The sequence below is a fragment of the Prionailurus viverrinus genome, chromosome A3, assembly GCF_022837055.1.
Source record: "Prionailurus viverrinus isolate Anna chromosome A3, UM_Priviv_1.0, whole genome shotgun sequence".
Lineage (NCBI taxonomy): Eukaryota > Metazoa > Chordata > Mammalia > Carnivora > Felidae > Prionailurus > Prionailurus viverrinus.
Genome location: NC_062563.1, coordinates 116,660,202 through 116,803,932, shown reverse-complemented (window position 1 = coordinate 116,803,932; position 143,731 = coordinate 116,660,202). Strand labels below are relative to the sequence as shown.

General features: G+C 45.3%; 2 protein-coding genes across 6 annotated transcripts; both read left to right on the top strand.

Moving 5' to 3' along the window:
- Window positions 1–23,497: 23,497 nt before the first annotated feature.
- YPEL5 (yippee like 5) lies at window positions 23,498–40,305 on the top strand. Of its 3 annotated transcripts, none has more exons than XM_047853222.1 (3): window positions 23,498–23,627; window positions 36,706–36,870; window positions 38,389–40,305. In XM_047853222.1, exons 2-3 carry the CDS (start codon window positions 36,730–36,732, stop codon window positions 38,611–38,613), a joined length of 366 nt encoding a protein of 121 aa, XP_047709178.1. In that variant the 5' UTR covers window positions 23,498–23,627; window positions 36,706–36,729; the 3' UTR covers window positions 38,614–40,305. The 3 variants fall into 3 exon arrangements, with proteins under 3 accessions (XP_047709178.1, XP_047709179.1, XP_047709180.1); XM_047853223.1 differs by lacking the exon at window positions 23,498–23,627 and adding an exon at window positions 24,569–24,701; XM_047853224.1 differs by lacking the exon at window positions 23,498–23,627 and adding an exon at window positions 25,579–26,581.
- Window positions 40,306–90,379: 50,074 nt separating this feature from the next.
- LBH (LBH regulator of WNT signaling pathway) lies at window positions 90,380–134,184 on the top strand. 3 transcript variants are annotated; one of them, XM_047853295.1, is made up of 4 exons: window positions 90,380–90,396; window positions 92,091–92,206; window positions 110,565–110,667; window positions 131,512–134,184. In XM_047853295.1, the coding sequence occupies exons 3-4, from the start codon at window positions 110,590–110,592 to the stop codon at window positions 131,698–131,700; spliced, it is 267 nt and encodes an 88-aa protein (XP_047709251.1). In that variant the 5' UTR covers window positions 90,380–90,396; window positions 92,091–92,206; window positions 110,565–110,589; the 3' UTR covers window positions 131,701–134,184. The 3 variants fall into 3 exon arrangements, with proteins under 3 accessions (XP_047709251.1, XP_047709250.1, XP_047709249.1); XM_047853294.1 differs by lacking the exon at window positions 90,380–90,396 and adding an exon at window positions 91,757–91,844; XM_047853293.1 differs by lacking the exons at window positions 90,380–90,396; window positions 92,091–92,206 and adding an exon at window positions 107,764–108,004.
- The last annotated feature ends 9,547 nt before the right edge of the window (window positions 134,185–143,731 follow it).

Below are 143,731 nucleotides of genomic sequence, written 5' to 3'. Positions count from 1 at the left end.
CCAACTGGGGACATTCCCATCAGCCGGGCAGTTCAGGGCTGTCCTCAACTCTTGGCGTGTCAGACTCCCATGCTGAGGACACAAGCATAAAAACATTCCTCTGATCCCTAAAAGCAAAAGGGGATACAACTTCTTCAGCCATCCAATTCCCTCTGACGGACTGAGAGCAGCTCCCACGCCTGAGCGGAAGCACCTTCCATGATGCCTCTCCTCAGCTTTCTCCTCAAAAACGTCTCATTGCCTACTGGCGACTCCACTCCAGACTCCCAGCCTCAGATCCCTCTTCTGACCTGCTCCTCGGGATCCAGGACAGGGAAAGTATGTCTTCTGACTGGGCTCTGCCAGGACCAGCTGTGTCCACGTGGGTTTAATCATCCAGCACGATCAGCTCCAGACAAGGCCATTGTTCCACTTGGCCACTCTGGGCCCAAAACACTTGATCTGTGGGCTTCTTTTATTTGTAATAAGGGATTTTTTTTTTCCAGACCAAATTTTTCCAGAGCCCATAATAAAAGAGATGAGAGTGGTTACTGTTTCTTCAGACATTTTTACATTATTCTATGTGCAGAGTCAAAGGCATCTCTGTTTAAGGAACCCCTGCAGTAACCCTGGGTGGCTAGGACTCTCCAACGGTTTGAAAAGCCCCGGGACCACTGAGGCCACTGAGGCCCGTCCAGCTCCACCATTGTCTGGGTTAACAGGTATGGCTTATGAAGGCCAGTGTATGCATCTTGAATTCAAATAAGGCCTTGAGAGATGGGGAGGAGAAGTCAGTGGCACAATTTGCGTGCCTCATACACTCAGAGTTTGTTAGCACTTGCTGAAATTTAAGGGGGAAGATGCTTACAGAGAAAACTAGATTTGCTCATACACTACTTGTTCCGTGAAAAATCCCTCGGGCTCACTCCCAGAAGCCCTTATGATGTGAATCCATTTAAAGCCAACAAAGACCCACCCCAAGAGGGTGCAGCTCTCCCTTCCCACCTCCTCCCTGTTCCCTCCTGCCAGCTCCAGCACCACAATGTTCTTTTCTCAGAATATAAATTTAGCTCCTCGAGGATGATGAGCGGGCTCATGGCAACGGTGCTCTCTGCAGGAGGTCTGAGTCACGCCTCCAGAGGGGCCTCTCCCCAGGCTTGCCAGCCTGTCTTCGGCCAGTCAGCTGGGTCCGGTTAAACACACCTCAAGGGACGTCTCCTGTATTATGCTGTTCATTCTCCCAGAGAACCAAAGCTGTGATTAAATTGACCCAGAAGATGGTCTATCCCCTGCATTTGGCTTCTCTCGCTCCAGTTGGCTTTTCTTTCCTCTTTTATACAATTTGCTCACAGGGACATGTTGTTTGGATCAGATGGTGAAAGCAGACCTACCCCGCAGTGAAACAGCATGCCTTTCTTCCCCCCCTCAATTCTAAACGCTTGAAAGATTTTGTGCTGAATCTGATTATTTTTGCTTTTCACTACTTGCCATCTCACACTAATCTGCTCATTCCAGTCTGTCCCATAAGCATATATATTTCACTTCGCTCTCTCTCTCTCTTAATCCTCTGGCCCCGTGGTTTTCCCAGATGGCTAGCATTTCCAAGAGGCCTGGTAAGTGGTATTTGCAGTCTTTTCTTTAAACAAAGGGGGTGAGGCTGCCATCTAGTGTCTAAAAGGGGACATGCAGCCGTGAAAGAAATCTGCTATGTCTGCACAAGTGTTTTGTCTCTAACCTGCCAATCTCTGGGACCTGGGATGAAAGTTTGTCACACAATCAGACAAGATGTATATACTAGGGGATAAGGAAATGGTGTGTGGATGACAAAACACATTCCTCTTCCCTATCTTGATGTAAAGTTACCATCCCAGTTTACTTAGGACTGAAAGGGGACATAAGGCAGAAGACTGTAAGTGCTAAATAAAACCAGTGAAGTCCCCAGCAAACAGAGATGAGTTAGTCAGCCTACATGGAGAGATAAAATGACTCTGGAAGCAGAAGCTATAAGACAGAAGGGATCTCAGGCATCTGGCTCAGGACAGAAGACTCAGCTTGAGAAAGAGAAATTTTGCTTTTATAGAAGAGATTGGGCTTTGTGGGTATCAGATGGAGGAGGCTCAGCCAGGGAACAGAGAAAGTACTTGGAGCACCAGCCAAAAATATCTTGGATCAAGATACCAGACTGAGCTTAGGGGATTCTCTGGGGGCCTCCAGACTGACGGATCTCAGTTAAAATCATCTGTCTTCTACTGAGGCAAAAGTGAGTTCTGCATCTGCCCTTCCAAACTTAGACTTGCTGACCTGGGCAGTACATTGTTTGTATAAATCCCTAATACAGCTTCAGTGCTCCAAGGAAACACATTCAGCTACACTCAAGAAGTGAACCAGAACATGGCGCTTCATTGAGCATCTGGGACTCTCCCGGTGAGCAAGTGGACCTCAGGGTTGTTATGCACTGAATGTTTGTGTCCCCGCCCCCAGATTCAAATGTGGAAGACCCAAACCTCAGTGTGATTTTATTTGGAGGCGAGGCCTTTGGGAGTTGATTAAGTTTGGATAAAGTCACAAGAATGGAGCCCCTTAATGGGATTATTGCCCTTATAAGAAGAGGAAGAGACCAGTGTTTACTCCTGCACTCTCCTCTCTCTCTCTCTCTCTCTCTCTCTCTCTCTCTCTTTCTGCCATGTGAGGACACGGCAAAGAGGCAGGTGCCCGCAAGCTAGGAAAGGGGCTCTCAACAGACCCTCACCACTCTGGCATCCTGATCTCAATCTTCTCAATCTCCAGAACTGTGAAAAATAAATGTCTGTTATTTAAGCCACCCAACCTACAGTATTTTGTTATAGCCGTCCTAGCTGACGATGACAGAGCTCTGCCACCAACCAGCTGTGTGACACTAAGCAGGTGACCTTAGTGCCTGAACTTTCTGAAGTTCCTTTTCCTCAGTGGGCTGCTGGGCACACTGGATGAAGCGTGCATAGAAAGCACTTGTAGCCTGGTGCCTTGCAACTGGCAAGAACCCGTAAACCCTGTCTATTGTTGAGTGGGCAACCCAGAGCCAGTTCCCAGCCCTGAAGCCAGAGTCCTAGGGCTTCTTCCCTTTCTTAAAGCAGTTCCCAGATTGATCCTACCTTTCTTTCTGTTTAAAGTTGCCTACCTAGTACATACTGCCCACCTCCCCACCCTCCCCACCAGGACTAACTGCAGAGTAGAGATAATAATATTTATTGTGGGGTTTAAATGAGCCAATTCATGTAAAGAGCCTAGAGCAGAGCCTGACATAAGAGCACAAAAATGCTTTTGTCATTATTACTGTTCTCCCACCTTCCCCTTCCTAACCTCTGCTCATCTCAACAACTGCCAGAGTCAAAAAAACAAAAGTTCAAGCAATCCCCCAAATTTCACCTTAAAATCTAATGCTGACAAGTTTCAAAGGCCTCTCTGGTTCATTTGTTCATCTATTCAACAAAGATTTTTGGCCTCTATGCCACACATTGGGTGTGGCAGGAAGGCTACCTTGTGAATAAGACAACACAGCCCTTGCCCTCAAGAAGTCAGGGCATTAAAGGTAAATTACAATGAGGTCTGACAGATAGAGCCCTAGAGGGCTGTGGGACTTCGACTAGAAGAGCCTGTGTCCCAGCAGTCATATTCCACCAGACATGCAAAGGATGAGCATAGGAATGAGTTCACCTGCCAATGAGAAAGGCAAGGGGAAAGGCAGAGAGAGTTCCCAGCCATGGGAGGAGGTCAGGATGGCCAATCCCAGGGACTAAGAGAAGGTGAGAAGACAGAGAGAAGCGGAATGGTGTGGGGTAAGGCTGGGAGGGGAGGTAAGATCTAGAACTTGCGGGACCTTGAAAGTCTTTGTAAGGATATTGGATTTCCTTCTAAGGGTGATGGGGAGCCCTGGGAGAGCTGGGAGTAAATGATCACTTTTGGATTTGGAAGACTCACCTTTTATTCCTAAGGCTGAAGCTGAGCAAACATCTTCTATCCCTTTCTTTACTAATGTCTTCAAAGAAGGTACGGTTGGGGTGGAGACATCGGTATGAAACATGGGCTGTTCAGGTAGGTAAATCTCATTCCCAGAAGACTTCCAGACTACCAGGCTTGACTTCCAAAGAGCCTATCAGGCAAGATGGCACATTTCTTCCCAGCAAGGCACCCCTGAGTGAGGGAGAGAATTGGGGTGTGGAGCTCTACCCTCAGGTCCCAGATGGTGAGGACTGCTGGGAGCTAGCAGGAAACCAGCTGCAAGTGCCTACACGTGCCTCCTTTTTCTTTTTATAGCTAATTCGATTGTTAGTTTTTACAATTGGTCAACAAATCCAGCTTATTCTAACCCCTGGATATTTCTTAAATCTCTACCTTCTGTAACAGTTGATCTGTCATGATTTAACAAAAATGGCCTCAGTGCTTCTGGGTGTGGGTGGACGGATGGGTTGTGGTGTGAAGAAGCTAGATATAAAACAGAGACCTCGTTCCAGTCTTCACAGAGCTTATAATCTTGTGAGGAAGGGGGCAGGGGGAATGAATTCAGTAGGAAACAAGGACAGGGACAACCTCTGTACTTCATGGGTAGAGAAACTGAGGTTGGGAATGCAAGAAGCCATTTGCCCAAGAATGGAATGAGTCAGTGCCAGGGTCAGGCCTGGAACCCACGAGACCACACTGGCCATTGCTCACACAATAGCCTCAAGAAAGAGCTGGGCTCTGTCCCATGATCATAAGTCACGTGCCAAATTCTTAGCTATAGTCCACCAGCCATAAAGGGCCCCCACTCCAGTCTTTTTTTTTTTTTAGTTTTATTTTTATTTATTTTGACAGAGAGAGAGAGAGAGAGAGAGAGCAAGCAAGGGAGAGGTAGAGAGAGAGGGAGACAGAATCACAAGCAGGCTCCATGCTAAGAGTATGGAACCTGATGTGGAGGCTCAAACCCACGAACTGTGAGATCATGTCCTGAGCCAAAGTCAAGAGTCAGACACTTAACCAACTGAGCCACCCAGGTGCCCCAAGCCCCCACTCCAGTCTTGCAGACCTTCCTCTGGTCCCGCAAACAAACCAAGTCTATTCCTACCACCTCAGGATATTTACTTTTATGATTCCCTCTCACCAGAATGCTCTAATCCCCTGAGTTATCTAGTTTCCTCCTACTCAGAAAGGGCCCTCAGATGACCCTTCCTGAAGTGACCCCCACACCCACACACACCTTGAGTCTCTCTGCTCTAGTGTCGTGCCTGTCATCCTCATCATACTCAGCTACCACCTGACATGGTCCTGGTCAGTTCTTTCTCCCACACCCCTAAGCCCTGCCCCCAGACTCTAAATTCTATGAGACTAGGATAGTGTCTGTTTCGTACATACCTGTGTCCCCAGTCAAGGGAGGAGGCCTGGCACATGGCAGGCACTCAGTAGCTTCAGAATGAGTTAATGAAAGAAATGCCTTATAAACAAATTCACATCAAGTAGACATGGAAATCAGTGTTTGTAAGTAACTGAATTCAAGGCTGGTATAGTGGAAAGAAGGCCAGATTGAGTGGTCATAAGACATGAATTTAAGTCCTAGATGGATTTTTTTCTAGCTGTGATTGCCAATGTACTGAAAATTCTGAGTCTCAGACACGTTTGGGCCCACAAAAGGAAAAAGGCAGTGCCCAGAGGCCCCTGGGTGACTCAGCCAGTTAAGCGTTCAACTCTTGGTTTTGGCTCAGGTCATGATCTCGTGGTTTCGAAAGTTTGAGCCCCATGTTGGGCTCTGTGCTGGCAGCATGAAGCCTGCTTGGGATTCTCTCTCTTTCTCCCTCTCTCTGCTTCTCCCCCACTTGTGGTGTCTTTGCCTCTCTCAAAATAAATATATAAGCTATTAAAAATTATTTAAAAAAAAAAAAAAGCAGTGCTCCATACATCAGTGTTGGGAGGGTGAAACCAGACAATGTACATTAAAATGTTTTGTAAACAGTAAAGTGCAATTAAATGTATTATTGTAACTATACAAAGGGAGTTACTACAATATTTACTTATATAAGTACTTTCCCTATCCTTTCTAAAGTAGGCTTCAACTTAGAAAAAACCGATTTAGAGTCAACATTTCAGAAACTCATCTAATACATAAATGGAATCATTTTTACAAATGAGGGCAGAGTATATAGATGTGTCTATTCTCGGACTGTGTTGTGTTTTTTTTCACACTTTGCCCACTGACAGCTGGCTTCACTTTTGAACCGTCTTTTCTATCGGACTGTTTATTTTCTTTTTTCAAAGGCTTTTTTCTACTTTATGATGTAATATGTATTCTTACAAAAATGTTAGAAGACACTGAAAAGTATAGAAGAAAACAAAATCACCTGTAACTCTAATAATCTGGAGATAGCCAAAGTAAATATTTGAAATATTTTCTTCTAAATTATTTTTATTTAAAAAAACCTTTTTAAAAATGTTTAATTTTGAGAGAGATACACACAGAGTGCCAGCAGAAGAGGGACAGAGAGAAAGGGAGATATAGAATCTGAAGCAGGCTCCAGTCTTGGAGTTGTTAGCACAGAGCCTGATGCGGGGCTTGAACTCACAAACTGTGAGATTGTGACCTGAGCCAAAGTCAGGCACTTAACTGACTGAGCCAACCAGGCACCCAGTTTCAAATTATTTTTAAAATTGAAGCTGCTGGGGCGCCTGGGTGGCTCAGTCGGTTGGGCGACCGACTTCGGCTCAGGTCATGATCTCACAGTCCGTGAGTTCGAGCCCCGCATCGGGCTCTGTGCTGACAGCTCGGAGCCTGGAGCCTGTTTCAGATTCTATGTCTCCCTCTCTCTCTGACCCTCCCCCGTTCATGCTCTGTCTCTCTATGTCTCAAAAATAAATAAACGTCAAATAAAAAAATTTTTTTTTAAAAATTGAAGCTGCATATGACAGTTTCATATTGTACAGAGCATGAGGTACACAGGCTATGAAATAATGGCTCTGTTAAGCTGCCTGAGGCCCTCATGCATAAGAGACAGACAGAGCAGTATAGTGGGAAAAGCAGAGGAAAATAAGGAATAAGAATTCCTACCACCCAGAGTGGTTGGGAGCACTCAAAATAAAACATGTGAGTTGAAGAAACACAGTGATGCACAATAAAGTATGGCCATATGAGTAGTGCTGTTCACAGTAACATGTTTAGAGGTGGCTGCTCAGTCTTAAAGAAAGAGAGTTTAACAAGCAAGGTTGGCTAGAGCCAGATGAGATGGGGTAGGACAGGGTAAGAAGTCTGTTCTCTGCTCTCATTGCTAGGATCTAGCTTTGTGTAGCCAGAGAAATTTCCCATATCCGAGGCTTACCCTTTCCTTGAAAATAGTCATCAAAACTACAGAAAACCAATGGAAATCAACAACCTCCAAGTCAAGCCACAACTTAAGGATAGTGATTGGAGTTCTCTGTCACCAGCTGATTGCAGAAAGTCACGTGTGACAAAAGCTGTGATGTATCACCCAGAGCGCCCTTCAGAAGGACAGACTTAGTTCCCCAGCTGCCAGGAGCATTGCTGGCAGCCCCCTCCAGAGATGACCTCAATAAAGAAAACTGCCTTGCAAAAAGTCACATCCTTTTTCTGGTGACCCACATCCCGTGACTGATGACGTGGGAGCCTAAAGGTCTGACCCTGTCTGTCCAACTTGGGACATCTTCAGAATGCCCTGCAAGGTCAGCTGAAGCTTCCATGGAGGTGAAGACTTGACATCTTTCCTCTACAAAATCCTGCTTCCTTCCCTTCCCTCCCTTTCCATGGGTGTCGATCTCACAGTTCTCCCTACTGAACATTCCACATGCTAGCTCCATCTCAGAGTCTGCTTCTGAGAGAAGCCAGCCTGTGACAGGAGCCTTGCCTGCTCCCCTCCTCCCTACCCCCCATGCAGCCATTGCTGCGGAGACTGGAAGTCTTCTGAGGAAACGAAGGACTGAGCTGACTCCAGATTTTATTTTTCCATTCTGTAGTTTAAAAATGTCACAAAGGACTTCTGCCTCCAGAAGGATGGAATAGGTGTACTTTTCCCTATCTGTCCTGCTAAATTCAACTATATGATGGACATGCTATATACCACAAACAAAAGAAGACTCTGAAGGTGGAGAGAGGAAGGAAGATGGGCTAGGGACCTTGAGACACAAGGAATAACACAGTGCTGAGCAACCTGGGTTTTTCTTTCTCCATTATAGATCCCAGACTTGGAGCTGAAGAATCGGGAACTCAGAAATGGCAACAAGCACGCATGAAAAACCAGCCACAAAAGCCTGCTTCCTCCAGCCACAGAACCAAGGAAAGTCCAGTCTAGCATAAGAGGAGCTTTTACACAATAACCACTCAACTCCAGCCAGATAACAGAGAAGAAACACTGTGCCCCATGCACCCACTCAGCAGAGGCAGCCAGGCGGGGAGCCTAGACCTCCACCCTCATCTGCAAATGGGAGAGGTGGACAGAAGCTCCAGGTCTCTTCAGCTCCATAGTGTCACAGACTATCACAGGAATTCGTTAAGATTTCAAATTTGTGGAGGTGGCCTCTATCATCAAAGAGAAAGATGGATTGTCTTTACTAACTGATAAAATTACACCTAGGATGAGTCTTTCTCGTGAATGGTGCAGTTATTAATCCCAGGCAGACGAGCAGGAACAAAATGGATATGGTGTCTCCAGTTCCCTCTGGAACGAGAGGTGATGCAGAGATCACAACCTGCCTTTACTATCATGGACTTCTTTTTGAAACTGAAAAAAGTTTATAGGTTCTTTATTTAATTAAAAAGATCTAATCAATACGTAAGTGTAGGGGCACGTGGGTGGCTCAGTCGGTTGTCAGACTTTGGCTCAGGTCATGATCTCACAGTTCCTGGGTTCGAGCCCCACGTTGGGCTCTGTGCTGACAGCTTGGAGCCTGGAGCCTGCTTCAGATTCTGTGTCTTCCTCTCTGCCCCTCCCCTACTTGCACTCTGTCTCCCTCTCAAAAATAAATAAATATTAAAAAAAATTTTAATACATAACTGTAAAAGGTAAACTGCGTGGGGCTCCTGGGTGACTCAGTTAGTTGAGTATCTGATTCTTGATTTCAGTTCAGGTCATGATCTCAATGTTGTGAGTTAGAGCCCCATGTCAGGCTCTGCACTGACAGCATGGATTCTGCTTGGGATTCTCTCTCTCCCTCTCTCTCTGCTCCTTCCCCCCTCAAAATAAAGAAATAAACTTTAAAACAAAAAAAAAACTTTTTAAAAGGTAAACTGCTTAAGCGTCATCGTTGCTGACCATGATGTGTTTCTTTCCAGACCTTTCTCTCTTTTACACAAACTCTTATCTTTGCACTTATATACATTTTCTCTTTTGCATTTTAAAAATTATCAAAAAACCCATAAGCTTAATGCAAAAAAAATTTTTATTAGAAGATTCAGAGCTTACAAAGTAAGGTCTGCTTCACCAATGTAGGTCAACTCCCAGGAGATAATACCTGCACGTGAATGTACAACTACCTACTTGATATCTTGATTTGTATTCCAAATAAGCAGCTCAAATACAATAAGTCCAAGATGGGCCACTTAACTACTGGCCCAACTTCCTGCTCCAGAATTTCCCTGTCACTACGGGGCCATAAATTTCATCTCATCTAGGCTAAAATCGGGGAGTCAGCCTTGGTTTCTCTCTTTCCCTTGCACCCCATATCCAATGTATCAGGAAGTCCTACTGATTCTGTTTTCAAAATACAACCCTAATTCTGCCATATCTCATGGTGTCTCTTGCCATGGCCCTAGTGCAAGCCACCCTCTACTCTCACCTAAATGACTGTATTTGCTTTCTGACTGATCTCCATGTTTCCAACAGCAGCCAGGCAGACACTTAAAAAGAGCTTCCGGGGCGCCTGGGTGGCTCAGTCAGTTGAGCATCTTACTCTTGATATTAGCTCAGGTCATGATCCCAGGGTTTGTGGAATCAAGCCCTGCATCAGGCTCCACGCTGAGAGTGGAGCCTGCTTGGGGTTCTCTCTCTCTCTCCAAAATACATTTTTAAAAAAGAGCTTTATTATTTATTTATTTATTTGTATTCATTCATTCATTTATTTTGAGAGAGAGAGAGAGAGAGAGAGAGAGAGAGAGAAAAAGGGGAGGGGAGGGTCAGAGAGAGAGAATCCCAAGCTGGCTCTGAGCTATCAACACAGAGCCTTACTTGGGGCTCCAACTCAGGAACCATGAGATCATGACCCAAGCCAAAACCAAGAGTCAGAGGCTTAAGCAACTGAGCCACCCAGGTGCCCCCCCAAAAAAGAGCTTTAAACGACTGTTCTGACTTTCTATTACAACTGGGATGAAATCCAACCCCTTTGGCCCTGCATGACCTGCCCCCCTTTCTCTCCCTATGCCCCTGGCTCACTAGGCTATGCAGAGCTCCTTCCCCACAGGGACCTTCAATTTTATGTCCCCTCAGTTTGGGACATTCTTCTATGGCATCTTCACATGGCGCTTCGTTCTCAAATATCCCTTCTTACACAGCCTCAAAAAGTCTTCCCACCCCTCCCTAGATGGTGCTTAGTTTTCTTCAAGGCAGTAAAAATAATCTGCAAGTATTTAGTTGTATACTTGTTCCACGACTCTCTGACTATAGCTCAACCCTCATGAGGGGCACAGATTTGGTCTGACCCAGCACTGCATCCCTAGTTTCTAAAGCAGCTCATAGTACATGGTAAGACCTTAGTAAATAGTTACTGAATAAAGAATAAAAACATATATATGTATCTATGAGTTTAAAAATAATGGTTTCATGCTATATCTACTCTTTTCACCTTGTTCTTTTCACTTAAAGTATATTATGCAAACCTCATTCTATGTCCATGTGTAGGAACCCCCCTTCTCTCTATATAAGATATTATACTATATTTGAACCATGATTTATAAAACCATTTCTCTCGAACACTCAGATCATTTCCAGGTTTTTGTTTAGATGTATAAGCTTCTTCTAGGATGCAAAGTTCTGCACAAAATGGGAAAATGACTCCTCAGGTAGCGTGGCATAGCCATCAGGAGCATGGGCTCTGGAGCCATACTGCCTGAGTGCTAATGCAGACTGCTGAGTGTCATTGCGTCCTCACACAGCAGAGAGAGAGCTCGCTCTCTGACCTCTTTCTGTAAGGACACGGGTCCCATTCACCAGGGCTAATGTAAGCACCACTACCACAGTTTCCTGCGTTCTGTGGGCAGGTTGTTTAACCTTCCGTGCCTGGTATCGCCGTTTTCTTATAAGATGGGGATAATAATAGTATCCATCCCATAGAGTTGTTGCGAGGATTACATAAATCAAAATATACGTAAAATACTTAGAATACTGAGTGGCACATAGTAAACGCTGTGTAAGTACTGTCATACTGTCATTGCTGTGATTTATTTGTGAGCACAGAAAGCATTACTTTGTGAAGAACAGAGCTACCTAAATACGTCTTGATATTTTTTTTTGTTTACAGAAAAGGCATCACATTCTCATAAATTATAAAAGTTTCTCTCACTATTTTATCCCTTTTACCTGCACCTTCTCACCCTTTATTAAATTTGTCATCCTCTTCAACTGGTGCACATGTCTACATGTAGTCTATTCTACATTCTATGTATGGCACTCAAAAACTGGATAAAAAAAGAAAAGCCTAATATCTTTCAATGATTTTTAGAAAATAAACACATAGTGTTGCTCTGGGGGGAGGCGGGGAGGAAGGCTGCCAGTGTACTGAACTGCCATGTTCCATCATCAAAAGGCACTGGTTAATATTCATGGTGTGTTCATCTGGAAATTGAGACTGCACATCCATGAAAGACAATGCTCAGCCCCACTTGATGTCTTCTGCAGAATTCTCACTGGGCTAAGATGCATGAGTGACACAGAGCTGTTACAGTCGGTACAGTTAACCTCTTTGCCTGGTGAGTGCTAAATGACATGAGGCTTCCCAGGACACAATGGAACACAATGACCATGGCACTAGGGAAGAGATGGCTATTTACAATCTGATAAACAAGCATTGAGCTATCTATTATATAGTCATTATCTTTGTATTTTTGAAATTCTGTATCTCTCTCTCTCTCTATTTCTTCCAAGAAGTGATTAATTTGCCCATGCTCCAAAGTCCATTTTGGAGCCAGAGAACATATCTGCAGAGGTAAAAATGTGCTAGCCTTGAACCACCTCCCCGATTACTGATATAATTACAACCTTTGTCAAAACAAAGGGCTTTCTATGAACTCCATAAGATGACATCTCTTCAAATCAAAGCTTATTCAGCTGGCTTCAACAAAAATTCAGAATTATGGTAAGGACATAAAGGTATTGTGATAGTTACTATTAATGTGTCAACTTGACTGGATCATGGGATTCCCAGATTTCTGGTTAACCTTATTTCTGGGTGTGTCTGTGGGAGTGTTTCTGGAAAAGATTAGCATTTAAGCATCAGAAGACTGAATAAATCAGATTGCCCTTACCCAGGGTGAGTGGGAATCATCCAATTCATTGGAACCTGAATGGGATAAAAAGGCAGGGGAAGGTTGGATTCCATCTCTCTCTGCCAGACTGAGCGGAGACATGGATCTCTTCCGCCCTTAGTGTTCCTTGGTCTCAGGCTTTCAGACTCACACTGGAATCTGCATGATTTGCTCTCTGGCTCTCAGCCCCTTGAATTACACCACCAGCTTTCCTGGGTCTCCAGCTTTTGCAGATAGCAAGTGTGCAGTTTCTCAGCCTCCATAATCACATGAACCAATACCTTGTGATAAATCTCTTCCTCTATAACTATCTATCTAGTAATCTATCCATGTCCTATTGGTTGGCGAGCCCTAACACAGGTATCTTTATAGAACTCCTAAATCCATCAGTCCTATCACCTATGTGTTTAACAGACTCATTTATTTGACATTCAATAAAACTTTGCATAGAGTATTCCTTTGTCAATAGTGAGGCTTCTGTCCCTGAAAATGTAGGTTTTGAATAACTTGAAGTTGGGGATCTTAAGACCTTTAAATCTTTGAGATTAAAAATAAACTTACCTGTAAAAAAAAAAAAAAAAAAAAAACCAAACCCTTTAAAATAAATGTATTGGTCTGGCCAAATTTCTCAGACTGGTGCTGATGGTCTATCTACCTTTTATTCTCAACCTGGGTTTCCAATATTGTCTCTGGACACTGCCCTCTACAGATACTATTCTGTTAAACAGAGTCTCTCAGTCTTCCTTTCTTCCTTCAGCACACTGACACTTCTGGTCTCTGAGCCTTTGTTTAAGGGCACATTAGTCACCGATAAACTTTTACAACAGATGCTGGAATGCATGTTGGCAGTGTCTCCAGCAACAGAAACATATAGCTGTCTGCCCAGAACAGAACCACTCTTCTTTTGGGGAATGCCATTGTTATGGGCTGAAGGCTTGTCTAAAATTTGTATGTTAAAGCCCAAATCCACAATGTAAGGGTAGTTGGATGTGGGGCCTTTGGTAGATTATTAGGTCATGAGGATGGAACCCTTATAACAGGATTAGTGTCTTTATGAGAAGAGGCCAGAAAGCTAGCTTGCTCTCTCTCTGCCATGTGAGGATACAATGACATGTCAGCAGCCTGCAACCCAGGACTGAGCCCTCACCAGAACCTATGTTGGTACCTTGATCTTGGACTTCCAATGTCCATAACTACAAGAAACAAATTTCTGTTGTTTGTAAGTCACCTATATATAGGACTTTGCTATAGTGGCCTGTTCTGACTAAGAGAGCCATCGCCCCAGCTCCAAATCCATGGTACTAGGGAAGGATGGGATCACAAGACCCCACACATCTGACCACGGTGACAGGTCCCTGATCCACCCAGCCTGTCAGAATCCTTCTCTGGGACTTTTCTAACTGGAGCTTTCTTTCCTTTCTGGTCAGAAGCCTTAATGATGCAAACACGGAGCTGGTTGATGCCATGGTAGGGAAGTACAATAGTCAATTTGCAAAGAGAAACAGAAGTAGAGACAGAATCAGCCAGTCTTGGCTGCATCCAAGTTCCCTAAGGCTGGATCAAACCACCCTTTCCTGTTCTTTGGTGATGTGGGCCAGTACGATTCCTTCTTATGCTTCAACTACCTCAAATTGGATTCCTGCTACTCACAACCTACCAGAGTTGACTGATACTGCTAGTTTAGCAGAAGATGCAAATTCTTCATGTGATCATCTTTTGTGTCATCCTCAATAAAAGCTGAGTACAAACTAAACTTAAAAATGCTTTTGGCAATAACATTTTATCAGTTTTCTGATTGTTCAAGTTAAACACAGGCATTGTAAGATAGGTTTATGAAAATGAGGGCAGTGTATAAAGTGAGTATCTCAGATTTTTATCTCTACATATATAAATACATAGAGTTTTCTTATTATCTTACAAAAATTGGATAAGACTATGCATGTAATCCCACAGCTTGCTATTTTCCACATAATAATGTATTTTGGACACCGTAATATATCAGTTCATTGGTGTTTGGTGGCATTGTCAATGTTTATTTTGTGTTCAAAGTGACTCCTAAATGACTATCATTAGTAATGGCGGTCACTAAGAGTGCATGTTATCTCATTGATGAAATTCTGGCTTATAGCCCAGAGAGACCCCTGCTATTGACTTTTTGTGGGCAGGTAGGTTTTGAAAGAAGTTGAATGGCTCATTTGTCATCTCCATGATATAAAGCATGTCAGACTGTTGGCAGTATTTCAAGTACTCTCTCGATTCAGGGTTGAACCACATGAGAGAGCTAGCAGGCATTTGCCTGGCAGTCTGCCAGGTGACCTTACCATTCTGCAATGTGGACAGTACAGGGGAAACAGAGCAAAGCCTGCTCACTCTGGACTTCTAGCCTCAGCTTCATAATCAAGAGTCATGAAAATAATAACAAGAACTCCCACAACAGCAACTTTCATTGAGCACTTGATAGGTGTCGGGGACACTGGCTAAGCACTTGACATTAGTTATGTTCTTTAATATTCACAATAACCCTAAGATTAGCTCTATTTTTAGTAATTAAATTGAAGTTCTCACCCATGGTCAGGTGGCTAGCAAATGGCAGTGCTGGGGTTTGACCTCAGGCTACATAACCCAAACACCCATGCTCCTCACCACCATTTATTTTCCCCTCCAATTTGCCCCCACCTGACTTCGGACACATACCTATCCCCTTACCCCAGGACTCAGGGTTTGAGGTGTACAAGGTCTTAGTGTTGAGAAAGCTCGTGGAAATTTTATGAACACCGTTGTTGGTGGTTTACAAGAAATTTAGGGGAGGATATTACAAGATCCTCTTGGTTGATACAATCTGTTGCAAAAAAGACTTAGGGGTTTGTGGGCTGAGGTTCTGTTCCCTAACACCTCCAACATTTGCTGAGTCAGACTTCTGAAAATAACATACGTTAGAAAGAATATAGTTATGGGGGCGCCTGGGTGGCACAGTCGGTTAAGCGTCCGACTTCAGCCAGGTCACGATCTTGCGGTCCGCGAGTTCGAGCCCCGCGTCGGGCTCTGGGCTGATGGCTCAGAGCCTGGAGCCTGTTTCCGATTCTGTGTCTCCCTCTCTCTCTGCCCCTCCCCCGTTCATGCTCTGTCTCTCTGTCCCAAAATAAATAAACGTTGAAAAAAAAATTAAAAAAAAAAAAAAAGAATATAGTTATGTGCAGTAACAAAATTAATCCTGATTATAAACAGCACCAGGTCATTAGTAAGAAAACTCAATATAAAATATGGCTTTAGGAAAATCAGGGGATGTTGTTAATTTTCCTTGGCTGCTGTAACAAATCATCATGGACCTAGTGGCTTAAAACAATACAAATTTATTAACTTACAGTTCTGGAGGTCACAAATTCAAAATGAGTCTCCTGAGGCTGAAATCCAGGTGTCGTCAGAGCTGTGTTCCTTGTGGAGGCTCTAGGGAGGATCCATTTCCTTGCCTTTTCCTGGTTCGAGGTCCTGCTTGCTCCGACCTCTACTTCTAGCATCCCTCATCTTCTCTGACTCTTCTACCTCCTTTTTGCAGTTTGTTATTACTGTTATTTTCGTTAGAAAACCTAGTTTACTTGTTAATTGTGGTAAAATGCACAAAACATAAAGTTGATCATCTTAACCATTTTTGAGGGTACAGCCTGGTATTACTAAGGATATTTACACCCTGTACCCATTAAACAACAATTCCTCCCCCTAACCCCTGGGGAGCAGAATTCTACTTTGTGTTTCCATGAATTGGGACCACTCTAGACTTTGTGTATAACGGGAATTATACAATCCTTGTCCTTTCGTATCTGGTTTATTTTATTTAGCATAATGTCTTGAAAGATCATGTCATAGCATGTGTCAGAATTTCTTTTCAAGGCTCAATAATATTCTATTTTGTATATGTATCATGTTTCATTTATCCATTCAACCACTGAAGTCCACTCAGGTTGCTTCTAGCTCTTGACTATTTTTTAGGCTCCCAGACCTAACTCCCCCGCAACACACACACCCAACACCAAGCAATTCTTGGACACCAGCAGGCCGAATGACCACATACATATTTCTTATAAATCATTGTATTGCACTATTGTGGATAATGCTGCTATGAACGTGGGTGAACAAGCATGTCTTTGAGACCCTGCTTTCCATTCTTTTGGGGTATATACCGAGAGGTGCAATTGTTGTATCATACGGTAATTCTATTTTTAACATTTTAGGACCTGCCATACTGTTTACCATAGCAGCTGTACCATTTTACATTTCTGTCAGCAATGTACAGGGCTCCAATTTGTCCAAGTACTTGCCAACATCTTTGTTTTGTTTTGTTTTGTTTGATGGTAACGATCCTGAAGGGTATGAAGTGATTTCTCACTATGGCTTTGCTTTGCATTTCTCTAATGGTTAGTGACATCGAACATCTTCATATGCTTATTGGCCATCCTACCTCTCTTTTATGAAGACCCTGTGATGACAATTGCTTCACCTGGATGGTCCAGAATAATCTCCCCATTTAAGGATCCTTTTTTTTTTTTTTTTTTTTTAATTTTTTTTTTTCAACGTTTATTTATTTTTGGGACAGAGAGAGACAGAGCATGAACGGGGGAGGGGCAGAGAGAGAGGGAGACACAGAATTGGAAACAGGCTCCAGGCTCTGAGCCATCAGCCCAGAGCCTGACGCGGGGCTCGAACTCCCGGACCGCGAGATCGTGACCTGGCTGAAGTCGGACGCCTAACCGACTGCGCCACCCAGGCGCCCCTCCCCATTTAAGGATCCTTAAACTAACCCACCAGCAAAATTCCTTTTGTCATGTAAGGTAACACATTCACCGGTTCTGGAGGTTAGGACATAGCCATTGTGGAGGATGGTAGGGCGGGGAGGGGGGCAGCCGTCATTCCGTCTACCACAAGTAACTACTCTACTGCCAAAGCCAGGAGAATAAAAAGTTGGAAGACTGAATGTTTGGTTGATGATTTCAAATACCACATAGAATCTGTGCAGTCCAAAAAGATTCAGCTGAATTTTATGAACAATGACTTTTGAGACAGCTTTTAGTAAAGTGGCAGGGCTGCAACTCAAGAGAAAGTTATTAATATTTTAATTAACATTGATATTTTAACTACCAAGTTGTGACTGGACTTACATATATGTTTCTGCCTAAAGGAGCTGGTCTGTTTAAATTACCCAAAGTTCTCATAAATTCAGGTTAAAGTAAAAAACATGCAGTGTCCTTCCCCTCCCCTCACCAAAACAAAACAAAACAAAACAAAACCCAAATCATGCAGTCCCAGGCTAGTATGGCAGCTCTACTCTATGCAGTGTTTGGGGTCCACGTTCCTTCCAGCCGTCTGCTCCTCCATCCTTCGGGCAAAGTCCTGGTCCTGTGGTCCAGGCGGCATCCACATTCCAGGCAACAGGATGGGGGTGGGAGGAATGAAGGTGATGCTAATATAAAACAAGGGAAATGATAGACAAGTTATTTTAAGAGGTTACTTGGGGCTAAACCTAGGTGTTGGATGTGAGGGCAGATTACTTGTATGTAGGGTCCCAACAAGAGAGAGATGGTAAGTACTTGCAGCGGTTGAAGGAGCCAGGGGGATTGTGGTCTATTAACAGGCACAAGAGGGGAGTGACAACCCTACGCCTAAGGAAATATGTGTTGTGGGCACCTGGGTGGCCCAGTCAGTTAAGCATCCGATTCTTGATTTCAGCTCAGGTCATGATCTCACAGTCGTGGGTTTGAGCCCCTGCACTGACAACACAGAGCCTACTTAGGATTCTCTCTTTCCCTCTCTCTGCCCCTCCCTCACTCATGCTCTATCTCTCTCAAACAAAAATAAATAAAAATAAATAAACTTAAAAAAAAGAAAAAAGGAAATATGTGTTGTTTGTACTATTAAGACAAGATGTGGATTCTCTTAAAGATTGCCTGAGTTTCAAGATCAAGAATTGTTCTCCAGGTATAGGTGTCCATCAGCCTTTGGAAAGGAAAAAAGATGGTCTTTCTCCTCCTCTTCCTCCTCCTCCTCTTCCTCCTTTTTTTTTTTTTTTTTTTTTGAGATTGTCTTTCTTCTAACTGGAGAAAGTGCCAAGAAAATAGAAAACAGAGGAGGAAATATTGAGATTGAGAAACTTTGAGGTAGCTCATCTCCAGCAGTCTTAATCTGACTCTAAATTGTCTGCATGATTTTCTGCAGAGAGTAACAGAGGTGGGTGGAGGTCCAAGTGTTTCAGGGTTTATCCAGCAAAGAGATTTACAAGGCCTTGGGAAGTGTGAGGAGGCAGGGATACTTAGAGCTGGGCATGAAGCCTGCACTTGAAAGGTGGTCTTATCTCCAAGGGCCCAGCTTCAGTGTAAGAGTCCTTCAAACCAAGAGAAGGAAAATCAGAGCAAAGGAGAGGTCCACGGAAGCACCAACAGAAGGGCATTCTGAAAGTCAGACCCCAGGTTTGTAGTTGTGATACTGAACTACCTATTTGGAGCATATCAGAGAGTTTCCACCAGAAAGCATAGTCAGCAACCAGAATAATGCACAGAGTATGTTGGTGTTTGTTGATATGCTCATGTTTCTGATTTTATGTATTGGAACAATGTCAGAGTTAGCACATATCAAGTGATAAAAAAGTTTTTATCCCAAAATGCAAAGCTGGTTTAATGTTAGAGATGGGTTACTGTAATATATCATATAATGAAATAGGCTAAGAGAAAAACATGATTATCTTAATAGACACTGAGAAGGTATTTGATAAATTTTCACACCCATTTTTTATTTTTGAAAAAGGAACCTTACAAACGAGCAATAAAAGATTTTTTTTTAAGTTTATTTATTTACTGTGTGTGTGTGTGAAAGAGAGAGAGAGAAAGAGGGAGAGAAAGGGCAAGGGCTCTGTCAGCACAGAGCCCAGCACGGACCTGAACTCCCCAACCACAAGATCATGACCTGAACTGGAACCAGAGTCAGATGTCTAACCAACTGAGCCACCCAGGTACCCCAAAGGAAGTTTTGACCAAAATATTCACACATGTGCTCAAAGAAACTTAAACAAATAAAAGGCAAATGATTGGAAAGAAGTAGGCAAACTTATGATCATTTGAAGACAGACTAATCTATCTAGAATATTTGGGAAAATAAACTACAAAATCATCATTTTTCCTACAAAATAAATAACCAAGAAGAGTTATAATATATAATAGAAGTTCCATTCACAGCAACCCCTCTGTTAAGTTTCCTACAGCTGATGCAACAAAATACCACAGACTGGGTAGCCTGAACAACAGAAATTTATCTCTCACCGTTCTGGAGCCTGGAAGTCCAAAGTCAAGGTGTCAGCAGGTTTGGTTTCTGCTGAGGCCTTATTCTGTGGCTTGCAGGTAGCCTTCTCTCTGTGTCCTCACATGGTCTTTTCTATATGTACACACATCCCTGGTATCCCTTTTTATGTAGTAATCTCTGTCTTTTTTAAGAAAGGCAAACATCCACAAGCTGTAATTCATTTGGAGGTGTCTGGAGTTGTGGAAGCTGACGGCCCCACATTCTCCTACGAATGGACCTGGAGAACTTGTTTGGAGGTTCTAGCAGAGGAGTGAAGCTACTTGTCTCCCCTTGACTGAAGAATGGTCCTTCTCTAACAGGGAAGGTCGTCTTCTTCCATCAAGTATGCAGCTTCAGAGAGGGACACAGGCACATGCAGTGGTGAGGGAGGAAGGAGACACCTCCCTAGCCAGCCAGATCAGCCAAATCAACCATGGTGATCAAAGGGGTGACAAATGTCACAGCCAGATTGCGCTCACATCCCTAATCTCCTTTTATAAAAACACCGGTCAGATTGTTTTAGGGCCTACTCTAACAACCTCATTTTAACTCAATCACCTCTTTAAAGGCTGGACTTCAAAATACAGTCACATTCTGAGATACCTGGGGGTTAGGACTTCAACATATGAATGGGGAGGCATAATTCAGCCCATAATATCCTCAGAAAATATACAATACCTAAATAGAGCCCTAAGAAGATATATGAACAACCAAACGGATGGTAGCTGTACCATGAAATTATACAGACATAAAAGAATGGATAAACATACCATGTCCTTAGTGGGAAAGTCTCAGTATTATAAAGTACTAATTTGTCCCAAATTTAATTAAACTAAAAGGGGGACGCCTGGGTGGCTCAGTCGGTTAAGCGGCCGACTTTGGCTCAGGTCATGATCTCGTGGTCCATGAGTTCGAGCCCCGCGTCAGGCTCTGTGCTGACAGCTCAGAGCCTGGAGCCTGTTTCAGATTCTGTGTCTCCCTCTCTCTGACCCTCCCCCGTTCATGCTCTGTCTCTCTCTGTCTTAAAAAATAAATAAACGTTAAAAAAACAAATTTAATTAAACTGAAAGGTATAACACAACTGTAACCAAAAGCCCAATAAAACCATCTTTAAAAATCTCTTACCTTTTTTCATTTCTCTTCCATATTTGTTACATTATCTTCAACTGTATATTCTTTATTTCTAATGGGTGTGCCACCATCAGGGGGATCCATCGTCTTCCACCCCAAACTGACCTTCCCAACAGCCCTATACCCGGCAACAGGAGGCCATCAGTCACCTAGAAAATCTCTGGCTTATCTGGGAAAATTCTTAGTCCACCTACAATCAATCAGTCCAGTGCAGCCATTTCTGTTAAAGTCAAACCTGCAACTTCTGTTCCTTTCCTACCTGCCCTTCTTACCTCACATTTGGGCTTTAACTCTGCATATCACTATCATTTAATCTTTCTAAAATATGATTTTCATCATTCCCTTCCAAGTTTATAAATGCTGTGCTTAATATTTGTAATTTATATCCACCAGGCAACCTTGGACACATTTGTTAATCACTGTGCTTCAGTCGACTCATCTGTAAAATGGGGATAACAGTATTGAACTCAGAGTTTTCATGAAAATTCACTGCGTTAATGTGAGAGAACCTAGAACAGTTAGCACTATGTATTTGTTAAATAAATAGTCTTCCCTACTGTTTTACCTGGCACTCAAAAGTGCTTACTTTTAAGAACAACTCATGCCTGTGGGTTTAGACACTATATGTCCATTTCAAATGATTATATTCAGAAATACCTGACAAACAGGTTATCAGTGAACACAAATGTTCCTTACAGCAGTACATTTAATAGAAAAAGATTGAAGAATGTCTGTAGGAAAAAAAAAATGCTTAATAAAAGATGGTGAAGTCATACCACGGAAAACTGTGGATATAGACAAAAGCAAATTTGTAGATAAAAGTTGCATTGGCTTTTAGATGCACGGGGTAAGAGGTGCAATATGCTTTCATACACATTTGTTTCAGGAAGAATAGGATGTACATGAAACTGTAAGCAGAGGACACAGGTTTCTGTTAGGAAATGAGGCTGTATGACCTTCCTACAATGAACATGTGTTACTTTGTAATTAAAGTTAAGTAAAAACAAAACAATGAGAAAAAAACTTAAAAATGTTTAAAACTTCCTTATCTCTGGGCACCTGGTAGCTCAGTTGGTTAAGCATTGGACCTCCTTGTTTTCGGCTCAGGTCATGATTTCACAGTTTCATGGCTCAGTGCTAGCAGTGCAGAACCTGCTTGGGATTCTCTCTCTCCTTCTCTCTCTGCTCCTTCCCCACGTGTACTGTCTCTGTCTCTCAAAATAAATAAAACTTAAAAGAAAAAAACTTCCTATCTGCTTGTTTTCCTTTGATGATCAGGTTTTTATCTGAACTGCATGAAAATACCTGTGGTTTTTTTGAGGTTGATGAGAAGTCAAATTGCTAGTATTTGCTTCAAAACCTCTTACTCATTAAAGATGGCTTTTTTTTTTAATGTTTACTTATTTTTGAGAGACAGAGTGTGTGAGCGGGTGAGGAGCAGAGAGAGAGGGAGACACAGAATCTGAAGCAAGCTCCAGGCTCTGAGCTGTCAGCACAGAGCCCGATGCTGGCCTCGAACTCACAGACTGTGAGATCATAACCTGAGCAAAGTCAGACGCCCAACCAACTGAGCCACCCAGGCGCCCCTGATGGCTTTAAACACCTTGCAGATTAACCTCAAATGTTAGCCTTTATTTTTTGTCTGAGAAATAGGCATCATCAAATATTTATACTTCATCCTGAAAATCAAGCAAAGATCATAATGTAATTACCTGGGAAATGCTAATGAAATGAGACGCAAAGCTTCTATCTCAAGTGTTCATGATGGTTATGGGAACAGCTACCCTTTTCAACAAACCTCAGACTTTCATAGGCAGACAATCTCCATGTAAAAGATTCTGAATTTTCTCATCTTCTTGAAAATCACTTCCACTACCAAGAGAAAACTCAGAGAGTTGTAAATTAAGTCGAGCACACTTGAAAAATGCCGTTTTCCATAGATGTTCTTCAGGATTTCCTATATGCTGGGATTCAAAGGGTCTGGGGTTTTTAAGTAAATGGTGGCGCTCTATAAGGAGTGACTAGAGTAAGCAGTCTCAAGGAAATTAATTACACGGTACGTTTTAACTATCTAGGCACCTCCTTTGCCTAGAAAAACAGCCTGTTGTTTTCATTTGTCATTACTGGGCCTCAAAAAGCTAGGCCTTAGCTACCACCTGGTGACGCCAATGACGCGCGATGTCCTACAGCTGCCGCAATTAGAAAGCTGAGCCTTCTCCTTTAAGAAGCTGACTCACGTGGATGCTGTGTTGTGTGCTCTCAGCTGGGAAGGAGGTGGATCCTAAGTCTCTTCACATTGGCCTCTTCCCGAGAAGGGGCAGAGTTAGCCTCTTTGATTGGCTGCACGAGTACGAGGAGTAGAGTCAGGGGCGGGGCGAGCTGCGGGAGCTGGCTCAGGATCTGCGGCTTCTGGGAGGGGTGGGCAGCGCCGCGGAGGGGTGAGGGAGTGGGGGAGGGTGAACCAGAAAAGGGGCGGGGCCCAGCGGAAGGGGCAGGGTGCCGGGAATGAGGGCGGGGCCTAGAAATGAAGGGCATTCTGGGCCAACTGGGAGAGCCCACTGTTCCAGGGGCGGAGCTACGCCGAGTGATTGACGCTGAGGCCCAACCAGGGAGAGGCGGGGCCAAGGCCAGGGCCTGACTAAACCTGGAGACTCGGGTGGCCGAGGGGCTTCATCCCAGTTGAGGAGCGAAGAACCGCCGGCGGCCGCGGATCTCACAGCCGCTCGGGGTGAGTGCGGTTGGCGGGGGCCGGGCTCGGAGCCCGGTGGAGGCTGAGGAGCCCTCCAGGTCGACGGCTTCGAAGCACTCGGGAATCGGCCCGGGGCGGGGGACCCTGGCAGGAAGTGCCTCTTTCTCGCCGCGCTCCCCCTGGGGTCCCAGCGCGGCCGCCTTCGACCCCTCTGGGCGGGTCCCGGCGCCGGGGCTGCGGGTAGACGGGCTGGGCTGTTTCCTCTTTGTGAGGCCCAGGCGCGGCGGCCGCCGTCGGCCCGCCCCCGCCGCGCAGCCGGGGCGACCGGCGCGCCCGCAACAGCCGCGACCCCTCCGCTCGGCGCCCGCGCCCTCCTGCCGCAGTCTCTCGCCCGGCCAGTATCCGCCGCGCAGCCTGGGAGGCCCTTCCGCGGGCAGTTTGGCCGGCAACCTCCCCCGCCCCGGCTGCCCCGCCCCCACGGGCCGCGTCCCCGCCGCAGTGTCGGGGGCGCGCCGGGGTTCCGCGCCGCCGCGGTCGTCGGGAGGCCTGCTCTTCTGCAGCCTCGCCGCGCCCCCGGCGTCGAAGTGAAGTCCGAGCTCTGCTGGGCAACGGGCGGGGGTCGTCTTTAAAAAGGGCCGCTGTCCCGGCTGCCCGGCACTAGGCACGGGCGGGGGGCCTCGTTGGCTTTGTGTCTGCCCCCCCCGGGTGACTGCCGGCCACCCTGCCCTGCAGCTCGCTGGCTGGCCCCAGGAACGAGCGTGTGGCCCCGCCGGGTTGGCGGAGGGCGGGGTGGGACTGTTGGGCGGCCGTCGGGCGTCCCGGGCTGCGGCGGGCCGGCCGGGACCCCGCGCCGCCGCCCGCTCAGCTGTTTCCGGCCCGTGTTTGTGGTGCGGGAGGAGGCCGCCTCGCTCGGTCGGCCCCTCCCGATTGGCCCGCGGCGTCACGTGCCCACAATCAGCTGGGGCCAGCTGGGGCCGCAGGCGGCTGGCGGGTCGCGCGGTCGCCGGCAGCCGGCGGAGGGGGCCGCGCCCTTCCTCGCGGTTCTCTTCTCCGCCCCCGCCGCCGGCTGGAGGGTGGGCGTGCTCTCGCAGCTTCTTTATTTTAGGCAGCTAGGTAAGACAATGAGTATTATGAACAGCGGGAGTTGGAAAACGGAACTGCTACAAAGATCTGTTTAATCCTGACTCTTATTAATCCCCCCCCCCTTCAAGGGAGAGTCTGGGAAGGTGTACAGCTCATTTATTTTTAAACTTTTTCTGTTTACAGGGCCTTGTTGGTAATCTGAGGATTTTTATTCCAGTTCTCTCTGACAGATGGAAAACCTGAAGTAACCTCAGGCTAGCTAACCTTGTGTTTTTGGAAAATTAGCCTTGCTGGTGAAGTAACTGGGGGGCGAGGGGGGGGTTGGTAATAGGATATTAGCTCACTTTGCGTAGCCGCGCATACAGTGTTGCAGCCGAATTCGCACACAGGTGAACCAAAATACATGAAGTGTTTCCTGGGTAAATATTTGTGCCAGATGTGAAGTGTCTAGGTGTATTCTCTTCCTGAAAGTTTATGGCATATATGTACTGTATTAGATAAGATGGAAATTACCAAGAACTCATGGTCTTTTCTCTAGAAGCCTGTAACTTAGTAAAAAGTCATGAACAAATGAAATTGAGTAACCATATAAACTTAAACGTTAGTCAAATACGAAATAGGTGTTATAGAGGTTGAAAAACCGGGGCAGTGAAAAAAATGGGTAAGAGTCAAGTAGGAAGCATTTCGAACTGGACCGGTATTGCCCCGACCTGGAAAACGAGAGTCTTTGGGGGACATCCAGGCCTAGAAGGAAATATAGGCCCGGACCATTTACAAATAGTGAGAAGGTGGAGCTGGTGGAATTTGGCACACAGTGAATTTTCCATCTCCCATTATCTTTCTGGGTAGGTACTGGAACACCAGGTAGAATGTACTTCCTGGGAAAGACTGATGTCTACCTTTATCATACTCTCACCCAGCTCAGTGCCCAATGCAGGCCTACTGGTTGACTTGTTTTTGAAGTTTATCTCTAGCAACCATCTTCTCTATGAGAGAGGGAGATGATAAAATGTGCTCAAGTAAACTATTTAGTTCTGTACAGGGGAACTAAGGAAGTTGGATTTTTAGAAAAGTAAGGTTGGTAACATACATGTGGTTTCTAAACCACATGTCTGGATTATCAAGGACTTTTCCCTAGACTTACTTGCGTTTTGTTCTACTTAAGTGGTAGGAGAGAGAAAAAGGTTTAGAAACCATTAAAAAGCAAGGGGAAATAAAACCAAAATAAGTCTAAAAAGATGTTAAATTAGACAGTACCCTCCAATACAGGCCTAACACTCCTAAATATGTTCACGAGATGTGAAAGTTAGTTCTAAATATATTCATGAGATATGAACATAGTCCTAAGTATATTTGCACCAAGAATATCACTTTAGGTTTTATAGAGCCTGAATGGCTGTAGAAATCATCTGTTTCTCTGGTAATCCTGTGTAGTAATGGCTGGGTAATGTAGGAACTGAACCTTAGCTATGACATGAACTTCTACTTGACACCTGAATCAGGAAACCAGACAGTTAATTTATACTCTAGTGTATCCAATAAGAGGCTTTTTTGACTCATGGTATTGCATCACAACAAAGGAGAGAGCTTGAATTTGTCTTGCCAGTGGGTGTTTTGGGGAGATTACCAACTCAGATTGTTTAGCTGACTCACTGAGTTACATGACTACTCCTATTTTCTAGTGATGACTAAATACGTATTATAGAAATATAGTAAACCTGGAAAACATTCAACAACAACAAAGGCATTATTTGAAGGACGGGAACAAAAATAGTGAAGTTACTGTCAGTTGAAGAGCTGATTCCACCACTAGAACATCATTTGACACAGTAAAGAAAACTGATCGGGTATCGCAAGAGAATTAACAAGAGGAAAACACAGCTTGCTTTTGTCCCTGAAACCTTGGCTTGGTAAATATTTTGTACAAAAATTGGTAAATTGATTTTATGATACATTATGAATTTAACGTATTTTCTCCCTTGTAGTTTTTAAGTAGAATTCCATCACAAATCAGTATGAAAATAGTTGATGAGATAACAGCATTAAATGTTAACTATAGTAATCAACTATTTAAAGTCTTTAGATTTTGTTCCTTTGTTTTGGAGACGGGAGAGACTGAAAAGTAGATAAACATGCTCCAGCATGTTTTCATTTTACCAGAACTATTGCAAAACACAGTCTCCTCTAAAAGGGCAGATTTCTTCAGCCCTTTCTGTACTGGGCTCCTATACCATTCCCTGCTGGAGAGAGTCCTTGTACCTTGTATTTGCCAACCATCTGCTGGCATTGGAAAAGCCCCTCTTACTGGCCCAGCAATAGGTGGAGTCCCAGTATTGTGTGGTCTGTGGTCTGTGGAAATGCCCTAAGAAACTAATCGCTCTACTGAGGAAGAATCTTATCTGTGAATGGGGGGTTTTCCCGTCAGTGGATCCTTAGAGACTCATCAGTGCTTACTATTCTCTCTGGAGTTTTTAGGGTTGGACAGTAAAATGCTTTCTTTGCTGAATTCTGCCTGCCAGGGTTGGATCCTAACTGGATTATTAACCACAGGGAGGGCGTGTACCTATTTTAAGACCTGGAACTGTGACACTGAGAATTTGAGATGCTTCACAAGGTTTCTAACTTTCCTTCTGCTTTTAATTTCTGTCACCTCATCACTTAGCTTTGCAGTGATGAACAGGAGATGAAGCCAGTTGTTTGTTTCATAGTCTGTGTTTTGATTTCTCCTCTTTAATAGGAAGGAGAAGTTGGGGTGGGGAATGTGGAAGAAGGAAATCTAGTTTTACTGCATTTACCTTTGTTTAACATTTATGATGTGCCAGGCACTGTTCTCCTAATGTATTCTCTCCATTTAATTGTCACAACTCAGAGATGGGTAATGCTGTCTCCGTTTCACAGCTGAAGAAGCAGAAGATAACTTATCCAAAGTTTACACAGCTTACAAGGGGCAGAGCTGAGATGTGAACCCAGGCTGTCTGACTCCAGAATTCAAATATCTGGGCCACGTTATTTAAATCCTGGAAATGAGAGAGAAGAAGGCAGCAGCTAGGAATATATTATTTATTTTTGTAATCTTTTTAGAGCTAATCTGATTATAGAAAGTTAAAGATGTTAGCTAGAAAAATCTGAAGAAAAGGGGAGCAGGATAAAATTGATCTTGTCTGGTACTCCTGTTGATCCTTAACCCTGAGTGGCAACTAAGTTTACTTTTTTTTTTTTTTTTTTTAATTAAAAAAGACTATCTGCTTTCTAAGTGAAAAACCCTGTTCGCCATCTGAAGGAGTTTTTAACAGTGGTCAGCACACCTTCTGTCAGGGGCCAGATAGTGAATATTGTGAATTTTACAAGCCATAAGGTTTCAGCCATAACTGTTCAAATTCTGCTGTTGGGGTGAGACAGCTGTCAAGTATAAGCAAATGTGCGTGATTATGTCCCAATAAAACTTTATTTATGGACATTAAAGTTTGAATGTTTCATAGTTCTCATGTGCCACAAAATAATCTTTTGATTATTTTTCTGTTTTTTTCTTACTATTTAAATTGTGAAAACCATCCTTAGTTTGTGGGTGGTATAAAAACAAGTGGTGAGCTGAATTTTGCCCACTGGCCTTAGTTGCCTGACCCCTGTTTTTTGTTTGTTTGGTTGGGGTTTTTTTTGGTTTTTTTTTTTTTTTTTTTTTTTGGTTTTATTTTCTTTTACGTTTTATTTTTTGTTACTATTTTTTTAGTATAATTTATTGTCAAGTTAGCTGACATACGTTATATACAGTGTGCTCTTGGTTTCGGGGGTAGATTCCTGTGATTCATCTCTTATATACAACACCCAGTGCTCATCCCGACAAGTGCTCTCCTCGATGCCCATCACCCATTTTCCCCTCTCACCACCACCCATCAACCCTCAGTTCTCTGTATGTAAGAGTCTCATATGGGTTTGCGTCCCTCCCACTCTGTTTGAAACTATTTTTTCCCCTTCTTTCCCCATGGTCTTTTGTTAAGTTTCTCAAGTTACACATATGAGTTAAATGATAGGGTATCTGTCTTTCTCTGACTGACTTATTTCACTTAACATAATACCCTACAGTTCCATCCACATTTTTGCAAATGGCAGAATTTCATTCTGTCTCATTGCCAAGTAGTATTCCAGTGTGTGTGTGTGTGTGTGTGTGTGTGTGTGTGTGTATATATATATATATATACACACACACACACCTATATACACACATACCACATGTTCTTTATCCACTCATCAGTTGGTGGACATTTGGGCTCTTTCCATGACTTGGCTATTGTTGAAAGTGTTGCTATAAACATGGGGTACATGTGCCCCTATGAATCACCACTCCTGTATCCTTTGGATAATTCCTAGTAGTGCTATTGTTGGGTCATAGGGTAGCTCTCTTTTTAATTTTTTGAGGAACCTCCATACTGTCTTCCAGAGCAGCTACACCAGTTTGCATTCCCGCCAAGAGGGCTCCCGTTTCTCCACATCCTTGCCAACATCTGTTTCCTGGGTTGTTGATTTTGGCCACTCTGACCTGTGTGAGGTGGTATCTCAGTGTGGTTTTGATTTGTATTTCCCTGATGATGAGTGATGTTGAGCATCTTCTCATGTGTCTGTTGGTCATCCGGATGTCTTCTTTGGAAGTGTCTGTTCATGTCTTCTGCCCATTTCTTCACTGGATTATTTGGTTTTTTTGGGTGTTAAGTTTGGTAAATTCTTTATAGATTTTGGGTACTAACCCTTTCTGATAAGTCATTTGCAAATATCTTCTCCCATTCCGTTGCCTTTTAGTTTTGTTGATGGTTTCCTTTGCGGTACAGAAGCTTTTTATCTTGATGAGGTCCCAGTAGTTCATTTTTGCATTTATTTCCCTTGCCTTCAGAGATGTGTCGAGTAGGAAGTTGCTGCAGCTGAGGGCCTGACCCCTGTTTTTCAACGTTTATTTGTTTTTGGGACAGAGAGAGACAGAGCATGAACGGGGGAGGGGCAGAGAGAGAGAGGGAGACACAGAATCGGAAACAGGCTCCAGGCCCTGAGCCATCAGCCCAGAGCCCGACGCGGGGCTCGAACTCACAGACCGTGAGATCGTGACCTGGCTGAAGTCGGACGCTCAACCGACTGCGCCACCCAGGCGCCCCCTGACCCCTGTTTTTAAGGAAAGTATGTAGCAATGAGCCAAACTAACCAACAGGACACCATATTTGTTACTGATTTATATATATGTATGTGTAGAAATGTGCTGTGAACAAGTGGAATTTGAAATTAAGAACAGTAGTATTTAGTACCCCAAAATAAATACTTAGGTATAAATCTAACAAAATGTGACAAGATCTGTATGAGGGAAAATACAAAACTCTGATGAATGAAATCAAGAATGAAATAAATGGAGAGAGTCCCTGTTGTCAAGATACCAGTTCTTCCCAACTTTAGAGTCAATGCAATCCCAATCCCAACAAGTTCCTTTGTGAATATCAACAAATGGATTCTAAAGTTTCTATAAGGAGGCAAAAGACTAGCCAAGACAATATTGAAGGAAAAGAATAAAGTCAGAACACTGACACTACTTGACTTTAAGACTTAATATGAAGCTACAGTAATCAAGACAGTATGGTATTGACCAAAGAATAGACAAATAGATCAGTGGGAAAGAATAGAGAGCCCAGAAATAGATCCACGTAAAGATCGTCAGCTGATATTTGACACAGCAGCAAAGGCAATACAGCAGAGCAAAGATAGTATTTTCAATAAATGGTGCTAAAACAACCGGACCCCCACATGCAAAAAAAAAAAAAAAATCTAGACCCAGACTGTACACGCATTCACAAAAATTAACTCAAAATCAGTCACAGACCTAAATGTAAAAGGCAAAACTATAAAACTCACAGAAGATAACATAGGAGAAAATCTAGATGGTATTGCATATGGCAGTGACTTTTTAATTTTTTTTTTCAACGTTTTTATTTATTTTTTTGGGACAGAGAGAGACAGAGCATGAACGGGGGAGGGGCAGAGAGAGAGGGAGACACAGAATCGGAAACAGGCTCCAGGCTCCGAGCCATCCGCCCAGAGCCTGACGCGGGGCTCAAAATCACGGACCGCAAGATCGTGACCTGGCTGAAGTCGGACACTTAACCGACTGCACCACCCAGGTGCCCCGGCAGTGACTTTTTAAATACAACACCAAAGGCATGATCCATGAAAGAAATAATTGATTACCTGGAACTCATTAAAATTAAAAACTTTTGTGCAAAAGATGTCGAGAGTAAGAGGATAAGCCACAGATTGGGAGCAAATATTTGCCAAAGACTGATAAAGGATTTCTCCAAAACATACCAAGAACTGTGAAAAACTGAACAAAAAGAAAACAACCTGATTGAAAAACGGCAGGGGGGTGGGAGGGAGGAGAAAGTGGGTGATGGGTATTGAGGAGGGCACCTTTTGGGATGAGCACTGGGTGTTGTATGGAAACCAATTTGTCAATAAATTTCATTAAAAAAAAAAAAGAAAAACGGCAAATAGCATATGAAAAGCTGCTCCATGTCATATGTCATTAGGGAAATGCAAATTAAAACAACAATGAGATACCAATACGCACCTATTAAAATGGTCAAAACCCTGAACCCTGGCAATACCAAATGCTGGCAAGGATGTGTAGAGCAATAGGAACTTTGATTCCTTGCTGGTAGGAATATAAAATGGAAGACACAGTGGTTTCTTACAAAACTAAACCTACCATACAATCCAGCAATTGCACTCCTTGGTACATCTCCAAAGGGGCTGAAAACTTCTATCCATACAAAACCTGCCTTTCACACATTTCTGAAAGACAAAAATCTTGCCTTATTTTGCTGTGAACCTAAAACTGCTAAAAACAAAACTTAAATCTGACCTAAAAATGGCTATTTAATAAAATAGGAAGATATTTTATTGACTTGGCCTCAAACTAGGAAATTACATAGTCTATATTGTCTAACACGTTAAGTTTATTTATTTTAGAGTATGTGTGGGCAGCAGGGAGAGAGAGAGAATCCCAGGCAGGCTCTGTGCTTAGAGCTGTGAGGTCGTGACCTGAGCCAAAATCCAGAGTAGGGCACTTAAGCAACTGAGCCACCCAGGCACCCCCATATTGTCTAATTTTTAACATAGTTGACCTGGAGCAACACAAGTTTAAACTGATGAGTCTGCTTATACATGCATTTTTTTCAATAAATACTGTCGATGTATTTTTTCATAGTTTTCTTAATGTTCTCTATTGTAAGAATACAGTATGTAATACATCTAATATAGAAAAGGTGTTATTTGATGCTTATGTTATTGGCTGTGGTTTATGTTATGTTTATGTTGTCTGTAGGCTTCTGGTCAACAATAGACTATTAAGTTTTGGGGGGAGTCTGTGGTTATTTGCAGATTTTCAACTGTGCAAGGTGGGGGCAGGGGTTGGCATCCCTGACCATCCCCCTCTCCCTCATTTTGTTCAAGAGTCACTTGTAATCCATTCCTGGAGATGTCTTTCATGGATTTTTCAAAGAGAAAAAAACCTTTCTTTTTTTCTCTTACAAGTTCTGTAAATCGTGTAAATTTTTAAAAATTCTGTTAAAAAGGTATAGTTTCTAAAAATGTGATTGCTTCACTAGGGTCTCCTATTAAAATAGAAAATGGAAATTCTAAGTAGCTAAATGTGCTATTCAAGGGGAAGGAAATTGAAACAGTTACTAAAATGTGATCTATAGATCATCTATGAATTTCACTTGTATTTTCAACTTGGCTTCTCAGTTTCCAGTAACTTCAGTTAAACTGATAATAGCCTACCAATAAACAACCACGTTTGGTAGTTCTTTCAAGCTTTTAAGGATTTTAATAACCTGGAACTAAGAAAAGGAGTACCAAAGAGACCTTATTTATTAAATTATCTGGGGGAATAGTACTTATTAAAATTGTGTTTTGCTTGAAATGTTAAAAAGAAAGAACACATCTTAAAGCTTTAGCTGTGATGCATTTGACCTTAGTTTTGGTTATAAACTTGAACTTCAACACTGACAGAGACCAAAGTGTGCATTTTACTAGTTAAGATATGATAAGGTGTCCCTACAGTTGACACAGAAATCGTTAGTCATCTATGAAAGCTCAGTTTTAAGGTTTTTTTTAAATATGTGGCTGAAGGGTTTTGGGGACTCTTCTAAGTCTAAGCAAGGGACTTAGCATATCTGGGAAATATTTTGAACATAAAACCAGAAAATAGATCAGTGATTGCCTGTGATTGAAGAGGGGCTTGTGGGAATTTGGGGGAGGTGATAGAAATATTCTAACGCTGGTTTGTGGTGATATGCAGTGGTGGCATAACTTTATAAATTTACTAAAAATCATTCAGTTGTACACTTACAGTGGCTAGATTTTATGGTATGTAATTTATTCCTTTAAAAATCTGGGGGGGTGGTTCTTAAAAGAATTAGCTATATGCTGTCAGACAAAAAGTTTCAAAGTTTGTGAAGGAGTAGTCTATTTGAGCTCTTAGAGATGGCTAAAGCACATTCCTTTGACCTTATTTTCGTAGTGCTATTAAGTTCAGCACAAGTATAGTGACACCCGTGAATGTATGTTGCATTTGATAATAACACAGTCCCTAGCCACAAGAGGTTTATCTAGGAGGGATGAGAATTTCAATTAAGACATTGATGGGGAAGGAGGAAAGACCTCCAAAAGTGATTTAGGAAGTACTGTTGGTTTTGCAATTTTTCTAAGAAGTTGCCAGGGTTTCTCATTTAGGAGAGTGTGTCATTTGAATTGGCCACCAACCAAGAAAGGAAATCTAGGAGGGATCAGCATGGAGGCAGGAAGGGTACATGGTAAATCTGAATCTGGCAGCCCAGTGGTCACTAGAGAATAAAGAGTCAAAAGAACTGGGGCAAGGTTTCATTCAGGCCCTAGCTTGGCCAGTGTCAGGACTTTATTTCTTCCTCTAACTAGGAGGGTGACAAATTCCTAGTTAAGAAAAGTCAAGATTAAATGTGGTATGTAAAGTACCTAGTGCAGTGTCCCATGCAGTGTAGACGCTAAGTAATTGCTAGGTGTAAGGCAGAGTTTAATATATTCCCCAGATCCCAAGAAGCCTGATTCAGGTGTTACGTCTTAGCTTTTTAATGACCTTCCTCCTTAAATAATAAAGTGGCGTTGTGATTGATACCAGCCTCTTGAGAATTTGGATAGTGTGAGTCAGTAGTAGGTTGTTCCTAGCCCTGCAAAGCTAAGGCTTAACACCTAGAACCTGATGACCCCACCCTGCACAGGTTTTTCTACTTCCTAAAGACTTTTGACAGAAAAGGATGTTTTGCTGGTTTTTGCTAGATTCCATGGCATTCCAACTTAGCTTTTTTGGCAAATAAGAACTACATTTTACAGTTTTGTGTACATATATAGTACTCTATAAATGGAAACCACAACTAGAAATAGTGACTCTGCACAGATATTTTTGGTTTTGGTAATGAATCATATAATTGAATCCAGTAAAAGTACTTGGGTAAAAGTAAAAAATAGACTGAATTTGAAGCAGGGAAGAGAAAGCATATTAAATCTCTTTACCCCATTTAGGATAAAGGGCCAGTAGCAAATGGTCAAGCTATATTGTAATTTTGAATCAAAGATAGAATGATGTAGGGTATAGGCAGAGTTCGTTTTGAAGCCCAGTACATTTTCCACAACAGCATTGTGTCTGCCATGGCCAATTCAAAAACATCTAGATACTTCTGTATTATGGTTGAAATAAGTTACACTATGAATATTATATTTAAAAGTTTGGAGAAAAATTGGCCTTAAAGTAGTGAGTCCCAGAAGCCCAAGCAGGGGGGTGAACTGCACAAATACTAGTTTTCAGAGAAATACAGAATCCCAGCACTGTGTCTTAAGACGTAGGACAGGAAACCTTGCTGTTGATTACTTTCTGTAGATGACTGGTATTAAGAAACATGACCCAGATCACCTGCTCACAAGCCGTTGCATGCTTTGGTTATGTGAAGAGTCATACACTCCGATGTCTTACAGGGGAAGTAATTATGTGATGCAAAGTGGTGATTGAGCAGACAGAATGACCTCAGGGGAGTTGCAGCTACCACTCAACTCTAGTCATTGTTGCCTTATGAGAACAGGTGCCCCATGTGCCAGATCTCCCCATTGTTTAAAAAAAAAAAAAAAAATACAGGCTCTATCGTTAGAAATCTCTCAAGTCTTAAATAGTGACCCAGCTGTTTTTTATTAATAAACTGTGTGGGCCACATTAAACATGTCCACAGTGGACATGTGTTTTGTAAGGAAAGGGTTGCCTGTCTTGTTCACTGCTGTGTCCCCTATGCCACCAAACGAGTTCGGCCTGCAGGCCTCAAATTTGCAACCTCTGACCTTTATGTAACAAATACTGTGTTCTTAAGCCTTTGGAAAAGGGAAAGCTATCATTTTAAAGGCTGAAACGATAGTTTTACCTTCTGTTGTCATTTTGCAAAAATGTAATCAAAAAGTTAAATACCATTTCTTAAGTGGTGTCATTTTCACCCAGGGTTTATTCATTGGCATGTTTGCTTAAAGTGAAGTGGTTTTCCTTTCACTAGCCACAGATTTTAATTGTACTTACCATTTGTTTTTCGTTCTTCTTAAACTTTCATATCAAAATATTTAATGGAAATCATAATGATCTTTGTGATAATGACTTTTCTGATGACCTTAGGACCACCTAATAACTAAAGAAGAAGTTCACAGATGTAAGAAGGATGGAATTTTTAATTTGTAATGAAATTTCCCCAAATTTAAAATGACAGTGGATTCTTACTACAAACATAAATTGTAGATTATTTTTCATAGTGGCAGCTATAGCAACTCTGCATGCCATTTAAAATGTATGTAATACAAATATTTAAAACACAGGAGCTGAAAGCCACACTGGGAATAAATTCTTTTTTTAATGAGAGCTGTTGTGTATTTTTGACTATATCTAGATCTTTAAAAAATAGCGTTTAAGGGGATTAATTGCTGTAAATTGAAGGAGTTGCATATATTCACTCTCTAACTTTTGAAATCCTGAAGTGTGATTATTCTTGTTTTGGAATTTGGATTCAAAGCTCCCCCCCATCCCCCCAATGTTTCAGCACTTCCGTGATATATTGAATCAGTGTGATTTCTTAAACATAAGTTATATAATAATGGCTGTTCTTTCTCTTCTTCTCTGTTCTTGTTTTCCTAGCCATATGCCAGGGCAGTGGAAGAATTTTGGCTTTAGGTTGGGTGAACTGCACTCCAGTCATGGTTTTCTGTACTTGAAAGCTGTGTAACCTTTGATCACTTAATAACCTTGAATAAGTTATGAAATGGGGCTGATAACCTCACAGAGTTATTATGACAATTTTGAAATAAGTAAAGCACCTAGTGCTCCACAGACTCCAACCTAATGTTAATGCCATCACCCCTCCATGGTTGTAGAGGTACCTGATGACCAGAGCCACCCCATGCTCTGGACCAAGACTCCCCTCTTCTCGTTTTCTGATCACCCCTTTTTCTACTCTTGGAATCATCCCACTCATGCCCCACAAGTCTTTCCTCAAATTATACATACTCAGAATGTACACTTAACACTTAGCCTAAGCCTTTCTGACATCTCTGCCTGTGCTTCTCATTATTCAGTTTTTGATACTCCACTTTTTCCTGTGTTTTTCATACCAACCAAGAGAGAAGTGATCTTGTTCTGGCCTCGCCTAAACATGTTTGCTTCCTTGGCTCACTGTTTCTAAACGGTTCTTAGCTTGGTTTGCCTGTTTATTTGTTCAGTGAATGAACCTTGGATCCTTTAGTACAGAGTCAACTATTTCCCATAATAGTGCTGCAAAGGAGTACTACTACAAAGTAGATACTTTATTTATATATATAATTTATGTATGTATGAATAAATGGTTCTCATATATATGTATGTATAAATGACTCCCACCAAGTAGATACCAGCAGTTTTTTTTTTTTTTTAAATCATAATGCTTTCTTGTGCTTTTCCATTTGCTCCTAGGTTTTTAGAACTTCAGCTATAAAAATGGGCAGAATTTTCCTTGATCACATTGGTGGTACCCGTCTGTTTTCTTGTGCAAACTGCGATACAATCCTGACCAACCGCTCAGAACTCATCTCTACTCGGTTCACAGGCGCCACTGGCAGAGCATTTCTTTTTAACAAGGTTGGTGGGAAGACCAGTTCCATTTCCTAAGTGGGTTCAGTGAATGTATTTGACAGCAGTGCTAGAATACCTCTCAGAGTTTGGAGATACCAGAAATGAGAGCTATAATCTGCATGTTCAAATGAGTGCCCACTAGCTTACCTTTGGGACCTTAGGAAGGGATTACTAGAATGTGAGTTTTTTACCATGAAAGTTTGAAGACTGTTACAATAAGAAGGGTAGTCTCCATTGCTTTAGAAAACATTCAGTGTAAGAATTTAGTAGTGACTTCATGGACTGTGGAAGAATGTAGAAATGCCACTACACCCATGTTACTGATTTGTCCTTACATGGGGATAGCTGCATTAAGCTTTCATAGCTTGACAGTGCAACTGAATGAAGATCATCTAACCAACTTCCCTTGCTCTAATTTATGCTCACCAGTCATCCTTCTGATTATGTTGTGGCTTATGGCATGCCAAGGGGAAGAGCATTTACCGATTTACTAATTAATGACTAGTCTGCCCACTTCTCTAATTTCTGGCTGGCTTTAAAATTGGTTGAGCCGATTCTGTCTCCTGGAAATCTCTAATGTGTACTAGCAGAGTTGAATTTCCAAATCTTTTAGGCTAAGAGACAGAACTAGTCTAAGGTACTGCTCTTAAAAGGTCAACTAAACTTCCCCTGTGGACACCCCTCTGTTCCACTTAGAAATAAGCTTTTCTCTCAAAGAATTGATAGTGTATACCCCTTGATCTTTCTTTAGGGATGGAGCAGGAGTGGTACACTATGGCAGGCCAGCTGCCTGTTTTTGTAAATAATGAAACACAGACATATTCATTCATGTATGTATTGCCTGTGGCTGCTTTTGTGCTACAACAGCAGAGCTACATAGTTAGAACAAAGATCATATAGCCTTCAAAGCCAGAAATATTTACTATCTGGCCATTTACAGAAGAGTAAAGTGTAGAGGACTTTCAGATGGTCAGAATCGTTGGAAATTCTTCACAGATTATTTGAATCCACTTGAAAACTGTATTGCCATGTATGATCTATAGTTGGCTTAGTGTGTCTTTTTCGGTTTGTATATAAAATGTATTTCCAGAAACAGATTTGGCAAACCTTTTTTATGGAATACAAGTTGCATACTAGGTTCTTTTACATTGGTAGCCTTATTTGAACTCCTTGTTGAATGGTGAATGATGACAGCTAGATCCAAACCAACATTTTACGACTCCAAGTTGAGGACTCTTCGCTGCAACACAGAAATGTAACTAGTGTATATGAATAATATGGTTAGGACTAGTATATAGTATAGTAATTCAAGATTGCATTAGATGTCCAGTGCAATTTCCAGATATTTGCCTTTCCCGGCAGCTTCTAAAAATAGCCCTTGGGAAGGGTATGGTAGGTTTGACTAAAGTAACAACTGCTGTTTGCTTTTCTCAAGTTGCTGTCATTGCATCAACCACAATAGTGTGTGCTTTTTGGGCCAGCAACTCACATGGCTCTGCAATTTTGTGTTCCCCTGTTTCTTAGGTAGTTAACCTGCAGTACAGTGAAGTTCAAGACCGGGTCATGCTCACTGGCCGCCACATGGTTCGAGACGTGAGCTGCAAGAACTGCAATAGCAAACTGGGATGGATCTATGAGTTTGCCACTGAAGACAGCCAGCGCTATAAGGAGGGCCGTGTGATCCTGGAGCGCGCTCTAGTGCGAGAGAGCGAGGGCTTTGAGGAGCATGTACCATCCGATAACTCTTGAAGAAAAAGAGCTAACTCCATCTCTTCCCAGGTCTCCTTCACTGAAAACAAAAATCTACTTACATACACTGTCACCTTAGCATCAGGGTCGGATTCATGAACTGCGGAACAAGAGGTTGTGAGAATCTAAGATGGAACCTTTCTTTCTTTCTTTTTTTTTTTTTTTTAATTTTCAATTTTCCATCCAGCAGCAGTGTGTAGAGAGAATATTATGCAGATGCTGTTAATTTTTTTTCCCCTGTGTTTACATCTTGAGGCAGAATAGTCTATCTGCAGCTACGTGATGGGCTATGTGAGGAAAAAAATCTGGGCTATTAGAGTGAAAAAGTGTGTTGTATGTAAATTTTGAAAGGAAAAATGTGTCAAGAGCATGGTTTTTAAACTTATTTGGGCTTCATTTAAAAAAAATTTTTTTTAAACCCAGTTATTTCACTTGATTTGCTAGCTTCAGGGAAGAGATCCGAATTTGTGACCAGCGCTAAAGGTTCAGTGTTAGTATGGCTTGTGCTGGCCATTGTGCCATATTCTTGTTGGAGATGAACCGTAGCACCAGAGCCCATCCTTCCTTGTCAGTCTTGACCCAAAGATGTCACCAGTCCTAGTTATTTGTCACCACGTAATTGGTGTTGATTGGAAACTTTTCCTGAAATGGGGCAGAACTGCTTGGTTGTCTTTTCCATGTAACTTAAGCATAGTAATATAAATAAAGTGATAGTTGGATGTTTTTGGTCCTGTGTTGCTTTTAAAAACACCTTTTAAAAGAGCAGAGTATTTGATAAGTAATTTTCCTGGTAGTGTTTCTTTTCATCTCTTAAGCTAAATTGAGTGTGTAGAGATTACTTTGTTTAAAGCATACTGTTTAAACTCCTAGTACTGCGTTAAGAAAAGAGTTGAACGGAATGTCTGTGCATCCATGCAGAAAGCATTTCATCTGCATCTGTTTTAAAAGAAGGGGAGAAATGAAGGAGCCTATCTAAAATTACTGCTTTGCAAAGTGTTTTCAGCCTGTCCTCAGTTTTGTGTTGATTTTGACAAGTCTGTAGAACCTAATAGTTTCATCAAAGCACTAGATCTGTCATTAGCATTATTTTCTCAGATCTACCCTCAGAAGTTCAACTATTGAAATTTAAACTGTACTTGGTCCTTTCAAGCAGAAAGGGATCAAATGTGACTCAGGGTGTTATTTTAGCCCCAAATTTACAACATTATGAAGTATTAAAGTATAAATGTTTCTTTATCCAAACTATTTCTAGATATTCTAGTATTTGTTTCTGGTGGAATAAATAACATTAAAATTGGCTAATTATTTAAAATGTGTGAATGGATGTTTGCGTGCTCAATCTCTAGGTCTTTGTCTAGAAAGGATATTTGCCTCAATTAGCAAAATCTTTCTGTCATTGGTATTAGAAGTGACTTCTGAGTACAGTTAAGATTAAGTTTCTCTTTTTTGCCTTCGGGCTTTTGGTTAGAGGCATAGGTCTCTGATGAAGTAGGTGTATAATACTGCATTTGAGAGAAGTGGACACAAATGATCTTTCCTTCACCGTGGAATAAATCTTCAAGCTTTAAGAACCAGCTTTCATTCCCATCCATTTCCATACTGGCCTTGGATTACATGCACATCCCCGCTAGCCTGCCTTATCTGCAGCACTATGAGCATTTGCTGTCACAATAAAGTATATTTTGTCTTGCATTGGTGCAATATTACTTATTTTCCACTGAGCCTTCTCTAGTAATCGTCTTAGTTTTAAAAAAAACTTTTTATTTTTGAGAGAGACAAAGCTTGAGTTGGGGGAGGGGCAGAGGGAGAGAGAGGGAGACACAGAATCGGAAGCAGGCTCCAGACTCTGGGCTGTCAGCACAGAGCCCGATGCAGGGCTCAGATTCACAAACTGCGAGATCATGACCTGAGCCAAAGTCGGATGCCTAACAGACTGAGCCACCCTGGCACTCCTCATCTTGTCTTAGTTTTAACGTGAACACATATGTCATACCTTTGAGTAGCTGTGGCTTTCTTCAATTAGCAGTGATAAAGTGAGATTCTGGCTCAACTTTACCTAATCTCCACCAGGAGATACTGAATTTACCAGTACTAACTTCTGTGAGATGACTTTGTCTCGGGCACTGATGAACTATAGTGTATATGAACAAATAAAATGACCCATCAGTACATTAGCTTCAGCGACTGGCAGGTACCACAATGAACAACAAGGTCTTCTGTCTTCCTCTTAAAATCTTTGCAAAAATAAAAAAGCAACGTGGAAGATCCAGTTGAATTGGATTGCTTATGGAAAAGCAAACACACTGTTCACTGGAGATGGGAAAGCACTAATGGGAAGGATTTTGCTTTGGGATGAGGAGGTTGACCAAATACAGGGGAGTATATCACATAATCAGTGGGTCACTGAGGGATGGACAGAGTAAGCTTTAATATTTGAAGACTTTGGAATCCTTTTTTTTTTTTTTAATTTTTAATGTTTATTTTTGAGAAAGAGGCAATGTGAGTAGGGGAAGAGTAGAGAGAGACACAGAATTTGAAGCAGGCTCTGGGCTCTGAGCTGTTAACACAGCCCGACGTGGAGCTCAAACTCTCAAACTGCAAGATGGTGACCTGAGCTGAAGTTGGACGTTTAACCGACCGAGCCACCCAAGCGCCCCCAGAACCCTTCCTCTCAATTTTAAGTGACAGTGGCTATGAGTTATTTTGATTTTAAGCCACGTGAGTGCTTTTATTTAAAGAGAACCTAAAGTGAATATTTCTGGGGTTAAGCATTTGTTAGTGATTATTGTAATGATTTATGTTTCCCTTGTGAGTGGCTACTTTGGCACTGGAGGAGAAAAATAGTACCATGTCTGTTTTCTAAATTTACCTATTCGTAAAAGTCACATGGGATGTTTCAATACAGAGGTGGCCCCAGCCCAGGCTGAAATCAGTCCACAGGTAATCTTGATCTGGCAGGATTGGGAAACTACCAGTTGTAAAATATTCAAAGACATGTTTATGATGGTTCATTTCCACATTGGTTATAAAAATATCTCAGTTTAAATAGATATCCACTATTGCATGCCTGTTTTAACACCAGCTTCCCACCAGGAGCCATATAAAACCTTCTAGGGAAGGTGTGAATTGGGAGTAGAGCAAGATTAAACTGAAAAACTGTTAAAGGCTAGCACTTTGCACTGATACGAAAATTACTATAGAAATAAAGCAGAACTAAAAGGAAAAATTAGGATGGATACCCATCTAAAGTTGAGTGTGAATTGTATGGTTTCTTTGTTTTAAAATAGTGGGACTTAACAAATTGAAGCTTGTATATTATACTATGTGTGTAAAATACAGGTTCCAAAGCACCATTAAGGATTTTGTGACCCTGGACAACACTCTACATATTTAGGCTTGTGACGTCATCTGTAATCTGACCACCTGGGAGGCTTGTTAAACTGAATTATGCCCCCATTCCCTTTCCCGATACTGGATTGGTCTCTAAGGGGGAGCCAAGAAACCCAGAGTTTTTACCCTACTGCAAACATAACCTGTCTGTGAATACATGATAATCACTATTCAAAGGGTTATTCAAACTCGAAATATAGTAGTCTCCCATTATCTGTGGTCTCACTTTCTGAGAAATCAATCACTGCCTGTGGTCAGCTGTGGTCAGGAAGCAGATGATCCTTCTGACAGTGTGACTCCCATCACAATGCCCTTGTCATGCAGCTCACTTTCATCATGTTGGCACTTTATCCTCTCACATCATCACAAGAGGAAAGGTACAATATATTTTGAGAGAAACCACATTTGCATAACTTATTACAGTATATTGTTAAAATTGTCCTACTTTATTGTTAATCTCCTACTGTGACTAATTTATAAATTAAATTTTATCTTTTGTACATATAGGAAAAAACATACTATGTGTAGGGTTCAGTACTGTCTCAGTGTCAGGCATTGACTGGAGTCTTAGGCGTATTCCCTGCTGATAAGGGGGTGGGGAGGGGCTACTATAATGTATGGTTATGGTTACCACCTGGTACAAACAGGTGTTTCTCACAAGAGGCCCATAGAGAAGTAGGAAGGAGAGAAAAAAGGATTAATAAGATTGCCACCTGCTTAAAAACAGTGATCCTTAAAATGAATAATCCAACAGATAATAACTTTTAAGGAGAGGAAGAGTCTCCTGGGAAAAAGTTTCTAAACGATCACTAAACTTTAAAGACTCAGTGTTGAGTATGATTTACTAGCTATGTGACTTTGGGAAGTATGTGACTTAAGCTCTTTTACAGAGACAGAGTGCCAGCAGGGGAGGGGCAGGGAGAGGGAGAGAGAGAATCCCAAGCAGGCTCCACGCTGTCAGCACAGTCAGATGCAGGGCTCAATTTCATGAACCATGAGATCCTGACCTGCGCAGAAATCAAGAGTCAGACACTTAACTGACTGAGCCACCCAAGTGCTCCTTGGCTTCACCTTCGTTTTAACCTTTTAACCTTCGCTTTCTTAAGTATAAATTACAAACACAAGTTCTATCTTAATGGTTCTTGTTAAAACATAGTGGAATACCTGGCTTAAAAACCTGTTAAGTATTATGCAAATGTATGGAATAACTATGCTGTTTTTCATTAATCCTTCACAATCCTTCACAATTTACTCCAATTTTACTCTGAATTAAAGAATGGCCAGAATGCTTTCAAAGCTCTTGAAATCCTTCCTGGTCTTAATATGCCTTTATAACAATTTAGGGAAAGAAATCTGCTGTTTATCAAATGTTATCATCTTGACCTTTTTGCCTTTCATAGGCAAAAGAATAGACATTTTACTTTGCTTTCAAAAATTGTCAAAGCTCCTATTTTTCTCCTACCATGGAACAGAAGGAAGAAAAGGTAAAAGGCTCATTGAGTATAACCTCAATGATAAAGTAAATAAAGAAAAAATAAAACCTCCATTTCCCCCACAGCCAGACAAGATAACTTTTAAGAAGAATCCTGTAAGAATGTTCACTAATAGGTAGTGACTACTCCAAACCTAATTTTCTTTCTCCTGTGTTGTCTTAGCCTATTCCACACTACTGCTATAATAGCATTGATCCAATTTTTAGAGTCCCAAGATTATGGCAAAAATGGTTTATATACCAAATCATCTCATTTTGATCCTCCTTTGTAGATTTGCCCCAAAGATAATGAACACGTCATGTCTTCTCCCTGGATTTAAAGCAAAGTACAAAGACCAATTCCATCTAATAACTTAGAAAACGTATCCAGAGCAAAGCCCAGCTTTGAAAAAGGAGGTATTTGTGTTCCTGAGGATTGGCCAGAGGCTTTCAGGATCTGGTGCAGTTGGAGAAACCCCACACGGTGTGCCCCTGCATCGGGAGGTTGGCTTCAGCTGTTCCCCAGAATCTCACTCCCCTTCCACGAACTGTTGAGGTACCATGGGGTGAGCTGTCAGCATCTGGCCACCGACCTTCTCAGCTAACCAACACTACCTGTAGCCCTCCCAGAAAATACTGGGCAAAGTGGAGATGTTAGTGTGAACACATGAAGATTCTCTGAGAGTTCTCCTTCCCTAGCTAAGCCATCTCCCTTCCCACAGGTTCCAAGCCAACTGGAAGGTGCTCAGATGCATTTGTAAAACCTGCCGGTATGCCAAGAGGAACCAGAAGCTTTTCCAATCCCTTTCTGAGTAAACCTTAGGTCCTGTGTTAAAGTAGGCTCCATAGAAAACAAGTTTCAAAGACTGAGAGGAGGCAGTATTTTCAAGGACTTGAGTAATAAGGAGTAAAACAGTTGAGTGGCCCCTGCTGAAGTTTACAATGAAGAAAAAATATTTTTTAATAGACTGTCAGCTGGGACTCATGATCCCAGGAAAGTACCAGTAGATGGCATGAGTACGCAAGAAGCTCCGCCCTTAACTGCCAGTCTGACCTGTCTCTTGGAAAAGAACATCTGAGACAGTCTCACAGTGCCCCCAAATGCGAGAGGACTTCACTCCAACAGGGTAGAGTTGTGGGGGTCAAAGGAAATCAGATGTGAGAACGTGCTTGGAAACTACAAAGATTATAAAAATAGTCTGGTTTCTAGTTTTGGGGAGAAGTGATTTTTTTTCTTCCATGTTTGTTTTAGTATCTAAAGTTTCAGCTTACACAGCTTCAAGCAGTATTTTTTTCAACAGCTATTTTTTAATATTAGCTTTTATTTTGGAAATGACAACGTGAGTCACAGAAAACTGAACGCCACAGTGTGACTTTGAGGTCGGTTAACCTCCTGAAGCCTTGTTGCCTCAACATTAAAATATGGAAAAAAAAATTTATGGGGAATGTGTGTGAAAATTCTTTATAAGCCATATAGTAGTCCAAAAATAAAATACATTCCTATAAATTGAGTGAGAGTCAATGAGTTATTTAGCATAGGCTCCAGTTGCTAGAAAGTATTTCGCTCGTTCCTTTATCCATCCAGCAATGTTTGAGTGCCTGTTCCCCGTGTAAGACAATATGCTAATACTCAGCAGCACCTGGCACCCACTTCCCAGCACCCAGATGAAGCCCAGTAAAAATGCTCCAAGCTACTTTATCAATACTGACTGTATCCCTCCTGCAGGAAATGAAAGTCAACCAACATAGGGGTGCAAAAGCTGATGGAGCATCTTCATTCTTCCAGGAATCGATTCATTCCTAAGTTTGAAAAGACGGAAACTTCCAGATTAAATAAAAATAACAGAAATCATCTCTGCAGGTGCAATGGATTCTGAAATTGGATTGGCCTTCCATGCTAAAACAAGCTTCATCTGTCTCCCTTCCAGGAGGAGGTAAACCAGGAGAAGGGTAAATCAATATTTCCAGGGCACACGGCCATAAGAAAGGACACTGCTCACATCTGACAGCCATTCCAAGTAGAGGATGTCCGTAAAGGTGGGAGCCAAGCCTCAGGGCCTTCTTTGCACAAGAAACATCTCAGGTAAAGTGTTCTTTAAATTGGAGGAGCGGGGGCTGGGGCAAGTTGTAAATTCATGGGCCCTCAGATTTAGGCATTTTTCTGATGAGTGATCTCAAACTCAAGTGCCTTTGGATGCCGGACAGTTCACTGAGGTGAGGGCTGTGGGCCCGTGTAAGACCATGGAAGGTAGGGCTGCAACGTGGAGAGTGAGAATGTATACCACTTCAAGACCATCACTTTCAACTCCGATCAAGAGAGCTGGCCAAACACAGCTTATTCTCTGGGGCCTTGGGGCTCCAGCTTATATCCCTAATCTGGCCCAACTGCACATTTTAAACATTTGGAAACTAAGGCCAGGAGAGGAGAAATGACAAAGCCAAGTTCTTATTGCTATCTTAAGTAGCAGGTTCTCTGCTATCTTACGTAGCAGAGAGAAGACTCTGTTCGGGGTGAGGCATCTTAACACAACAGAGAGCCCAACAGGAGTATGTTAAAGCCTGAGCACGCTAACATTTTCACAGCAGCCTTGGGAGGCAGACTGGTTAAGAGCATGGACTCTGCAGCCAGAGTCCCTGTGCCTGAATCCCAGCTCTAACAATTAATAACTGTGTGCCCTTACGCAAGTTACTTAAGCTTTCTGTGCCTCGACTCCCTCATCTGATAATAATGATAATGGTGCTGATAATAGCACTGACTTCGTAAGGCTGTCGTGAGGATACAATGAGTTAAAATGTGGAAAGTGCTTAGAGCAATGACTAGCCTGTTAGCATTACCCCTCCCACGTACAGACACATGCACGCTTAGAGGTCAAGGTCATACAGCTTTCCTTAGAGGTCGAAAATCTGCGTCTGCATGCATGCACAAATGCACACGCAGGGGGTATGGCACTCCCTCTCAGACATACCGATTTCCTGGCCTCCTCAGCCTTATATCCTCAGTGACCAACCTGAGAAGAATTGCAAAGGGAGGGGCTGGAACAGAGGCCAGAGCTGGGTGGCTGGGTGGTTTTTTCTACTTTTCAGGAATAGTGTAGGCTTCCGGAAAAGCAAGTCCAGGGATGAAGCGGTTTACACACACCAGTGTTTCTCAAACTTTAGCGTGCATTAGAATCAGCTGGAGGGTGTGCTCAAACACAGAATGCTGGTTGCACTCCCGGACTTTCTGATTCAGCAGGTCTTGGGTAAGGCCTGAGAATTTGCATTTTAACAGATTCCCAGGTGATGCTGAAGCTGCTGTTCCTGGGGGGCCTACATGATAAAAAAAAAACACTGATATACATTTTTTTTTTTTTTTAATGCTCAAAAGAACCATATGAGTTTGGCCTTTTCTCCATGCTATAGTGGAGAAAACCAAGTCCAGAGAATGTGGCTGACGTCGTCAGCATCACACCATTTGTAAGGAGTGGAACAGGGTCTTGAATCAAGTCAGCCTGACTTGGAAGCCTGTGGCGTTTCTACCTCCCCATGTGGCGTGAGGCATGATCATTTACTCTCCACCAGGACCTTGCCATGGGCCGGAGGCACCAAGATAGGGTGTCTGTGATGAGCTGGAGTGTACAGGTGGAGAAGACGTAAGGGAGACTTCTCTGAAGAAGGGAAGGCCTTCCTACTGGTTCCTACTGTCTCCCCTCCCTGTTCACCAACTGCTGTTATCTCCTGGGCATTCACAGCCACTAAGTCTGACCAGGCCACATCCCTGACACCCCCTTTGTTGACTGTCCATTCCCTGCTCCCTCCAAGACCACGTCTGACTCTGCAGGCTCATGAGCCTCAAAGCTGTAGTCCTACTGAGTTTTTGTCCGCCTCTGAAAGTGACCTGCTCTCTCTGGCTCACCATGCTATGCTCAGTTTTCCCTCTGACTAGGGTACCCACCCCCTTCTTTGCCTGGAACACACCTCCTTGTCCCAGAAGACTCAACAGCTCTGGCCACCCCTCAATCCCACCAGTGCGGGCTGTGTATACCTCCTCTACCTTCTCGAGAGTACCGTCCGTGGCTTACCTCTGTCATAACACTTGTGCGTATTGTTGGGTAATTATATATTTATTGATATATTTCTCCAATACTAAATATCTAGTCTAAACCAACTTGTACCTTTAAGTCCTCACGGGCTATTACAGTATTTGGTACAGGGTGGGGCAGTGGTCCTGAAACTTGTCTGCACGTTAGAATCACCTGGGCATTGAACCCCTGGGTGGTTCAGTTGGTTAAGTGTCCGACTTTGGGGGCACCTGGGTGGCTCAGTTGGTTAAGCAGCTGACTTCGGCTCAGGCCATGATCTCACGGTCCGTGAGTTCAAGCCCTGCGTCGGGCTCTGTGCTGACAGCTCAGAGCCTGGAGCCTGTTTCAGATTCTGTGTCTCCCTCTCTCTGACCCTCCCCTGTTCATGCTCTGTCTCTCCCTGTCTCAAAAATAAATAAAACGTTAAAAAAATTTTTTTTAAAAAAGTGTCCGACTTTGGCTCAGGTCATGATCTCACAGTTTGTGAGTCGGAGCCCTGCATCAGGCTCTATGCTGACACCTCAGAGCCTGGAGCCTGCTTTGGATTTTACGTCTCCCTCTCTCTCTGCCCCTCCCCTGCTCATGCTCTGTCTCTCTCTGTGTCAAAAATAAACATTAAAAAAAATTTTGTTTTAAAAAGAACCACCTGGCCATCTTTGAAAAATCCAAGCCCAGGTCACACTCCAGATGAATTAAGTTACACAGTCTCTGAAGGTGGGACACAGGGCATTAGTATGTTTTTCAAATCTCCCCAGGTGAACCAATGTGCAGATAAGCTTGGGAAACATTGAAGTCGAGTTTCAGGATGCAGGATGGTTGGACGGTTGGAAGGATGATTGGATAATCAGTTTGAAGTTTGAAAAGGAGTATACCATGCAGAGAGAGGGAGAAGAGTTTTTAATGAAAAGTGGCAGCATGAACAAAAGCCCAGAGGTAACGAAGTACACAGGAGCATCATGATCCAAGATATAAAGGTAGTGAGCAGGTGGACCAGGAAGGACCCAACTTGCTGTGCTCAGGAATTTAAACTTTGAGCTGTAAGTGGATGGAAAGCATTGGCAGAGTATAACACAGAAGGGTGAAATAAACATTTTTTTGGAAAACCAGTTGGCAACCGTAAGATCTTACTGGAGTAGAGAGAGGCTGGAGGCAGGAAAAAAAGTGGTTTTTCCTCTTTGCCCTCCTGCCAGATACTGGCCTCCAGGAGGCTGCTGAACTTTCAGGACAGGCAGCCCCAGTGAGGCTTGACTGTGGGAGCACTTGAGGTTGCTGGGGTGGGGGATCCCTCATGTACAGCTGCTGCTAAAACTAGGACTCAAAGCCATGACTTTCTGCCTCCGAGTCTCATAACCTTCCTACTTCAAATGATCAGCAACTCCGGGTGGGTTCTGACTCCATGTGTGGTGTGAAAGTCGTACTTGACAAATTCAGATGCAAAGGCAAGCAGACGTTAATGGAACAGTGGTAACAAAGCTGAACCCACCAATTAAACAATTCGTTTTGGGGATCAAACTACAGAGAGACAGACACACAATAGTGAAGCCACCAGTTACACCTTCCAGTCTGAGCTCTAGTTAATCTGTCAATCAGCTCTCTGATGCTATAACCATTATCATCTGGACTGGGTCTCCCTGGCTCTCCTGGGAGGCTACTGACCTGGCAGCCACCCCATTTTCCCTGAAACTAGGTGTTCCTCCAGCCAGCTACATGCTGGAGTGTCTTCTTGATGCCCCGTTCCTCCAACTAGTGATGGAGGTGAGGAGGAGCTTGTGAACTGGAGTCTCAGGACCCCATGCACTTGATCTTCTGCTTCCCCAGCTAGCCATGCTGGAGCTCCCAGCCACTGGGAGAGAAGGTCCCAAGCATCTGCTACGGAGGACTAATCAGATCCCACGTACTTGGTCTGGTTTTCTTTTTTTTTTTTTTTTTTTTTTTTTTTTTTTTGAACGTTTATTTATTTTTTTTTGGGACAGAGAGAGACAGAGCATGAACGGGGGAGGGGCAGAGAGAGGGAGACACAGAATCAGAAACAGGCTCCAGGCTCTGAGCCATCAGCCCAGAGCCTGACGCGGGGCTCGAACTCGCAGACCGCGAGATCGTGACCTGGCTGAAGTCGGACGCTTAACCGACTGCGCCACCCAGGCGCCCCGGGTCTGGTTTTCTTTTGCCATTTTTTCCCCCTCTTGCTTCATCTCACAATCTCATCTCTCTCTCCCCCTCTCTCTCCCCCCCTCTCCCTCCCTCTCTCCCTCTCTCTCTCCCCCTCTCCCTCCCTCTCTCTCTCTCTCCCTCTCCCTCCCTCTCTCCCTCCCCTCTCTCTCTTCTTTATTTTTTCTCCCCTCTTTTTCTAGCCCCTGCAACTGCCTCTTACACTCTAACCACATCTCCCTCATTTGTCTGTTACCTCCCCCTCTCTCTCTTCCTTATTTTTTCTCCCCTCTTTTTCTAGCCCCTGCAACCGCCTCTTACACTCTAACCACATCTCTCTCATGTTACCTTCCTGCCCCAGGGTGGCCACACTCACAGTTTGCCCTGACCAGGAGGATAGTGCGGGCAGAGCTTGCCAAGCCCAGAAGCATCTGCAGAACTGTAGCCACCCAGGAGGGAGCATTCTTTCTGATAGACACGGAGGCACTGGATGGGCTGGCCACCTTGTTCTTTGCATTCTTCTCTCCTTTCTGTGTCTCTCTGCCCCATTCCAGAGCAATGCGATGGGCTGGACAGAGCATGGTCTCTGGAATCAGGCCTCTACTCCAACCCCAGCTCTGCAATATACTGATTTGGTAAACTTGACCGTGATGTTTGACCTCTGAGTTTCAGTTTCCTCATCTGTGCCCACGTCTCTGGTTGTTAGTTCTAAACGCCGACGGAGGCATTCCGGCACAGTGAACACAGGCCAAAGTCTTAAATGCTCAATCAACCACTTACTGGTTGTGTGACCTCAGTCCCCAACCTCCCCAAGCCCTAATTTCCTCATCTCTCCAACGTGTAATAGAAGGACCAGATTTGTCAGGTTGTTGCGAGGATAAATGAGCTAACTCAGGGAAAGTGCTTAACATGAGATAATTGCCAACTGTATGCTCCAGCTGTTGTTATATATTGTTTATACACTGCTTAGCCCATGATAGATGCTTACTGTAGCCAGCCTCCGAGATGGTTCCCCAGGGAGCCTCACCCTCGGGCACTCGTATTTTCGTGTAGTTTCCTCCTATACCGAATCACAGCCAGTGTGAATTAGTGTGAATACAGTGGAAGACCAAGTCAGAAAGCCATGGCTGCTCCCACTTCAGCTTCTGGAATCATTTGCCCTGGGGGAAGTCAGCCTCCAAGTGTTGAGATGAAAACAGCCCTTGGAAAGGCCCCCCATGGAGGGGTGAGGAGGCCTCCTGCCGACAGCTAGCGCCAACTTGCCTGATACAAGTCTACCACCTGGGAAGTGGATCTCCCAGCACCTGTCAAACCATGAGACGTGAGACGTGCAGGCCTGGCTAACATCTGATAGCAGCCTTGTGGGAGACCTGGGGCCGGAACTGCTCAGCCAAACCAAATTCCCGACCCGAAGAAACAGCGGGAGATAGAATACATTATTGGTTTTAAGCCACTCATTTGTTAAACAGCAACAGTTAACTAACATAGTGGTTAAAAAAAAAAGAAAAAAAAAGTCCCCCAAGTAACAGCAGATTGACATTTCCATTGCAAATCCATGCAGTCTAGCATGTGAACAGCAGGGGGCGACATTGGACCATTTTCTGGTCAGGCCATGCCAGCCTTTTTCTCCCTCAAATAGGGGGCACATCCGGGTTGGGTCAAAGGAAATGCCAGACTGGCCAGGAAACAGGCCAGCCACCTCAGGCCCCTGCTCCTTGTGAGCAGAGCTGATGGTGATCCCAAGGGAATAACCCAAGAATCAGCTCAGAGCAGGCCCCTTACCCCTGTAGCCAGGAAGCCCAGGAAATGTGGCTCAGAGTCCTGCTTCACTGCTTTATTATTTTTTTAATGTTTTTTAACAACTTTTTAAAAAGTTTTTTAAAAAATTTATTTAGCTGAGAGAGAATGAGAATCCCAAGCAGTCTCCGTACTGTCAGCACAGAGTCCGATGCGGGGCTCGAGCTCACCAACTGTGAGATCATGACCTGAGATGACATCAAGAGCCAGATGCTTAACTGGCTGAGCCACCCAGGCACCCCATGCTTCACTGCTTTAAAACAAGTTTCCAGGCAGGCCTGGATACAACTCCTCAGTGGCTCCCCTGTTCTTGGGCTTAAAGCAGAGACCCTGGTCAGGGTGCTGTGGTTGTGAGGCACCATTTGGGAAGGGTTTCTATGTCCCTTCCAAATGGCCTATTTGCCACTGAGAAGACAGCTTGCTCTGTCTGCTGTCCTGGTGACCCCAGCCCACCCTGTCAGCAAGCACCCTTGTGATTGCACCTAGTCAGCAGGTGAGGGTCTTGCTGCAGGAGGGCCATTGACCTTTCCCATCTCATGCTTGAGGTTTTGGGGGGCCCTCAGCACATACTTGCAGACCCAGGACCAGCCTCCAGAAATGAGGACCTGGCAACTGGGTCTGCCCCAACTGCAGAAGAGCTGTGAAACCAGGGAGTGCACCTAAGGACCAGATAGCCAGCCCTAAAGAGGGCCACACAGCAAGCTGGAGACAGCTGGAGTCAGAGTGCGGGGCCATGGTTCCTGCTGGGAGGTGAGCACAATGGCTGAACGTACCTCTCTGCTCTCCTTCGGTGTTCTCCAGAAAGAATGGAGAGCCCTAGTGGCCCTCATCTCCTCTGAGCCCGAGACTCAAGGTTATCAAAGGAGTCCTGCTATCTCTTCCTGGCCCAGGAAAAGCCAGGCTTTCAGGGGAGAGAGAAAAGGGATAGAACACATCCTGAATACTCCACCCCATTCCTTGTTGGGGTATAAGGCCTGGGTAGGGGCTGAGGGGAGAGGTCTTCCGACAGGGTGAGAAGGTAAAACTCAATGCATTGTGAGTTGCAGACCCCTGGGCCCAGGAATGATCCTTGATACTTGCTTCCTTTGCCAGTAGAACTGGAGAGGAGGCAGGACCACACTCTAGGGGATTGGAGAAAAGTAGGGAAGGTGTATTTTCTTTCTGATGTGGTGTGCTTCAGCACCACATCCACCAGTGCCTTGATCTTGGACTTCCCAGCCTCCAGAACTGTGAGGGATAAGCCCCCTAGTCTATGGTATTGTTATTATAGCAGCCTGAATGGATGAAGACACAAGGTTATGGCTTGTTTGGGGAAGCCCCCGGTTGACAAGTCTGATTCTATAGTTACTGTCGTAAAGTATCCCACAGCTGACCTTCTCCATTCTGTGTTCACTGAGACCCTCACTTTTTCCAGATTCTGGCTCTCACAGAGAGGTCAACCCCAGTCCCTGGGAGGATTTATTGTTGGATGACCGCACCTGCACTTGCCTGCCCAGCGGGTCACTTTCCCTCTGAGGACCCACCATGTTGTTATTGATAAGTTAGTATTTGATAGGGTTAATGGTATTCATTCCTTTTGTTTTTGAAACTTTCCTGTCATGTGGCAGGCACTCGATAAATATTTCCATAAACGAATGCTTCAAGGAGCCTTTGGTCTACATGGCATGATAAAACTACATTGATGAAAGGAATGGTGTCATAGGAATATATTCATTCAACAACTAATGATTCAGTACCTACTGCACATAAGGCTCTGGGCACAGGTTGTAGAGAATTCTGAAGTAAAGGAGGGATACCTGGGTGGCTCAGTCAGTTAAGCGTCTGCCTTTGGCTCAGGTCATGATCTCACTGTTCTTGAGTTCAACCTCCACATGGGGCTCACTGCTATCAGCATGGAGCCCACTTCAGATCCTTTGTCCTACTCTCTCTCTGCCCCTCCCTCACTTGTACTGTCTCAAAAAAGAATAAACATTAAAAATAAATAAAAATTTAAAAAACAAAGTAAAGGAAGGAAAGAGGGCCCCTGAGTGGTGGCTCAGTGGGTTGAGCCTCTGACTTCAGCTCAAGTCTTGATCTTACCATTTATGGGTTCAAGCCCCACACCGGGCTCTGCACTGGCAGTGCGGAGCCTGCTTGGGATTCTGTCTCCCTGTCTCTGCACCTCCCCCACTCGCACTCTCTCACTCTCAAAATAAATAAATAAACCTAAAAAAAAAATAAAGTAAAAGAGGGACCATCTCCATAAAGGACAAGTACTTTAGAAAACAACCCTCATTGTTGTCTCCCACTTTCAAGGCACACAGAATGAAGTGAAGGCCTCAGTCTACCAGCTGGATAAGGTGTGTCTAAACTGAAGTTCAATACATTTCTAAGTTGTTGGTTAGGTAGAAATATTCTACCTAAGTAGTGCACTGAAACCAATGAGAAGCTGGGGTGGTCCCGTGTGGCCTAGGTGAGAAAATAGGGAGCTGTAAGGATCAAAGGGGACCTTGGGCAGAAGCTGGGTACTGATACATTAAAAAAAAAAAAAATCAAAAAGGAACTCTCTGGAAGAGGTAGGTGAGATGGATGAATGTCTCCACCCCAGGGACACCCACCTTTCCTATCTATAGCCTGGTCAGTGTGTTCTCACCTGCAGGAGGTAAGAACCAAGAAAGTCAGCAGAGGCTCCATCAGTCCATGGTGATAGAGGATGCCCAAAGAGAAATGTGTAGAAAACCATATGGCCCCCCTCTGCATGAAAAGTCTCTGCAGAAATGTCTTCGCCTCCTTACAAAGAAACACACTGTTCCCAACAGGTTGGAATAACTCTACCAGTTTCTCCGCAGTCAGGAAATTGATTTTCTGTTCTCTCTTGACTTCCTCTGGACAGTGGAACTCAGTTATCAAGCTTCACTTCCTGTTCTCCCGGTAACCCTATTTGGTGAAATTAGAATTAGGGCTTTAATTCAATGTAGTGCAAAACCCAATGAGATTAGCTTTATGGTTTCAAGACCTCTGCTAGAAAACAGAATCCCGTGTTCTCTATTCCTCTTCCAAAAATTGATAGACATCTAAGGTGGGGGGCACTCTCGTGGCTTCTGTGCCCCATGTCGCCTAGACTGTTGTGACTTTGAACTCTTTCAGTGCTTGATATCTACCAAACTATTCTGGTATACCCATCTTCAAAACAAAAGTGACTACTAGATTTCTTTTCCATGCTGCATAAAAATAAGGTGGCAAACAGCCAAAACACGGGTAGCTGACATTCTTCAGGCACCTCCCAAGTGGACACAGTTTACATGTAGCACTTCATGTGATCCTTACCTGTGGCTGGCTTCGGGGGTGAATGACTGTGCAGTTCAGAGGGCCCTACTCTCAGAAGGGCCCCCACACTTGGTTTACTGCTCTGCTGTTGTTGTCTTGAAATTGTTAACAACTTTTGAGCAAGGGACCCTGCATTTTCATTTTGCACTGTACTCTGAAAATTTTACCCAGTTCTACCCTCACTATAACTCCACTGTGTGGTTGGTATTGTTGATCCCATTTTTAGAATGGGAAACAGATGTTCCGAATGGGTTCATTCAGTAACTCACCCCAGGTTATACAGATAGAAAATGGCAGATCTGGAATTTGAAGCCAGGATCTAGCTACCAACCCCACATCCATGTTCTGTTGACTCTGTGATGGCTTATTTTTGTCTATTTCGAGTCAGCCCACCTCTCTGAAATACGATATTAATTCTGGACACTGTAGAGGCAGCTTTTTGGCAAATAGGCTTGAGCACTGGAATGTAGAAAGGGTCCACAGCGACCACCTGTGGCCTGAATACAGACAGGCACATCAGGTGACCCACGTCAAAGTATCCGTAGGCCCTAACTGACCAATGAGCTACTTACAACGAGGCACAGTTACCAAAAAAGGGAAGATTCCATACTTGACCATAACTCGTCTTCCCCTTTTAAAAACAGCCCCCACCCACAGCCTCTCCTTTGTTGTTCTGCACACTGCTCTCTTGCGGTGTATTCAGTAAACTTCTATCTTCTTTGTTCTGCCTCCGGTGAATTCTCCAGCTCCCACGTCCCCCCACATATGAAGGCCCCCATCCGATTGAGAGACACGCCATTTAGACACCACAGACACTATAGGTTAGAGTGCATTAGTAGGTGGGTTTTGTCCCTTTATCCGCACAATAGTTGTTTTAGATCTCCAAATAGGTCTCTATTGTAGTATTTCTTTTCTGACGAAATGGTTTTCCGGCAAAATGCAACAAATTTTGTCTTTGAAGCCTAAGCAATCTCTTTGGCCTTATACACTTCTAAAATGACATTACAGATGTTGACATGAAGAACATTTGCCGTATAACAAAATTACATTTCTTTCTAAGATGTAGTGACTTAATAATTAAAACAATATCCATGAAATATAAATACAAGGTATTCATAAATAAATTAAATTAGATTGTGGCTGCTAAGAGCCAATTATCACGTAAGATATCTTCGATGGCTGAAATAATAAGAGAGCCGAATATTAATTCTGACATTCTCTATAGGCCATGATTATAAATTTAGCTAAAACGGTTTAATAGGTTATGGAATTTTATTGAGATTTCAGACCGCCCTTAAAATATTCATTGTGTGTTAGAAATCAGTTGTCTTGATTGATTTTAGTTATAATTCTGTTATATGTTTACAAGATGGGAACAGGAGGGGGGCTATAGAACTGAAAAGAAAAGTCTACCCTCCTTATGAAATAATAATGGTGATGGCACCATGATTGAGAGGTTGGTACAGACCTAGATTTGAATCCTAGTTTCACCACATTCTGGCTGTGCGACCTTGAGCAAGTTAGTCCTCAAATGTCCTCATTGTCACAGAAGGCTTGAGATGAGGAATCCATTAGATAACGGATAAAGCCCATAGCAGAGGGGCGCCTGGGTGGTCAGTTGGTTAAGCATCCCACTCTTGATTTTGTCTCGGGTCGTGATCTCATGGTTCATGAGTTTGAGCCCCGCATCAGGCACTGCGCTGACAAGCATGGAGCCCTCGTGGGATTCTCTCTCTCCCTCTCTCTGCCCCTCCCTCACTCATGCTCTCTCTCAAAATAAATAAATAAACATTTAAAAAGAAAATAAAGCCCACAGCACAGAGCCTGGCACTTAGCAAGCACAAAATAAATGTTAGCTCTTAGGATTTCTGCCACAAAGGGGGAACTTGACCCATTTGGAAAGACGGATTTCCTTTTTTTTTTTTTTTTTCAGTATATGAAGTTTATTGTCAAATTGGTTTCCATACAACACCCAGTGCTCATCCCAAAAGGTGCCCTCCTCAATACCCATCACCCACCCACTCCTCCCTCCCACCCCCCATCAACCCTCAGTTTGTTCTCAGTTTTTTTTTTTTTAATTTTTTTTTCAACGTTTATTTATTTTTGGGACAGAGAGAGACAGAGCATGAACGGGGGAGGGGCAGAGAGAGAGGGAGACACAGAATCGGAAACAGGCTCCAGGCTCTGAGCCATCAGCCCAGAGCCTGACGCGGGGCTCGAACTCACGGACCGCGAGATCGTGACCTGGCTGAAGTCGGATGCTTAACCGACTGCGCCACCCAGGTGCCCCTTGTTCTCAGTTTTTAACAGTCTCTTATGCTTTGGCTCTCTTCCACTCTAACCTCTTTTTTTTTTCCTTCCCCTCCCCCATGGGTTTCTGTTAAGTTTCTCAGGATCCACATAAGAGTGAAAACATATGGTATCTGTCTTTCTCTGTATCTCTTATTTCACTTAGCATTACACTCTCCAGTTCCATCCTTGTTGCTACAAAGGGCCATATTTCATTCTTTCTCATTGCCACGTAGTACTCCATTGTGTATATAAACCACAATTTCTTTATCCATTCATCAGTTGATGGACATTTAGGTTCTTTCCATAATTTGGCTATTGTTGAGAGTGCTGCTAGAAACATTGGGGTACAAGTGCCCCTATGCATCAGTACTCCTATATCCCTTGGGTAAATTCCTAACAGTGCTATTGCTGGGTCATAGGGTAGGTCTATTTTTAATTTTTTGAGGAACCTCCACACTGTTTTCTGAAACACCCAGAGTCTAAGAGACCCCCAAAAACAAACCACCAGAGTCCAGAGTCAAAGCTAAGCAGCAAGGGTCATTTATTGCAGGTTCGAACCTGGACCTCTGCGCCCCCGTTGCCAGTGACGCCAAGAGGCCCTGAGAGAGGTTTTTACACCCCTTTTATAGACAGGTACAAACAAGTCATGGGGAAATCAGGAATTTTCCACAGTTACAGAGCTGCCATTGGTTGGTGTTTAAAGTTGGACACTTAACAGTATTCGATTGGTTCCTGCCTTTAGGTCAGACCACAATCGGGGGTACGGGTATCACAATGATTGATCAGGAATACACGGATGTGCCAAGCAACAATGATTGATCAGGAGTACACGGATGTGCCAAGTAACAATGGTTGATCAAGAATATACGGATGTGCCAGGCAATAATGATTGATCAGGAATACATGGGCGTGCCAAGCAATTGTACAGAAGCGGAACAAGCTGGTTAAGCTTGGTTAGGTTTCAGTTTCCAGTAACTTAAGCTTTTAAGTTTCAATTTTCTCAGGCCTTTCATTTCCAGAGTGGCTGCACCAGTTTGCATTCCCACCAACAGTGCAAGAGGGTTCCTGTTTCTCCACATCCTCTCCAGCATCTGTAGTCTCCTGATTTGTTCATTTTGGCCACTCTGGCATGAGGTGATATTTGAGTGTGGTTTTGATTTGTATTTCCCTGATGAGGAGCGACATTGAGCATCTTTTCATGTGCCTGTTGGCCATCCGGATGGGAAAGACGGATTTCCTACCTCAGTTATTATCTTTAACTTCTATCTCAAGGGGCATAATGTTTTCTTTAGCACCAACCTGAAAAATGATGGGGATATTCTCAATGGTGTGTCAGTAAAGGTTGAACAACCAGCCCTGGCGGGCAGGGAGAGTGGGGGCGCCCGGAATTTGTTTGCTGATTTCCATGGTGTAAATACGCTCACCATGACTGGTTTCAGTGATGTGGAGTTGGGAGAAGACGCACACACTCACCTCTAGAGAGCTGACACGATGCACCCTGCTCACCCCTGAGAAACCGGGGCTTCTTCTTCTGGCTCAGCTGCCCTCTAGGCAAACCCTACTTTTGCTGGGCCTCTGCTTCATCTGTAAAATGAGATAGTAGTACCTATCTGGCATGCCTCGTAGGGTTGATGTGACAAACAGAGGACACGAAAAGCCATGGAAAACTGTGAAACACAATGGGGATAACCTGGGCAGTGGTGTTGATACACAGACGCTTTGTCTGATTTAAAGGTCCCTCGATTTGCAACTCCTTTGTCTTTCGAGCTGCCGTTCAGCTGGGTTCTGGAGCTCCCGGTTTATTTACCCTAATCTCTTTTTCTTCTCTCCGACCATTTAGCTCAAGATGATTATCTTGCACAATTAACATAATAAAGCAAGTCAGTTAGGCCTTCTCAGGCCCTAGGAAACAAAGACCCGCTGCTATTACTTGAGGCCCAAGGCAGCTATGGGGACTGAGCTCTGAAAACCCTCAAGGTTAGGCCCCACCTACCCCTGGAGCCCGGAACAAGGGCTCCTTGTCCTTCGGGGACCAGTGCTGTCCTGGTGACCCGGTCCTCTTGTTTTCCCCTCCCAAGTGGGTGCCCCTAGTTTCTGACCCTAGTCCCACTGACAGTCACAAAACTCTGTTTCTCTATCTACTTTTGACCGCTCCCCAATGCTTCCGCTCCCACTACCTGGAAAGCAGCCAGTGTCAGGGCAAGAACAGGAGTCAGACTGAAGGAGGGTTCAGGTCTTAGGGCCACCGGGTGCCTACTTTGGGCTGTTATGTGACATGCCTGTGCTTCCTTCTCATCTGTAGGATGGGGACACTAGAACTTGCCTCAAAGGGCTGCTATGAGGTAAACAGAGTGAGATCAGGTAAAGTGTTCAGAAGAGTGTCTGGAGCATAGCAGTCATTGCTGACAGCTGTCCGGCTTCCGTGCCTTCTCTCTGTGGTCTCTCCCTCCAGCCCGGGCTCTGATGACATCTCTTTGTCACTGCCAGCACAATGTTTCCCTCCCAGATGGATGGACCGTACCCAGAGGCCTCTGGCTTCCCTCTTGCCTGCCTAAACGTGGCTGTCTTTGGCTCTGAGGCACTGTCACATGACACAAAGGAGCACAGGTTACGGTGAGGAGCCGACCTTCATCTGAGGACTGTGGCTGTGCAGACCCTGGGTCTCTTGGCTTCCCTCCTTTATATCAAGCAGTCCTTCCTGAACCTCAAAGAGGAGGCGACATCAGCCATGGCATCTCCAGAAGATACATTCCATGGCTGCGTAAAGAAGGGTTCTGAGGATTAGGATCAGAAAATACAAGGAAGTTTGGTTACTTTTTCCCTTGGTGGATGTTTTAGAAGTTTCTCCTGTACTTTCCTCGATTTACAAATTCATTCCTCAAAGGCTGTGCTGGTTGTCAACCCTTTCCCACCCCAGCACCCTTGAGTGGCCCGCTTCCCATCAGTACCCACCTCTGAGGATGCCAGGGAACCTCTGGCTGGGGTGTAATTATCTCCAAGGGCACTGTTAGCTTGATAAGGAGGAGCTTCTTCATGCTTCTCAGAGGGAAAGCATTTAAGAGTGTGTTTCCAAGGTTCAGCTGCTCCTCTAATAACAATAATAATTACCTTAATGTTCTTCAATAGGGGATTAGTTAAACAAATTATGGTACATCCATGGTACATGATGCAGCCATTAAATTAAATGAAGCAGAACAATACACTGTACCTGTTTCCCCCGTAATCCGAAGGTAGACCTTTCCTATGAAACCTGAAACGATGACATTCAGTGAAGAAGCAATTACCATTCATTTGTACAGAAATTTTTTTTGACCATTCCAAGACAGCCCCGCCCCGCCCCAAATAACCTTTTTTAGGCTATTCTGATACCTTAGGACACATCTTGCTCACGGATGCACAAAATAAATGAAAGCTACAGACGTTTGAGGTGGAGACACTGAGTGTAGTTCCCAGAGATGGCGCTTGGTGGCGCCACTCACTGCTGGGGTCGCTATGCCTCTAGGACGGCTGGCAAACAAACCCTGGAGGCTATTTTCACTCATCTCCTTTTTTGCCTTAAAAGCGAAAATCCTCTTCGGATTTCTTTTGGTTAGGAAAAAACAGACACTAGTGTAGGTCGTTCGTAAAAGTGAAGTGGCAGAAAGCAAACTTTCAAAAAGTGGAGGGTACCTGTCTTTCATTAATTGTTACGTCGCTCTAAACCTATACCATGGTTTTGTGAGTGTTCCAGCTTGGGTTGGGGGCTGGGCGGGTCGGGGCAGAGAGGAAGGGTGTTGCTGTTCCGGATTCTGGAACCAAAGGGCAGTGCCCAGTTGCATCTTGACTTAAAATCGTGAGCCTGGATGTGAGCCCAAAGTGCATTTTCATACTGGCCACCCATCTCTGGGGGAGAGAGAAAGGCCCGCCCGAGCAGGCTTCCTGCAACACCACTGGAAAGCCAAAGGGATATCGTAGACACGAAGCTGGGGCTGGAAATACAATTTCTGGGAGACGGCACGGTTCGGAACTGGATGTTCCAAGCGGAGAACGATTATGTGAGTCACTAAATTGAGGAAGTCTCTGAGACTCCCTTGCGGAATCACAGTAGGCTGGTTCATGGCCAGCAAGCTGCTGGCCCACCGGCGCTGCCTGGGGGACTGAACATCTGGGAAACACCAGAACTGCTTTCCACTGGAAGGGTTTGCAGGGAGCTCTGTACTGGGGAGTAGAGAAAAGGTTAGGGAAGGGGGTTCGAACACGCTACAGAGACACACTGAGTGAATAGGGGCATATGCCTGCGTGAGCATTTTCAAGGCCCCCACCCAAAGGGGAGTTTGCAGGAGGGCATTTCTGGGCACGTTGCCCTCGCTGCTCTGAAATGAGCATATGGCAGGTCAGATACCGGGCTGGGTATGTTGAATTTTTAACCTTACAGCAGGGACTTGGGGAATATTGACATCTCTCGAAATTATTGGTGTGTGCTTTCTGCCCGCAACCCAAAGAACAAGGTGTGGGGATCCATGCACTCTCTGAGTTCCTGCTGCAATGACACACAGCTAAAAATTAGTAGACCACGGGGTATTATCCTTATTATTTCTCCCAGTTAACATCTAATGTGAGCGTCAGTGGGGCTGAGGAAGAAAAAGAAGCAATTCTAGCAGCCAGCGAGAAGCAGGACTGATCCACAAAGCTCCCATCTGAGATGTGCTTTCTGCAGGCCTCAGTCAGCTGGGTAGGTGTGGCTCCACCCTTTGAGGACAGATGGCTGACATTCCAGATCTCAGTGTAGACAAGACAAGTAGGTTCCCAGGCCCAGGACTCCTTAGCAACAGGTAGGAGTCTCTGATTTGCTTTCCAAATGGCAGGATAGTCAATAAATGATGACCTTGTATTCTAGTCATTCACCCTCTGAGATTTCGGTGTGAATGACATAACCCTGAAAACTGAGGGGGTTGGAAATGGCTTTGTATTAGCCGTCTATTGCTAAGTAACAAATTAGCCCAATAAGAAGCTTAAGACAGTAATTTATTATCTCTCACTGTTTCTGTGGCTCAGAAATTCAGACTGAGCACCGAGGGGATGGGTGGCTTGCATCTGCTCCACTATGTCTGGGGCCTTAGCTGGAAATCAGAAGGCTCATCCCCTCACGTGGCTAACTCTTGCTGCTGACTGTAGGCTGAAGGCCTAGCTGGGCTGTTGGCCGGAAAACTGACACATGGCCTCTTCATGTGGCCTGGGCTTCCTCAGACTATGGTGGCTAGGTACCAAGGACAAGGGTCCTAATAGAGAAAGCCAAGCAGACACTGTATCCTTTTTACCTCCTACCTTTGGAAATCACAATGTCACTTCACCATACTGCATCTGTTAGAAGGGAGTCACTAGGTCCAACCCATATTTAAAGGAAAGATTGGATTCCATGTTTCTGTGGACCTATTTTAAAAATACTGTGGGCCTCCTAGTTACATGGATGATAACAAATATAAACACTTAAAAGCTGTAGCTTCCCACATTCCCCTTTCCTCACTGTAACTATGATATGGAAACTCAAAGGGGGTAGAGAATTGAAAGATGTCATTGAGTTTTGCTGTCATGGAGCCATTCCATTCCCAGCCTAGTAAGTGAGAAGGAGGTAAGAAGGACTCACTCGGGCCCTAGTGGGTAGTGCCCACAGAATTCCCGGAGAGGAATTAAATATGGTCCTAAGGATATTATGATGTAAGGAAGGGAAGTTCTAGTCTATAAATGGAGACACTTCATTGAAAGCATCATTAGACATTGGGCATCTCTTTGAGAAGGCTCCCAAAACTCAGAAGAGAGAAAGGGGGATGGGACAAAACCAGTAGCATTTGACCCTGGCCTCTGGCATAAGTTAGCTATTTCAACTGCAAGTGTCTTAACATAGCTACTCGGCTTGTTTGAATTTTAGTTTCCTCATTCTTAAAATGTGGATCTGGTAGGGTTTGCATGAGAATTAACTTAGATAATACAGCTAATGGACAGCGCTTGGCACTCGGCACAAGAGAAAAGGAAGAGAAACCAGGAGTCATGCTAAAAGAGTTTTTCTAGGGAATTTTGAAGAACAAAATGCCAAATAGCTCAGGTATGTGAGCCAAATGGATGGGAGAGAAAAGTGAGATTTTCTAAGACAAATCCTTCATCTGGTAACAATGCAATTATGAACTTGAGTTTATTTTTAACTTTTGGTTGTTGAGGATTTTTTTGGTCAGGACACTGCTCAGAATGTGGACCATGTGGAGACAGTCTTATATGTGTTACGTATTTTATATATGTTACATTTTTTTTTAACTAAAACTAAGGCTGTTGGTATAGCATTCTTAAATCCATGCATGTTTTTACATAGAAATTTGTAGAAGAAATATGAGCAACCATTAACAGTAGTTTTCTCTGGGCTGAGATAGAGACTAGTTTTCATTTTATATCCTTTGGCTCTACTAAATTATTTTTTCAACCTGGGTATATACCACTTTCTCAACCTACTTAACATAAATTAGGTGGTTTATGTTTTCAATAGTCATGTATTAAATAGCTATTAAATATCTGTGTTAGGAATTTTATATGCATTGTATCTGATCTTTCTAACAACTTTTCAAGATTGGTTTCATTATATCCTATATAGAGAGCAAACTCTATATAGAGAGATTTTAAGAGAGAGCGATATTTTAGGGAATTGGCTTATGTGATTGTGGAAACTAGCAAATCTGAAATCCATATGGCAGGCCAACAGGTTGGAAATTGGGGTAAGAGCTGATGTTGAAGTCTTGAGTCTGAATTCAGCATGGCAGCAGGCTGGAAACTCAATCAGGGTTTCTATGTTGCAGTCCTGAGGAGAATTTCTTCTGGAAACCTCAGTCTTTCCTCTTAAGGCCATCAACTAATTGGATGATTCCCACCCACATTATGCAGTACAATCTGCTTTACTCAAAGTCTACTGATTGTAAATGTTAATCACATATAAAAGATATCTTACAACAACATCTAGAATAGTGTTGACCAAACAACTGGACATCATAGCCTCCCCAAGCTGATACAAAATCAACCATCCCAGTGAGTTGGCCAAAATTTCACAGCCAATAAATGATAAGCCAGGAAGCTATATATCTCTGGGGCCAAAGGCCAGAAATAGATGAGTAAACCATAGACAGAGAGTACACAGATGGCTGGCTGTCTTGGATGGGGTGGGCCAATGAGAGGGTAAAGTTGCACACTGTAGAGATAATCTCTGCACCAGATTGAACTCTTCTAAGCTTCTAGATTGTTCTGATGCCAATTAACTATGGGATATTAGGCAAGTCACACCTCTTTGGGTCTGTTTTGTTTATTATTTCTCTTCTGAAGGGAAGGGTTGGAGTAGATAGTCTTTTAGGTTCTTTCAAGCTATACATGCTAATATTCAATGCTCCTATGAGGAAACATAAATTTATACTATGACAATGTATTGCCACATGCCCACCAGAATGGCTAAACTTAATAAGACTGAAAATACCAGGTGTTGGAGAGGATGTGGAACAACTGGAACTCTCATACATCAGCAGTAGGAGTGTACATTGGTACAACTACTTGGGCATTCATCTGGATGTACTATAAGGGCTAAATATATTCCTACTCTAGTACTCAGCAGTTACATTCCTGGGTACAGCAGACTTGAAAGAAACAAGTACATTAGCCTCCAAAAGACATGTATAAGAATGTGCATAGAAATTTAAAAAAAAAAGCAAAAGTGGAGGGTGGGGGCACCTAAATGTCTCGGTGGGTTAAGTGTCTGACTTCAGACTTCAGCTCAGGTCATGATCTCATGGTTCATGGGTTCGAGCCCTGCATCAGGCTCTGTGCTGACAGTTTGGAGCCTGGAGTCTGCTTCAGATTCTGTGTCTCCCTCTCTGTCTCTGCCCCTCATTTGTGCTCTCTCTCTGTCTCTCAAAAATGAATAAATGTTAAATTTTTTTTTAAGTGGCGGGGTGGGTGGGAGGTAATTAAGGTTAAATGAAGTCACAAGGGTGGACCCTAATTCAATAGGACTACTGTTCTTATAAGAGGAAGAGATACCACACACAAAGGAAAGGCCGTGTGAGGACTTAGTGAAAAGGCAACGAACCGTCTGCAAACCACGAAGAGAAACCACCAGAAACCAAACCTTGATCTTGAACTTCTAACCTCCAGAACTGTGAGAGAATAAATTTCTGTTATCTAAATGAAAAAAAAGATGAAGAAGTAGAAGAACAACAACAACAGGAGGAGGAGGAAGAGGAGGAGGAAGGAGAAGAGAGAGAATAGGAAGAAGGGGGAGGAGGAGAGGAAGAGGAATGTGCTTAGAAGCTTTTTACTCATATTTACTTATAATATCTAAAAACTGGAAACAACCCAATGTTTATCAATAAAATGGATAAATATTGGGGGATATATTTATACAATGAAATGTTACACTGCAATGAAAACCGGTTACTGTTACATGCAACAACATGAACGAATCTCAGGTATTATTAAATGTGGGGGAAAAAAATAGACTCCAAAAACACGCTTCCATTTATGCTAAATTTAAAAACAGGCAAAACTTATCTGGGGTGATAGAGGTCAGAACGGTGGTTACCCTTGGGGAGTATTGGCTGAGAATGGGCACAAAAGAGTCTTCTGAGATGCTGGACATGTTCTATATCTTGAGTTGGGTAGTGATTACACAGGTTTATTCATATGCAAAAGCTCAGCAAGAATTATACATTTTACCATATGTATTTTATAACTGGGTAAGAAAGGGCTAAAATTTTTTAAAAACATTGAGCAAAAGGTGATTATTATTATTATTATTATTATTATTATTATTATACAAGGAGGTGATTCTCATGAGTCAGGACACTGCTGCCTCTGGGAAGGAGGGGAGGGATTGTACTCAAGGAAAGGCAGAAAGAGGCTCCTGGAATGCAGGTAATATTCTGTTTCTTGAACTGGAAGTAGACACACAGGTGATCACTTATAGTAATTTATTAAACTCGTTATAACACTTATTTTTTATATACTTTTATATATATGGCTATCTTTTGCAATTAAAAAAATTTTTTTCAACAATCAAACAAGGTACTTGATTGTTACTCTCTTGATACTGCTGAAGATTGGAGACTCTGGGCAGGACCCCCAGGCAGAGTGGCTTTGGCTCAGAAGGCCAGGTCCCAGGTCAGGTTCTGCTGCCCTTCCCTTGTTTCAGGGCACCTGATCGACAGGAGGTGTGTTTATTGTAGACAGCTCATTCCATTTCCCTCAAGAAACAACATTTTCTTCTCTTGTCTGATGTGTTGATTAAATTTCAGACAGGATTAGTGGGGTTGATGCCATTAAGTAAAAAGTCATCTCTTTTGGAAACAGCCCAGAAAGTCTGGATTCCATTTTTAAAAGCCTCAGATCCCATTAAGATGAAATAGTGAGAACCATGTGGATTCAGTTTCAATGGGAGAAGACAGAACTCCAAGTACCGGCCAGCTCATGTGGACACCTGGGAGGTGGAAGGAGAAAGGTGGTAAATGAGGACAATATAATTTGGCAATAAGATCAGAGAATTCTCAGCAACTGTCTTTCTCAAGAACAAGTGATCAGTAAATCAAATACTGTCCATCGGCCATGGAATGGCTAAATAAATTACAGTATACATATACCCTGAAACTATGTGCATCCATTGGATAGTACAAATTAGAGTTACACCAGTGAACTTGGATGGATTTCTACCAGCTATTATTATTAAGAAAAGCAAGATACTTTAGCTTTTTAAGTCTCTAAAATACGACACTATCATATAAAACAATGACAAACAACCTTCTCATTTATGTATATGAGTACCTATGTACGTGTACATGTGCCTGCACATGAGTCTACATGTATGGAGAAAAATACGGAAAGAAACATACCAGGTTGTTAATATAGTTACCCCCAGAAGTATTTGGGGTGATAGTGGGTACTGAAGAGGGTGGAGGAGAAAGGGAACCACAACAAAAAACAGCCAATGATGTGATGACATTTATGTGTTTATGTAAAACCGAATAAGGAGGCAGGGAACTAAACCAGGCATTGCATCTCTACAGTCACTAGCCCTGGTCCTAGCATTGTAAAGAACAGAGGAAAATTCTACCCACCCCAAGCTTATACTCTTCTGAAGGAAACAAGGCAGAAACCTACATAGCACTTGGTGAACATGTCAACCTAATCCACCATTCTAATTCTCTGTCTCCTGCATTCCTAACACTCTATTACCCTGTTTATTTAACAAACATTTCCTGAGCCCACACTAGGTTCTAGGCACACTCACTGTTCAAAAGAACATTTCTAGTTGTGGAAAATACAATATAATTAGACATGGGTACATAGAAATTCTAAGTAAATACTTACTGAATTGGGTTAAAATAGCTGTAATTTGGAAGAAAGAGGTGTTATGTAAGATTTTGTCACTATTGTCTTTGTAGTCTATCACATCAGGCTCTAAGGAGATCTTACCACTTATCAAATCTAACTTCCATCTTCTACATATGTGGAAGCTGGGGCCCAGGTATGGCAGAGTTGCGATCCCAACCCACAGCTCAAGAACCAGTCTTGTTTCCAACATACTATGAAGTCCTCAAGCAGAGCTGAGAGCAAATAATGCCTGAGTGTAAAGCATTTGCCATTTCAGTCATCTTTAATATGAGGCAGCTGATATAATGGGAGAAAACATGGTGCTATGCGTTGAATTGTGTCCCCCCAAAAGATAGGTCCAAATATTAGCCTCTGGAACCTGTGAATGTAACCTTAATTAGAAAGTCTTTGCAGATATAATCAAGTAAAGATGAGGTCATACAGGATGAGGGTGGTCTCTAAATCCAATATGACTGGTGTCCTTATAAGAAGAGGGAAATTTGGAAACACATACCCAGGGGAGAAGGCCAAGTAAAGATGGAGGCAAAGATTGGGGTGATGTATCTGTAAACCAGGGAGCACTAAGGGTTGTTGGCAGCTACCAGAATCTAGAAGAGGCAAGGAAGAACTTGCCCCTAGAGCCCCGGAGGGAGATGGCCCTGCTGACACCTTGATTTTGGACTTATACCTTTGAGAAGTGCAGAAGAATATATTCCTTTTTTTTTTTTTAAGCCACCCAGTTGGTGGTACTTTGTTATTGCAGCCACAGGAAAGTAACATGCATTGGTTGGAATTTTTTAGATTTGGAGTAAAATCTGTTTTTTGTTATTTACAAGTTGGATTACCTTGGGCAAGTCAACAAACTAGATTGTTGGATTTTTTATCTGTAAAATAGGATAATAGCAGCATCTCACCTGCTGTGAGGATTAAAGCAGGTAATTCAGGTATGGCACCCAGCCTCTAATTCTCAGGCTGAACTCTGAGAAAGGGAACGGACCAGGCTGGGCTCAGAACGCATCTTCCCCCTTCACTTGACTGTACCATGTGCAGTGAGGCTGGCCAATTCTCCTTCCTTTCAGCTGCAATTAACCTATAGTAGTGACTGGCATGTTGTAGAATAATGATCCTGTTGGATGAAGTTTGTCCCTCTCTGACATCAGTACCAAATTCACTCTGTCTCAAGAATGACTGCTCCAGAAAGATTGGGGTCAAGCTGATGACAGAGGAGATTGGTTTGAGACAGAAGACACTGGTTCTATTCCTGTCTTGGGGATTTGCTCTGTGACTTTAGAATTTACATCCCAGTGGAAAAACAATACCACCTTCTGCCTAGCAAGGCACTGGTAAAAATGGATAAGTTTTAAAAAAATCCTTTGAAGAATGGAGCAGAGTTCATAAAACACAAACAGATTTAGCTATAGATACAGATGGAAATTTGGTTTCAGTTTCTAGAATAGAAGAAAGACAGAATTCCCTCCTTTCTGTATGCATCTGTGAAATAATTTTTGAATAATGGCTAGGGTCCATTCACAAAGATGAATAAGACACAGTCCCCTGTGCTCAAGCCCTCACAGTCTGGTGTGGAAGACAAAATGTTGTAAGTTCATGGGCTCATGAGAGCTTTCAGAAGCTTTCAGAGCTTTCAGTGATCCTGCTGCAAAAGAGCTGTAGGTTTCTGGAACTGAAGATAGCAGGGAGGAAGTTCAGGGAAAAATTTTAGAGGAGGAAATCCTATGTCATATTTCCATTGCTGGTTGTAAAAAGCGATTCTGGTCTCAAGGTTTCAAAAAAAGGTATCACAAGTTATGAAATCACCTCCAATTCACTCACAACACATGCAAAGCCCTTTATCTCCCTCTGCGTTATACTTTGCCTAGGAAACTTAGGACCACAGAAAAACCTGCACAAGGATGTGTGAGATGATAGAAAATATACATTGGTCTCTACCTCCCCTCCTGCATTTCTGACACAGGACTCCTGAAGCCCTTGAAATTCTCTGAATGATAAGGGTACTAGGGGCATCTTTTGTTCAATCTAACATTTGGTCTTTTATCCTGGTTCCTGACAGAGGGCTTCTGAAAACTTGGCAAATTCCTGGATGATAGGAGTGGTTTTGTTCTAACGAGACTCCCTGGATGGCTCCTGGAGAGGACTGGTCACAGAAAGACCAAGCCATGATCAGAAGCTTGGAATTTGCAGTCCTGCCCACCACCCTCCCTCCTACCCTCCTGTTCCCTCGAGGAGGGAGAAAGGCTGAAAATGGAATTGTTGATTGATCATGCCTACATAAAATCACAGTATGTTTTAGGGTTTGAGGAACTTCCAGGTTGGTTAACACAACCACACCAGGGGAGTGACTCACCCCAGCTAAACAGGGACAGAAGTTCCTGTGCTTGGGACCCTCCCAGACCTCACCCTATGTGTCTTTTCATCTGGCTGTTCATCTGTGTCCTTTAACATACCTTATGATACACTGGTAAATATTAAGTGTTTCCCTAGGTTCTGTAGCCACTCTAGCAAATTAATTAAACCTGAGAAAGGAATCATGCAAATCTCTGATTTGTTGCCAAATTGGACAGAAGTTGTGAGTAACCTGGGGACCTACTATTTGTGACTAGCATCTGAAGTGGGATGGAAGCAGTCTTGTGGGACTAAGACCTTACCCTGTGGGATTTGACACTATCTCCAGGTAGATAGTGTTAGAAATGAGCTATATTGAAGGACACCCTCCTGGTATCATGGATAATTGCTTCATATGGGGAAAAACCTCCACACATTTGGTGACGGGAAGTGTCAGAAGTGAAGTATTTTCTGTGAAGGTAAAAAAGACACACAAGATAAAGACACAGTAAGGGGTGAGGGAAAAGGAGAGGAAAAAGTTGAGTTTTTCCTATTACAGGATGCGTATAGCAGCTTTGTCTGTAATTGCCAAAATGATGTCCTTCAGTAGGTGAACACATTAGGGAACGGTGGTCCATCCAGACAAGGATATATTTTTCAGTGCTAAAAAGAAATGGGCTATCAAGCCATGAAAAGGCATGGAGGAAATTTAAACGCACATTCCTAAGTGAAAGAAGGCAATCTGAAAAGTCCACATATTGTATGATTCCAACTGCATGACATTCTGGAAAAGGCAAAACTATAGAGACAGTAAAAAGATTTGAGGTTGTCAGGGACTGGATGAGGAGGGGAGGATGAATAGGCAGAGCACAGAGGATATTTAGGGTCGTGAAAATATTGCTGAAATATTGTTCATTTTTGAACACTATGAATATAAGTTCATTTTTGCTTTTCTTTCCCTTGCTTTCAGAGACATGTCAAGTAAGAAGTTGTTGTGGCCAAGGTCAAAGAGGCTGTTGCTTGTTTTCTCCTCTACGATTTTGATGGTTTCCTGTCTTACAATTTGGTCTTTCATCCATTTTGAGTTTGTTTTTGTGTATGGTGTAAGAAAGTGGTCCAGTTTAATTCTTCTGCATATTACTGTCCCAGCACCATTTGCTGTCTTTTTTCCATTGGATACTCGAAAATTAGTTGGCCATTGGTGGGTACATTTCTGGGTTTTCTATTCTATTCCATTGGTCTGTGTGTCTGTTTTTGTGCCAAAACCATACTGTCTTGATGATTGCAACTTTGTAATACAGCTTAAAGTTCGGAATTGTGATGCCTCCAGATTTGGTTTTCTTTCTTTCTTTTTTGTTTTTTTGTTTTTTTTTAAGAAAGGCAGACTGCCACATGAAGTGCCTCATTTGGAGGTGTCTGGAGTCGTGGAAGCTTGACTACCCTACATTCTCCTACAAATGGACCTTGAGAGCTTGTTTGGAGGTTCTAGAAGGGGAGAACAGCTACTTGTATACCCTTGATGGAAGAATGGTCCTCCTCTATCAGGGAAGGTTGTCCTCTTCAACCGACATGTGCTTCGGGAGGGACGCACATGGGGCGGTGAGGGAGGAAGGAAACACCTGCCTAGCCAGCCAGATCAGCCGAATCAACCCTGGTGATCAATGACCAATGTTGCAGCCAGATCGCCCACACATCCTGGTTTTCTTCTTCAGTGTTACTTTGGCTATTTGGGGTCTTTTGTGCTTCCATACATATTTTAGGATTGTTTATTCTAGCTCTGTGAAGAGTACTGGCGCTATTTTGACTGGGATTGCTTTGAATGTGTAGATTTGACATTTTAACAATATCTGTCCTTCCAATCCATGAGCATGGAATGTGTTTCCATTTTTGTGTGTCTTCTTCAATTTCTTTCATAAGCTTTCTATAGATTTTTTACCTCTTTGGTTAGGTTTATTCCTAGGTCTTTTCTGGTTCTTGGTGCAATTGTAAATGGGATTGATTCCTTGCTATTTCTTTCTGTTGTTTCATTATTGGTGTATAGAAATGCTACTGATTTCTGTACATTGGTTTTATATCCTTCGATTTTACTGAATTCATGTATCAGTTCTAGCAGTTTTTTGGTGTCTTTTGGGTTTTCCATGTAGAGTATCATGTCATCTGTGAAAAGTGAAAGTTTGACTTCTTTGCCAATTTGGATGCCTTTTATTTCATTTTGTCGCCTGATTGCTGAGGCTAGGACTTCCAACACTATGTTAAACAACAGTGGCGAGAGTGGACATCCCTGTCGTGTTCCGGACCTTAAGGGGAAAGCTCTTAGAGTCTGTTTTTTAAAAACGAGATGCCATAGCTCATCTCTTGATAAATTGAAGAATGCCTTTCCCAGCTGTCCCTTCTCTGGTCACCAACCTGTCTCCTGTGAACAGTGGCCATTGAGTGGAATTACCCTGAGTGCCAGGTGTAGGGAAAGAGATGTTAAAATGAAAAGGAAGAAGAAGTGGGGGAGGCGATCGGGAGCTTATTAGCTTGAAAACACAAAGATGCTCTTCATGAATCTGGTTTGAGGGCGTCAGCAGGGGGCGCCCTCTGTAGCCCCAGCACCTACCACAGTATGCTTCCGCTGAAATAGGGGCACCAACTTATCTTTAGCAGATGGGTTTGTCAATATCGCCCTGGAATGAAAGAGCCTGGATGGTGGCAGAACACCCTGCTCAGGTAAAAGGGTCAGTAATTCCAGGGCTGTGGGCTGGACAGCAAAGAGTGACACAGAGATGAGGAGGGGGCAGTGTCACAGTGGCCCCAAACAAATCCCTGTGTCTTGAAGGGGATGAAACCAGAGGGAGGGAAGGAGGCGCCTGTGACAGAGAAGGGGAGTGTCACCTCTGTCCCCCATCTTCGCTTCTGCCTTATCACTCATGGAGCTGTGTCAGGTGCTTCACATGCGTTTCTTTCTTTCTTTCTTTCTTTCTTTCTTTCTTTCTTTCTTTCTTTCTTTCTTTCTTTTCTTTCTTTCCTTTCTTTTCTTTCTTTCTTTCTTTCTTTCTTTCTTTCTTTCTTTCTTTCTTTCATGTTTATTTATTTTTGAAGGAGAGAGAGACAGAGTGTGAGTGCAGAGGCGGGGGGGGGGGGGGGTGAGCAGAGAGAGAGGGAGACACGGAATCTGAAGAAGGCTCCAGGCTATGAGCTGTCAGCACTGAGCTTGATGCAAGGCTGGAAACCACAAACCGGGAGATCATGACCTAAGCCGAAGTCGGACGTTCAACCGACTGAGCCACCCAGGCGCCCCTTCACATGCGTTTCTGAATCTTCGACTTAAAACCCACTCTTATGAGCTATGGGACTCTGAACCTCTCCGTTCCCATACATAAAATGGGATATTAGCACCTGCCCCGGACCACCTTTCTTCCTTTTTAATTTAATTTTATTATTTTATTTTATATTCCATAGAAAGCAGAAAAATAGTATATTCCAAAGAATGGCAGAGATAATAAATTCATCCTGAAAAAATTAGTTTGGTTTAGTTCTGTTGGGACAGACCATCGCTCTGAACATCCCCTCCTGTCAACTGCCCCCCTGGAGTCTTATTGTCTTGTGACAGTTTTTAAACTGGCTGATCCCCATGTTGGAAGTTGGCAGGAGCGACCCTCAAATCCACAGATTTCAAGGCAAGAGTAATGTTATTTCTCAGAAGAATAGCACCTTCTATCTGGGAAGACTACATTTGCTTTTTATGGAGTTGGCAGAGCTTAGGTTACATAAGCACATAATTCATCAAAGTGTTAAAAAGGTGACTGGAAAAAAATGTCACACTGGGGAGTAAGGTATTCAAACGTGGCGCGAATGTTTAAGGCAGCTGCTGGCCAAAATTTAAGGCAAGTCAAGGAAGGATGTCCAAAGGCAGGCAGCCTGGCTCTGGTGGGGCAGCTGGGTATGACTCCTGACACTTGTACTTACCTGTTGCCTTTGTTCCCTCCAGGTAGCGCAGGGATGATCACAACTCTTGCCTGGGGTTTGGGGGAGAATTTAAAACACCTCAGGAGAACTTAAAGACCCACCATTTGAATGTCTGCTCTGTGCCATCCATTATACTAGAGCTCTAACACACCATCTCGTTTAACACCCAACACCCGAAGACTACATAGGAGAGATTCAATCCTCTCTTTTCACAGATGAGGAAACTGAGGATCAGAGAGGCTAGGTCCCAGAACTAGGACTCAAAAGTGGGTGCACTTTTAGGATAAGTGGTCATAGTATTACAGGCACTCAAGACTGTTGGTCCCCTGCCCCTCAGCTCACAGGGCTGCTGTAAGAACCAATGACTGGGCATTTCTAACCAAGATGAAAACTGTACTTTGTCAATGCCGGCAGCTTAAAAAGAAAAGTACCTCTATTTTTTAAGTTGGTGTTTAAAACTAAGAAAATGTCGCAAGTTTTATATTCTTGTGTACAGTCCTGTTCAGACTATGATTTCAAAAAAATGTTCACCTGCCAAAAATATTGTTACAGCTCTCCAAAATCATTCATTTACAAGCATGCTCAAATTTGTTTTTATGGTATTGATGTAGCTTCGAATGTTCAATGACAATCCGCAGAAAGTCAAAATCGAGTTTTGTGGGGGAAAAAAACAACAGTAATAGGACATCATTTCACTTGTGTGAAAGGTATTCAATAGAAAATACAAAAAAACACGTTTCCCCCCCTGGTGGCTATCGCCTATAGCCTGTTTCTTCTGTCTCCTCAGCATTGCCTCCGCTGTGCACATCTGACCTGGTTTCTGGCTGCATTTCTTCAGTTCCTTCTTCAGTGGGCATTGGTGCTGTTAAGTTGTGCCTTCCAGAAGCTGGGGATGAAGGTCCTTTAGGATGGTGGAGAGGACTGCAGCAAGGTCCCCAGGCAGGGCCAGCTTCGTGCACATGTGACCAGTGCAGTCACATAGGATTCTGTGGCTTTTAAGGGGGCCCTTGCTCTGGGATTTATTGCTCTGCAGTTGCTGTCCTGAAATTCTTAATAATTTTGTCTTTCGCAAGTGAAGTCTCACAGGACATTGGAGTCCTTTCTCATTCCTGGTTACTCTCCTTGCCACCCTGGGGCACCTTCTTCTCTGAGCCCCAGGACTCTACTCCCTACATGGCCTGTCCCTCCCCACCCCCATCTTGCAACCATTGCTGTCCTCTGCCCAAGGTGGCTACTAGGTCACTTGAGGCCAGACTCAGGGTCCTGAGTACAGGCATGGAGAGGGTCAGGATGGGGCCCACATCTCATGACATCTTGGGATGGGTGTCAGCAGCTGTCCGCCTTCAGGGCCGGCCTAGGCAGCTTGGCCAGAACCTCCTGCCCACCCTTGCTGGAGGTGCAAGTGCTTTCTGGGGCAGAGACCCAGACCCGGTCTCTGACTTGAGGTGGAAGCCAGCAGACTGTGGGAAGAGGAGCATGGTCTCCCTGACCCAACAGGGGCCTACAATTTTATTTTGCATGGAGCCCACAAATTATGTAGCAGGCCCTTCCCCTGGCTTCTCTTCTCTCTTCCTTCAGTGAGCAACGGGGTCCCAGGTTTCATGTCATTCTTTCCCTGCCTCCCGGATGCCTCCTCCCCACTATCTTCCTTCACCAGCTTGTGTCTCGTCAGAGCTCTATTTCGATGCCGCCTGCCCTCATTGGTTCTCCTTTTCTTTCTCTGCCTTCAGCACTTAATACAACTGGACTGCCACCTCTTGCTTTTGAGCTTATATTCCTTACCTCCTTGGGCCTCAGTTTCCTCTTTATAATGGGGGCAGAAAGGGTCAGCGAGCTCTTGGAGGCCCCTTCCGGCCCCGCCTTCCAGTCTGTGGTTGCACATGCGTGGGCCACCCCCTGAGGGTGTGAGCAACTTGAAGAACGGAGCCTGGACTTCTGCTCATCCGGGCGGCTGTTCCTACCCCGTGCTCAGCACATGGCAAGCATTTGATACATGTGTATGGAATTGGATCAGGGAAGTCTGCAAAACCCTCGCTTCCTTGGCCCTTTCAGACTCACCCGCAGAGGGATCTCTTCAGCTGCGTGGCCCATGCAACTTCAGGCTTTCACGTCCGTCACGTGTCTCTCAGTGCTTCCCACTGTTCCCAGTGGACTGCGCCCATCACAGTGGAAAGCCTGGCTCACCCCAGAGGTGGCCTTCCCTGGCTGTGTGTCTAGGGGAGGCCATTGCTGTCCCAGCGCAGGGGCTCTGTGTCATCTCTCCAGGCATTGCCAACGCAGGGCCCCCGTGGAGCACCAAGCAAGCGAAGCCTCCTTCCTGGCTGGAGAGACTGTAGGTAATGGGAGTCAAGCAGGTTTGCAAGATACTGGGAAAGACGCTCTTCAGTGTGGAGCTGACTCTCTGTAGATTCCATTTTCTTCAAAGAAAGCAGATTCCAGTCCTAGCTCTAACAATTCCAAGTGTGGTGACAGTGCCGGTCAGGAGATTCAGTTGCAAATGCAGCTGAGCCTTGAACAACACAGTTTGAACTGCACCGATCCACTTACACGCAGATTGTTCTCGATAAATGCAGTACTGGACTGTAAAATGTATTTTCTCTTCCTTGTGATTTTCTTAGTAACATTTTCTTTTCTCCAGCTTACTTTACTGTAAGAATACAGTATATCATACAAAACATGTGCAAATCGACTGTTATCGGTAAGGCTTCTGGTCAACAGTAGGCTATTAGTTAAGTTTTTAGGGAATCCAAAGTTATCTGTGAATTTTCAACTGTGTGAGAAGTTAACCCCCCCAACCTCATGTTGTTCAAGGGTCCACTGTAATTGAAAGGGTTCTTGGTTTTCTGAAACAGGATAAGAATTTATTGGAGGGCACAGCCAGCCAAATGATACTTGGAAGATGTCCAGATCCTAATTCCTGGACCCTGTGAATATGTCAACTCACATGGCAAAATATGCTTTGCAGATGTGTGTAAATGAAGGATCCCAAATTGGGAAGATTATTGTGGATTATCTGGGTGGGTTCTAATAGGAGGACACAAGAAGGTCAGAGTCAGAGAAAGAGATGTGACATTGGAAGGAGAGGTCAGAAACAGATTTGAAGGTGTTCTTCTTCTGGCTTTGAAGACAGGTGAAGGGGCCATGAGTCAAGGAATGCAGGAAAAGGCCTTGCCTAGGAGCTGGAAAAGACAAGGGAATGGTTCTCCCCAGAGCCTCCAGGAAGATCCAGTCCTGCTGACATCCAGATTTTATTCCTGTTAGACCTGCTTCAGATTTCTGACCTCCAGAGTTGTAAGATTATGAGTTTGTGTTGTTTTAAGTCACTACACTTGTGGTAACTTGTTACAGCAGCAATAGGAACTAATACAGCAAGTAAGGGGCACCTGGGTGGCTCGGTTGGTTGAGCATCTGACTTCAGCTCAGGTCATGATCTCACAGTTTGTGGGCTTAAGTCCTGCATCAGGCTCTGTGCTGACAGTGCAGAGCCTACTTCGGATCCTCTGTCTCCCTCTCTCACTGCCCCTCTCCTGCTCTCTTTCTCTCTCTCAAAGATAAATAAAAACTAAAAAAAAAAATAAAAAGTAAAAAAATAAAATGAAATGAAAAAGGGAACTAATATAGCAAGTGAGGAGGCAGCTCAGAGAACTGAGGGGCAGCCTGGAGAACCTGGCCCTGATGGGCGAGGCACAAGTGAAACCTTGCCCCAGGAATGGCCTGCTTAGGACGCTGCCTCTACTGGACACTTGCCACTAGCTTTGTGGGCACCACTGCCAGGGACACGTGCTGCTGATGCCCCCTCCTGCCTCATCTCACACCTTCATCTTACCCCTTAGGATTTAGGCGGCAGCATTGACCTGGGAGGAGTGACCTCCCAGGGCTCATGAGCCCATCCCCCACCTGCCAGGACTGAGGTACAGAGCACCCAACCTCCCTCAGCTTCCAGTTTCCATGGTGCAGGGGTCCCTGCCCTGTAGCTATCTCAGGAATCTGCCCCCCCTCCAGGAAAGTATCCAGATTGCAGCTGGTCAAAACAAGAAATTCCCAACAGGTCAGCACACTTCTCTGGGCCTTAGTTTTTCACACCTTTAAGATGGAGAGTTATCATTTTTTCTAATTTCTCTTCCAGCCCTTGCATTCAATAAATATTTGTTAATCGATGAGGCAGGGCATGGCCAGGGGTGGAATGGAACCTTCCATTTACTGTCATGAGATGCTGTGGAAAGAGCCCCTCACAGTCCTGGCACAGGGCACCCACATCATTGCACTGGCCCTAACCACAGCAGGCATAGAATGCATAGGCTCTTGGTCTGCAGAAGACTGGGTCTTTACCCATGTAAACCCAAACAAAGTTGAATTTGTATGTCAAGACGTGGAGCAGCTGCTCTTGGGATGGAGGAAATAGAGGCTGCTGCTCTCTGTGGACCACAGAAAGTCCTGGACACTAGTTCCCTCCAGCTCAGCTGGGAGCAGCACATTCTATTTCCTCTTCATGGGGCCACACAGACTATAGAGGCCACAGGGCAAGGGACACACCATAACTGCACTTCTCTGACCCATGAGCTTTGGGAAACATTTGGGAAAAGGACATATGGAGCAACGACTGGGGGACCGCCAACCTGAGCATCAAGAGTTGAGCTTAGTTCCCCACTCTGTTCCCAGGCAAGGAATCAACTGGAGAGATTTAAAGACTTATGCCCAAACCCCACCGTGTGCCAGAGGGAACAGGGCTGACATAGACATACCCAAACAAAAGAGCGAATGGTAGAAAGAACCTCCATTATCCATCACCTGAGTTCAGCAACCATCTGAAATCTTCCACACTTGCTTCATTTATCCTTTTTTCCTTTTTTTTCTTTGCCAAAATATTTTAATACAAATCACCAGGACTGTGTCATTTCAGAACGTATTTCAAAAGGGAGAAATTTTCCTATGGAACTCCAATGTCACTGTCACACCTACCAAAATAAGCTATAATTCCTTGATATCCACCATCTAGCATCTAACCAGATTTAGATTTATCTAAAAACTATCTCTTTAAAAATTGTTTATTCTCATCAGGATCTAGCTACACTTTACATTAGATATCCTGTCTCTCAGTTCTCTTATTACCTAGCAGTCCATTCTCCCCCATTCTTCACTGCTATTTTTATTCCATGCTATTGACTTGCTGCAGAAATTGGGCCAATTGTCCCATAGAACAGATTGCCCTGGGTATCGGAGATTAAAAGAGGAGGGACATGCTGTTATAGAAGAAGTTTGTTCTTTGTAGTGTGTCTTGGGATCAAAGCCTGGCTCAGGGGTGTTTGTCTGGATGTCCCTGGGCTCCTCCCTATACCCACTGGGTTTGATCAGAGAGGCAGAACCTCTATGAGTGATAGAAAATAGACATTTGGGGGGATTAGACCTCATGCAATTGTGGATGTTGGTTGAGCGGTCTACGTAATGTGGCTGTTCCTGCATCCAGTGTGGGGCCCAAAGTCCCTAGGATGGACATTGGGAAGGGAGGATGGACACAGAGTGGGGAGGAAAAGGACAAACCAGATGCCACAAAGATGGATGGGGACGCTGGGAGAGAAACTGGAACTTGGATTTGTCTCGCTTTCTTTCAGTGATGCAGGTGACATGCAGGATTGGCCGGTGGCCCTCAGAGCCGCACACACAGCTGACTCGGATTTGAAGAAGCAGACGACTGCCTGGTGGGAGCAGAAGGGCAGTGGACTCAGCTGCCGCCCCACACAGAGTAGGTGAGCCAGGCCCCAGGCAGCCCACACGGTGGGGACTGATTGCACAGGGAATAAGGAGGGCCCTGATACAAATTTCCCACCCCTAGAATACATTTTTTAATTCCAACAAGAAAACATGAAAAGATTAGATAAGGAAACAAGTAAACAAATAAGACCATACTTAAATAATCCACAGATTCCATACTATTAATACTTAAGGTTTGGTGTTTTTTTCTATATTATATATACACACATATATATACGCATCTTTATTATATATAGTTTCACAATTATAATTAATGTTTATACAGTTCTGAATCCCACTTTTTTCTATTAACATGATTCTTGTATATTCCCAGTCATTAAAATTCTTGGAAAATATTACTTTTAATGGGTATCATTGTCCACCATAAAGCTATATTATAATTGATTTAGCCATTTCCTTGGTGTTGAACATTTATGATATTTTCATGGATCATTTAGGCTACTTTGTTGAACATTATGCTATCTTAAGTGGCAATGTCATGAACATCTGTGGAGCCCTTTGTTCATATGCTTGAATATGTCCTCAGGAAGATGGAATTATTGGTTAAGGAGTGCCAACATTTAAAGATTTATCCCCAAATAAACCATAACTTGAACATCTAGAAAAAAATATCGAAAGAAAGCAAGGAATTTTTTTTTCCCACTCTTAACCCTCAAGCCAGGAATATACCTAGTTTTGCTTGTTTAGGGGTACTAGGTCAGAAATGAATAGTTGCTCAGTAATCCCCAACTCTGCTTCTTAATTAAGGCACAAACCCAGGCAGCAATGAGCTTCCAGCCCAGGGCCCCTAAGTGCTGAATTGCTCCCAGTCTCCTCTACCTTCTTGGAGAGGAGGTCCAGTGTAGAGAGGACACCTCATGGCATAGCACAGGGACTGTTCTAGATCTGGCTGCCCAACACCCTCCCTATAGGAGCTCTCCGGGAGGAATTGATGTCCCTGAGGCCAGTGCCTCTGAGGCTTCCCCTTGGCCAGAATCCAGAGCAAGAAAAGCAAAACTGCATGTGAGCCAAGGTGAGCCTGTTTGGAGGTCCTTGGCTATGGGAAGGTAGGCCTTGCAGAGGTGCAGGCCAAGTGTGCTGGTGAAGGAGAACAGGTATGCAGCATGTTGTCCTATAGAACAGATTAGCCTCACTGTCAAAGACGAAAAGACGGGCACACTGGAAGAGGGTGGGGGAGCCCTGATGGGGATGCCTGTCCAGGTATGGATCACAGGGACTTCTGGGAGACCAAGTCTCTGGAACTAAACCCCTTACTCCTCCCCCCACCATGTTTGTCCCCAGCCCACAATGCTGGCCGCTCAGTTATTCTGTAGCACTCTGGCTTTTCTTTCGGAGAAACAACTTGACAAGAACTCCAGAAAGAGAGAAAGAAGGCTTGAGACTCTACCTCATTTTTTAGGTAGACATGGTCCCCAGACAGAGGAAGGACAAGGTGCTGGCTCAGAGCTGGGGATGAGGAGAGGAGGTAAGTGGACTATTACCTGTACAGAGTGTCCTGTATCAGGGGACTTTTCATCCTACTCCTTCTTGGAAGTTCTCCAGTGAGCAGAAGAGCTGTCAGTGACCCACCTGGCTGGTGCCTGGGCCTTGGCAGATCTGCCCCAAGCTTCCCCAGGAGTTTGGCTAAGCATTCCTATTGCCCCACGATAGGCAGCCCCGGGGTTCCCTTTAAAGGCTCTGGATGGAGCCCAGTCACCTCAGATGGGACCACAGAGGACCAGCCAAACACCCGAGAGCTACTTCCCAGCCCGCCTGGGAAACATTTCATTTTCTATTTGCAGAATCACAGATGTTGACTTTTGATCTTCTCCTCTCTCCCTCTGGGCCTAAGATCAGTGATGACAGCTATTTCATTTATTTTTTCTTTTCCCTATGAAGAGAAAAAAAATCAGGAGGGCTCAGAAAGGTTGTTCAAATATTGGAAGAGTTACATACTGGCTACTGGGGCGAATAAGAAAAGATCAAGCCTCTCCATGTGAGGCCAGGGGCAAGCTTCAGAAGGAGTTGAATGGGGCATCCTTCAAGGCAGTGTTTCTTAACCTTTCACATGTTGTAAATCAATCACCCAGGAATCTTGTTAAGATTCAGATTCATATCAGTAGTTCTAGGGAACAAGCAGATGAGGTCCACGCCGCTGGTTCAGGACCACACTTAGAGAAACAGGTGCCAGGGTACTTCCTGTCCCTACCCTGCTCAAGTACTGAAGTGCTGAGATCAGTAGACCCTCTCTGCCATCTTCCTGCAGCTGGGTCTGTGCAGGGAAGGTGTTGGCCACACAAGCTTCTCTTAAAAGATCCTTGAATATAACTAAAATCCACACTTAGGTTTGTATCCCTTCTACCCCATTTAAACATAAGGACATTCAAATATACACAGATTTCAAAAGAAGGTGTCTGTGGGACAGCATCTGCCCCAATAGGTCACACAAAGACTCTTAATGAAGGGTGGAGTCTCCTTTCTCGCACTCTATTCCATCCCTTTGACTTATCTGTCTTCTTTTTAAAAAAAAAAATGAAATTCAGGGGCACCTGGATGTCTCAGTCAGTTGAACGTCTGACTCTTGATTTCGGCTCAGATCATGATCCCAGAGTCATGGGATCCCTGCGTCGGGGTCCATGCTGAGTGTAGAGCTTGCTTAGGGATTCTCTTGTGCATGCACACACAGGTGCGCTCTCTCTCTCTCTCAAATAAAAACAAAAACTTTTTTAAATGAAATTCAGTTCAAGCATTATGATATTATGCTGAATCTTTTGCCATGCTGTGAATGGGCAAGTCTCTGAAAGTCCAGTGAAAATTAGCTTTTCCCCTTATATGTTTCCTAGTTCCTTTTTAAAAAATTTCAAGTTCTATGTATTTTGTACACACAGGCTCAACTTTAAGAGAATGCATTACAAGATAACTCAAACATGATACAATGGATAATTATTGTGCATTAGAAAGTGATTTCTCAGTTTTATAAAAGGATTTACTGTATCATGCCTTCAGGTAGTGAGTGCTTTCTGGGTATTTAAACTATGAAAATATTGCCCTCAAGATTCTGATTTAATTGGCCTGAGTAGAGACTAGGGCACTAATTTTTTTTTTTTTTTAAGTTCGCAGGACAATTCTAATGCACATCCAGGTTTGAGAACTACTAGACTAAATGATGTCAAGTTTCCAACTTTAAACTACTCAGATGACCTACTGGCCATTTAAATTCAACAGGCATTTTTGTGCATCTGCTTTATTCCAGGCACTCTGTGAGGCTCCAGAGACATGAGTAAATCAGTCCCAGTCCTACCTTGAAGGCATCCACCATCTAGGGGGAGATAAAACATGCAGAACTAATTTTATCTAGAGGCCCCGTAAGCAGTGAAACAGGGAAATGTTGCTGTAACATACAAATAAAAGAAGAGACAGAGATGGGGGAACCTGGTCCTCCATGGTCCTTCCTTTCTTTTCCCCTTCCTCCCAGAAGATACATAAGTAAGGTTCAATAAGAACCCAAGGAGTTATGTAGCCTTCCAGATTGGGTGATTTCTTTAAAGTTTATTTATTTATTTTGAGAGAGAGAGAGAGAGAGAGAGAGAGAGGCAGAGAGAGGGAGACAAAGAGAATCCCAAGCAGCCTCTGCACTGTCAGTGCAGAACCTGACGTGGGGCTCGAACTCACACACCGTGAGGTCATGGCCTGAGCCAAAACCCAGAGTCAGACGCTTAACTGACCAAGCCACCCAGCATCCCGGACTGGATGATTTCTTAATGGTTCCTGCAAGTGGCGAAGGCTGAGTATGAGATGATTTTCAGGAGCTCTGCTACCAAACTGTCAACTAACTGTAACCACCTTCTCCACTGCTCTCTTACTCCTTTTCTGAACACTTCTCCAACCTCCAGCTTTGGGAGCCCTTCTTCCCAGATGGTCTCAACTGGTCCCCCCATTGCTATACCTCCCTCACCCCATCCAGGTTTGCCTGTCCCCAGATTACCTCTCAGTGAAGGCAGTCCTGACTCCTTTGCTGTAGACACCAAGTTAGGGACTCTATACCGAGTTATGAATGGCCAAGAGACCCATGCAAGAACTTTGCTTTGTAAGATGGGAGTTTATTACTCCAAAAACCACTCTACAGAGGGGAAATTCATGAGTGAGATATTTTACTAAAGGCAAAACCAGGTGGCCCCAAACTTAAATTAAGCCACCGAAGAGTAAAGCAAATGGACTTTGGAAGAAAATAGGTTCTAAGTCTGCCCTTTGACCTCACTTCTGGGCCTCAGCAAGTGTGGTCAAGTGAAGTTCTTACCCACAAAGGAGAGAGCACCTGCTCCCAGGCAGAGCTGGCCAGAGAAGGAATGGACTGCTTCTTGAGATGGTGACTTTCCCTGGTGGATATGAGGTAAGGTGTTGGGACAGGAGTATTTGAGCAGTGCTTGGGATGTTAACTACTTTTAAGGAGCCTTACAAAGAACTTCTGAAAGTCACTTTTTGACCTGCTTTCACTGCCTTCCAATTCTACAATTCTTTGAAATATTTGAATTGAGTTTAAGAGGTCTCCTGCAAATGCAGGACCTATGACAATCCTGCAAAACAATGAATATGAGCAAATAATAACCGGGACTTTCCTTGAGCCCTGCTCTGTGACACTGATATGTCCCATGGCTCAACCCTCCTGATGCCTCCAAGATGTAGATAGTATTCCCACTTTACAAATAATGAAACTGAGGCTCAAAGATTTGCCCAGTATCCCACAAAGACAAGTGGTTTGAGTCCAGGTTTCCTGACTTTTTATCTGTGGCTCATAGTATGATATCCTGATTTGTATTCTGTTCAGACACAGTAAAAACTGAAAAATTCCCCAGAGTATGTATCTTCAAGAAAGAAAATGATCTCAAAGAAGAAGAAAAGGTATTTGGTGAAATTCGACAATGGGTTAGCAATGCTCGTGAATCACCAGGAGGCGGCAGAAGCCTGCCATCTTCCATGCTTACATCCTTTAAAACCCAGGCGGGCCTGGGAGTCCATACAGTCAGACCTTTTCACTGAGAGCCCTAAAGAAAGAGCAGGAATGCACCAGTGTGGACTGCGGGAAAGGCCAATCTCAGGCAGTGTGCATTGGAGGGCCAGAGGCATGGAAAAAAGAGCCCTCCCATCTGGCAGGAGGATGCCCCCAGGAGACGTGCAGCAGCACAAGACTCTAGAACCCGCACAGGATTTGAAGACGAACAATCCAAACCTCGGGTCGTCAGCCTGCCGTTTTCTAGCTTGAGTCATCGTTCCCCTCTGTGCCTGCTTCCGCATCCACGAAAAGATCATAACAACTGCTTCATAGGATGAGGGGAATAATCAGGGCAACAGCACTTTGCAAACTATAAAGGGTACTTGCAGGTTGCACACAGGTTGGTTCATGTGAGTTCACAGGCTGCTCCCCTGACATCGTCTCTCACTGGCACGTGAGCTACTGACAAGGTGGTCATGTGGACATGGGTGCTGGAGGGCTGGGGGAGAGGCGGTGGCTGGCCTTGAGGTGATAAATAGAGGGAGAAGGGGATGCCCCTTCCCGCATTCTCTGGCAGGGCTTGCCCTGCCTTCAGGACACTCCATCCCAGTGTGGTGTGCTGCAAATGGGCTGTCGGTCCCCGGGGATCCTATGTCCCCAGAGGAAAGCCCTGAGCCTCCCCAGGTAGCAGCTGAGAAAAACTGAGGGTCAGCAATGTGACCCAGTTACCTCCACCCCAGGGACTGTGGGCAAAGTCCCTCCAGGCCGGATAGCTCAGCACTGAAACACCAGAGAGAGACCACACACCCGGAAGCCCTCTGATGGCTCACAACTCTCTATGCTTCTGTCCAGGGGCACAACCTCAGGTCACATCCATGATTTTATTCATCAGGCCAACAATCCTGAGAGGCAGGTAGGCCAGAATATACCTTTAACCCCATTTTTTAAGATGAAGAATCTGTCAAGCTTAACTGATTTGCCTGAAGTCATACAATGGTTAAAAAACAAACTCAGGACCTGGTCTTATGGCCCTAAAGACATCACCTTGCACTAATGTTACCACCAACAGAGACCTTCCATCCCTCTCCATCTGATCTTTCTCTCTTTTTAAATTTCTGGTATAGAGGGGCGCCTGGGTGGCTCAGTCGGTTAAGCGTCCGACTTCAGCTCAGGTCACGATCTCGCGGTCCGTGAGTTTGAGCCCCGTGTCGGGCTCTGGGCTGATGGCTTGGAGCCTGGAGCCTGCTTCCGATTCTGTGTCTCCCTCTCTCTCTGCCCCTCCCCCGTTCATGCTCTGTCTCTCTCTGTCCCAAAAATAAATAAACGTTAAAAAAATTAAAAAAAAATAAATTTCTGGTATAGAAATCTAAGCACACCATTCTCGACTTATTATCACCATTATCAAGCTGTGCAAAGACCCTTTCTTGTTTGGTTTAATTTCATTGTATTCCACTCCTCCACACCCCTTCTTAGCCCCCAAACTGGCACTCCCTCCAATTTGGTTGGTGGGATGGCAAGTCCATTTGTTCTTTCATTCATTCATTCATTCATTCATTCATTCATTCATTCATTTGGATGCTTGAGCCAGATACATTTCTGACCATCACTGTGCTTGTGATGCTTTTAATAAGTGTTTCTTTTTTGGTATTATTGTTTCAGCCCTAACCTCTGGTCCTTCTTCTGCTTCATTCCCGGTGATTCTTCATTCCCCACTCCTGCCATCCTAAAATATATAACTTGCTACTTGTACCTATTTCATTTGTTTTATTCTTACTGGCTTCTGATTTGTTTTATATTACTCTGGACTGGAATTCTTGGCTTGGAGGCGTTTCCCTGCTCATTTTGTATTATTTGTTTATTTACTGTATATACATGCTTTTGACTCCTGCATCCAAGGCAGTGACGATGATGTTCAGAATCAGTCACTTTAGGTCAGTCCTCAACCGTCACCTAAAGGTCCAAGTTAACTCCTTGTAAGGCTGACAGTAAATCATTGATACTCTTGCCTTGATCTTGATCCTCTGTAACAGTTTTACGTATTTTAATAGTTGAATGACAGAGCAGTGGTGTCCAATGGAACATTCCATGCTAATGGAAATGTTCTATATTTTTGTGCTTTTCAATATGGTAGCCACTAGTGACATGAGGCTATCGAGCAGTTGCAATGTGGCTTATGTGGCGGAGGAGCTAAATTTTAGTTTTAATTAATTTCAGTGAAAACTTAAATAGCCTCATGGGACTAGTGGTTGCCTATTGGACAGTGTAGATCTACTGTATTGCTACCCAGGATGTGGTCCCCAGACCAACAGGATTGCCATCCCCTGGGAGCCTGTTAGAAGTGCAGAATATCAGATACATCTAGTTCTACTGAATTAGATCTACATTTTAATAAGATCTCCAGGTGATTTTTATGCACACTCAAGTTTTATCCCCCAGATGTATTGAGATATAACTGACATAATAACATTGTGTAAGTTTAAGGTATACAGGAGTGTTGATTTTTATACTTCTATGTTGTAAAATGATTACCACCGTAGAGTTAGCTAACAGCTCCATCACATCACATAATTACCATCTCTTTTTTGTGGCGAAAACGGTTAAGTTTTCCTCTCTTAGCAATTTTCAAGTATATAATACAGTATTATTAACTATAATCACTATGCTGTGCATTATATCCCCTAGAACTTACTCATCTTGTAACTGGAAGTTTATACTCTTTGACCAACATTTACCCATTTCCCCCACCCTCCATCCCCAGTAAACATTTTAGTCTATTTTCATGAGTTCACCTTTTTTAGATTTCACATGTAAGTTATACACAGTGTTTGCCCTGTAACTCATGTCACTTAGCATAATGTGCTCAAGGCCCATCTATGTTGTCACAAATGGCAGGATGTCCTTTCTCATGGCTGAATAATATTCCTGTGTGTGTGTGTACATGTTTACATATATATACCACATCTTTATCAGTTGATGGACACTTAGGTTGTTTCTAATTTTGGCTGTAGTGAATAATGCTGCAGTGAACATGGAATGTATATTTCTTTTCAAGATCCTATTTTCATTTATTTTAAGTGTATAACCAGAAGTGGGATTTCAGGATCCTATGGTGGTTCTTTTTTTTTTTTTTTTTAAGTTTATTTATTTATTTTGAGAGTGAGAGAGAAAGAGAGTGTGCATGAGCAGGGGAGGGGCAGAGAGAGAGGGAGAAAGAATCTCAAGCAGGCTTCATGCCATCCACACCAAGCCTAACCTGGGACTCAAACTCACGAACTGTGAGATTACGACCTGAGCCAAAGTCAACAGTCAGGACGCTTAATTGACTGAGTCACCCAGGTGCCCCTATGTTCAGTTTTCCGTGCAGCCGGTCATACTTCTCCCTCCTTCCTATAGCTCTTATGTGTTGTTCTGATTGTATCGTTTAGCCAAGCCTCTAGTACTCTGCTCATCCACGGGAGGGATAGAAAGTACCTGTGCTGGCAGGGATGCATCTAAACTTTCTCCATGTACTATATTTGCTGTAGGTAGTCAATAACTAGCCTTCATCAAGTTGAGAAAATATACGATTTAAAATTCCAAGGTGTTTATCAAATGCTTTAAATGCACAAAATGCATGACATTTTTCTTTAATGGTAAAAATGACCTTAATAGTTTCTCTTCTTCATATTACAGTTTCCTATAGTCTAGAATCAATCTTGCTTGGTCATAACTCTTTAAATACATTGTGGGGTACAGTTAGCTAATATTTTATTTATAACTTTCATATCTATAATCAAATATGGAATAGCCTGATAGTTTTTTGTTTGTTTTTACAATCCTTATCTGACTTTGTAATAAAGCTTACAACAGTCTTACAACAAAAGAGAAACCAGTTTTTAGTTTCTGGAACAATTTATGTATCTTATGTGATTATCTCCTTCTTATAGGTGGCTAGAACTTTTCTGTAAAACCATCTGAGCCTAGGGCTTTTCAGGAAGAGGGAGGTCTTTGATTGTATTGTAATTCTTAGTTGAATACTTATAACTCAGTGTGCTATTTATTCTTGTTCTAATTTTGGAATTTCACATTTTGCCAAAATTATATCAATTTTATTGTCTCCTAATTACAAGTCTTCATAATATTGTTAGTCTAAAACTTTCTGCTATGTTTGTGGTTTCTTTCAGTATTTATTACAGGTTTATGTCTTCTCTTTCTTTCCCCCATTAGTTTTGTCATGTATTTGTCATGTCAAATATTTGTATATTTTATAATCTTTTTCACAACACCAGCTTATTTAATGTCTTATTGTTGCTATGTTCTATTTCTCTGATTTTTGACCTTAGGTATATGTTTTGTTTCCTTCCTCCCTCTCTCCCTTTTTCCTTCCTTCCTTCCTCTCCTCCTCCTCCTTCTCCTCCCCCTTCATCTTCTTTTTCTTCAGGATTATTCTGGAAGTTTTTTTTTTTTTCTAGCTTCCTTCCTACACTAAAAAATTAGCTCCAAGAATGTTTCAAAAAGGGGTTTGGGGACAGGCTATCTGGAGTCTTATATACCTGATACTATTTTTATTTTACTTATATATATATTTTTAAAATTTTTTAATGTTTATTTCTGAGACAGAGAGAGACAGAGCATGTGTGGGGGAGGGGCAGAGAGAGGGGGACACAGAATCTGAAGCAGGCTCCAGGCTCTGAGCTATCAGCACAGAGCCTGATGCAGGGCTTGAACTCACAGACTGCGAGATCATGACCCGAGCTGAAGCCAGACGCTCAACCGACTGAGCCACCCAGGCGCCCCTATTTTACTTATATTTAAATGGTATTTTAGCTGGATATAAAATTCTAGGTTTGAATTATTTTTCCATCAACACTTTAAAATATTACTTCATTGTCTTGTGTATAGTTCTGTTATTGAGGGTTTGTGTCATTCTTTTTCCTTTTTAGTTGATCTATTTTTTTCTTTATAGATGTTTTGAGAAATTTCCCTCCATCATTAATGTTCTTAAATTTCACTACAATGTATCTAAGTGTGAATTCCTTTTTTATCTATCTTGTTTAATACTGTATCCTTTCAATCTGAAGTTATCCACTTTCATTATTTCTAAGAAATTCTTGGTTATGATACCTTTAAATATATCCTCTCTCCATAGTTTATTTTCCCATCTGTCTCCAAAGTCTATGATCCTAATCACTACACGATCCTTCCTCTCTGAAAAGAGAGTTAACATTTTGTTGCCCTTGTCTGTTTAGGTACTGCCTTGCTCCATCACACTCTGAAAGGCAATGATAGGGTCTAATTTTCCATCTGTATTCCTAGTGCATCAATGCCCACTGTGTGTTGAATGAATGAATGAATGAATGAAGTTAAGAGAATGGAGGAGTATGAGAGTCCATAGGGCTGGAGCAGGAGGTACTATGGTGTCAGGGCAGCAACCAAGCTTCATGCACCCATAACCTCTAACAGGGTGGCAGCCCCTTTGGCAGATCCCTCCCTGTGTGAATAACCACCTGGGCCAGCCAGCCTAGCTCAGCCATGCTCTGAGACAATGACTGCCATATCTCAACCAATTCTGGCCTCAAGCTATACTCTGACAGTAGTGGGGATCCTGAAGTGAAGCTGATCTGACTTTTTCCTGTCCAGCTGTGGGACCTATGGCAAGTTGTCCTGCTTTTTGACCCTTAGTTTCTTTTTCTATAATGTGAGGATAATGACACTGCCTCATCCAGCTTGTAAGGGTATAAAGAGCAGCAAAAGAGATGTTTAAGTGCTTTGTAAGTGTGAAGAGCTGCACATAACCAGGTGCTGCTATCATCAGGGACATATCACAATGCACATAAGAGCTTCTAGCCCTCAGGTCTGAGTTCTGAAAGGAGAATCTCCATGGTAATATGGAGTCCTGGATTTAATCCTGCTTCCTTGGAGGGGGTCAAGACTCCCTACAGGTCTGTGGCTTTCCACATCATTGGGAAGAAACTTCTGGGAGTAAGAGCCAGCTTCCATCCAGATGGAGCAGAAACTCCAGGCTCATCACTCTCCCCTCCTACATGCTTAGCCCCAAAGTTCTGCTGTATTTCTCCACCCCATCCCCCACCCCTCCTGCTCCCCTCCTCTGGTCTCATTGAGTTTCCAGTCTGGCATCCATTGTTTGTAAGAGGACCCCACATACCTTCCCCTCTGCCCAGCAGAACTTCCTTCGCTATATCTACATCTTATGACCCTGCTCACAGCTAGGCCTGTGCTGAGGAATTCAATCTAAGGGTCTCCTAGATGATCTAAGTTTACTCCTCATGGGTTACTTATATAGACAGCCAAAGTCCTAACCAAAGAGAGCACCAGTGGTGGAAATGTCAGGTCCCCTGGCAGCCTGGTGGTCAGGAGGGAGAAGGACATATTCCAAACCCCTCAAATAGCCCACATACGTAGTAATGTAGAATCTGGACAAATACTCCCTTGGTTTCCAACATACAGATATTTTTCTGGATAAGACTCTCTTTCCTGGACCTAGGCTACCAGCTCTTAGAAACACCCTCTCTTTTGGCTTCTCTTAATGGCCACTCCCAGCAACCTTTGAAATTTTATTGAGTCATGTGATTTCCTACCATCTCCTTTTTATTTTTAAAATAAGTTTGATGTCCTTTCAATATTCGTGCCTTTCTGATCTTCTTTCATAACAGTCTTCCTTTTGTATAGCTTTATTTTAAGAGGCTTTAAGCATGGGTGGGACATTGGATTGGGTTATCTTGGGTACCACCCAACTCTGAACTCATTGATTCTGTGAAATTTACAACATAGTTAACACTAAACTAGCAGCCACTGTGGATCACTAATGATTAAACCTTCAATTATGTGGATGGTGCCCTTCTGCTTACTAAGAGCAACTTCTTTGTTCAGTGTTAAGATTAGTGAGTTACTCTGACATTGTCTAATTTGAAAATTCAAACTAGCCATATTCCCGATGTGCTTTGGAAATCCTATCTTAGTAATGACAATAATAGATAAAACACAATATACCAGGCACTATCCCAAGTACTTTAAATATGTTAACTTGTTTATTTCTCATAATAATATTATGAGATAATTAATATTTTTACTCCTACATTACAGAAGGGAGAACTAAGGCATAGAGATACTAAGTAATTTGCCCAAGATCAGAGTCAGTAAATGATAGAGCTCGGATTCAAACTTAGCAGTCTGGCCTCTTAACTACTACCCATGCTACCTCATAAAGCTCAGAAAAGATTATTGTGTACCCCCTCATATGTAATTATGCTGTCATATCTCCTCCCAGGATACTATGAGAACCCTCTCCTTTACCCCCTTATCATTATAATGCATGTCTGGGGTTTACCTATTACACACTGAAAAAAGAATTAGGAAACCTTTGAAAGAGGTGAGTACTAGAAATAAAGATACTGAAGCTATAGTAAGAAACAGGAAGTAAGTGATGTTTGAGTCAAACTCAGAAGGGTTGGAAGGGGGAGTGGAGGAGGAAAGGAGGGTCTTATCAAGGGCTGTGAAATCGTACCATACAAAGGAAGATGAATAGGAACACTCAAAATCATAAAGGTGTCATATTCACCAGTAGAATTTTATTTGAAGTCTAACAGGTGTTTTGTGTTGTTTTGTTTGGAACTAGACAATCTGATTTGGAAGAAATTGATTTCTCAAAATGGATCTGGAAGAGCAAAAGGTCCAAGAATAACTGAGAAGCAATTCTGAAAAAGTAGAGCATGGAACAACTTGCCCTACCAGGTATCAAGATTTATTATCAAAATATTTCGTAATGAGGACAACAGAGTTTGGGCAAAAGGATAAACCAATGGAACAGAACAGAAAGCCTAGCCACTGGCCCACCCATGTTTGGAAACAATACCAGTTACAGATGGTGTTACAAATCCATGTGGAAAGGGTGGTCTATTTAATAAATGAATCCTAGGAACAACTTTTGTCCATATGGAAAATACAAAATTAGATTTCTCCCTTAAATCAACCCTATATAAAGAACTAAAAACAAAGGAAAAATTTTAAAGCATAAGATGAAAATGTAGAAAAATTCTTTATGACCTTAAGAATAAGGAGCAATTTCTCTTTAAAAAAAATAGAAAACATGAAAATTTGATAATTTTGACTACATTAAAATTAACTTCTGCATAAGAAAAGGCCACTATAACAAAGTGAAAAACAAGCCATAGCTTGGGAGAAGGTACTTGCAGTGAGTGTAATGTATAAAGAAACCTCTCAAATTAATTGGAAAAAGATATATAGCATTGGAGAGAAATGGGAAAAGAATATAAACTATTGATTTGTAGAAGAGGAACCCCAGAAGGTCAATAGAAATACAAAAAGATTCTTGCTTCCACTATTAAGCAAAGAAATACAAATCAAAACATTGATAAAATACCATTTACACCTACCAGATCAGCAAAAATTTATGTCGGCCAACGCCAAGTGTTGGCAGAGCTGTTAAATCACGGAAACTCGGGGCGCCTGGGTTGCGCAGTCGGTTAAGCGTCTGACTTCAGCCAGGTCACGATCTTGCGGTCCGTGAGTTCGAGCCCCGCGTCAGGCTCTGGGCTGATGGCTCAGAGCCTGGAGCCTGTTTCCGATTCTGTGTCTCCCTCTCTCTCTGCCCCTCCTCCGTTCATGCTCTGTCTCTCTCTGTCCCAAAAATAAATAAACGTTGAAAAAAAATTTTTTTTAAAAAATCACGGAAACTCATTCCCTGCTAGTGGGATTGTAAGTTGGTACAAGTACTTTGGAAAGTTGTAGGTGGTCATGTCCAGAAATTCTTCTCCTGGGCATCTAGTCCTGTATGTGAGCACAAAGAGACATGTATTAAGATGCTTGCTATAGCATGGAGATCAATAAGAGAATGGATAAGTAAATCATATTACAGTTATACAATGCAATATAGTCTAGCATGTGTCAACATAGATAAAAATCTCACAATTGGAATGCGAATCTCACATTTCTAAGGGAGAAATGAACGCTGCAGAAGATTATGATATTGTATATATACACATACATAGTTTAAAAGCTGGCAGCGAATAATAATACTTTATAATGTTTTTGGATACATAAAAATGCAATAAAAATAGTAAAAAACGTAAAAACACACATGAGGATGATTAACACTGAATTCAAAACAGTGCTTAGGGGCACCTGGGTGGCTCAGTCAGTTGAGCATCTTACTCTCAATTTCAGCTCAGGTCATGATTGTATGGCCTTGAGATGGAGCCCCGTGTCGGGATTGTCTCTCTCCCTCTCTGTCCCTCCCCCGCTCTCACAAGCTCTCTCTCGCTCTCTCTCAAAATAAATAAGTAAACTTAAAAAATAAAACAGTGCTTAGCTCTGGGAAATGAGGGAGGAGACGGGCTAGGGACGAGTCCAGAGGGGAACTCCATTGTATCTCTAATATTTGCTGTCTTTGAAGTAGAAAGACAGGAAGCAAATAAGGCAATATGCTGATATTGGCTAAAGCTGATGTGGCTATCATTAGCTCTGCCCACCGAATATCTCCGGCTCTCTGTCTTCCTTGCAATGGTAGGATTGCATGTCCTGTCCCCTCTCAGGTTAGGCGTGGCCTGGAGACTTACTTTGGCCAATCAGCTGGAGGGGATGTGACTTATGTTTCTGGCCTCAGGGGCCAGTGCATAAAAGTTTTGGCCAACATAGCAGCACGGAGTCAAAGCTTCTCTCTTCCCCAGTCCTTGAGCGGACATGATATCCTCAGACAACCCATGGAGGACAGGTGGATGAGTAAGAAATGAACCTTTATTGTTCTCAGCTACTGAGATTTGGGGATGTTTGTTAGGACAGCATAACCATGTCTGTTCTGATACAGCTAGGAAGTTTATCCACAGGGGTTCACTGTATTGGTCTCTGATTTTATCTACATGTTGAAAAATTACGAATAAAAATTTTATAGTTCTTAAATTAGGCTGGATTAATCATAGTTCTCAGGCCATAGCTCACTATCTTTACAGGTCTGTGCAAGGCCCCTCTCTTATTGTCTTAATAAGTGCCTCAGACTCTGGCTGGAAGCAATGTGAACCTAAGGGGATGTTGATAAAGGGGACGAGTGATGCGCTCGCCCTCCCAGCCTGAGTCCAGGTTCCCTCCAGTGCTGTGTGCTAGCCTGCAGCATCTCTCAGCAGCTAGTAGGAACCAGAAACCCAGTTGGAAAATCTTAGCTCTTCTCCAGAGAAGTGTAAACAAGAATGGTGATGAATGCAGTGGCCCCCAAATGGTGCTGACTCTTTGTGTGGCTTTTGGAAAAATTGTTTTGATCTTGATTCCCAACTCTCTGATGTGTCTGAAGGGAGTAGCCTTGCCCCCAGGCAGTCCCCTTTCCTGCCCCTTGGAGCCAACACCTGGCCTGCATCCCCACCAACCAGCCACTGTGTCCTCAGATACAGGTCACCTCGGCAAGATATGCTAGGAAAATTTTCTCACCCACGTCTTGGCTTTCAGGTTCCTTTCGAGAGCTGCCTGCAAAACCCACAGGGAGTGAAAGCCCCAGAAAGAGGTAGGGAGGAGGGGGCACAGTGCCGTGGAGAAGGAAGAGAAACTCAGGCTCCCGGCCAGTTCTGTTCCATACTATGCAGCAAAACACAAGTGGCCTGAAAGTCACCGTGAAATGCAATGCCTTTGAGAAGTTCCGTGGAAAGAATGATATCATGGCCAACCACTCCCTGCACCCCCCCCCCCCAACCTTTTTTCCAGTGGGAGTGAGAAATAAATAGACTGACACATTTTCCAGTCAGGGAGCAATTCTGGAGAGCAAGTTTACCTTGGCACAGGCACTCAGGTGGGGCTGTGAGAAACCTTATCTGTGCTTGCCCAGTATATGAGGAGCTCTCATCTCCCCGGAGCCTTGGCCACCTCGCAGGTGACCGCAGAAGGCAGGTGAGCATGGTGAACAGCAGGCTGGCCAGAGCCACCGCAGAGTCAGACTGGCCCCAGGAGCGGGCTGTGTTAGGTAAATATTGCCTGCATTTGATTGATGGGCTCATTACTGACTTTGTTGGTTGCCAAGAGAAATGCCATCCAATCCACCGGATTCAATGGTAAAATTGACGTTCCTTAACTCGATGATTCTCAAACTGTAATGTGCATATGGTCACCTGGGGATCTTGTTAAGTTGCAGCTTCTGATTCAGCAGGTTGGGGCAGGGCTGAGGAATCACATTTCTAACAAGCTGCCGGGCCAGTCTACAGACCACACTGAGAGCTAACAAAGTCTTAGGGTGCAGATGACTGTGTGCATTTTACACAGTCGAAATAGTTACTATTTAAGGAGCTCCATCTTGACTCTGTGACAGGTGCTGGACCAGGTGGTTTCTGGCCTCTAGCTCTTGTCCTCTTCGTGCCAGCTCCGTGAGGGAGGTGTTATTATCCCCACCCCTCCTTGACAGGCGAGGAAATAGAGGCTAAGAGAGGTTAATTCGTGCTATATACGTGTCATTTCCAAGAGATTTCATTACCTTCCCTCCCTTCCCAGTGATCTGAAATAACCCGAAGACAAAGGATAATAAACACCCTGTAGTCGGGCTGGGTGATTCTGCCCGTGGTGATTTGCCCTCTTGATACCCGAGAATGAGTAATTCCTTTTGTACAGAATTGTGAGAGCCAAGCACAGGAGTGCAGGAACCCTAGAATTAATATCTGGCCTAGCAAGTCCTGGCCTCCGTAGAGACAGCAAGTCAGAAGGGTGGACAAGCCTTGTTTTAAATCCCTCTGGTGCTCATGTGTTCACCCCTACGACATGCCGTTTGAGACTCTTAATACCTGGAGCAGATGCTTTGATGTGTCAGCTTGGAAAGAATGCCTCTTTGCCTCTTAGGACCAGTCAGGATTGCGAGAGGAAAAAAAAAAACAAAACTGCCCCAGCCTGTGGGAACACCAAAGTGATGGCAATTATAATTGGACTGACTAACTGACCTGGAGACATTAAATATCTCGAAGCACTGTGATGTGTGCTTACAAAAGCCAGACAGCCTCCAGGTATGAACTTGCATCCTGTCCAGATCTTAAGGAGCAAGGCAGCCCTCCTGGCCGGTCCTGGCCAGGCACTATGCATAGCAAAGCGGGGACAATGAGAGACTCCCCTGCAGACAGTCGGAAGACCTGATTTTTGGTGGCCACTCAACAGGTCAGACTCCCCCAGGACACCACTAGCATTTGAACCTCACCCACAGCAGTTTGGAGATGTGACCATGATTTGCACTGTAGGGTAGGGAAGGCCAAGTTCAGGCCCTCCCAGAGACCGATCACCACTCCATCCTGGGGAGTTGTTACACAGAAGAAAACACTCAGAAAACGCATTGGAGGCCTCCAAAGAAGTCAGATATACTATTGTTGTTTACGTATTACATCATTCTAGAGAGCATTTGAGGGAGTTTACAGACACCACGTAAAATAGAACAAAGTTGAAAACAAAATAAGAGAGATTATGGGGGGAAACAGAGGTAAAAGGGAAAAAGCCTGATGTGGTTAATACCTCCTCAAATACCGTGAGGTCCTGTGTCCTTGGACTAAGGCTTCCTCACATCAGGCTCCAACTCCCTAACCTATAGAGTGAAAGTGCAAAGAAAAGCACCCACGGCACCGACGACGTGCAAAAAAGCAGCAGGACCTTCAGAGAGGTGCATCCATTCCTGGCGCTGAGGGTCCCCAGGGGGAGAATCGGAAGACACAGTAGAACATCATGAAGTGTGGCCTCGACGCCAGCTCTGTGTTGCTTCGTGGGGATGTTTCCTAGAACACCCCAGTGCAGGCTCATGGACACGACAGTGCGTGGTCCACAAAGAGCAATTATGGAAGAATTCAGAATTGCCCCTGCTGAGCTGGCTTACTTCCACAATAAGAACCTGAAGAGCTGACTTCTGAGGCCCCCTGGGCCCTTCCCCTCTGGAAATCTAAAGTCAGTCTTTTCACCAGGTCAGGTGTCGCCTTCACTCCATGCTTTGGGGAGTGAGCCCCTCGATGTCCCAGCAAACCTGCAGATGGTGGTGGGCAAGTTGAGGGGCACCACAGCCCCAGCCCCAGGCTGGGAGCAGTGGTGTCCCCACCATGATCTGCTGGGCACAGAGCAGTCTCCTTTCTGAGAACAAGCACAGGCCAAGGAGCCAGAGGCCCAGACGAAGTGCTGGTCCTGAGCTCACCACTCACTGACTGTCACAGCTGAGGCAAGGCAACTCCTCTCTCTGGGCCTTAGTTCTGTCACCCGCAAACGGAGATGAACTAGCATTTCGTCTGTGCCCTCCCTGAGGACTCCCTGAGCCCGCAGCCCTCTGCGATGCATGCATGGCAAACTGAAGTGAGGCCATAAGTGGAGTTGCAAGCTTTGGGATCTGTGGTAGAAATAGAAATGTGCCACCTGGATCCCCAGCCAGAGGAGGGCCCAGGGTCCAGCTGTGGTGAGTGGGGTCAGCAGACGGCCTCCAGCTGTCAGCTCTTTAAGGTTGGCACCAGCCAAAGACAGCCATCTCTCTCAAGGTCATGCCCTTCCCCAGGACAGCCCACACTGTGGACCCAACAAGGCAGAGGAAAGAAGGCACTGGAATTTTGTCTCAATGCTGGGCATTCTGACAGGTAAGATTTGCTCCGAAGCTCCCCATAGGATTGGCCGAGATTTGTGGAGTCTGCATTTCTGTTAGACTTCCTTCTGGAAGCCTGCTTCTTCCCCTGCCTCTCCTGGGTGTTGGTCCCAAACCCTGTCTCCACATCTGCCTCTGAAGAACCCATCCACAACAGCATCCAAGCACCCACAGCGCCCAGACTGGCCAGGCACCAGGCCTTCAGAACAGAAGCTTGGGCTTCCATGGACCCAAGAGTGAAAGAGAGAACTGGTGTGGAATGTGTGTTAGCATGTAGCCATTGCTACAGCTCAGGGGAGGTCATCTCCTAGGAACCCCACCCACCTGAAAGGCCGGACCCCCTTCTCCCCAGACCAGCCCCTTCTGCACTTCTGCTTTTTCAGCAGGTGCTGGCTGCCAGCTTTGCAATGGCTCAGGCTCAAGAAACCCGTCTTCTCCAATTCTCTTTCTCTTCTGCTCCCGCATCCAAACAAGTACTGAAACCTCCACCTTTGCATTGCCTCTGCCATCACCTGCCCCTCCCGCGAGCGCCAGCTCCCCCTGGGCCCATTGCAGTAGCCTCCTGCAGAACACCCTCTCGAACTCACCCCTCCTTTCTGTCCGATGGCTAGCACCCCGCCCCTTGTGGGCTCCTATCACTGAGAGGCCTCCCCTGCTCCCCAGCGTGGCTCTGTAGGAGGAAGAGAGTGTTGGGTGTGTTGAAATGACACCAGTCCCTCACACCTGTTTCCCCCGAAGTCACTGGGAAGTGTTTGTTGCTGTTTGTCACAAATACCCCCACACAAACAAAGGTGGTAAAACAATGTGAGGTGGATGAGACGTCTCTGTTTCTATCTGGATTCAGGTCAGTGTGATTTCCCTACCTCGGACCCAGAAGACGGCACTTGTCAGCTTCTGAGGTGTCGTTGGCACATAAGTGCGTGTGCTTGCGTGGACATGTGGAGCCCCGACGACAAAAGGAGAGCCGGGTGATTCATTGGCACTGGATACCAGGGTATTGAGAAATACCCTGTAATACAAATGGCTTTAAAATGGCCACATCGTCGTGTGTAGACCGGCAGGCTGTGCATGTGGGAGACCGTATACCTGCCGGTGAGGGCTAGTATAACCTCCCTGGACTGCCACAGTGGCTCACGAGCCAGGATGCTTCTAGCCAGGGTGACGGCAAGTACGAGAGCCAGGGCAAATGCTCCAAGAAAGTGCTGGAAAGAGGGAGAGATGGGATATCAACCATCAGACTTAGCGTCCTTCTCTTCTAAGAGAACTGGCTTGGCCTCACTTTCCCAGAAACCCAGAGAGGGCTGCTGCCCTTGTTTTCCTGTTAACAAGCAATACAATGAAGTAATTAATGTGAGTTTCACTTTCCCTTCTCTATACTCTTCCTCTTCGAGCAGATCCAATGGAGGATGATTTAATATCTCACCTTTCTGCTGAGGAAGCCGAGAACTCGCCACTAGTACGTCCTTACTGTGCAGTGAGCCGAGGGCAGGAAACGTCAGGCCCATTTTACGGAGAGTAGACTGAGGCCAAGTGACGAGGCCTGTTCATTCTCTTGTTGAGAATGCCAGACAACATCATAATTTGTAGTGATTATGAGTCTTTGTAGTTTCTTCTTGTTATTTTTTTTTTATTAGTGAAAAACATTTTATTGTTGTTAGAAAACATTGTTTGGAGATGTTACCCAATATACAACTGGAAATCAAAGCCATGAATAAGAAATATGTGCGAAATAAAATGCAAGTCACTATTAATCTGCTTGCTATAGAGAACACTTAAATAAAACAAAATACATACACATTATACCACATTAACTCTGATGTTGTAGGACCTATTTCTATCATTAAGATGAGCTTTTTGTAAATTTGAAAACATACTCTGAGGTATAGAGGGAGAACATTCTCCCCCTCTGCCAGGGATGTTGGTATCTATTTTTTTAAATTTTTAAAAATTTTATGTTTTTAATTTACATCCGTATAGTTTCTTCTTTTTAAATTGAGGAATTATTAAGCATTGTGGAAGGTTGGGATCCTGCAGATGAAAGCAATGAAACGAGAATGACCCCTGTGTAGGGGACCCTCTAGGGGGAAACTGGAAGCAAGGTGAGTCAAGGCTCTCACTGGTGCCTCTCCAAGCACTCTGCAATTCAAAAGAGCAGGTGGCTGCGAGTGAGGAATGCCGCCCCCCCCCCCCCCCCCCCCCCCCCCCCCCCCGCCAAACTCCAGAGAGACTCCAGCACACATAATGCCCTCTTTAGCTGTTTTCAATAGTAACATCCGGGGCATTTAAGCACACATCTAGCTAGAAAACAGTCTTGGGAGAATCTCCTTGCATCTTTCCATTTGTTTCCCAAGAGAAGGCCTGGATGAAAAGGAATGAGGTAGGGCAGGTGGGGAGTGCAAGGCTGGGTTGCTGCAGTGGTGCAGGCTTCAGAAGTGGGGGTGGAGGGTGCCCAGCTGCCCCACCGTCCCCAGTAGCTGACGCGGCTCCTGCCTGAACCCATACTGTACCAATCCACATGCTCACGAGGCTAAGAAGCCCTGTGTGGGAGCCTCTGCTGCCCCGAGGGCCTCATTAAGCATGTGAAAAGGCATATGGCCTTTCTCACTGTCAAGGCTTGTCGTCGGCTTTGCTCAGGCTGCTGCAGGACTGCTCCACTGGTGCACACCTGGGCTGCCTGGCCTGGTTTGGGCCTGGGCAGGTGCACTGGGTGCCTGGGGCCCACTCAGAAGAGTCCCCGTCAGTCCGAAGCTCTGTACCTTCTTGGCAAAAAGGGAGAGGGAGACCATTTCCCCCCTCGCATTGATCACTGGGTTTAATCCACTGGAGTGCTGTTGCCAGATGACAGCTGGGGGCAAGGATTCCAGTCAGATCCCTCCAGAAGGAAAGCCCCCTGGCTGCACCCACCCCCACCCTTTGAGTTGTTCGCTTCTTGCTCTGTCTTACCCTGGCATGGTTTCCCCGCAGACTTCTGCCATCAACCATCACCAGTCTCTGTGACCACGGAACTCCCTCCTCTCACCCATTTACCCTGCCCGAAATGCCATTGTTCCACGGAGGCCCTGGAAGCATTGTAGGTGTCTCTCTCTCACTATAGTGTGAATTTATGTGTCAGGTCAAGTGCGCTTACCTCGCAGCTGCCTGGATTAGGGATTGGAAAGACAGGTACTCGTGTAGGAAAGAAAAGCACGTTTTTGGAGCTTGCAAGGCTATTATGAAGGGAGCATGGGTGTCTGGAGATCAGTGGGCGCTCGGGACGGGTCAGAGAGAGGTGTGAAATGAGAGGGAGTGGAAAGGGGAAGTCTCAGAAGACACGGTTCACATAAACTCAATTTGACCTACTTAACACTTCTGCCTGGGCCGCCACCTAACTGGAAAAGAAATGCCGATGTTAACTCAGTGTAGAGGTGAGGGATATTTTCCTGCTAGAAATTCTGTGCACAGTCCATTCTGCAGAGTGCAAGGACCTTTACTAGCCAATAAGTTTTCCATTCAGCGTGCACATTTGGAGTGGTGGGGGGCTCCAGTGCTCCCTCCCAAGACAAAGATTCTTCTGCTCACTCCTAGCTCCCAGCACACCCCTGGCACTTTTTCACCCCCGGGCCTTTATTTTTGCTGTTCTTGTAGATAGGATTGCCCTTCTCTGGCTTCTACCCATCCTTTGAGGCTGGCTCAATGGCATCCTTTCTCTTTAGCTTTTCCTGATACCATTCATTCATTCATTCATTCATTCAACAAACATGTCTTGAGTACCTACTATATGCAAGGCACTCTTCTAGGTGATGACGTCGAGCAGTTAACAAAACAGACTCAGTCCTTACCCTTTCAGAGCTCATATTCTGGTGGTCAGCACCCCTCTTCCCAAGAGGAAAGGAATCACAGCCCCCACCATGGTCACTTGTCTCTACTGCAGTGGTTATCTTATGGTCTCAGAGGGGGTGACGTCTGGTCCTCCTAGTCTCCCCAGTGATGGACCCCATGCCAAGCACCAGAGGCAGCCCTCGATTTCTTTATATTATATAAGGAGCTCAAGGGGAACAAATCTGGTGGGATAGGCAGAGGCGAGGGGGCTTATATGCAAACTCATATGCAAAACTTACATGCATGTGTGCCATTTTTCCTCAGCCTTATGATTGTGTAAGGTATAACTAAAGTAATTTAAGGAATTTGTCTTAAAGCTGTGTCGGCCTGGCAGATACACAGTTATCACGTAGAGCGTGTTTATTTGGGTGGCTTTGAGGGGTGATGGATTTAGGAGAACCCAAGTTCCCCTAAGCGATTCCTTGGAGCCGCCAGCAGCTGGCACACGGTAGGTGCCTAAGGCCTGGTTGAATTGCTGCTGAAAAAGGGCAGGAAAGTGTAACATGGACTCAGCTATCTGATCCCGAGGCTGGGCACTCTGTGGGTGTGAAACACACCTAGGGCTCCAGCGAGCTGGTGTGAGCTCGGGTTACAGTTGGCACAGGAGGTCTGAAGGAGCTCTTCGCTGGTGCATAATTCACTGCTCCTCCACAGAGGGGCCACGGGTGTGAAGCCAGGAGGGACGCCGCTGCCCCTGGAGGAAGCAGGGTGACATCCTGTCTACTTGAAAAGAAAACCGAAAGTCCTGTCCTTCACGAGAAACTATTGTGTTTTCCTAACCCACAGGTATGCCAGAGTTTCTCTGGTCCAGAGTTGTGGGTGACATAGGGGGAGCTGGGGGGAGGGGCAGACAGGGGTGTGTGAAGGGAGTTTGGATGGTTCCATGGTCTGTGCTCTTTGTCTAATTCAGGGAAGGTATCAGCCTGCTGGAGCCCACCCCAAGGATCCCTGTGCTATATGATACATGTCCTGGTGAGAGGTACCTCTTTTCTGGCTGTTAAAGTGCATTCCTGTGTAGATGTGGAAAGAGAGAAAGCACGCTAGAGCCAGAGCTAGGATCGGAATGTGAGCATTTCCTTAATTGGACACGAGTGCCTTGAACTGGCTCCAGTTTTAGTGTTTTCTTTCAAGAGCCTGGACCCTAAAGATTCCATAGAGTTTTCTTTCTCTAAAAATCCCCTTGGTTCAAAGGCCCCTTGATAGAAATAAAGAAAACGCCAGGGCTGAATCTCTTTGATATGTGGGAAGGCAAAAGCTTGTAGGCTGGCAGATCCCAGCCTTCTTTTGGGGGGTGGGAGGTGGGGTGAAGGGATTCTGGGTGGAAAGAAGGAGCCCCCCCCCCCCCCAAGATAGCACAGTGCAAGAGTACCCACACGCTTTACGTCGGGCCTCAGAGCCCTGATGATAGCATGCAAAGCCCTTTCCCCTGAGCATTTATAGAGCAATTTCTCTTTGCCTTATTAGTGTCCTGAGAGCTAAAAAGATTCCTGTTGCCTGCTTTATTGCTTTAGGAGTCTGGGACTCCTAACAGAGCAGTCATGCAATGTGCCTGAGAACGGACAGCAAAGTGAGTCAAAGGCTAGAGGATTTGGTCTGGTGGGCTTGGGTTGTTTGTGCATGGACTGATTCCCTGACGGCTGAGGTGGGAAGCATGCCCACACACAGGCCTTGCTCACTCGTCATGTGTCCAGAACAGAGCTGGACATGTGCTGCGGAGCACCGAAGACTGGAGGAACTCTTGGGGGGGTGAGGGGTGATGTGGGGACACTGGGGCCACCACAACACCCACCGGCCAGAGCTTCACTGCTTGCCTCCATTGTCTGTCCCACCCGGAGCTGGAAGCTTCAGTCAAGGGACTCCAGGGGAAAATGGGGCAGTCCGTGGTTGAACTGAGTGAAAAACCAAAGCAGATGCAATCAACTCTGCTGAACCCCATATTTCCCCCCAAGCACCTTAAAAACAAGCCCTGTATCTGCTCAGTGCTTTCCAGCTTACCAAGTGTTTTCATAACTCTATCTCGTTTCATCCTTACATCAACCCACACACATTCTTGCCTTTCAGATTTCTTATGTACTCAAACGAGTTTCACTGAAAAAATTGGCTAGAAACTCCCCTTCTCCTACTCACTTTTTTTTTTAACCCCACGCCTTTGACATATCTTTAAGAAGCTCCCAGATTCCCAGGGTGGGTGGGAAATGTTTTTATTCCACCAGCCCTACCTCACTGGGTGGACTCCAGTAGTCCTGGTCTTTGCCATTGGAACTAACATTGTAATATTCAGTTTGTAGTTTCTCTGTTAAAACAAATCAATGAAGCCACAAGGGCCAGGATGAATGTGGGATTGTGGGGAAAACATAGGCTTTAGAACCAACAAGACCCAGAGTCAAATTCTGGTTCAGCCATTTGCGAGCTGTGTGGCCATGGCCCGCTTAATCTCTCAGAGCCTCTCGTCCTTCATCTGACAAATGGAACAGTGCCTATGTCTTAAAGTCATTGCGAGGCACAAATGTGCATCTGAGTGTACTTAGCTGCTTCATGAAGTCCCTTACGGCTAACCAGAGGCACCACTGCTAGGCAGATTACATACAATACTGTCTTTTTGCAAGGCAGGGGGAGGATAAAGCATGGAACCAGATTGCTAAATGAATTTAGATGGAGACTTTTTAACTTAATGACTAATTAGCTACGTGGCCTGCATACCTGGCACAGTGGTGCCAGAGGGAACTCTAACAATATATAAAGGAATTTTTATTTTAGGCATGAGAGAGAAAGAGCTGGGAAACTGGATGTATGCGATGTTGGAAAGCAAGGCAGGGCTGATCACACTTGGATTTCTATTGAAGCAGAATTGCACTGGGACCCATGAGTTCCCAGGGACAAAGGTGGAAGACGGAGGGAGTGCAGAAGGATGTTTAGTTCACTGGGCTGCACATAATAAAAGCTCAGTGAATGTCAGTTGTGGGCTGATGTGGTTTGGAGAGTCCAGGTCCTGTGTTTCACTTCTGCTGCTGACTTCTCGGCAGAGGCAGCGCAAGACATAGAGTGGTAGTGGAAAAAACATTGGCCCAGTGGTCTGCAGGCCTGCGTTCAGGTTCCATCTACACCATTCAATAGCCTGGTGACCTTGGACATGCCATTTAATCTCTTAGGTGTCTTCTCACCTGTAAAATGAGGAGACTGGACTCGGTGATTTGGAAGGTCTCTTAGCTCTAAGGTTCTGGGGCTCTATGTTAACGTCATTCACTGGTGTTTCTGTTTATTTATTCGAAGGCAGTAGGGACAGAAGGAAGATATCCTATCTCACAGGATATTGGGAAGCATGTTCAAATACCCTGTGTCTTTACAGAGCTGATCCAGAGCAAAGTAGCGGAGTAGCTGTGTGATCTTTGGCAAGTGCCGTAATTTATTCCAGTCTCCGTTTGCACACTGTAAGCTAGGGACTGTATGTAGTGCTGTGGTAATCTTCTTACATTCTTCCGAAAGCCGAGATCATGAAAATGCTTTGAAAAACTGCAAGGCGCTACAAAAAGTATTACGATCGAGAAATGCCATAGTTGTTATGCCGAAGTTTAGCCCCTGCCTCCCATATTTTCATGTGAATGAATGCACCGCTGTGGCTCCAGTGGGGAAACAGAAAGTGTAGATTTGGGGTTCTAACCCAAGGCTTGCTTTCCATTCCAACTTACTGACAAGAGGTAAAGTTAGTTAAAATGGCATAATACAAAGTTTCCTCAAGAGCAGGCATCAGGTAGTTAGTTACCTGAAGGTTCTCCAATGTAGGAAATTTGCAGGAGGCCAGACATCTGCTGGCAGAGGCCTTACTTCCCAACCTCTTCAAAATGAGGCCGTTTTGACACTTTAAGGGTGTGTGTGTGTGTGTGTGTGTGTGTGTTGCAGGGGTCGGGGGTAGCTTTCTGAGTAAAGAAAACCTCACAAGCAATAATCACAAACATGTAACGTGGCACTGTTGGTATGTAAAAGTGGTGAGTCAGTCTTTCATCCCAGGTCTTGCCAGGGATTGCTTCCGGGGAGAAATGGCAGAGGGCATTGGTTCTGCTCTCCCAGGGCTTACCTCAGGCCTTGTCAAGTTTCAACCTGGAAACCAGCTCTCCAAGCATTGGCTTCTCCTTTGGCTGCGGAGATGACAACATGTCATACCCAGCCTTCCAGAAACTTCTCCACCTTATGCAAAAGGCACGAACGCCCCCCCCCGCCCCCCCCCCCCCAGCTGTTAGCAGTAACCCCATACTGGAGCATCTCCGCTTAGCACATGTCCATAGAAGCATCGACCTCCATCAGGACACTACCTGGAGAGGAGCAGCATGAAGGTGGTACTGGGCAGCATAAATCAATTTGTGATTTATCTTACCGGGTGGAGTTGGGGTGGGGAGAAGCTCCTGAATTTCTCTGGCTGAAAGGAACAGCTTGTGGGGAGGGGCTTGAAGCTGTGTTTTCATAGGAAGTACACTGTTTATAACTTAGGTTGTATATATATGACTGACTAAAAATAGCAAAGTTATTTTTATTTAATTCTTATCCTTATTTTTATTTGGGCTTCCTCGTGGTCCTGCCACTGTTAAACCCTCACCATCAATCCTACCATCCTTTACCTGAGATAAGTGTATGTATTTCCACTTTTAAGCACATATCTATGGATTTAATACATACACTACCTTTCAAGGAGCTGACTTCAAAAGCACGTTCAATTTTGCCAAGTTTTTGATAGCTCCCCCTTCCTCTTCTTCATACACACACTTCCTCAAATTCCCTGTACACATATAGATCAGGGTTCTAAAGCCATTTTACAGGAGTTTTTGAAGCAGAGGTGTGAAGCAACGCGCTCCAGCCACAGAGGGGCAGACTCCCATCCTGGCTGTGGGGACAGCGAAGCCTGACCACCTGGACAGACCCCTGGAGTTGTAATTCTTGCGCAGCATGGGAGGGGTTTGGCTGAAGCTCTTTGTTTCTGCTCTTTGCAGCAGATCTGGCAGCCAAGGATGGTGGGGTGGGCTTGCGCAGTGCCCACCTGCACCCCATGCCCCGCGCCACGGTGTGTGTAGGTGTCCAGTGGAAAAACCCTACGACGACACCACATCCTTTCTCACACAAATAAAACCCTCCACGGATCTACAGGCTGCAAATCAGCCCCTCGCAAGCTAACTCTTCTCCCCAGCTTCTCGTCCCCTCCCACCTTCCCACCGCCTCTTTTTCAGCGGTGCTCTAATCTCCACGCAGCTTGCCAGAGATGGAAGGGACGCGCCTCCCGCGCAGGGATCGAGGTGTAGCGGGAGAGGCCTAGTTTGGGGGCTGAACGCCGGAAGAGGAGTCCCGAGTTCTGGGTTGGGGATGAGGAGAGGGTGCAAAGGAGGGCGCTGGAGCCAGGCATCCAGGGTCGAAGGATGGCGCCCTCCTACCGCGCAGCGCGGCCGCCGAGCGGTCACGTCCGGAACCCGCCCAGCGCCCTCCTCTAGCCCACAGTCCTCCTCCCGGAGCGCCCAGGGGACTGTGCAAGGAGGGGGGCGCGGAGAGGGGCGCGGACGCCGGCGGGTTCGTCGGCGGGAAGCGGCGTTGACATTGAACTCCCACCCTGGTGCGTGCGTGTGTGCGCGCGCGCGTGTACACGCGCGTGTGTGCGTGTGTGAGTCGTGGGGAGGGAGGCCGGCTAGAAGCAAACCACGGCCTTCGGGGGAAGCTGAGCCTGAGCGCGCCCCCGAGCCGCCGCCCGCGGGAGCTGCGAGAGCTGAAGCCATTCATGATTTTGGTGACGTTATTCCAGGAGTGGGTGAGAGGGGGCGGGGTCTCCCGGGGCCGAGCCACGCCCCCCGCCCCTATAAATACGGCTTCCCGGGCTCTTTGTGGGGCCGCGAGCTCGGTGGAGAACCGAGAGCTCCGTGTGCTCTGCGGACGCCGCTGGCAGCGGGGCTGTCTCCGGAAGGCGGACCCGCGAACGCCTAGTGCTTGCACTCGGCCGCCGGCCGCGCCTGTCTGCGCCCCTGACACCCTTACTCGGGACGCAGTGACCGTTTTTAAGTCACAAGGGCGTGGGTCAGCCTCCCCTAGGACTTCATGTCTGTATATTTCCCCATTCACTGGTGAGTATCCTGCGCCCTCGGCGGGCATCCGTCTCGCGGCCATGGCTGCGGGGCCCGGGCTCCTGCTCCTGCGGGCTCGGGTGCGAGGGCAGCAGGCGGCGCGGACGCCCGCACTCGCCCGCCTCCCAACCCGTGCAGGAGTCAACGTCAAGGTTGCAAAGGTGGGGGTGGGGGGAGGGGGTGCCGAGAGCATCCAGACAAAGGGAGTGAACTCGAAGCCGTCACTTAAGTGACGGCTGCGAGGGTGTGTATGTGCTGGCGGTGGGGTGGGGGTGGGGGACCAGGAATAAAGCTTGAACCCCGCTAATAAAACCCTAATGCAGAGGGCTGCAGGAGGCACGCGCCCGGGCCGGCGCAGGGGGCTCCAGCTCTCCCCGGGCCCCTCCCCTTTTTCTTTTTGTTTGCATGCAAGTCTCGGCGTCGAGGCCGGCGGCCGCGGGGCCGAGCTGGTGCAGCGCGGGCGGCTTTTGCAGAGCTTCGAGGGGTGGGGAAAATTGCTCTCCCCACACGGAACCCGGTTAAAGCCACAAGCAGCAGTACAAGTACACGCTGCACCCTCCCGGTCTCATTCCTCTCCATAACCCGTAAAAAGCGATGCGGCTTTGTGGGGGCCGGGACTGGGGCTGGGGAGCCGCCCTCGCCGGATGGGCTGGAAGAATCCGGGGCCGGGCAGGGGAGGTTCGCAAGGACCGGGGATCTGGGCCGGGAGGGATGCGCCGCGGGCGCCGTGCTGGTTGCGGAGCGAGGCCCCCAGCCGCGCCGGCTGCCGCTTCCTTCCTGCCTCGGGGAAGAGGAGGAGCGGCCAGGGGTCGAGCACTGGCGGCTTCGGAGCTCGCCTTCAGGTGCGGGCGCCGCTGACCGGCTCCGCGGGCTCCGGCTCGGCGCGGTCCTGCTCAGCCCAGAAACCGGAAAGTTCATGCTTCTCGCTTCAACTTTTCGGGCCCGCGCCACAGCCCGGAGCGAGGAGCGAGCGCCGCTACACCAGGCGAGGGGCTGGGTGGGCGCTCTTCGGGCCCGTTTCCTTGGGGGTCGGCGGCAGCCTTTCCACGACCCCGGATGAATCTGCCTTTGGAGACCCCACTTTTGACCCTAACCCTTGCCCGAAGCCCAGCATCTTCTGAACTCTCCAAACAAAGTAAAAATTCCCCCACCCGTGAGGCTTGCGTACCCCCCTCCTGATGCGCGCCCCTTCCCTCCCACCTCCGTGCTGTGTGAGCAGCAGGTGCCGTGTGGGTGAGACTTCCAAGGCAACTGGAGGCTTTGTGCCCCTGACCGCCCCAAACTTGCCAAGGTGGGTGTCAGGGCCCATCAGGGTTATTATCCCCTGAGAAATGAAGGGAAATAAAATAATTGGGAATTATTTCATAGTAGATTAGCACTTCATAGTTTGCAATGGTTTTTCTCCCCCCAGAGATTAGCCATTTAGCATAACTGTGGGTTATGCATTATTAGCATCATGGTAAGAAACAGAGCACCTGTGGCTCAGAGAGGTTAGATTACTTGTTCAAGATCACACAGCTTTTGAGTGACAGAGCTTGGACCAGACCTGCTTCTGTTCACAAATCCAGCGCTATTTCTACTCTATGTAGTCATCATAAAATGAAGAAGAATCTAAGGAAACCCTGCTTCCTTAGATGCAGTCGGTCTTAAAGCCTTGCCTGCTTTCTTTTTTTCTAACAATGTGTAAAGACATGATGGTGAAAATATTGGGTGTTGTGTAGGGCGTACACTGACTTTGGTATGTACTATTTGGCACTGTGCACTTGGGACCCCGTAGGTGCCCGTGGCTTGTGTGGGGATAATGGAACATTTGTATCCTGCTTACAGAGTACAAAGCACTTTCACATGTCAGCCATTGGTGGGCCAGCTTGGCCCCTCTGGAAATTTCCTTTGCAATCAGAGTCTGGGCATCTTTAAGGCTTTTAATCCAGGGGATGTTTTTCAAGCTGTGAGCTTGCAGCTGCTGTGGCTGGGCTAGGGAAGGGGATTGGATGGCAGATGTGACGCTTGCAGGAAGCTGACCCCTTGGGGCTTTAAGTGGGATATTTTGCAAAAAGGAACACCAGAGAGAGAGAGAGAGAGAGAGAGAGAGAGAGTGAAATTTAGCAAGGCAGCATTATTGGACTTGGTTTCCCTGAGGTTGACCTGTTATCATTATGTAATAATAATATGCAGTTCTCCTAGACACGGGTTGAATTGGTTTTAATAGAGACAAATGGACTCAGATACCTACTGGTATGGTTTTTTCTGTTCTGTCACTTAAAAGAAAATCCAGAGTTGCTCTGTGCCAGTGGGGACTTGTACAGGAGAGGAGGGAAGAGAGGTTTGCCAGAGAGGTTTCCAGGCAGTTTCGGGGCTTTGTTGGTTGAGACTGAGAGCCGTGCTGCCCTGGGCTTGTACGGCACTTCCTCAGGGTGTGAGCTTGTTTTTCTGTGAGGTCTGTTTTGAACACCTCTCATCCTGCCTCCAGACAGTCCCCTGATCTGACAGCAGAACGCACCAAGGATAGGAACATGAAAGTGCGTGTGTTTGTTGACTTTTGGTCTGGGTTTCTTGGCAGCCCTGACTACCTGAGATCTGCCGAGATGACTGAGGTGATGATGAACACCCCATCCATGGAGGAGATTGGCCTCAACCCCCGAAAGGATGGCCTTTCCTATCAGGTGAGTTCAGTACTGGGTTCATTCTGGCTCTTCAGAGCCTGGCAACTTCTGCTGGGGCTGGAGCAGACGTGGTTCTGCATCCCAGTGCCACTTGGAACTGCTATGTGACCTTGGGAAAGTCCCCTAATGCCAGTAAGCCTCAGTTTCTTCACCTGTAAAAAGGGGCAACAATAGTCCTTACTGTGGAAAATGGTGGTAAAGATCCAACTTGATGAGGTGGTGTGGAGAAAGCATTCATAGTGCCTGGGACACACAGTAAGGGTTCAGCGAGCATGAACTGACGTCATTGGTTAGTCATGCTGGCTGCTGTGGACCCTCCCATTCACAGCAGCAAAGGGAAGACGTGATTTGTGCAGTCAGTTCAGACCAGAACTTCCCTTCCCAGCCAGGCCTTGGGCAATAGAAACATCACTGTTGAAGGGTAGCTTATGGGCAAAGGTGATCTGGTGGAAGAATATCTGTGTCACATGCTGCTTTCTTCCTCAGATTGATGGTTGACCCGCTGATGCTAACAGAGTTAATGTTCAAAGTACTTAGTATTGAGGAGAACTGTCCCCAAAGGCAAGCTATCTCAGGGATGTGACTGCTGGCATGTAGATTAGAGTTCATCCTGTGTGATGGATCCAGAATACACAAGGACTCAAAAAGTGGCCCAAGTAACACCTTCAGATTCTTAGCACAGTGCTCTTCCTCGCCTGCCATGCCCTTGTGCGCTGGCCTGGCCAGCTACACAGCATCTTCAGATACCTCTGGGACAGTAGACTGTTTCCATATTTCCAAGGGGAGTTCCTAGGTTATTGCACGTGGGAGAGGAAGGAGTCTGTTTTTAAGGGAAGACCTTGGTGCTGGGAGCATTGGCGCAGGGAAGATGAATAGGGTGTGATGGGCCGGCCCATTCAGCAAATACTAACAATGTCTGCTGTGAGCCGTGCACTTTGCAAATTTACTCGTTTACTCTTGACCGTAGCTCTGAGGTGGGAGTTCTTGCTCCGTTTAACAGGTAAAGAGACAGGCTCAGACTGAGTAGACCCGCACTCCAAAGCCTTGCTCTTCTGACATGTCGTGTGCCTGTGCCTGGAGCTGGTCTTGGTTAGAATCTGGACTTGCTCTGGCTAGTCATTCTGTAGAACCATTCCAGGGCATTTGTTTTGTAGAGGAAGAAACAAATAGAAAGCTGCGGGCGTGTGATAGTGATGGGGGGTGGGGTTGTTGATCGAAGAGCTGAGATGAAAGCTAAGTCTGGGTAAGGTAACTTGGTAGGCGACACACTGGGAGGTTCAAGAAGGCCCCTTTGTTTTGTGTCAGTCTGGCCAAGCCCCTTTCATTGGCTGGAAATAAGTATTCATGTGGCCTGAGGAGATGAGGGAAGGAGGGGGAATACCCTCTCCTGGTTGGTTTTATACCCTCCACCCCCAGAGAGGGTCTGAAAGAGACAAAGGCCCCACAGCCTGTGGGAGGGTAGAAGTTTCCTGGCCCACCAGCCAGGGTGTTTTTGGATACCAGTTTCCAAGCCACTGAATCAGACCGAATCTCTCTGTGGTTACAGGTGAGACCTTCTTTCAGTTTTGGGTTTTAGATTTCCATCACAGAACGTTTCCAAACACAGTCAGGATGTCTTGTGTGTGCCTTTTATATTCTCCTTCTGAACATGTCCCAGGGTGAAGGGCCACTTCCCAGAGGGCTGTTGTCTCCACCTTCAGGCCATTCTGCTGGATCTAAGGGACAGGTAAAGATGGCAGAAGGGGCTGAGCTCTGGGTGAGGAAGGCCAAGCTGAGATTGCAATGGCAGGGGGAAAATAACAAAATTGCCTCTGGGCTCCCAAAATGTCATGATGCGGCCTGAGAAAAGGGCCCGAGGTCTTGTCTTGTGGTGCTGGCCTGAGGGCCCAGTTCTCACGACCACTCAGGAAATCTGTTCCTGCTACCTGGGTGGGGGCGACTGTCCAGTTCCAAGATCTCTTACCTGGAACTTCAAAGCACTCTTGTCACAAGATTTCAGAAAGGTCCTCTTGTTGCCTGATGAAGAGAAGTGGGGGGGAGGGTGTAATCTTTAACCAGGCCACATTTACTGGGCATTGGCTGTGTGCAGTGCGCTGTGGGCGGGCGCTGTGCGGAGGGAAACCAGCATGTGCACCATAACTGGAACATAGGCAGTCTGGTAAAGCAATGCAAAGCCATGGTCAGTCCAGGTGTGGATGGCAACGAGAAGGCTTGGAACGTCCGACTTGGGGCTGGGCCTTGAAAGAAAATTAGGACTGCAAGAGAGCACCTCCACCTCTAACCTAACTTTGTTGTGTGTCCCAATACCCCTTTGGTTTGTCCCTGTTTATGCCACGTGCGGGGCTCTACAGCGAGCTGATCTGACAATTGTCATATGACCGATATCCTCTGGGTCCCCTCAAAGCCAATGTCACCCAATGAAACGCATTCCCACCAGAGCTCTGGGGATTGGCTGGGACTGCGCTGGCTGGATAGCTCATCCTCTGGGCTCAGATCTGGGGCGGGACATCTCAGAACTCTGTTCTTGGCATTCTTCCCGAGGGTAATAATAGTACATGGCTTTTACCAAAACCTGCTTTTCCAAGGAACTGAAAGTGGGAAGGAGACATCAATCCCGACTTGGCAGATGAAATAGAATCTCAGGCTTGTGATTCGACCTTGAAACAAGGTCAGAAAATAAATAGGCACACTGGACTTTGTCAGTCATTCCCCCACCTTCCAGACCTACCCAGAATGAAGCTTTCCTAATCTCTCTGCCCCAGATGAGACCTCTTTCTTCTTTCAACACCTCTGGCTGGTGTGCTTTGAAACGATGCTTCCCTAGGCTTTGAGGATGCAGGTCCTGCCTGACCTTCTCCCTGCCCCGGTCTCTGAGGGCAGGGGATGCCTTGTTTCCCTCTCTGTGCCCATCAGCCATCACCTCCCCAACCCAAGGTGCCTGTTGGCTCCATGCTTTCACAGAGCAGGTGCGAAGTGGCTGGTGGTTGTTCTGGTGAAGTTGAGTCTTCTGATCCTAAAGCTGGCCGTCTTCACCTCTACTTTAAGGTTTTTAAAAGGGCTGCCTCAGCTCATGCCTGTCAAGGCTTCAGATAAATGCCTTTTTATCCTCTGAAAAGTTCAGGTAAAGCCCTACCTCTCGTGCCTAGGATGACAGTGTCATTTTGTGAGCCTGTATACAAATCTGCGGAGCCAGTGCCTTGGTGCATCTTAACTTTATTTAGAGAGTCCGTTCCGTATGTGAAGTCCATGTCTGTGCACCCACTTGGCATGAACCAGGACACCTGGCTGGGTGGGTGAGTAAATGGTTACCCGAAAGTCTGAGTACCTGTTGAGCAGGCTGCGGGTAGCAGTCCGTTCACTGGGGCTGAGCGGGAGGGTCCCCGGGAGGACATTTAGGTCCACAATTGCTGCAGCTGCCTCCCTGTACTGTGGCTGCGGACCCCCTGTTCTCTGACCCACCCGTGGGACAGGAATGTCTGCTGCCTACACCTTCTTACTTTCCCCAGTTCAAGGAAGCAGGTCAGCGGCTGCCTGGCGGGGCCCTCCCTGGGCTCTGGGGGCTCTAAGGATGTAGCATTTTGGAATGCCTCTCTGGCTGGGCCTCCTTTCATGCTGCACCTGAATCGGCCCAGGTCCTGTGTGGGGAAGGGTCCTGAGAGTTTGCCTATAGACACTGCCACTGCCACGACCCAAGGGCTGTGGGCATTCTGGCCTTGCTGCCTGACTTGCCCCCCAGCACAGTGCTGAGACTTCTGCGATTGCATTGCCCTCACTAAGTTCTAGACAGAGGTATGGCTCCTTGGTTTTCTCCGAAAACTGCCCCTTCTAAATCATCCGGACTGAGATCTGATAACTCTGTCCTTCCCTAAGCTTTTTAAATTCCTCTGTGATCGGCATGCGTGTCTCTCACTGGCTGTCCTTCGTATCCCTGTTGCTGTTCTTGGTCACGTACTCCTACCATTTGACATCCATCCGCCAGTCCGCTAGGCAGCGGGCTCTCCTCGGGGAAGCCGGGAGGATGTGCCGTAAATCAGAAGGAGCTAGCTCTTCACACACCACAGCGTTCTGCGTCCTGTGCTTTCCCTTTGATCCCCTGAGCTCAGGGCTTCCCTGCATCTTCCCCGTTGCTTCCTAAGACAGGAGGGAGGGATATCCTGGGTTTGGCACCATAGCAAGGAGGGAGAGTGGGGGGCTGACCTCTCGCCACGGTTCTGTCCTTTGCTTCTTGCAGTCTGAGAGCCTGAGAGCCTGAGTGTTAGCTCTCTTCTATCTGCAAGGCCCAATGACAGCCGACTCCCCCTGCCCGCCCCCCTACCCACACCCTGCACCTACCACTTCCCTTTATCAGAAGCAGCAGCTCCTGTCTCAGCCAACAGGCTTGGGTTAATCTCTGAAGTCAAGCAGCAGTTCAGAAACACCTTCTATGCAGAGCCTTTCTTTATGAAGACCCCTGAGCCTGGCTCTCCCTGGGTGTCCCCCGCTGTGCAAATGCACCCGGTGCAGCAAGTGACTGGTTGAGCTTCCTCCCCAGGCTCAGCCCTCAGAGAGGCTGGAGCTGTGAGTCCCTGTCTCTGCTTCCCACAAGCCTCTGCTCAGGAGGCCATGCCTGGTGACTCCTTCACAAGCTCGGTCTCTTCCTCCTCATGCCCCTGTATCCCTTCCCAGTTGTGGTACCCCACCATGTTCTCAAGGGTTTTGGAAGCCCTGCTGAGTGGCCTCACGGAAGTCCCATGGTCACTAGGAAATCATCATCTTAAAAAGCCCTCGATTGTCCCTGGAGAGAAATAAAGCTAAAATTGCAAAGCATTTGGCCGGAGATATCCAGCCATGGACACGACATGTTGCCGGAATCACAGCAAGTTTTCCTTTTTCTATCCCCACCCCCTCCACTCCGCTCCCTCTTAGTACAAATCTTAATAATGTGATGCCAAACAGCCAGTTAGGGCCACAGGGTGTAGCAGGAAGGCTTTGTTTCCGAGTGGGTTTGTGTCTGCACACGCCATCTCTCTTCGAGTCAGTGCCCACCCTGTTCATATCAACTCTAGGTTGTATGAGGGATCCAGCACCTTCCTTTTTATGCCCAAAGCCTTGACACACACGTCATGTTTACAGTCTGGAATGCCCCCCTTCCCCCCCCCCCCCCGGGGTTGAGGCCTGCAGAAGGCTGGAATTGGTCCCCTGGGGGATTCCCCCGCCCTCGCCCCCCCCAACACACGCGATGTGGTCACAACGGTGAGTCTGTAGCACGGCCAGGGAGAGAACGGGCTTTCTTTGCTTTCCTGGCCAATGTGTTACATGCTAGAACCAAGCAACCAGCCTTCTGTCAAAGGGCCTGTGTCAGGCCTGACGCCTCTCAGGTGGTGACATGTTCATCGCTGTGCAGCGTGGGGGGCTGTGTCTTAGACTGCTCTGTTCCTATGGCGCCGGCCACAGTGTCCTGCGAACAGCTGCACGGTGAGTGCTGAAGGATCGATCGGACCTTCCTCTCTCCCTTTCCCTCTACCTCGGCTGTCCCACGGCATAGATTTTTATAGGATCAGCACCTTCCTGACATGGGCACAGTCTTCCAAGTTGAATAGAAAGGAGGATTGTACCCTTAGGGAAAGGGGTGAGTTTGGGTGGCGAATCTTGCCTCTGGAGCCAAGAGCTATTCCTGGGTGTCTAGTGAATGTCCTGAAATGATCTTCCAGGCCCGAGTCCTGAAATAATCCTCAGAGGATATGAAAACAGGCCCTCATTCACATGGGGCTCAGAGTTGTCAGGGTCTTACTTCTTTCCAGTCTCTTAGATGCTGGACCCTTCTGCTACCTCTCACCGCCCCGCTTGCCCTTCCCCTGTCCCTGAGCCCACCCCGGGAGGGTTCTTTATCGGCAAATCAAATCCTGCTTCTGCTGCTTCCCCCCTTGGCTGGGGGAGGGCTCCTTCCTGCGCAGACCTGGGGTGGAAAAAATTAAAAGTTGCCAGAAGTTTCTCCAGACTGTTGTTCAGCTAGCATTTTGAATTTAAGGGAAGTTTGGGCTCCTTTGCCCACCCCCCACCCCAACTAGAATCCGTTGCCTTGCTGGCACTGTCGGAAGGTCCTTTCTTAGGTAAACTGTAGAGAAGAGGCACCCAAGCATTTAGCCAGGGCAGCACTGACTGCTTGCTGCTCAGCCATGAATTTTATTGGAGCCAATAGGAAGGAAGGTTCTGGATCTCTCACCCAGAGTAGAAATGGCCTGAGCCAGGAGGGCCTTCACAAATCTCAGTTCAGAGGTGTTAGATTTCTAGGTCTGACTTTATCCTAACTTGAATCTGAAGGTGGTTCCCAGACAGAATTAATAGTATACCTTGAATTCACCTTCTGCCTTTGCTTTGTAGAACACTCATCCACCCTGCATTTGAGAGGCATCCCTGCTTTCCCAAATTCCTAAATGTTTTCTCCGGACATGGCCCTGTGTACAAGCTCTAATTTAATAGATCACCATTATTAGCCCAAGGGGTGTGGGCAGCACTGAGCTCAGCCACTGATCTCTGTGGACTGACCCCGAGGTGCCTGCTGAGACTCATATACTCATACATGTGTGCACGTGCACACACACACACACACACACACACACACACACTCGCAGACACTCACATGAACACGTGCGCACGCGCGCACACAAACACACACTCACACGCACTCCCTCATGACCAAAAGGGCAGACGGTGGAATGTTAATAGTGGTTGTTTTAGATTGGAGTGTTGAGATTATAGGAAAATTTTCTCTTCCTTTTCCCTCTTCCCAGTTAGTTTATATTTTCACCGATAAAGTACGTATTTTATTGTTCTTTCGCTTACTCCTCAAATTTTGAAAGTAACCTCTGCCCGTGATGGAATTTTAACTTTCTTTAACCTTTTTGTTTTCTAAATCATCATAACCCCACCATGCCTGAGTCACAGCTGTTTACATTGTAGCACCTTTTCCCTTCTTTTCCAGTGCACTTGTATTTTCACGTAGCCAAAATCACAGTTGTGTTGTGCCTTTTTTACTTCACAGTGTGTAAGTCATCAGCATCACATCATTACAACTTGTCTTAAAAAGGCTTTAAAGCCAGCAGTTTTAATAACTGAACGATGTCATGTCCCACAGTTACAACATGATTCTTTTTACCATTCTGCAGTTGTTGAAAACTTTTAGATTGTATAAGTTTTTCCTCCTATCAATAATGTGACAATTTATATATAACTTTATATATAAATCTTTGTCCATAGTTAATACTATTTTCCTCAGAGTAGAGTCTTAGGACAGAGTTTTAAAGTCAAAAGATGCTCTGTGTGTGTGTGTGTGTGTGTGTTGTAATTAAAAAGGTTTTATTCCTTTTAGAAATTTAGAAAAATTTAAAATACAGAAAAATCCACCATATTTCTATCACTGAAATATTTTGGTATGTTTGCTTCTAGTATTTTTGTATGTCTTTATGTTAAAAAGACAAAATTGGGGCGCCTGGGTGGCGCAGTCGGTTAAGCGTCCGACTTCAGCCAGGTCACGATCTCGCGGTCCGTGAGTTCGAGCCCTGCGTCGGGCTCTGGGCTGATGGCTCAGAGCCTGGACCCTGTTTCCGATTCTGTGTCTCCCTCTCTCTCTGCCCCTCCCCCGTTCATGCTCTGTCTCTCTCTGTCCCAAAAATAAATAAATGTTGAAAAAAAAATTAAAAAAAAAAGACAAAATTGAGACAAATATGTATATTTATTATATACATATAATACAGAGAGAGCGTATACATACGCTCTAGTGAGTCTTTTTTTCACTTACTATAATTTGTGACTGTGTCCATTTGTTTTTCTTTGTAAAACGGTGTTTCATTTCGTGATGTGCCACTTCTTACTGCTGAATCTTTGGTTGTGGCGTATTTTGTTCCTACAGAGAATGCTGCTCTGAACATTATTTTACATAAATCTCTGCACAGGCCTGATTTCTTTCCTTGGAATAATTCTTGGAAGTACAGCTACTGATTCAAAGAGATTCATTGAGAATTCAAAGAGATTCAACATCATTAAGCCTCTTGATTATATATGACCTTAAAAAACAAAACAAATAGAAGTTGTTTATCAAAATATAAGCTTCTTGTCTGGAAAGCTCTAGCACACAGAATTTCAGGGGTGTAAAATCTGTAGAGTTGGGATCATGGAGGAACTTTGTGGGTAGAGTCAGAAAGGTGTTTGGTTATTTCAGAGTGTTTAGATGTTGTACATCTTCCTTTAGTTTGTTAATTGCTTATTTTGAGCAGAGATGATAACAATTAATGATGCTTAGGCTGTATTTAGCCTGGTGATTATATTTTTGTCCCATTGTGGGTAGATTGACACACTCTGGATTATAGATATAAATGGGTCAGTGATTGCTCTCCTTGTCTCCTTTATTCTATTAATGACATTGGAGCACCACGTGACCTTGAGGAAGACTAGTGAAGTCGCCTCTGCCTGGAGACCCATGAGATTTGGATGGACATTCAGGTAGTCCCTTAGGCCATCTTGGTTTTCTGGGGCTCCAGGTCTGGCTCATGGAATGGTCATGGTTTAGAAATATTGCTTCGGAATTCAGGAGGGACTGTGCTCTTAGGAGTAGATCTGAATATAATGGAAGTTTTGGGCGCAGTGCTCAGGGACTTTTTACCCAACAACTGTGCAAGCCTCAGCTTCTTGGCAACAAGTAAACAGCCTAAGCCGATGTTCCAGTAAGATTCACAGACTAGTCAATTTAGGTGTTACTTGGACAAACTTCACAAATGTTAGTGTATTTTCATGGTTACCGCCTATGACAAGCAGTACTAGTTTTCCATCTGTGTGGTGATACTGTTTCATTTTTTTAAAATATTTTTTAAACAAGCGAGTAAGGAAAAAATATAATTGAGCCATAATGTGTATGTGGACATGGAGGGATAAATAATTTCAGTGGTGTCCAACTTCCCAAGGCTGGCATCACTATTGTTATCATGAAGGAATTTCTTTTCTTCAACCGTTGTATCCTCTTAGATGAAAGCATTCTTAAAGATCAGCTAACACTCCATTATGATTTCCGTATTTCTTTGGTCATTTGCCCCCTCAGATGTGACAGTTGGAGCATTAGGATCCTTCCTGGCTATTTTCCTTGGCACCCTAATATTAGAGGTTTTCATGCCAAATGACTTCTTAATGATGTTCTATGTATGTACTACTTGATGTTTTAACAAAGTGTTAACACCAGAGGACAGCTGCCCTGGGGTTCACAGGAACTTTACAAGGGATGTGACAGCGGAGAGCATTTTCGGGAAACCTATTTCCACATCTTCAGCTTCCTTCTGTTGCTTTTCTAACATTGCATTTCCTGAAGACGGGCTTCTCTGGTTTTCTTTCCCTACCTTTCCTGTCAAGATTGCCTTCCACCCGTTTTATTTTTTAATTATATTTTTAATGTTTGTTTTTGAGAGAGAGAGAGAGAGCACAAAAAGGGGTGGGGCAGAGAGAGAGGGAGACACAGAATCTGAAGCAGGCTCCAGGCTCTGAGCTGTCAACACAGAGCCTGATGTGGGGCTTGAACTCACAAACCGCGAGATCATGACTCAAGCCTAAGTCTGACTAACCAACTGAGCCACCCAGGTGCTCTTTTCCTCCTCTTTTATAAGAGAAGGACTTGTGTCTTGCCCTCCTGAATCTTTTAAGGTACTTTCCCCAGGGTGTTGAAGCCCTGAGGGAACCAAACAAATGGGCCATTCAAAATGTTACTGACTGGGAAGCTCCATAAATCCCACCTATCTATCACATTAAGAAACCAATAAAAAAAGATTACTTTTTGTATGTAACAATTATTTGTGGTATTTTATTGATCAGTTACATACTAATAGCTGCAATGAGCCAATCCAGATTTTTTTTTTCCCTAACAGGCCTTAGGGTCATTTGATATACAAATATTAACTATCAATTTATATCCATAAATACATTTCTTTACTGCAGAGAAGTATGAGAAAACCTCATGACTAAAACTTCTATTAAGTTAAAATTCTATAGAACAGTAGAATGGAGAAACATTTTCAAGCAGAGAAAAGGATAAAATTTAAGAGCTTGTTTATGAGTTTTTTAATGGGTGAGGGTTGACACCAAGTTGCTTTGGTGTTTATAAGGCATTGTGTACAGGGGTGCCTGAATGGCTCAGTCGGTTGAGCGTCTGACTTTGGCTCAGGTCATGATCTCTCAGTTCGTGAGTTCAAGCCCCTCGTCTGGCTTTGTTCTGTGCTGACAGCTCAGAGCCTGGAGCCTGCTTCAGATTCTATGTCTCCCTCTCTCTCTGCCCCTCCCACTCACACTCTATCTCTCTTTCTCTCAAAAATAAAGATTAAAAAAAAATTTTTTTAAATGCTTATACAAGGCATTGGGTACATTTAAAAGAATGGTATAAACATTTTATTTTAAAACGTTGATGTTTATGATATATCAGAAGTTTTAGGTGTCGATTTAAAAATGAGTGAAATGACAGAATTTTTCAAAATTCTTTTAGAGAGTATACAAACAAAAAGTGGAATCCAACTGTGACACTCTAGCATCTCAGACATGGGAGCGCATGCAACAGTGGCATGACGTTGGGTCACTTGGGTGCTCTTTGGACACAGCCGGTGACGTGGATTTCAGAACCTCTCAGAGCTGTAAGATTATGGACTACAAATCTGGATAACTGGTTTCTAATCTTGGCTTGGCTTCTGTCTGTGTCGCCTAAGGAAACTCACATCACCTCTTTTGGCCTTGATTTCCCCATCTCTAGGGGAGAGGGCCGATGCTATTACTTCTGTTAGACTGTTGTATGATGAGGTGAGATCCTCCACCCTGATCCTAGATCGATCCACTCTCTGGAATTAAAAAATCTGCTCTCTTTTCTTCATGTCTGCCTTTCGGCTGTTTGAAGGCAGCTTTATGCTCCTCTCAAATCTTTTCAGTCTGAAAACATACTGTCCTTCAACCTTGACTTATGTGGTCATCTTCCCAAGGGTGCTTTTTCTTTCTCTAGGTCAGCAGTTCTCGAATGTTTTGATCTCAGTCCCTTTTCCATTCTGAACAATTATTTAGGACCCCCGGAGGTATTTGTTTATGTGGATCATATCTTTTGATATTAAAACAGAATGTGTAAAAATTTTCTGTATTAACTCCATTATAATAACAGTAAAACCAAGGTGCCTGGGTGCTCAGTTGGTTGGGTGTCAGACTCTTGATTTTGGTTCAAGTCATGATCTCGTGGTTCATGAGTTCAAGCCCTGTGACAGGCTCTGTGCTGGCAGTGCAGATCTTTCTTGGGATTCTCTCTGTCTCTCTCTGTCTCTCTGTCTCTCTCTCTCTCTGCCCCTCCCCCGCTTGCTTTCATACACACGCTCTGTCTCTAAATAAATAAATAAGTAAATGAAATTCTTTAAAAAAAACAGTAAAACCAAGTGCCTAGTTGGTTGGGCTTCCAACTTCAGTTCAGATCATGATCTCACAGTTCATGAGTTTGAGACCAGCGTCGGGCTCTGTGCTGACAGCTCAGAGCCTGGAACCTGCTTCAGATTCTGTGTCTCTCTCTGCCCCTACCCCACTCAAGCACTGTCTCCCTCTCTCTCTCTCTCTTTCAAATATAATTAGAAAATATTTAAAAAACCCTATTTTAAAATAACTGTAAAACCATTGCATGTTAATATAAATAACAGTTCTTAATAAAGACAAATATGTTTTCAAAACCAAACTAACATAAAAAAAAGTTTAGTGAGAAGAAAGGCATTGTTTTACATTTTGGCAAACCTGTTTAATATTTGGCTTAACAGAAAATGGCTAGCCTCTCATGTCTGCTTCTGCATTCAATTTGTTACAATAAGTGTTGGTTGGAGTAAATAAAGAAAATCGGGCCTATGCAGATATATTAGAAAAGCTAAGAAAAGGAAGAAATATCTTAATAGCCTTATTCAGATATTTTTCTTTGGTATTTCACCAAAACTCAGCAAGTGGTAGTTTCTTAAAGGTTAGTAGCAACATGGAATCTGAAATCTCATCAACAAAGTAGTTGTACTCTTACATTAAAACCCAGTAGTCTGTCTTACACTTTGAATGAGTCTTTTACCCACGTTTGGTTTTGTGATGTGGTGCATCGGTCATTTGGAAGACACGTTCACTGAACAAGACAGGTCTTCCAAATGTTGACACATGTCATTATAAAATGTCAAAAAGTCACATTTGTTCATGTCTTTACTGGTCTCATCAGAAAGTCTTCAAGTAATTAGGAAACTGACAAGGTTATGGTGGCTGATATGATTTATGCTTGAAAGTTTGATTTTTATCATTGGTAACAAATATTAGTCATTTTCCATGAAGTGACATGCTTGTTTTGTTCACTTTTGAGGACATGTCCCCCAGATACCCAAGTCAAAATAACCATGGTTTGTTGGGCGGTCATTTTTTTCAAGTAACCATGGGGTTCCGTGGAAATAGTGGCTAGTTCAGCTGGCAACTCCTTTGCACGCGTGCTCTTCCTTGAGATGTGCTCTGAAGTACAGCAGCAGCGAGCTGTCTGCGGCTTTCTATTTCATCACATAGAATACTAAAGCAACATGTACCTAAGAGTCAATATTTAGGAGCACCTGGGTGGCTCAGTCAGCTGAGCGACTGACTTCGGCTCAGGTCATGATCTCAAGGTTCATGAGTTCGAGCCCCGCGTCAGGCTTTGCACTGTCAGTGCGGAGCCTGCTTTGGACCCTCCATCTCCATCTCTCTCTCTGTCCCTCCCCCACTCTCTCTCTCTCTCTCTCTCTCTCTCTCTCTCTCTCAAAAATAAATAAACATTAAAAAAATTAAGAGTCAATGTTTAATAAAAGTTAAGTTTTACAGCTTTGTCAAGGATACTAAGTCTTTTTTTTTATTGTGTGTTGTGGTAAAGAATATAATACCTGTAAGTACAGTTTGCTGCTACACCATTCATTCTTGCCAGGGTGCCATCAGTTTCACCCACCAGTGTTCCTTATGCCATTAGTGCAGGTGTCAACACAGAGAGAAAGGCAAATAACATCTTTGTATTAAGAAAATATTTTAACCCCATGTACACTCCTTCCATGAAAAGACCTTGGGATATGAGCTTTGAGAATGGCTGCTCTTGATTAAACAGAAAGACTATGTCTGATCAGAGGACAGCAGGGCCATCGCCTCCCTGTTAGTGTAGACAGCCTCTAGGAATACAGCCCTGTTTGTATCCATGTTGTGGCATCAATACTGCAGCTCTGACCAACTAAAATCTCCAGCAGGTCTTTTATAGGACCTGCTATCAAGCAAAACTTCCTATTTGGGAAGAAAAAATAATGTTTTTAACTCAAAGAAAGATAGGTATATTAGCTGATGACCCCACTTTGTGACAAGGTGAGTTGGAGATGATGGGTGTCATCCAAATGGAGATGTTTCACAGAAGTTGGGAAAGTGGAAGTGCAGCTGTAGGTTGGGGAATCCTCCTTCTCTGATGGACAGGAGAAGCCAGGAAGCTGAGTCTGAAGAAAAGCCTAGGATGATGTCTAGAGCAGGGGCGTAAGAATCAGGAGACACTGTGAAGCCGAAAGCCAAATGACCTGGTAGTGTGACACAGAGGTGGTGGTTTTGCATGACGGCCGAGCTAAAGCATGGGGCAGGGCTTTAGCCCTTTAGCTTTTAGCTAAAGCATGGGGCAGGGAATCCTCAGAGACTTGAGAGACTTGTTTCCATGCAGGGATGTCTTTGGGAGCCATGTGGTAGGGGTTCGGAAGGGGACTCCACACAAGGGTGGGATGGCTGTGGGACTAGGCCAAATATTCAAGACTTTTGTCTCCAAAATGGAAAATGAGGGAATGGTTGGCCGCCTCAGTCTAGGCTTTTTGAGAGAGAGTAGGTGTGGCTCTGGGACATTTGGCTGTACCAATGGAGAGGGATGAAAAAAAGCTATCTGTCATCCCTAGAGGCCCAGAGATGACCAGGAGGCAAGTCTTCTTTCTAAAGGGCAATACTAATATAGTCCTTAGGATGGTAGGATGTGGGGATTTGAAATCATCTATGCCAGATAACTGCAGTCTCTTTCTCACTGCCCTGAAGAACTTTGAGAGAAGTGTTCTTTAACATTCCAAAAGCCCTGTCAACTCACTGGGCCCAGAGTTATCAGCAGCAATTAGTGCTAATTAATTGGTATTTGGAACTCTTGACCTGCAGGATGGGTGTGTGTTTGAGAGATGTTTATGAAGGATGGTGTTTATCTAGAGGATTTCCTTTTCTTTTAAGTTTCGGGGCTGGAGGCTTAAGCATCTTTAATCCAAAGGAAGGAGATCCAACAGTTGTTACAAAGCCTTAAATCTCTCAAGTCTCCCATAGGATTAGAGATACCGGAGAAGGGTAGGAGAGGGTGAAGTGGATATTCTGTAGTCCCAGGCCATGGGGATTTGAGCATAGTGAAAGTGTCACGGATGGAGAGAAGGAGGTGACTAGCATCCCAATGGAGATGAGACTTTTCTTCCTCCCTGAATCCAGTTAGGAACCACTCTGTCCCTTTGCTATAATTCTTTCTGTTCTTACCAGCCACGTTTCACTTTGAAAAGTCATTAAAATGCAAATAACGATGATGATGATGATGATGATGATGATGATGATGATGGCGGCAGCGGTGGTGGTGGTACAATAGCAGGAGGCAAATGTTTCAAAGAACATACATATTTCTTGCCTTTGCATATTGTTAGGGGTCAAAAAGCAGGGTGACTTTTCATTTGGATTAGCTGCTGCTCATTCGTTCAGCCCTTGGCAGAGCAGGATGCTGGTAGAGATCTGCCCATTGTTATAAACCAGCCCCTCCTAGGAAGGAATAAACACACAAGGCCAATCCATTGTTTTTCTCCAAGAAAAAGAAGAAACCCGGACTTAGGGAAGCTGAGAGGCAGCAGGCCCCTAGAAAGGTCTGTGGGGGTGGGGTGGTGCACAATGGGAAGATCATTAGCTACAGGGAATCCACTGAAGACTAGACTAGGTCCTGGACCAAGGCAGTGGCTTTCGTTCCAGCTGGCCCAACCCAAACCCTGGGAAAACAGAAGCATTGGGAGGGAAGTGATAAAGTCAAAATCCTTTCTCCATAGAACCTGGCCTAGAATTGTGAGTGCACACCCAGGAGTTCTGCTCACTTGTGCCCGTCCCAAGCAATTGGGACTATTGACTTTTCAGTCCCTCACTCTAAGCGCTCCTTGGGGACCTCAGTTTTACCTGATAAGAACCATTATTAGGAATTCCAAGTTTACAGAACATGTTCACACATACCGGTATTTGATTCTCTCCAAAGCACTATAAGATGGGAATGAACATTAATCCCAATCTATAGATGAAGAGAAGAGTTCAGGAATCAGCCACCACAGCTTTGAGCCCCTTGGGTACCATGCTGGTTCTCAACATGGAGCTGCATGTAATCATGCCAACGATACTATAAAGCAGAAATTCCTTCCTCCTTTTACTCTGGCAACTGAAGCTCAGAGAAGTTAAAATGACTTGAGCAAGGTCACAGAACTAATAAGATATGGGGGACAAAGTAAAAGCCAAGTCTTAACAGACTCCTGGCCTACCACCTGTGGGAATGGCGATTTTCCATTGCAGGTTTGAGGTTGATTATCCCTGCTCTGGAACCCGAGAGGGGAGAGGCTCACTGGTTTTGTGTTTGGAGGCAGATCCCTCCCAGCGCCTTGGGGACTGCCAGGTTATTCACCTCAGGGCCTCTGCCCTCCCTCCCCTCTCTGCCCCACCCCATCCCTCTGTGACAGCCCAGCACAGAGAAGCAGGATGCCCAGGCCCCTGAGGTCTCAGCTTGCAGAGCTGGTAATTAGCCCTTTGTATCCATTTAGCCACCTTTCATCTCCTGCATTGGCTGGTGTCCGCTTTCCCTGTTAGCATCTCTCAGCTCTTTGCCGAGCCCTCCACCCTCTTTGTGGCCAGCTCTTGTGAGTCGTTTGTCAGGAATGATGGCTGAGGGACGCGTGCACTCAGGGGAGGGGCTGTTCCCACCAGAATTGCTCACATTTTCCATCCCAGGTGCCAGACATCTCTCTTCTCTCCCCACTGCAGAGGCAGCCAGGTTTAGGTCACCTGGCTTAGAGGCAGACAGTTGATAGCTAGGCCCCCCAATTTCAGGCCTTTGGAGATTTGATATTACCTCTCAGTTCCCCTCCATGGGTGAAATGGGAGCCGACTGACCAGCAGTTCTTACATTCAAGCGAAAAGCCTTCTAATTCCTCACCCCCAACCCCAGACTACTCTGCTGTGAGGCTGCCCATGTTGGTCCATCAACCAAACATCCTGACAGTTTTCCTGGACCAGCCTGTTTTCCTGGTCCTCGTATTTATTTATGTTTGCGTTGCCCAGTGCAGTAGCCACTAGCCACATGCAGCTATTTAAATTTAAATTTATATTTACATAGATAAGTCTATATTGATAAAAGTTAAAGAAAATTTAACAATTTAGCCTCATCTCAAGTGCTCAATAGCCAATGTGGCTACTGGCTACTGTTAGTACAGAGACAGAACATTTCCATTATCACAGAAAGTCCTAATGGACAGCTCTCATCCATACAGCCGGAAATTCCAGTATATTGGCACCCAAACTACATCTCACAGACCATTTCTTCCTCCTGGAGGGTTCTAAAGCTCCCTTGACCTTTCAAGTGAACCCATTTGAGTTCCCAAAATGTCAGGGCTTGTTGGGATTAGAGGCCACCTGGAGAAGTGTCCTCTATAAAATTCACTCGTGCCAAGTTTGAACGCCTGCTGTTTCCCACACCGTGGGACACACAGGATCCGGCTGGGATGCTGTGTGTGCACTTCAACACTTCACTCCATTTGCAAAGGAAGGAACTTAGTGTCTGTTAGTTTCATCCAAGCCATCAGCTCCGGCAGCCAAGCGTGACAGTGGGATAGCTGGATGTGGAATCCAATGTCGGCAGAGGGAGGGAGGGACAGGGCTGAGAGACTCACAGCTGGGGATGGATACTTCTAGATCTGCCCTGCCCTATGCAGGGGGGTTATGGTGGCAAAGGCTTCTCAGAGCCTCCCATCTTCCTTTCTGGACCTCTTGAAGATGAGTCTTTGCTGCAGAGAGAAGAGAAAAGGATTTTTTTTTTTTCCCCTTCCCTAGTCCAGAGACAAGGGGCACATTGGGGTAAGAGGTTGAACCAGAAGCAGTTTCTTTTTGGAACAGGGGCCGTTCTTTTTTCCCTGCCAGTTCCTGCAGGCAAACAGCATGCCAGGCTGGCCTGCCGCCCCGGCCTTACCTGTCATGTGCTTGGCAAGTCTGACTTTAGTCCTTTTTTCCACTGCCTTCCCTACCCCGTCAAATTGCAGTTGCAACCTCTCATTTTTCTGCTGCCTAGATGATTAAAAAGCATGACTTAGTGGAAAAATCTCGACCTCCTTAGGGTCAGCCTCTTAAGCAGCTGTCGGAGATAAGATTGTGCTGGCAAAATGCTCAGCAACACTTTGCAAGGCTTTCTGTCTGCATGCGAGGAAATGAGAAACTGGTCTGGGCTCATGTTTGTCTTTGGAGACAGCTACAATTTTCAGAGGCATAAATTGGCATTATTTGATAATAAAATAAAACCTTTGATGGAAAGGTATGATTATTATAGTGATTTTTTTTTAATGCAATTAACAGGCTTTGTAAAGGAAAAAAAAATTTTTAATGGCGCCTCCTTTGAGCCATTCAGGGAGCAAAGTTCTCTGGCATCTGAACAGTATCAGAAGTTCAGTGCTCAGACTTCCCCCAAGGACTTAAAAGACTTAATTGTGCAGCTCCTGGTATGAAAGGCATTGTTTGGAGTTATTTTAATTACCATGTGAGTATTGCCGCCTCTTGCTTGGAGATTGAATACTTACTGTAGTCTTGTTGAAACGACTCCAAAGAGGACATTCCAGTTTGAATTCAGCATATGTCCTCAAAGCATTTTATTATCTGTGTGTTTGCCAAGAAGTTGTACACATCTAGTGAGATGTGAAGGTCGCTTCGCTTCTCAAAAGGAGAAACTGAGTCACTGGCAGTCGAGAGGACCCGATTGGGGTTATAGAAGTAATGTCATGGACGTAGAGAGAATTTGCGGTCTGTGGCTCTACACAATGTGTTATCAAATTTGAGGTTCTACAGGTCTGAGTTCAGGTCCCCATTCAACCACTTCCTAGCTGTGTGGCCTTAAGTAAGTCCCTTGCCTTCTCTGGGCTTCAGTTTCCTCATCTATAAAATAGGGATCACTACTTCATAGGATTGTAAAGGATGAGATTCTGCCCACCAAATGTGCCTGGCTTATCTTCTATTACCATCATCATCATTTTAACAATCCCCCCCACCCTAATTTTAAAGACCTATTCCCATCCTGAAACGAAATGACATGCTCTCCATTCTCACTGTCCTCCTCCTCCTTCAGCTGGCCTTGCTACGTCTTGTCCCTTTCGCTCTTACTTGGCTCGGGTGATCATAATTAGAATCCAGTTGCTGGGATGTCACAGGTAGGCCCAGCCCTGGGCTTGAGGTCAGAGGGAAGAGGCCCAGGTCCGTGCTGAGCCAGGCGGCCATCTCCTTTTGCTATGTCATAGCTCTGTCTCAGGTCCTGAAGATTTAGACCAACTGTCCAGACTGGGAAGCTCATCTTCTAGACCTAGCTGCCCAAAGGTCATCCTTGCTCCTAAGCTGGAGTGTCTAGCAGCTGAATGGGTGGTTAAGGCCCGGAGTCTTGCCCACTCTCCCTGGTCAGTTTTCTATGTGTGAAACGGGCATCCGTTCACTTTTCAAAAGGCACAGGCACTGAAAACAGCAGATCTCGGTTTGAATCCTAGCCGTTCCATGGGTCCCACAGAGCCCGGGGTCTCTCTGCACCTCCATGAGGGGATGTCTGAAAGAGCTTTGAAAACTGTGGCGTGCATTCCACTCACCAGGCTTCCCCTTGCTCAGTCCCAAAGGTCATTCACAGAAGGCACCTGTGCTTCACCCCCATGGACAGACTCCAGCTCCATTCGAGAAGTGAGGAGGGGCCCAACTGGGCCCCTCGACCCTCTCCCTGCTCAGCACATCAGGTCTGTGTGCACAGCACAGCCCAAGGGCAGAACTGCAGGGCTGGCCCCATCAGGGAGAGAAAACCTAGAGTGTGGGTCCACTGTCCCCATGCCTCCTTTCGCCCCAACTAGTCTAACGCCGCCTCTGGCTTGTTTTCCTCCTGGCTGCCATTACGATACTTTTTATGAGCCTGTTAAGTCTTTAATGATGCCTGGTTGTGCAGCTGGCTTAAGGCTTAATCCCCAGCAATAGGGCTTTATTGGATAAATGGTTAATAATCACTTGTCTGCAGGGATTGGGGAGGTTTTGTTGAGGCCCGTGATTCTCGGAAGCCCCACGTGGCCTATGACGTGGCCTGCGACATGGTCTGTGACTGAGACGGCAGTGCTCAGGGCTGGGGTGCTATAAGATTGGGCATCACAAAAGCTGGGAAGGCCTTGAGTTTGTAGGAGAGCATTTCTGCTACCTCCTGAAAAGAGAGGACCCTTGTTTGCTGACATGGGCCTATCTTGATCTGTGCCCGGCTCGGGCAATCTCCAGGCTCTCTTCAAATGTGTGTCTCCACCCACTCCGATTTTGCTTTCCTTTCTCTTGCCATTAACAAGGTGTGTGACCTTGAGCAAGTCTCTGGGCCCCTCTGAGCCTTGGTTTCCTCATCTACCAAATGGAGAGACTGGAAGAGGTGGCTCTGAAGGCACCACATGGCTCTCAACATCGGTGTTCTGTAAGCCTCAGTGTCCCAGATGGAGGCGCCTCTCTCCCACTCTCGGGTGTGTCACCGAAGGCTGTGGATGTCAAGGGACCAGCAGCCCATCAGATTAAGTACTTAAGCTGCTGGGCAGAGAATTGGGTCAGCTGTAGTCATAGGGCAGTGAGTACAGAGGGAATCCGCAGAGCCCCGCGTGGCCCTCGTTTTTATCCCCTGGGTTGGGATTTCTCCCAGCTCTAGGCAGGACACACAATAGGCATTTAAAAAAGAAGCCTCATTGGCGGGACTCTGAAAAGACTCTTCCAGGTGTAGAACCATCAAGGAGCCAGGAGTTACTCACAGGTGAAAACTGTGAGAACAGAATTCTTCCTGGCTTGCCCGTGACTGGGACCTGTCATGCCCTCAACCCTGATTTGGCCCTGACTTTATAGTTGCAGCGAGATCAGGACTCATCTGTTTGAGGGGCAGGGTGTTCTGGGGGCCTGGGCACGTGGGTCAGACGGACCTGGGCTGGAATCCCATTCCACAACCACTCATTTCCAGGCTGTATGGTTGGGGCAGCCTCCTTCTTCAAACCTGAGATTCTTTAAGGTAGTATCAGAAACCCCTATTTTTCCAGCACAACTGTATTAGTTCCAAACTATATATGTAAAGCACCTGGGAGCTGGCTTCTACTAGGTGCTGATCATTACTCTGGGAGGAATTCACTGTTAAGGTACCTGTGACATGCTTTAGACTGCGGGGGTAACGTGCTGGCTGCAGACAGGTGTGGCTTACTCTGGGTGACATGATTTTGAATTATTTTATCTGGAAATAAAAGACAAGAAAAGGCACGAACAGAGTGGCACCACAAATTTGGTGGCACTGCCCTGAAAATTTGCAGCTTCGGGATTAATGTCTGCTGAGACACAATTTTCTGTGTTGGCCCCAGAAGCCTCTCTCTGACTCCCGCCTTAGGGCTCCCTTCCGGGATCCTGAGAGCCTGGCACGGTGGCGGGCCCTCCGGAGGGGCTCCGTTCTGCATGTGTATGTGAAATGAAGGAACAGGATTTCTCTTTTCCGGTACTGTGCGTGACCCGACACCTGCTCTGTTTTTCTTTCAGATCTTCCCCGACCCGTCGGACTTTGACCGCTCCTGCAAAGTGAAGGACCGCCTGCCCTCCATCGTGGTAGAGCCCACGGAGGGCGAGGTGGAGAGCGGGGAGCTCCGGTGGCCCCCCGAGGAGTTCGTGGTCCAGGAGGACGAGCAGGACAACTGTGAAGACACAGAGAAAGACAACAAGGAGCAATAGAGTCCCCGCCGCCTCCCTGGGGGCCATACCAGACGGCATCTGTCCCTGAACTGTGTTCTTTCCCATGGAAGAAGGGAGTGAGCCACAGCAGTTCTGAAAATGTCAAATGATGGCTTCTGTTTTGCACCTGCAAATCACTGAGTTGGTTTTCTTTTCTTTCCTTTTCTTTTTTTGAGATGCTGGGCAGTGGAGCCCTCTGCGACAATTTGCAAGGCCTTCTGAGAAAGGAAGCTGCGTAGAGCACGGGTGGGGGGGGGGGGTGGGGTGCGGGGAAGTGGTGCATCTTTGAGATCGGTATCTGAACCCGGAGCAGGCTAGAGGCAGCAGTGGGATTCCAGTGCGCTCCGGGGGTGGGGGGAGGGATGGGGTATGTGCACCGCGAGCGAGGAACATTTGGGGTAAGAGAGCAAACAGGAGAGGAAGAGAAAATACACGTTTGAAAGAAAGCATCCAGCAGAGGAGTGCAGCCAGAAAGTTCCCCGCCAGCAGCACTGGGGCATCAGAAAACAACGTGTTCATCTCTCTCTCTCTCTCTAGTTCTGCCCACCACCAGCCTTTGCTTTTATTTTGACTGTGTTGGTCTGTTAACGGGAGGCAGAAAAGAAAAGCAGTAGAAACCGGCTGCCTGCAAAGCCGGCCGGAGGTGAGGCATGGGCAGAAAGGACTCCGGGCTCCTCCTCCACCTTCGCTCCAACCTTGGTGTGGCCGGCTCACATACCCGCTGTAATCTGGAAGTTTCTTAAGAGGCAGCGCTCTTGAGCTTTTCCCTTTTGCGCACGCCCCTCCCCCCCACTGCCGGCCCAGCCCTTTGGGACTAGAGGGAGCCCGTCCCACCCTTGTGGAAGGACCGGGGTGGACTCTTGGACGCGAAGGTCCCTGCCCCCTGCTCCCCCAGGCCTGCTCCGTTCTGAGAGAGGCACAGAGCTGCGGGACCAGGCCGGCCCTCCTTCTCCTTGACCCCCACCCCTCCCCAGCCCCTGGGCATAGCAGTCAGGCAGAGGTGGTTCCCAATTTCAGCCAGCCTGACCAGCAGAGGTACCCACTCCCATGTGGGCTCCTGGCCTGGTTTTTTTTGTTTTTTTGTTTTTTTGTTTTTTTTGTTTTTTTGTTTTTTTTTTGGTGGGAGCGAGTGGAGAGCAGGAGAGGCTCCTTCTGTTTCCTGTTGGGGAGATGAACTTGAATGGAGATTCCAAATCTGAGACTTAGCTGATGGGGGTAACAGGGCTCTCTTGCAGCAGTTTGAAACTGAAGGTGTCATGAGATCCCTGGCTTGTCCTCGTGATGTTCCAGATGCCGGTGGGTGGATGGCACGATGATGATGATGAGGGAGCACTAGGCATTGGCCCTCATCCCTCCCACCTCTCCCCTGTCCCCTGCAAGGGCACAGTTGTGCGAGAAAGCTAGCCTTGGACTTAGAGCTTCTTATGGTTAAGAACCATCTGGAGCAGCAGGCTGCAGGGCACACTCTTCAAACCTCCTGTAGCTGACAGCATGAGTGTGCAGCCAAGAGGTGAGCTCGAAATCCTCCTGGAGGCCAAACTGGGCCAGCAGAGGCACCCTGCAGCTCTCCAGTGGGTCTGGGTGGACCGCAGTTTGGGACTTGTATATAGAGCTGTATTTAATACCTCAAGGCTAGCGTGGTTCCGGGGAGCGGGTGCAGGGGGATGAGGGTGTGCGGTTAACACCTCAGCAGGATTCGGTTCTGGGAAGCCGACGCCCAGCCCCCAGCCCCCGCCCCCCGCGCCCTGCCCCCTGTGTTTTCTGCTTGTGTCACACACACCGATGGCAATAACTTCTTCCAGCTCCTCGGGAATGGGCGAGGCCTGCAGCCCGCACTGCCAGGGCATCATCCCTCATGCTCCCACTGGTCCTGTTCTGGCTGCAGAGAGTCCTCCCTCCCTCATCCCGCACCTGCCTCCCTTTGTGGATGGGGCCTTGCCTTTTAAAATCCTGTGTTTCTGTGTCCCTTTCATCTGCTCCTTTCTCTCATCTGTCCTGGTCTTGCCGTGTGCTAGGAACGTGCTTGTAAACTGCATAACAAATCTACTTTGTGTATATGTGTGTTTATGGGGGTGTCTTATTATTTTGCTGGTCGCTAGATGCCTTTGTACGACCATTTGGAGTCTGAGCAGGCCAGGGGCTGACAACTAAAGTCAGGGCCTGCCGCGGCGAGCCTGTTGGAGGGACCCAGCCACTCTTAGACAAGTGGCTGAGCTCCTATCTGGCCTCCTGTTGTTTTGTTTTTTGTTTTTTAGTTTTTTGTTTTTTTTTTTTTTTTGTTAAGTAACTTGTGTGTATTTCTAACTGATCGTATTAAAAAAAAAAAACCCTAGTATTTCAGTAAAAATGCCTGTTGTAAGATGAACCTCCTGTAACTTCTATCTGTTCTTTTTTGAGGCTCAGGGAGAAACTAGCATTTTTTTTTTTTCCAAACTACTTTTTGTCACTGTGACAGTTGTAAATAAAGTTTGAAAATGCTTTCCACTCTGGTCTGGTTTCCTTCTTTCTTCCATTGGAACGGGCAGAGCACGGCACCAGCATGCAACTCTTGTGAGAGGCTGAGTTCAGAGGAGCTCCACTGGGGTCCCTTCCGTATCTTGCCCACTGGCCCTTCTGGGGTGAACCCACCCATGGTTCTTGTCGCCTGGCTGAATGAAAGCAGCCTTTCCTTCTGTGCCCGTGGTCCTCAACTTTGGATGCACATCAGAATCACCAGGAAAGCTTTTTAAAAGTACAACTACCTGGGTTCTACCCCCAGAGACTTGGATTTCAGTGGCTAGGACAAGGTCCGAGCATTCGTTTTGCTTAGAGTCATGGGGAGCTTTTAACACACAGCCCCAGTTTTATGCCACCTTTCTAAGGAAAGAGAAACACCCAGGGCACCTTGTAAGGTCATCCACAAAGACTGGGGGTGAAGGATGGACATCTATGCCGCTAAAAGCTCTGGTAGTCAGTCATTCAAAACATGCATCGAGTGCCTATGATTGACAAGCATCGTTAAGAGATTGGAGTAAACACAAGGGCAGCATTCTCAGCCCTCACTGCCCTGCTTTAGTGTAAAATGGTAAGTGGGTGAGTTCAAGGGCGGGAAAACACGATGCCCTGAGAGTATCTGTTGGGAGGGCCAAGATGGACACCTGAAGAAGGGGGTGAGGTGCACGGAGAGAGTGCTTCCATCAGACAGAAGGCTGGGAATGAGCTTAACTAGTGGAGCAGGGAAATAGTTCCAGGAAGGCTGTTAACACCTGGGGAAAGAGGTTGGATTTTCTTCTCTGTACAGGGCATAGAATGGTATCATTTACATTTTTACACAGTCTGGCTCTTTGGAGGTGGGGTTGGAGGGGACAGGATGGAAGGCCCAGAGATCAGGAAGGAGGATTCATGGAGGTGGCAGTGAGGGGAGGTGCGCTTTGTGGGAAGGGTTTTCTGACACTTTTCCAACAAAAAGCTGGATATTTTTGCCTTCACTCGGCCCACAACTGGGCTGATAACCATGGGGACTATAGATAATCAAGTGATCTATGCTGAGAGTGTCCGCCAGTATTGATAGACTATGGATCCGTTTTAGCACTAGCCTAAATAAAACCATGAGATTTGTGCATCTGCTGTCCTGAGAATAACTTGCAGCCCTCTATCATCTTCATCCTGGATTGTCCCTCTATTTCCTCCTAATAGCCTGAGATGCAATGTATTAGAACACAGCCTCCTTGAAGGTAGCCCCTCATAAAATGGTTTAATTCACAGATAACATCATTTACATAGAAAAATCTTATTAAATCTACGCGCCCCCCCCCAAAAGAAACCTACTAGAACTGACATGTGAGTTCATCATGCTTGCAGGATCTAAGATCAATTTACAAAACTCAACTATACTTCAAGATACTAGCAATGAACAATTAGAAATTGAAATTTAAAGTACACTCACATTAGCATAAAAATATAAAGTATAGGAATACATTTGACAAAAGATGTGCAAAAGCTGTTCAAAGAAAACTACAAAACGCTGCTGAGAAAGATTAAATTAGACCTCCATCAACAGAGAGGTATACCATGTTCCATGGATCTGAGGATTCTATGTTAAGACGGCAGTTGTCTCCAAATTGTTCTATAAATTCAACTCAGTCAAAATACAGCAAGCTTTATTTGCAGAAATCCACAATCTGAATTCTGAAATTCATATGGAAGTGCAAAGCCAAAACAACTTTGAAAAAGAAGCAAGTTAGATGATCCAAATCTCAACTTCAAACCTTACTACAAAGCTACAGTAATCAAAACAGTGTAGTATTAGCATCAAGATAGACAAATAGATCCATAGAACAGACTAGGGAGTCCAGAAACAGACACAAGTATAGTCGATTAATTTTTGACAAAGGTGCTGAGACAGCTCAGTGGAGAAGGGAGCCTTTTCTACAAGTGGTGCTAAAACAATTGTGTATCCATATGCAAATATCCCTTAGGGACAGAAACAAAGGCTTCACTTCTGTTTCCCATTGTCTCCTTGTGAGTTTCTAAATACAATAATTACTCATTCAGGAAAAAAAAAAAGTTTTTTTTCCTGTGGTTGGCCAATTGCTTCAATATTGTCCCCCCCTTATCCCAGTTCACCTCCTCTCTCCCTAAAGGAAGAGCAACTTTCCTGTGTTACTCAGGCGGGCTTGTGTTCAAGTCCTACTCAGCCCCTCTATATGTAATTCGGGGCCAGGGTTCTTGGGTGGCTCAAGCGGTTAAGTGTCCAACTTCGGCTCAGGTCATGATCTCACAGTTCGTGGGTTTGATCCCCGTGTCGGGCTCTGTGCTGACAGCTCAGAGCCTGGAGCCTGCTTCAGATCTGTGTCTCTCTCTCTCTCTGCCCCTCCCTGGCTCACACTCTGTCTCTCTCTCTCTCAAAATATAATAAATAAACATTTAAAAAAATGTAATTCTGGGTCAATTTCTTAATATCCAGTATCCACAGTGTTCTTTTCTAGTACATCTTGCACAGAGATGTGAAGACTGAGTACTCGGCAGGTGCCCCGTAAGTCAAGACTTTTTTCTCTCTTCCCCTTAAAGAGCTGGCAGTTAAGAAACTAGCCCCTGGCTTCTGTCCCCTGCTTTTTGCTCTGGGTCATTTGTACACTGCAGAGCCAAGGGGAACCTCAAGGTGAAGACACCTCCCTACCTACAAATATAACTCCCTTAGTCTGCCCCTTTTGTTCACCACCATGAAGGGGGAAAGCAGGGAAAAGAAGAAAATTTTAATGTCTTTTTTCCAACAAAATATTGGAGAGGAGAGGGGAGACCCACCAAGGTGGGCCTGATGCGTGGCTCCTTTTTGATCCTTGGTCAGAGACCTGTTTGAAGTGATGGTTGAGTCTTGTGTAGACTGGAAAGAGATTCCAGGTGGGATGCTAGCAAGTGCAAAGGCCCTGTGGTAGAAATTGACTTGTTTTTGTTGTTGTTGTTGTTGTTGTTGTTATTGTTTTTGTTTTTGTGGTTTTTTGTTTTGTTTTGTTTTGGTTTTTTTTTTGAGGAATGTCTGTGAAGCTACAATGGCTGAAGTGGAGAGAAAGAGAAGTAGCTGAGGTCAGATACCACAGAGCAGAGTTTAGAATCACTATTGGCCATTGTGAGAGGCCCACTGGGTAAGGAAGCAGACTTGTCAAACATCTTAGCCCCTGGAAATCCACTGGTCAGCCCATCCAAAATTGTTCAACCAGCGGCAAAGTACAGTCAGTATTAATTGACCTGAGGCACTATCACATCCCATAAGGGCGCCTGGATCACCAAATGAGGATTAAATTAAGTAGCATTTGATTTGTACATCTGTCCTTCAGTGGCTAAAAGGTGGTTATAGCTTAAGAAAATGGGCTCTGAGACCAGACTCCTGAATCTGTACCTCAGCCCTGCCTCTTACTAGCTGTGTAGCCTGGGCAATTTACTTTCCCTCTCTGTGCCTCACTTTCCTCACCTATGAAATGGATACCTACTTCTTAGAGTTATGGCAAAATGTAAATGCATTTTTATAAGTAACATGCTTAGAACCGTACCAGGTACGTAGTAAGTACTCAAAATATGAAATGTTGTGGTGGGCAGAATAAAGATGATCACGTCCCAATCTCAGGAACCTGTGAATATGCTAGGTTCCGTGGGAAAAGTGGCAATTAGGGCTGTAGATGGAACTGAGGCTGCTAATCAGCTGACTGGCTTGGGAGACCCTGGATGACCCAGGTGAGCCCAATCTAATCACAAGGGTCCTTATAATGAAACGAGGAAGCAGAAAAGTGAGTGCCAGAGAGAAGTCCATAGGTGAAATGCTGCCGGCTTTGAGGAGGAGGGTCTACTCACCAAGAAATGCAGGGGCCCCTAGAGAATGGAAAAGGCCAGGAAACGGTTCTCCCTGAAACCTCCGGAAGGTACATGGCCCTGCCAACATCTTGATTTTAGCCCAGTGACACCTATTTCAGACCTCTGACTTCTAAAGCGGTAAGATAATACATTTGTGTTAAGTCATACAATTTGTAGTAATTTGTGACAGCCACCGTGGGAAACTGATAGAGCAGTTATTATAAATATGATGAGGATGACGATACAGACTCCTGTGTGGCCCTGGGAGAGCAGGGTGGCCACAAATGGGAGAGAGTTCCAGACAGGCCAAGGCCGCTGTCAGATAGAGGGGCACCATTGTGCCGGACTGAATAAATGTGAGGCTGTAAGCCTTTATTCTAGAATTTTGAAAATTAGTGACTAATGTAGGCTATGTGTGTCACTATAGTTTATGCACCAGAATATTTGTCAAAATACTCCCTTCTACCTGCAAAGAAGGTCCTGCTTTGAAATGCAATTCATTTGCAATACTTCCTTTGCTATTTCCAATTAGAAAAACGTGGATTGCCTCTTGTCGAACATTGGCTGCCATTTACAGAGCACCGGGCTATAGATTTACCTTCATTTCTTCTAATTCTCAACAGTTTTGCAAAGCATGAGTTTTTATACAGAGATTTTTTTTTTTTTTGTATGCAAACTCCATTTAGCAGTGATGGAAATTACCCAAGACGGTGGAGTTTGGGACCTCACGTCAAATCCATCACAGAGGCAGATAATTATTTGCATTTTTGTTCCCTTCCAGTCACTGTCCCTCTTACCAGAATGTACTCCGGGAATATAATTTTTCCCATGAAGTGGGCATTTTTAATGTTATTTACAGATGAGGAAGCTGAGGTCAGCAGGCTTTGAAATAACACTGACTTTGGAACCAGAAAGAACAGGGTTGGAATCAAGGGTGCACTGGTAAATGTGTAAGAGCTGGCTTCCTGAGGGGTGGGGGGAAGTCCTGGTTTGTAACATTTGCCATGTTCCCCGGTGGCTGATTTGTGGGCAAGCTACTCAGGCTGGTGGAGCCTTGGCTTCCTTTTCTGCAAAATGAATAGAACTCCAAACCAGGACGGTGCCTAGTTCAGAAGACCTCTTTACACTCCAGGGCCCTCCCTTCGTTCAGAAAAGAGCACTAGCTCCAGAAAGCGCGATCTGCTACAGCATTTTTCAAACGGAATCATGAATCCTTACTGGGTTGTGAAATCGATTTATTTGGGGGTTGCAACCAGAATCCTAACTAGGAAAACCCAGAACAGTACGGGGGGGGGGGGGGGGGGAGTGGGTAAAAACCAGAGTGCAGCAGACATAGAAGGTTGTTATTCTCTGAAAACTTTCATTTCTACATAGCTACGATGTGTGTACCAGGTCATGAAAAATCTTTTTCTTGCTGTAAGTCACAGTTAAAACATTCTGAGAGCCACTGACTTGGAGAACCTGGCTTGCTAGAAAGCAGTGCTTTTATCTTCTAGAGCTTTGGAGTGTGAGAGAGATAACTGGAAGTAACAGCTTTACCCCCTTCTCTGCAGAGGCAGTGGGGCTTCGGGGGAAGAGCCAGGGCAGGCCACAGGGCCCTTGGCACCCTCCAAGGCCAGGGTTAGGCTCCAAGGAGCCCTCAGGTTGCCAGAGAGCCTTGGTGGAGGGAGGGAGCCTCTCGAGAGGGAGGAGGAGGAAGCTGCACAGGAAACCCTTGCTGCAAGCTCACGGCTGCTGGAACCCACCACAGCAGCTACTCAATGACCAACAATAGCAGCATTAGATAAAAATAACCCATGGGGTCTGCAGCCCCACCGTGCAGGGCAGGGGCATGCTGTCTACAGGGTGGAAATGTCACCAGGCTGTGGCTGGGGTCATGCTGCTTGGTGCTGTGCTTTGCCTTGATTTCCTGATTGCTAATTAGAAGGCAGTTTTCCAGCTGGCGGTCACTTGGGCCGGTGCCAGGAGTGGGGCTGCTTGCCCCACCCCACCCCCGACCCCGGGTCTCTGGTCCCCTGCACTTTTGCACAGGGTGATATTAAAAAAAAATCACTCCTGCTAAGACCTTGAGGTCTGAATGTACCACCTCCCTCGAGGTGGACTTTTGCCCCAAAAGAGAAGGGTTTACCTGAAGCTTGTCTTCCTCAGGGGGGTGTTCAGGGAACTGTAAGGGATGGACAAGACCTTCCCAGCAGCCCTCAAAGCCTCTGCCTTAGCCAGGCGGTGGTCTGACACCCAAAGCACCTCCCGCTGTTCCCCAGAGGCCTCTCTCCAGGCTGCAGAGACTGGCTCTACCAGCCCTGTGTCCTCCCACACCCTGGGGAATGGAGGGAGGTGGCCAGGGTCTCCCCAAATGTTATTTTACTACCACAAAGCTTACTGAGAGCCTGCAGCCAGCTCTGAGCTGCGGAGACTAGGCTCCCCTGTTTGCTTTTGGCCTCAAAGTTTGCCAGCTAATCAGCGGGCTTTAGGCTGCTTCTCCACCTCCCCTGCCCATCCCAGAAGCACCCACGTCCCTCAAGCACTAGCAACATTCAAGGGGCACTGCACTCCACAGTTTACATCTGACTTGCCTTCACTCACCCAGTACTTCTTAACCTAAAGTCTATGGGTAGAACTCAGGGGCACACGTGGATTTGGATGGGGCAAAAATATACCCCTGTATTTTCATTAACTGCTAAGTGAAACCGGGGTTCCCTCTAGTAGGAATGTAGGCGGCAACCCGCAGCCGGGCCAGCGGCACCTCGGATGGGCACCAGTGGAAATCCCGTGTCTTCTCCCCTCCAGGGCCCAGAGGCGGCAGGGATCCCGCAACACCATCTGTAGTCATGGCTTCTCGACATCACACCTGCCTCTGGGTTCTGTTTGAGCATTACTGAAGGACGACGGTTAAGACTGGATCACGAAGGCACCTAAAGAAATCTGTTGATAGCAGTTATCTTCGAATAATAGATTTGTGACCCTCCCCATCTTATTTTATGCATTGGAAGCATTCTTCTGAGGATTAAAACTTCTTCAAAGCTTCGGGGAGGATCCGTGGCACAAAAAGATTAAAAGCTCCCCCCCCCCCCCGCCCCCACCCCCAGGCACTGGTGCAGGGGCCCTGAGCACAGCTAGAATACAGCGTGCAAAGGCAAGGAAGCCTCACCCATACCCCCCAGGGGCTCAAAGCCAAGAAAAACACCAATAAGCAAATAAACAATTGCAAAGTAGCCTGATGGGCCCTGTGAGGGTGGAGACTGTGGGGACATAATGCAGGTGGGGGAACTTGGAAGGGCCTCGGAGGAGGTGGCCGCTGCCATCTCTCAGACTCGGTGGATTCACAGCCACCTCTAGCCGAAGAGGAGAGAGCCTATCTACCTAACCCATCACGGGCTCCTCCTGAATGACTCGGGGGACTCTGGGTGCAGGGGGCTTCTCCCTGGGCTCTGCCAGCCCAGAGCCAGGCCAGTACCCCCTGCCTTGGCCTGAGACGTTTCCCAGCATACAGAACTTCCAGTGCTAAAACCAGGAGTCCTGGGCAAACCAGTCACCCTACTTAGAGGCCAAACCCCACCCTTTTCTGCTAGGACTAATTTGACTGCCTGGAATTTGGGCCAACTTATTCCCAGAAGCACCTTCTCTGTCCACGTCTATCCGGGTCTCTGGCTCTCATTCTCTCCCCCTCTCCCCAGTTTCTGCTTTAAGCTCCCAAGCTAGCTGATATCATCAGCTCCTGGCAGTCAAGCGATTTGAACTTTTGATTCCCCCGGGGCCTGCTGTGAGCATTACTTGCTCTTTGTTTTTAATTGGGGTATAATTTACATAAAGTGTTCAATTCCCAGATGAATAGCTCAGCGAAGGTTTATACACCCATTAAACCACCAGCCGGGGCTAGATCTAGAATGCTATCACACCCCAGAAGGCTTCTGAGTGCCCCCTTGGCTGCCCATTACCCCTCCGAAGGGTAACCACTCTTCTGACTCCTGCCGCCTTCACGTCAATGGAATCACATGCTCTGTACCCTCTAGGGGCACACACACCTTCCCTATTGAAGATGCTTGGGGTGTGGACTGGGAGAGGCCCCCTTCAGCAGATCTTATGGTTAGAGGGAGTAAGTAGCCTCATTTTCCAGTAAGGACACCAGGAATCAAAAGGGGATTTTTCACTTAGTCCTACATTTGACTGGCGGTTACTGGGCTCAGGAACATAGCCTGTGGAGGGGAGGCAGAACTGGATTAGAACCCAGAATACCAGGGCAAATTCCTTCCTCTAAGCCCTGTGGCCTCCTTAGGGCGGGGGTTGGGGAAACCCAGGACAGACTCCTGCTGGCTGGGAAAGGCAGGGAAACCTCTGTTTCTTTTGCTTCTCCCTGCCCAGGTGCCCCTCACACCTGAATATGCCTCAGGGCTTGCTGTGCATTAGAATCACCAGGGGAGCTTAAAAAACAAATAAAAACCAAAAAACCTCTCCATGCCCAGGACTCACCCCAGACCGGTGAAGTCAGGGTCGCTGGGAATGAGACCCAGGTGCCAGTAGTTTCAGAAATTCCTCAGGCAATTCTAATACCCTCAGCCAAGTTTGTGAGGGAGAAGCTCTTGTCAAACTTTGCAGTGTGTATGCATTTTCTGGGGCTCTTATTAAAACGCAGATTCTGATTCAGGAGGTCCGGGGTGGCCAGAGAGTCTGCATTTCTTTCTTTTTTTAATGTGTATTTATTTTTGAGAGAGAGAGGGAGAGCAAGTGGTGGGCGGGCGGGGGGTGGGGGCTGGTGGAGGGCAGAGAGAGAAAGGGAGCCTGATGCGGGGCTGGAACTCAGGAACCGTGAGATCATGATCTGAGCTGAAGTCAGACGCTTAACGGACTGAGCCACGCAGGCGCCCCGAGATTCTACATTTCTAATGAGCTGCTGAGTGAGGCCAATGCTGCCAGCCCAGGAAAACCGCCTTGAGTAGGCAAAGGTATAGAGGACCATTCAAAAACCCTCATTCTTCATATAAATATACTTTGCAGTGATTCATTTTTCTTTCTTTTTCCTCCAGTTTGTCTTTTAAATAGAAGGCTCCCCCACCTGCCCAAATAATTATGTTTGCCCACCTTTACCGGGAAAGGGTGTAATGGTTTATCATGTGCTTTCTATGTGCCAAACATTGTCCTCCACAACTTTGAGGATAAAGAGGTGAAAAAAGTATGAAAACACTGGGTAGAGACAGAGCAGAGCTAGAGTATCTGATACACATCCAGTTGGGGCTTCAGAAGCAGATGAGAAAACATGAAAGGGTTACAATGTCCAGCAAGGAAATGGATGAGAATTTGTCATAAATGATTAACTACAATGTCCCACAAATTCGAGAAGACTCCTGGACCGCCACCCCACCCCCCACCCCTTGCTCAAAAGTTGAAGAGAAATACACACCTAGATGCAACAAATTAAAATAAAGAACGACTGATGGGGCTCCTGGGTGGCTCAGTCGATTGAGCATCAGTCTTGATTTTGGCTTAGGTCCTGATCCCAGGGTTGTGGCTTGAGATTGTCTGTCTGTCTCTCTCTCTGTCTCTCTCTCTCTCTGCCCCTCTCCTCTGCTCATGCTCTCTCTCTGTCAAATAAGATACAATAAATAAAACCTAGAACTGAGACCAAAAGAAAATTCTAAAAGCAGTCAAAAGAAAAGACTGTTAATTCCAGTGGATTTAATATTGAAGTGACTCCTGAACTAGCCCCCCCTCC

Excerpts from the sequence above, each read along its gene's own strand:
- YPEL5 (XM_047853222.1), top strand. The coding sequence starts at position 36,730 with ATGGGCAGAATTTTCCTTGATCACATTGGTGGTACCCGTCTGTTTTCT. Across the intron at positions 36,871-38,388 it reads GAGCATTTCTTTTTAACAAG|GTAGTTAACCTGCAGTACAG; the intron begins GTTGGTGGGAAG and ends CCTGTTTCTTAG.
- LBH (XM_047853293.1), top strand. The coding sequence starts at position 107,979 with ATGTCTGTATATTTCCCCATTCACTG. Across the intron at positions 108,005-110,564 it reads GTATATTTCCCCATTCACTG|CCCTGACTACCTGAGATCTG; the intron begins GTGAGTATCCTG and ends GTTTCTTGGCAG. Across the intron at positions 110,668-131,511 it reads AGGATGGCCTTTCCTATCAG|ATCTTCCCCGACCCGTCGGA; the intron begins GTGAGTTCAGTA and ends TTTTTCTTTCAG.